The sequence below is a fragment of the Pseudophryne corroboree genome, chromosome 3 (assembly GCF_028390025.1).
Source record: "Pseudophryne corroboree isolate aPseCor3 chromosome 3, aPseCor3.hap2, whole genome shotgun sequence".
In the NCBI taxonomy this organism is placed as follows: Eukaryota; Metazoa; Chordata; class Amphibia; order Anura; family Myobatrachidae; genus Pseudophryne; species Pseudophryne corroboree.
The window spans coordinates 269823692-269967870 of record NC_086446.1 but is presented as its reverse complement, the minus strand read 5'-3'; the positions used below and the strand labels follow the sequence as shown (position 1 = coordinate 269967870).

At 47.4% G+C, this 144179-nt stretch overlaps 1 protein-coding gene and 1 long non-coding RNA gene across 4 annotated transcripts in view; both read right to left on the bottom strand.

The window, feature by feature from the left end:
• The window catches only part of LOC135057691 (uncharacterized), a 3778-nt gene extending 2076 nt beyond the window's left edge, over positions 1 to 1702 (bottom strand). The window contains exon 1 of the long non-coding RNA XR_010244305.1: positions 1424 to 1702. This is a non-coding gene — a long non-coding RNA (uncharacterized LOC135057691). The remainder of the gene's footprint in view (positions 1 to 1423) is intronic.
• Positions 1703 to 56388: 54686 nt separating this feature from the next.
• Positions 56389 to 133857, bottom strand: COMMD7 (COMM domain containing 7). 3 transcript variants are annotated; one of them, XM_063963485.1, is made up of 9 exons: positions 133566 to 133857; positions 91787 to 91840; positions 91015 to 91117; positions 81923 to 81979; positions 81805 to 81842; positions 75304 to 75394; positions 75172 to 75212; positions 65023 to 65071; positions 56389 to 56644 (listed from the first exon to the last, which is right to left on the bottom strand). In XM_063963485.1, the coding sequence occupies exons 1-9, from the start codon at positions 133644 to 133646 to the stop codon at positions 56568 to 56570; spliced, it is 591 nt and encodes a 196-aa protein (XP_063819555.1). In that variant the 5' UTR covers positions 133647 to 133857; the 3' UTR covers positions 56389 to 56567. The 3 variants fall into 3 exon arrangements, with proteins under 3 accessions (XP_063819555.1, XP_063819553.1, XP_063819556.1); XM_063963483.1 differs by having other exon boundaries at positions 75172 to 75221; positions 133566 to 133840; XM_063963486.1 differs by lacking the exon at positions 133566 to 133857 and adding an exon at positions 133478 to 133550 and having other exon boundaries at positions 75172 to 75221.
• Positions 133858 to 144179: the final 10322 nt, after the last annotated feature.

Sequence of the window (144179 nt, the reverse complement as noted above, 5' to 3'; positions counted from 1 at the left end):
CGCTGGGCATGCCCCCTCAGTGACGAAAACGGGGGGCGTGGCTCGCGATCAAGGGTCCTCCCGCGAAGCCACGCCCCATTTTCGTAGCGAGTGTCCCGCTCCACAAAGTATCAAAGTTGGGAGGTTTGAGAGAGAGAGAGAGCATGAGAGGGGAACCTGTGTGGGGAGGGGAGGGGGCATTGGGGGTGCCATGGATGGGGGAGGGGGATGTGAGTAGAGACAGAGAGCATGAGAGGAGAACCTGTGTGAGGAGGGGAGGGGGCGTTGGTGGTGCTGTGAATGGGAGGCGGGGAAGTTAGGAGAGAGTGAGCAGGAGAAGGGAACCTGTGTGGTGTGGGGTGGAGAGGGGGTTGGGGTGCCGTGGAGGGGGATGTGATGAGAAAGTGAGCAGGAGTGAGGAACTTGTGTGGGGAGAGGGGTCAGGGGGGCCGTGGATGAGATGGGGGGTTGTGTGGAGAGAGTGAGCAGCAGAGGGGAACCTGTGTGGTGAGGGGGGTTAGGGGCGCTGTGCATGGGGGTGGTGGATGTAAGGAGAGAGCGAACAGGTGGGGAATCTGTGTGGGGGAGAGGGGGTCGGAGGTGCCGCAGATAGGGAAGGGGGAAGTTTGCAGCTGTGAGAGGAGAAAGCGAAAGCCTATGGAAACAAGCCACTCTGCAAACAGAGCCTGCCCTGTTGGATAATGGGACCGCTGTGGCTCTGCTACGTGTGACTGTTGTGCTGGGCATGCTGTCACAGTGGATGCAGTTGGGGACTGGTGTCTCGAGGAGCTTCTGGTTCCAGATCAGAAGGACAGGCTCCTCCAAGCTGCGGAGTCTCTGTAGCTGCTGATGCGCTATCTGGAAAGCATGGTGAGTGATTATTACAGGAGAGGGGCCACATGCTGCGTTCCTTCCCACAGTCCTACCAGCCCTGCCCCAGTTAATTCTGTACTCGCGGATGCTCAATGCATATTCTTTGGGGGGAGGGGGGGCACACTGTGGAATCCAGGAGCTGCACTTCAGTTTGGGAGGATAGGCAAGTCTGACCCAGCAGCCTCCCTCACACACATGACCCAGCCCTGCACCCACTAACCTCCCTCACACCCATTATGCCCCAGCCCAGCAATCTCCCTTAAACCAATATGCCCCAGTACTGCACCTAGCAACCTCCCTCACACCCATATGACCCAGCCTGGCACCCAGTAACCTAAGCTCCCCTGCCCCAGTCCCCTTACCCTCTCTCTGCCTGAGTCCAGCTCTGAACGACTTGGAGCTGGAGGGGGCGGGGCTACAAGCCGGAATGTGAGGGAAGAGCAGAGACAGCACTGCAGCAATGAGGTCCTGATTCCTGGGGCTGCACGAAGGAAGCCTAGAGGCTGTCCCTGCTCTGGCAGCCGAAGGAAATGCTGTCCTGTGAGTACAGACACCCCCCTCCTCTCCTTACCCACTGGGGAATGTCAGGGCTCCGGTGCAGGGCTCCAGGAAACTTCCTTGAGGGAGGCAAGGACATCCTTCCTCTTACTGCCTTCTGCTACATGCTGAGCCAGACCCCGCCGCTGCTGTTGTCTCCTCCTCCACAGACTGCCCCGCCCCCGGCTCTCTCTGCAGAACAGCCACCGCTACTGACAACCCGCGGTGGCGGGCGTTTAGGTAACATGATGTCAAGCGTCATGACATCATGTCACCCTCTGACATTTTCGCGCTCACGCATGCGCAGTGCGGATTTTTCACGGTGAGACCGCAAAATCCGGGAGGACAAGCAGAGTTTGCGGGGCAGCGGGAGGCTTTATTAAAAAACGGGAGCCTCCCGCTAAATGCGGGAGGGTAGGCAAGCCTGCATTGAAGTGTTCAATTTGATGGCGATAGTTTTCACATTCAACTTCCGAATTAAGATGGTTGCCAAAATCGTTTGTTTCTTGCCAATGTACAGTAATTTAATACACCACAAGGAGAAACACTGGCTCAGCAATAGTGCTCATTTGCGCATGCACAAACCAGCTCTTCTGTGCATGTGCACAAATGTACCACTGATTGCTTTAGAAACGATAGTTTTTACATGCCATTGTTAGGCACGTAACAGCGGCAAAAACGTAATAATTCAATGCCGCCCTTATTATTATTATTATTATTATTAACAGTTTTAGCACAGCATATTCCATTGTGCTTTACAATTAGAACAACAGTAATAGAACAAAACTGGGTAAAAACAGACAAACACAAAGGTAAGGAAGGCCCTGCTCGCAAGCTTACAATCTATAGGATTTCTTCCTACTTTACACAGTACTCTCTAGGAACAATTCAGTTTGAGTGATGTGCAGCTACACACAGCAGCACTAAGAATTACAGTAGAGCATACTTGCCTACCTGACCCTCTCCATGAGGGAGAAAATGCTCTGTTCCTGGACTTTCCTGGTAATGTATGATTGCCATCACCTGTGGTGAGCTAGTTAATTGATAAGAAAGGTGTTTCACCACAGGTGATGGCAATCATACATTACCAGGAAAGTCCAGGAACAGAGCATTTTCTCCCTCATGGAGGGGGTCAGGTAGGCAAGTGTGCAGTAGAGCACAGGTTCTCAAACTCGGTCCTCAGGACCCCACACAGTGCATGTTTTGCAGGTAACCCAGTAGGTGCACAGGTGTATTAATTACTCACTGACACATTTTAAAAGGTCCACAGGTGGAGCTAATTATTTCACTTTTGATTCTGTGAGGAGACCTGCAAAACATGCACTGTGTGGGGTCCTGAGGACCGAATTTGAGAACCTGTGCAGTAGAGTAACAGCCCTCAATTTCCAGCTCACCCTTAAGGGTGGGAAGTAAAAGAAGTAATATTGCAGTCATAATCAGGCCCACCATCAGGGGGGTGCTCCGGGCACAGCTGTCCCGGGCCCAGCCTCTCTAACAGAAAGGGGAGGGCCCGGGCCGCTCATGCCGCTGCCCGCCCGCCACCGTCCGTCCTCCTGCCGCCGCCGTTGTTGGCCCGGCTCCCGCAAGCTATTGAAAATGTCCCTCTCAAGATGGCCACCGCCTGAGAGGAGACAGTTATTAAAGATAGTAGAGGAGGCTCTAGTATCTTTAATAACTGTCTCCTTTGAGGCGGTAGCCATTTTGGAGGGGACATTTTCAAGTTTTACCTGAAGCAGGCTGACGAACAGTCTGCTGCGGCGGCAGGGCTGCAGGGGATGAGGACGAGGACCAGCAGAACACCTGACAACAAGCAGTATCCCAATGAGCAGGTATTGGGGCATTACTGTGTGGGATGCATTATATGGTGCTGGGGACAAAACTCTGGGGACATAGAATTTTTTTTATTTAATATATATATATATATATATATATATACACACACACACACACACACACACTTTTAATTTAATTATTTGTTATTTTATTTGGGGGGCCAGAGCAGGGGTCCTGCCTATTTTGCCCGTCCCGGTCCCCATCATTTCTGATGGCAGCCCGGGTCATAATGTGCCTTCCGTTAGATGCATTCCCGTGCCACATTGTCTGCTCAGAAATGAATTCCCCCCTCTGTATACACTGCTTTATGTATACTGTATTCTGTGTGTCCAATGCACATAACATGCACTATTTATATACTGCCTTCCTGTAAACGGGATATAAAATGCACTCATTATAAACTGCCCCGCCCACGTACGTGTATACAATGAACTCTACTGTATATAAATATGCAGCTCACCCTGGTAGTGCATGCAGGGGGGTGTCTGAGCAGAGAGTGAAAGGCTGAATTTGTATCCTGGTGGAGACCATATGATTAATTTTCATGGAATCAGGTCATATATGACTCACCACCTGCCCACAGACCCAGCACACATTACACCTTAGGGGCAGTGCCTAATGACACAATGTGCCCGACCAGGGCTTAAAATGGGTCTGAAGAGGCAGTGGAACTCATCTCCTCCACCACCTGCATTTCTCATCCAAATATACAGTATGTGCTGTCAGGTGCAGGCAACCTGCAGCACTCCAGCTGCTGTCAAACTACACATCCTAGCATGCCCCCCAACTGTATAAGATTGCCCTAAAAGCAAAGAGCACTCCAGCTGCTGTCAAACTACACATCCTAGCATGCCCCCCAACTGTATAAGATTGCCCTAAAAGCAAAGAGCACTCCAGCTGCTGTCAAACTACACATCCTAGCATGCCCCCCAACTGTATCAGATTGCCCTAAAAGCAAAGAGCACTCCAGCTGCTGTCAAACTACACATCCTAGCATGCCCCCCAACTGTATCAGATTGCCCTAAAAGCAAAGAGCACTCCAGCTGCTGTCAAACTACACATCCTAGCATGCCCCCCAACTGTATTAGATTGCCCTAAAAGTAAAACTGTGACAGGGCATGCAGGGATGTATAGTTCCATAGTATCTGGAGTGCCACAGGTTGACTACCCATACAAAATATTAAATATATATATACGGGTTGAGTATCCCATATCCAAATATTCCGAAATACGGAATATTCCGAAATACAGAATTTTTGGAGTGAGATCGTGAAACCTTTGTGTATTAAACAAAGTTTGTGTACATTAAGCCATCAGAAAACAAAGTTATTAAAAATATTGTATTAAATGACCCTCAGGCTGTGTGTATAAGGTGTATATGAAACATAAATGAATTGTGTGAATGTACACACACTTTGTTTAATGCACAAAGTTATTAAAAAATATTGGCTAAGGGGGGCGTGGCCTGGCTGTGGAGAGAGGTGAACGTGCTGATCCAGGGCTCCTGACCCAGACAGCATTTATCACCTTTTAGACACCTGTTTCTGCCCAGCGACTCATATCTGTGGGCCGCCGAGGTCCAGCTGATTGAGGCACGGTGGGTTGCGGAGCCGGCGGGTGCCCCTAGGGCCCGTGCAGGTTGCGGCCTACCTGCCTACCAGAAGCCGGGGACTAGAGTGGATCGGGACTCCCTGGCTGTCTCCCCTCGGTGCGGTCTCCGCATCTACAACGAGCCAGCAGGGTTGGAGGGCTCTCCCGGCCGGATCGCGACCCCGCTGAAAAGCTGAGCGGGACGGGAGAGCAGGTCTGCGGCTGCGCCACTCGGCCCGTCCGCGGCTAACACTGCCGCAACAACAAGCCGGAGTGCGGACCCTCGACCCGGTGGGGGCGGCCGCGGCTTCATATGGCTTCCCCGCTGACACCACCAATGAATCTGGAGGCCATTTCTCCTGCTCCCCTCAGAGGTCAGTGACGGGAGTCCGACGCCGCCATCTTGCTTCCTGGCAAACAGACGGAATTGAGATAACACTATACAGCATTCCAGTCTTCTCACCCCTGCAAGACTCCATAGTTGTCTGATTTCTATGTCTGAGACACCTCATTGCCCCTGCACTTTATAGCTCATATACAGCACCTCTTGAATAAGCCCACCCGTCAACATAGCGCGGAACACCCCGGCGCTGCCCTTACTCCTCCACACCCCCCTGGCCGACTCCCCCAGCAGTATACCCGACTACGGAGTGACAAGGGGAGGTTCGCTTGTGGCCAAATCGGGCTGATGTGACCGCTGAGGTGATGTTTGGAAATCTCCCCCACTCCTGATGATGTGATCCCGCCTTCGGCGGATATATCGAGCCGACACAGGTATCTCTATCCTCCTTCTCCCGATTTTTCTTGTCAACGACTACTGCGGTGGGATATACCCCCTGGGGTCATGCCGCCTAAACGCCAAAAGGACCCGACTCCGGTCCGTCCGGTCGCTTTCTTCAAGCAGTCGCCGGTATCCCAGAGCTCGAAAGGTCCTGTTGTATCGGATCCCCTACTTAAGCAAATACAAAGAGGCGACGACGTTTCAAGGTCTCCCCGTGAGAACCCGACAAAACTCTCTCAACTGGATGATGACGCACCCCTCACACTCGGCTCGATGCGACAACTCTTGGCTTCCTTTAAGGATGATATTACGATGGAAGTTAAGACGGCGCTCCAGAGTTGCCAGCAGTCGGTTGATGCCATAGGACAACGTACGGACCATCTCGAGAAAAAGTGCGAGGAGGTGGTACAGTCTCATAATGAGGTGATTAATCAATTGGAAGAGCTACAAGCCGAGGTCGCTGACCTTAGGAGGAAGACATGTGACCTTGAGGACAGGTCACGTCGTAACAATGTAAAACTCCGTGGCATTCCAGAAACGGTCTCCAACTCAGAGTTAAAACAATTCGCAACGGATCTCTTTATGACTCTCCTCCCTACCAGCTCTATCGATGACTTCCTCATCGACCGTATCCATCGACTGCCGAAGGCTAGAAATGCCCCGAAGGACGCTCCGAGAGACACGCTGATGAGGATGCATTACTTCCATGTCAAGGAACAGATCCTACGGGCAGCTATGCACCCGAATTTGCCAGCCACGACCTTGGGGGATATACAAGTGTACGGAGACCTTTCAGCGGCTACCCTAGCTATGAGACGTTCGTTCTATCCGGTAACTACAGCACTAAGGAGAGCTGACATCCTTTACCGATGGGGATTCCCGACGAAATTGCTTGTGAGGCGCAACGGTGTCATGTATGCGATAGTCTCGCCGGAGGCTGGTTTGCAACTGTTGGATTCCTGGAAGAGGTAGGATTCCCCTGACACGGCACCTACATCCCTTAAATTGGCCCAGGAGTGGTCATTGGCCGGCAAATGACTTTAGAGACTATCTCACTCACCCAGGATGTATGTTATTGTCGGACTTGACCTTCTTGTTCTTTTACGCGTTATTGTAGGTCTTTACGATACCCTCCCGGGCAGTGCTATGGACGCCCGTTTAGCAGGACTTATGATTAAGCGTAGATGTGGTATACGTTTCGATTAAGCTGCTTATATGGTACTATCTCTGCTATAATTATGCTGTTCACTGTATACCCTGCATCCCCCCAGAGAGTGATATCTTCGCTTCTATTTACTTCTTTCTATATTTTCTCTTTGGACAATATTCTGCACGGGTCATACCACTGTCAGGGAGGAGATATTTAGCCTGTGTATCTTCGATATGGTTTTATTTGTTTTGATTGTTCTAGGAGTGGGGGGGGGGGGATATCTCCCCACACCTTGCCACGACCCCATGTGTTGCCTAGTTCGGCAACCCTGTTTGGCACCCTTGGGGTGCCCGTTCTTTTTTCTCCTCTCACGAATTCTCCCACCCTCCCTGTCTTCCCCATCTCTCCAAGTTCTGGTACACAGAGACCTGCGCAGGTCTTGCACCATGGTTTATGTGTGTAGAGTGATCTTTGCAGTGTTTACAGTTATGCCTAATGGTTAATATTCTTTCCTTAAATGTGAAGGGGCTGAATTCGCCCAATAAACGAAGATTGGCCCTGCGCCATTTTGCCAAATGTAGGGCGCACGTGGTGGCCGTACAGGAGACCCACTTCATGTCGCTGTCGCCCCCTGCCCTTAAGGATAACAAATTTCCCACTTGCTATACGTCCAATGGCCCGAAGAAAAAGGCTGGGGTGTCTATTTAATTTTCTAGTTCCTGTGATTTATTTTAGATCAGCAAATTAAAGACCAGGAGGGTAGATATCTTATCCTGACAGGCAAATTGGAAGACAGGCCGGTCACCATAGCCACGCTGTATGCCCCGAATACTAAACAAATGCCCTTTTTACGGAAATTCTTCAGAACTCTCCGGGGGTACCTATCAGGTGCTTTGTTATTGCTGGGGGATTTTAACATGGTCCCCGACCTCACGATGGATAGGTCCTTCACCCGCCCTACCTTCAGCGCGGGCTCGCTGCGCGATAGCTCTCATGCTTTTCGGAATATATTATTTGAATATGACCTCTACGATGTCTGGAGGGCTAAGAATCCGACCGGTAGGGATTATTCGTTCTTTTCCCCAGTGCATGGCTCCTTCTCCAGGATTTATTTGGCAATATCGGATAAGTGGACCCTCCAGCAAATTTCGAAGGCTTCTATCCTGCCAGTGTCGTGGTCCGATCACTCGGCTCTTTCTATTCATTGGAATCTCCGCCGCGTGCGGACACGTCCTACCCTATGGCGCCTTGGAGAATATCTCCTTTCAAATGCGGATGCTAACCGGTCTATTACTCAGGCCCTCTCCCTGTACCTTGAAACCAATGGACCAGTCGACATGTCCGTTTTCACACACTGGTGTGCCCTTAAGGCGGTGGTTAGGGGAGCGGCTATCCAGGCGGCTGCCTATATCCGTAGGACCTCTAGAGAACACCAATTAGAACTCGAATCTCGTTTTAAAGATTTAGAATCCCTACTTAAGCTGAGCCCTTCTAATAAGAAATTGTATCGGGACCTGCTTCGGGTCAGAGATGAGTTCAATAAAGTAGCTTAAACAGAGGTCCATAAGAACCTTTTCCGACTGCAACAAAAGTTTTATACACAGGGGGACAGAGCAGGAAGAATGCTTGCACGCAAGCTGAGGGGGAAAACTGCTAAAGAGAGGGTGAAATTCATTTTCAATTCCAATAATATCAAAATAACCGACCCGTCGGATATTGCCGACTCCTTCGCCACATATTACTCCTCCCTATATAATTTAAAGGACGATGTATCTATCCCGCAACCTACACCAGATACCATTGCGGCCTTTCTGAAAGATGCCTATCTCCCTTCTGTTGACTCATCTACTTTACAGGCTCTAAACCAACCCTGGTCTTCTACAGAAATTACTCAAGCTATAGACTCACTCCCGTTAGATAAAGCTCCAGGCCCCGACGGGTTTATCAATAAATTCTATAAATGCTTCAAAGATACCCTTACCCCTGTTCTGAACGGAGTCTATAATCAGGCATCCTCTGCCGGGAATTTCCCGGCTGAAATGTTGGAGGCTCGTGTAGTTGCCTTTCCCAAGCCAGGGAAAAACCCCGCTATGATGAATAACTATCGCCCCATAGCTCTATTAAATACTGATTTGAAAATCTACGCAAAATTAGTGGCTAATAGACTTAACCCCTGCTCCCATCGCTAGTCCACTGCGATCAAGTGGGGTTCGTCCCCGGAAGACAGTCCCCCGATAACACTAGACGGGTAATAAATGTGCTAGACACCTTTTCTACGTCGGACTCCCCCCTGTTGCTGTTGTCGTTAGACGCGGAGAAGGCGTTCGATCGCCTACACTGGGGGTATCTAAAGGAGGTTCTCGGTAAGTTTGGTATTACCGGCAGGATTCTCTCCTCCATCTTGGCCTTGTACTCGCGCCCCTCGGCAAGAGTGTGTGTGAATGGACTCCTCTCCTCCCCTTTTCAGATCACAAATGGCACACGCCAAGGGTGCCCCCTTTCCCCGCTAGTATTTGCTCTGGCAATTGAACCGTTAGCTGAGAAAATAAGATCTTCATCCTTGATTACAGGAGTGGAATATCAGGGACAATATCATAAAATTTGTTTATTTGCGGACGATGTCCTCCTGACGCTCACGACTCCCATTACCTCCCTGCGAGCATTACACACACTCTTGTCGGAATATTCGGCTGTATCCTATTATAAACTTAACAATACTAAGACAGAGGCACTCCCTATCAATTTTCCGCCCCCCCTCTTATCCGCGCTGAAAGCTTCCTACTCTTATTCCTGGCAGGATAGAAGCCTTAAGTATCTGGGGATTCATATCACCCAGAAGCTGGACGACCTACTATCCGCTTACTACCCCCCGCTGCTGCGCAAGCTGACATCTCTGGTCTCGGACTGGATGATGCACCATGTATCATGGTTAGGGCGCATAGCTGCACTCAAGAGGACAATCCTCCCCAGGCTCATGTATCTATTGCGGCCCATCCCTGTCCTCCTACCCACCTATCTCTTGTCTAAATTTAATGCTATTTTCAACTCTTACGTTTGGAAGGGTAAAAAACCGAGGTTAGCCAGGAAAACAATGGTCCGGCCCAAACGGGAAGGGGGTCTGGCATATCCAGATTTACATTCCTACCAATTGGCGTGCCGACTTGCACAGATAGGCGCTTGGTATTCACATCCCCCATATAAACCATGGGTCCAACTTGAACAAGGGCTCGTTGCCCCGCTCCCCCTTACTGATGTTTTACTACTCCCGAAGTCTGAGGGCAAACTATTGGCCAGCAGGTCTCTTTCGGTCCAATCTACTCGAAGGGCTTGGTTGGAAGTAGTACATAGTGTAACTGTTATAACCCTCCCTACCCCTGCTCTCTCATTGAAGGGCATAGCCTCCTTAATCCCTGATCTGAGATTTGATTCCTGGATTTCGAGGGGAATCCTGTCTTTACAGGATATAATGGTGAATAATACTCTTCTCTCTTTTGCCCAGATACAGGAAAGATTCCTGCTGCCACATAGGGAATTTTATAAATATTTACAACTCAGACATTGGCTCCATGGGGCCTCGGCACCCCCCCCATTCGCTGTCCACCGTACCCAAACTTGTCCAGATGTTTCTAGATGACGGGGAAGGCAGGGGTGGCATTACTAAATGGTACAACTACATTATCAACTCCCAATCACTACAGCCAGCCCCCTACCAAGCGAAATGGGAGGTGGACCTTAGGTGTTCGCTATCTGAGGAAGACTGGGAGACAATATTCCGATCTTGTTATACAGTTTCTAAATGTATGTCACATATAGAACTATTTTATAAACGTATCCACCGATTGTATTTCACCCCTTCCCGCTTACATGCGATGCAACCCTCTACGTCCAACCTGTGCTGGCGTAATTGTGGTGGGATAGGCACACTACTACATATTTTCTGGGATTGTCCAGTGCTAGCTCCACTCTGGAACTCTGTCTTTCGCCTTTTGGAACTAGTTCTGGGCTTTTATATACATCCCCATCCACGACTAGCTCTCCTACACCTGTACTATGGCGATTTATCGTCGAGCGATCGATACATTTTAGGCCAGATTCTTATTTCAACAAAATTATTAATTGCTCGCCAATGGCGTTCAGTCGGAGTTCCTTATATAAAAGCGATAGAGTTGGCAGTACAATCGCACTGCGAATTTGAGACAGCGGGAGTGGCCTATACCCCTACTTCTTCCTGCCCATTGCTTCGCTGGTATCCGTGGTCTACCTATTGGCATAATAGTTTACCAGATACTGCACCCCTTCAGGGACCTTAGGTTTTTTATGTTTTCATGTTATTATGTATTGATTGTAGATTGGATTCAGCCACACGTCACTTTCCAATATGATGTTCTCCACGATATCCTCTATACTTTAATGTTTATTTTCTGTGGAACAATCTGTGTACCCCCCTAAACACCCCCCCTTCCCCTTTTTTCTCTTCTGTACCCCTCCCCTATTGACTTTGTTTACCCATAAAATAATAAAAATTAATATTGAAAAAAAATATTTTTTTGGCTAAAATTACATTCAGGCTCTGTGCATAAGGTGTATTTGACACACAAATGCATTCTGTGCTTAGACTTGGGTCCCATCGCCATGATACAGGTTGAGTCTCCCTTATCCAAAATGCTTGGGACCGGAAGTATTTCGGATATCGGATTTTTCCGTATTTTGGAATAATTGCATACCATAATGAGATATGATGGTGATGGGACCTAAATCTAAGCACAGAATGCATTTATGTTACATATACACCTTCTACACACAGCCTGAAGGTCATTTTAGCCAATATTTTTTATAACTTTGGGCATTAAACAAAGTGTGTGTACATTCACACAATTCATTTATGTTTCATATACACCTTATACACACAGCCTGAAGATCATTTAATACAATATTTTTAATAACTTTGTGTATTAAACAAAGTTTGTGTACATTGAGCCATCAAAAAACAAAGGTTTCACTATTTCACTCTCACTCAAAAAAGTCCGTATTTCGGAATATTCCGTATTTCGGAATATTTGGATATGGGATACTCAACCTGTATCTCATTATGGTATGCAATTATTCCAAAATACGGAAAAATCAGATATCCAAAATACTTCTGGTCCCAAGCATTTTGGATAAGGGATACTCAACCTATATATATATATATATATATATACATATATACACACACACACACACACACACACACACACACACACATACATAGCACATATAAATGGACCCCCTCCCCCTACGATCTCACTTTAACACCAATGCTGCAGAAATCACTCCAACACCATTTTTGGAACCCATGTCTACTGCGTATACATATACATATACGTATACATGCGTGTACATGTGCCAGCACAAGAGGGGGGGGGGGGGGGGGGCTGTAAGGAGACTGCACTTGGGCTCATCCTCCCTTAAATTGCTCCTGAAAAATTGCTAGAACTCACTCCAAAACGTACAGATCTGTGCAAGTAGGCCACCACATACTTCCCTTCTTAGACTAGGAATACAAGGTGATGATCATGCAATGAAACAACTATCACATAGGTTAAGGCTGCGGCGCTAAACCTGGCTATATGACTGGTCACGAAGGTTGCTGCTACAGAAATGAGGGATACTCCACTCAAAAATGGAACAGAAATAGATGTAACGCCTAGTGCAACCAATACATGTGCAACAGTAATCATACATTTATGCAAAATGTACCAATTTACCAATAGGAAAATAACAATCTCATCACATTATAGATATATAAAATTGACAATACATTTATTGAGGTCACAAAGAATTGATGTAAAGTTGTAAAAATCAGTATATGGACGTGTTCTATCACTATCTTTGTATATAAAGTGAACAATGTGATCCTAATACTGGTATACAATAAATTATATTATATGTTTTGTCCATATAACATGCATTGCTCATTATATTGCACAATACTGAATACATCACTACATCTTCTGTACACTAGCACTGCTCAGCATACCATATAAGAATAACACATTGCTCTTATTCCCCATGAGCCTGGGGCCCTGGGCCAGTATCTACGTATTAAATGCACCCCTGGCTGTCCTTCTGTTGTGTCCCTGTATTCCAAGCAATATTTTATTTTTATTTTTTTTTACCTCTCCACGTTCACACAAGAAAATGTCTACCTATAAAACCCATCAACTATAAAACGTCTTGGTGCGGTGGAACATAGTGCATGTAAGTGTATAGTTTCACAAGATAACAGATGTGTGCAGATTAATAGCTATCTGCAGTGTGTCTGCTCCCTTCCAGAGAGGATGAGACACATTTTAAATCCTTGTAATCAGAAAGCAGCTTAAACCTGCTGCAAAGGGGACTTTTATAGAGAGCAGGAGGCTAAAGCTCTAACTTTAACCATCGCTCACAAAGGACCTTAGAAAACAAAAGGGGAGAGAACCGATCACTTATATTCTTCGATGGGTAGAACTTTCAAATTATATCATTATTGTGTTTAGTCAATCTTTAGATCCTTTCTGCTTAGAAGTGAAAATATACCCTAAGAATAAATAGTTTATTTTTCTATATTCAATGGGGAAAAAGGCATAATGATTTATGTAACGAGAACCTATTATGTCTATATGGTTATAATGTTACAGTGCTCAAGGCATGTATCAGGAATAAGAACATACAAATGCTGGGCAGATTTTTTGAACACTGCGATTTAGCAAGAACGCACCCTCCCCATCTTCTCCCACTCTCAGCTTATCCACACATTTTATATTTTCTCCTCTGAAGTGCAACATGGATTTGCCAAGTGCAAAACTGTATCTTATAGATGGTTTTACTTCCAATGCTGAATCAGACCCACTAACTGAAACGTATAGTACTACATTTTAGAACATGCTACACTCTAACAGAGCCATTTCATTATTTTTTTTCGTTGTAATTTTTTTTGTGTGTCCAAATGAGCCCTTAAAAACACAAAGAGTGTCTGGTTCTGGTTTACCAGTGGTAACTTGGAAATTATTCTGCATAATATAGAAATAAATCTGTAATAAGATCTTGAGAAATGTTAACACTGTTATTGAGCACTGTAATACTGCCACCATGTGTTCAGTTGAGACAATATCATGAAAATGCAGTGAAACTGTTAATAGGTATTGGCTCAGCCCAAAAAATGGCTAATACAGTCTACTTGAAATCAATCTCACAACAACGCTAACAATTTCTTGGTACAGGCAGTAAGGGAGCTTCGGTGTAGTAGTCCTCAATTTCTGTGTCTATTTTAATATATAACAAACAAACAGCATGGCATTCTCTAGGAACCTCATATTTTTGACTCCAATGATTAACTCACAATAGTCCAGACCTGAGGGCTCTCTCTACTGTTGCGCCAATTGGTACAGCTTTGTTTCACGTTACAAAATGTTGGGATGTACGTAATGCCATTGGATAAAATCCATAACTTAATCAGTGTAAAATCCCAACATGTTTCATCCAATTGTCACACTTCGGGAGTAATACAGAGTTGATCGTAGATGTGCTAAATTTAGCACATCTACGATCAGTTGCTCTAAGATGCGGGGGGACACCCAGCACAGGGCTAGTGCTCCCCTCATGTCAGGCCCTCCCCCGCACAGGTACAAAAGCATTGTACAACGGCGATGCTTTTGTACTTGGTGAGTAGCTCCCTGCCAGCGCAGCTTCTGGGCTCTGGCAGGGAGCTACTGGCCGCGTTCCGGTCACAGCGGCTGAGCGTGGTGCCACGCAGCTGCCGCGGCCCGCCCACCCAACGGTCCGGACATGCCTCCATTGTCCGGACTGCGCCCCGCCAACGGCGTTCTTACGCCGTTGGCACGCCCCTCCAGCACCGCCTCTGCCTGTCAATCAGGCAGAGGCGATCGCAGCCCAGAGATGCTCATAGCATCTCACTGGGCTCCCGGGGTGCGCACGCGCAGTGTGGCCGCTGCACTCCACAAAAAGATTCAGACTGCGCTCGCTGCCACTGCAGCAATCCAGTCTGAATTAGCCCCTTCACTGGGTACAAATGTAGAATATAGGATCTTAATTACCTACCGGTATATCCTTTTCTCGTAGTCCGTAGGGGATACTGGGAATCTATTTAGTACCGTGGGTATACTATGGACAGGTCCACTAGGAGCTTTGGGCACTTTAAGAATTTGATAGTGTGCGCTAGCTCCTCCCTCTATGCCCCTCCTACCAGACTCAGTCTAGGAAACTGCGCCCAAGGAGACTGACTAATGCTGCTTTCACAACGCAAAACCTGCTTTTAAAACGGTTCTTTAAACGGTTCTTAAAACGGGTCTGAGCAGTTAAACCCCCTTCACATCGCATGTTGTAACCAGTATATTACCATTTCATTACCGTTTTGGTACCTTTCACACTGAACCCGTTTCACCCATAGAAAACAGTGGTTGTCATTATAAATGGACTTTTCTGGCCCACACATTATTAATAATTATTAATTAATTAATTATTAATAATTAATTATTAATAATTAAATAATTAAATAATTATTAATAATGCTGCTTTCACATCGCAAAACCTGCTTTTGAAACGGTTCTTTCACACTGAACCCGTTTCACCCATACAAAACAGTGGTTGTCATTTTAAATGTTTACTTCCTGCTTCTGCCTGGTGAGATCACACATGGAGACAGCCTATCACCTTCTGGGGCTTGCAAATACCGTTTCAGACCCTTTCACACTGCACAATTAAACGGGTTGAAACGGGTAGGACCCTGCTTTTTTACCTTTTCAAAATACCGGTATTTTGTAAAGTGGTAAATTGAAGGTGACCCTTTCACATCGCAGCTCGAACCGTTTAGGAAGCCAGTAAAAACGGCAAATTACCGGGTACAAGCTGCGGTGTGAAAGGGGTAATACTTTGAGAGGATAGATAAGGAAAGTGGTGAGATTACGAACCAGCACACACAGAACAAGAGGAAAGCCATGCTAACCAAACTTGAAACATGAACTGCAACAGCTGAACAAACCAGAATACTTAACTAAGTAACAGTGCAGGAAGAACGAAGCATCGGGCGGGCACCCAGTATCCCCTACGAACTACGAGAAAAGGATTTACCAGTAGGTAATTAAAATCCTATTTTCTCTTGCGTCCTTGGGGATACTGGGAATCCATTTAGTATCATGGGGAAGTACCAAAGCTCCCAAACCGGGTAGGAGAGTGCTGAGGTTCCTGCAGAACTGATTGACCAAACTGAAGGTCCTGAGAGGCCAAAGTATCGAACTTGTAAAACTTTGCAAACATGTTCGAACTTAACCAAGTAGCTGCTTGGCAGAGCTGTAAAGCTGAGACACCCCGGGCAGCCGCACAAGGAGAACCCACCGACCTAGTAGAGTGGGCCTGCACAGATTTTGGAACCGGCAAGCCTGCCGTGGAATAAGCATGCTGGATAGTGAGCCTGATCCAGTGTGCAATAGACTGCTTTGAAGCAGGACACCCAATTTTATTGGGATCATAGAGAACGAACAGCGAGTCAAATCTCCTGTGACGGGCTGTCCTCTTTACGTACACCTTCAAGGGCCTCACAACATCCAAAGACATTGAAGTAGCAGAGGTGTCCGTAACAGCCGGAACCACAATAGGTTGGTTGATGTGAAACGCGCACACCACCTTAGGAAGAAATTGCTGACGAGTTCTGAGTTCAGCTCTGTCCTCATGAAAAATTAAGTAGTGGCTCTTGTGAGACAATGCCAATAGCTCCAAAACACATCTTGATGAAGCCAAGGCAAACAGTGTGACAGTCTTACACGTAAGGTACTTTACGTCAACCTCCTGTAACGGTTCAAACCAGTCCGATTGGAGGAACTGCAGCACCAAATTGAGATCCCAAGGTGCCGTGGGAGGCTGGATGTGCAGAACTCCTTTCAAGAATGTCTGGACCTCAGGAAGAGAAGCCAATTGTTTCTGAAAGAAAATGGACAAGGCCGAAATATGGACTTTTACTGAGCCCAGACGTAGGCCCACATCCACTTCCGACTGCAGAAAAAGCAGGAAACGTCCTAGATGAAATTCCACCGCAGAAAATTGTCTGCTCTCACACCAAGAGACATACTTCTTCCATATACGGTGGTAATGTTTAGACGTTACCCCCTTTCTGGCTTGGATCATAGTCGGGATGACCTTGTCAGGAATCCGCCGTTCAACTTCCATGTCGTTAAATGTAGCCACGGTAAGTCTTGATAGACGAACGGGCCCTGTTGCAGAAGATCCTCGCGAAGAGGTAGAGGTCACGGATCTTTGATCAGCATCTCGAGAAGATCCGCGTACCAGGCCCTTCGAGGCCAGTTCGGAGCAATGAGGATTGCTTGAACCTTTTCCCTTTTTATTCACTTTAGAATTCTTGGGATCAGAGGAAGTGGAGGAAACACGTACACCAGCTAGTAGACCCACAGAGTTGTCAAAGCATCTCCTGCCACTGCTTGTGGATCTCTCGACCTGGAACAATACCGCTTGAGCTTCTTTTTGAGAAGAGAGGCCATCATATCGATTTGTGGACATCCCCATCGATGTGTCAAGCACTTTAACACCTCCGGATGAAGGCCCTACTCCCCCGGGTGCAGGTCGTGTCTGCTGAGGAAGTCTGCTTCCCAGTTGTCTACTTCCGGAATGAAGACCGCCGACAATGCCACAGCGTGTTTTTCCGCCCAGAGGAGAATTCTTGACACCTCTGACATTGCTGCTCTGCATTTCGTTCCGCCCTGTCGGTTTATGTATGTTACCGCTGTTACACTGTCTGACTGGACTTGAATGACCTGATTCCGAAGTAGAGATGAGGCCTGCAGCAGGGTGTTGTAGATTGCCCTGAGTTCCAAGATGTTTATTGGAAGGATGACTTCCAGATTTGACCATCTTCCTTGAAACTGCACCCCCTGGGTGACTGCTCCCCAACCTCTGAGGCTTGCATCTGTGGTTAGCAGAATCCAATTCTGAATCCCGAACCTCCAACCCTCGACAAGGTGAAAAGTCTAAAGCCACCATGGAAGGGTGATTCTGGCTTTTGGCGACAGACAGATCCTCTGGTGCATGTGAAGATGCGATCCGGACCATTTGTCCAACAGATCCAGCGGGAAGGTCCTCGCATGAAACCTTTCATACTGAAGCACCTCGTAAGAGGCCACCATTTCCCCCAGAAGGCGAATGCACAGATGCACCGAGATCCGGATTGGCCAGTGCTGTCCAACAACCGTTCCCTGGACGGTGCCTTTATCAGAAAATCGTCCAGGTACGGAATTATGTTCACTCCCTGTTTGCAGAGAAGAAACATCATCTCTGCCATCACCTTGGTGAACACTCTCGGTGCCGTGGAGAGACCAAATGGAAGGGCCTGGAACTGGTAGTGGCAATCCTGCAGTGCAAACCGTAGATAAGCCTGATGAGGCTGCCAGACCAGAATGTGAAGGTACGCATCCTTGATATCCAGAGACACTAGGAATTCCCCCTCCTCCAGACCTGAGATCACCACCGTCAGCGACTCCATCTTGAATTTGAACACTCGTAAGTACGGGTTCAACGACTTGAAGTTCAGAATCGGTCTTACTGAACCGTCCGGTTTCGGTACTACAAACAAGTTGGAATAGTACCCCTTGCTTTGCAGATGAGGTGGTACTGGAACGATGACCTGAGTCTGTACCAGTTTTTGAATGGTATCCTGTAATATACTTGCTTCCTGTGAATCTGGTAAGCTTGATCTGAAGAATCTGTGAGGTGGGAGCTCCTGAAACTCCAGTCTGTAGCCCTGGGAAATAAGATCTATGACCCAGGGATCCTGGCATGATGTTGTCCAGATGTGACTGAAAAATTTTAGTCAGGCTCCCACCTGCTAGTCTTCCAGGCATCGCGGTCCACAGTCATGCTGAAGGCTTTGAGGAAGCAGAGCTTGAGCTCTGTTCCGGTGAACCGGCAGTTGCTGGTTTTCGTGGTTTACGTCTAGCGCCTCTGGTGGCTGTAGAAGAACCTCTGGTTTTGCACTTAAACTTGGCAGTCTAAAAGGACTGTAGATTAGGTCCTGAGTAGGCCTTCCTAGCTGGGGGAGCTACAGAAGGACGATACATGGACTTACCCGCAGTAGCTTTAGAGATCCATTTGTCTAGTTCATCTCCAAATAAGGCCTCTCCTGTGAAGGGTAGGCCTTCCACGCCTTTCCTGGAGTCTGCATCAGCAGTCCACTGGCGTAGCCATAAGCCTCAGCGTGCTAACACTGCCATAGCAGTGGCGCGTGCATTAAGCAAGCCTATTTCTTTTATGGCTTCCACCATAAAATTTGCAAAGTCCTGTATATGTTGCAGGAGTAAAATAATCCCCCCCCTGTGGCAAGGTACCTAACCCCTCAATTAGGTTACCCGACCATTTGGCAATGGTCTTAGTAATCCACCCACATGCTATAGTGGGTCTCTGGGCCACCCCAGCAGCTGTATACAAAGATTTGAGTGTATTCTCAATTCTACGATCAGCCGTGTCTTTTAGGGAGGCCGCACCCAGGACAGGCAATCCAATTTTCTGTCACTATCGGTGGATTTTCCCATTTTTTCCTATCCTCAGGAGAAAAGGGAAAAGATGATATCAACCTTTTAGGGATTTGAAATTTCTTATCAGGATTAAGCCATGGTTCTTCCAACAGGGCATTTAGTTCCTTTGACACAGGAAAAGTGGCTGAGGATTTGTTTTTTTATATTAAAATAAGATTACTCAGTCTCCTCTGTTACCTTATCAGGGATATGCAGCACTTCTCTGATAGCTTCTATGAGAGCCTCTATTCCCTGTGACAGAGTAGCCTGCCCCACCTCTGAGTCCACCTCCCCCCTCCTCCATGTCTGACCCCTCATCATCAGAGTCAGACTGCAGGATATGGGCCAAAGGACGTTTTTGCATACAAATGGTAGGGAACTGAGATGCTGGTTTGGGTACTGAGTCTCTGTTCATAAACTCAGTCATTGATTGTCTTAAGTATTGCGTCTCTTTCTCATTGCGGGTCAATTTAGTAGAAATATTGGAAATCATTCCCCTAATGGAATCCATTCAAGCTGGCTCTGCCCCGCTAGCCTGGGAGGGTGCACTGCACTGAGTACACTGTAGTGAACACACTCTTTGCCTGACATACTGTGACAGTACACACACACAGGAACAGGTTAAATGCACAATTAACCCACAAAGAGTCCTTCAAGAGAGACACAGAGATAGTCTGGAGCCAGCACACCACGCCCTTACTGCTAATGCCAAGCTTAGCCGGGTTGCAGACTAAGTACCCAGATTGGGAACTTCGTACACTAGTAAGCGCTCATCCCCTGCTATGACCCCCTGGTACTGCTGAGGTAATCTAGAGTCTCTCCCGAGGAGCTGCGCGCCCCTGTCAGTCAGCGTCTGTGTCCACTGCAGAGGGAACATGGCGCTGGTGAGCTTCTGGATCTGCTCATAGACTATACAAAGGAAATGGGTCTAGACTGCACACCCTAGTGGTTGTAATGAGAGGTGCTATCTGCTGAGGTTTTATGGTGATACGGGGGAAGAAATGGGTGCAGATGCACTATGCAATCATTACTGTAAATTACAATATATAATAAGAGGTTGTTAGCATATAATTGGCCAATGATATGGGCTTGCCCACCGCGTCAAGATCACCTCTATCGAGCAAGTCCCTAACACTTTGGGGTTCACATTGGGGTCTTCCCGCACTTTTTTAAACTGGCTGAGGTAATTTTAGTGCCTAAAATGGAGTCAGCCCCCTTTTAAGTCTGTGAAGCCAGTCTGGGAACTGTGTACACACGTAGTGCACTGAAGGGGTCATTCCGACCCATTTGCTCACTGCAGTTTGTCACAGCGCAGCGATCGGGTCGGGACTGCGCATGCACTGGTGCCACAGTGCGCCGGTGCATGGCAGCTTTCGTTACCTAGCGATCGCCACTGAGACAGAGGCGGTCGCTAGGCGGGAGGGAGCTGAACAGCGGCGTTAAGCCGTCGTTTAGGGGGAGTGGTCCGGCCAACGCAGGTGTGGCCGGACCGTTGGGGGGCAGGCCACGGCGGCTGCGTGACGTCTCATGCAGCCGCTGCGGCCAGCGGGAGCGTCAAGCAACTCCCGGCCAGCCGCAGGTGCTGCGCTGGCCGGGAGTTACTCCTCAAATACAAAGGCATCGCCTCTGTGCGATGCTTTTGTATTTTTGCGGGGGGGGGGGCACTAACATGCGCGGCAGACTAGCCCTGTGCTGGGCATCCCACCGCATGTCTGAGTTTACGATCGTAGCTGTGCTAAATTTAGCACAGCTACAATCAACTCGGAATGACCCCCTTAGACTCAGTTCGCTCCCTCAGAAGCGGTGCGTCTGCACTGTGTACTGGGTCTGGAGATTATTATTATTATTATTACCAGTTATTTATATAGCGCACACATATTCCGCAGCGCTTTACAGAGAATCCAGCGGCCCCCTGTAGAAGCCGTGCGTCTCCGTACCTTTATGCCGCCATAATGGTCGGCGACCCGCTTACCGGGACGCTGGCTTAGTACTCACCACTCTTCTATCTTTTGGCTCTGTTATGGGTGGCGGCGTGCTGTGGGAATGTACGCTCGCCGTGGTGGGACTTGCGAACAGTTCCCTCAGGAGCAAATGTCCTGTCAGCAGGGAACGGGACCATTAACCCTTCAAGAGGTTGGGCCGTCCCGTCCCCCTAAGTCCCACGAAGCAGGCAGGCTGGTACCATCCAGACCTGCCTGAAAATAACAAACATACAAAATAAGTGGAGAAAACTCTGCAGGAGCTTCCAGCGATGTGACCGGCTCCTCCGTGCACATTTTCTAAACCGAGTCTGGTAGGAAGGGCATAGAGGGAGGGGCCAGCACACACTATCAAATTCTTAAAGTGCCCAAGGCTCCTAGTGGACTCGTCTATACCCATGGTACTAAATGGATTCCCAGTATCCCCAAGGACGTAAGAGAAATAAACGTTTTAACCCCCTGCCATTTTACTCAGAATCTCGCAATACATGTTTGACACCTGTATAAATGTGCAACTTCTGAAAGTAACAGGTGAGATGTCGAAAGCGCAACAGAATATCCTAGAGCTACACAAGTAACTTTTTAATAAATAATAAATTACCTATACATGCCCTGTGAGGAACCTATCGAGAGGCGTTATATCCGATAGGAAGTAATACAAACAAATCATGTTTCCTGTGTACTGATGCAAAAAATGTGAGACCATGAATACTGAAGTAATGCCGTATCTCTGCTATGCTCCAGAAGAGACTTAGGTTGGGTACACACTATAGCGATGTCAGGACGATTCGCCGTATCGGAAACTACAAATAGTCTACATCGCAAAGTGTGTACCCATTATTGTGCACTCCCACAGGTCACAGGCAACATCTTCTGATTGACCCTGCAGCACAGCCAACCAGAAGATATCACGTGCGACTCGGTGCAGTAATATAAACGATGAAACGAGATGTCGCTCCATCCATCATTACATCATATAGTGTGTACAGGTAATCTGGCAGGCCCGGTTGCCTATTGCTCTACTGTTTACCCAGCCTACATTTTAAGAAACCTTAACTGAAACGGTTATTGGACAATAGATCAGGAATTGTAACCTTGCAAGCAGGGCCCTCCTACCTCTATGACTGTTTGTTTTTACCCAGTTTTGTCTTCTAATTGTGTCTAGTTGTTAAGTGCAATGGAATTTGCTGCGCTATATAAGAAACTGCTAATAACTAAATAAATAAATAAATAAATTGGTTTAGAACACTTTCTAGCCATCCCCCAGGTGGCTTATTTGAAAAAGTACAGTTCTTTCATTTCTGTTTTGCTATCACTATAGACATTGTGTCTTTCAGACATACTAAATTGCATTTACTTTGAAAAGTGCTGCATAGTAAGTTTAGTCTGATGTATGTTTTTTTCACCCTTGAGTAGTACTGTATATAGGATACCTTACATAGTGTTTCTATGGGGCCCACAAATGTCTAATTATACCAATGAAAGCAAACCTAATCACTGCAAACTCATTTTATGTACCTTCTTAGACAAATTCTACCCAATGTTTCCTACAATGAATTTGGGTTAAATAGAGCTCGTTGCGTCCTCAAACCTAAAGCCACACCCAGACCAAACTCAACATGTACATTACAGTGCATTTCTATGGAGAGAAAGCAGTGCCGCATTCAGTAATTCCATTTCAGTAAGTGAACTTAAAAATATGCTATGGTTTAGAACTCTTCACTCTGAAAAAGAAAATGAAGGAACATGTTACACATCACATAGGGGTCTATTTACTAAGCCTTGGATGGAGAAAAAGTGGATGGAGATAAAGTCCCAGCTCATAACTGTCATTTTTCAAACACGGCCTGTGACATGGCAGTTAGGAGCTGATTGGCTGGTACTTTATATCCATCCACTTTATCACAATCCAAGGTTTAGTAAATAGACCCCATAGTCTCTCATACATGTATAAAATAACAGCTGTTTATTGTTTTTGTTTTTAGTTCCCGATACACGTTTTTAGTGAAAAGAAGGACCCTAGGCCGATAGCTGAGGGCCCCTTTTCCCAGGGGTACCAGATTTTTGAGAATCAGCCCTGGGGAACCAGAGATATCAGACTTCAAAGCAGTGGTACCTATCCAAGCCAGTTAATTGCTCTTCCCAGCCAGATATCTCAGGTTCTGAGTGACAGAGTTTTTCTGAGGGTATACTGCAAATTCTGGGACTCTTCCCTTTCAGATGACACTAGCAGCTTGTCTCTACTATGCCCAGAACCAAAGCTATCAGCCTTCCAGCAAGCTGGTCACTGCTCCAGCTCCACATGCCTGGTATGTAGTTTTATGTTTTTGTCGGTGGATTGCTCTGGCTCTTGAACTCTGACCCCCAAGTCCCACTCTCTAGTTTCTTATCTCATTAGAAGCCTAGAAATCTATTTCCAGGAACTGGAGATATTTGCATCTCTCAAGCAAACTTCCCTCCCACCGGAAACATGATAAACATTAAGTCCACTCCACTATCCACCCCACACCTGCGTATTAAACATCCCCTATGACCATAGAAGTCATGTAATGAGGTCCCTTCATTCAGCCCAATACCCCCTTCTACAGTTTAGTGTTCTCGCTCCCTCCCCATCTCCCACCATCCATGCAGTAGAGGAGTAAATAGCAGAAATGACTGCTCCAGGTCCTACACACTGAGAGGAAGAAACCCCCTATCGCCAGCAGAACATCAATGCAGCTGCTAATAGCACCCCTACCCCTACCGCTGGAGGATGAAAATAGGAGTTTGGGGATGCCCTCTCTGTAAACCACTCACAAGTAATGACTTGCACTCAAGCATATCAGGTAGGTCTTTGTATTGATACGTGGCTTCTTTTTTCTCCCTTACCAATTCAAGGGCATTTAATTTCTTCCCCTCTTTACAGATGAGCTCAGGATGAGAAGGATATGAAAGGGAGCAGGTTTTATATAATAAAAAAAAAAACCTTTTTATTCCAAAGCAACACACAATAAATGTTCATATAAACAGGAGGGATGCATACCCAGACTGGAGTTACCATATGTTAACACAAACGGGGCCCTGTATTCCAAGGCTTCCTCCTCCTCAGGTAGCGTCTCCTCCAAGGTACAGAAGACACTCCCACCTACGCGTAACGATCTACAAGAGATCTTTGTCAGGTGACCTTGACAAAGATCTCTTGTAGATCAAAATAAAATAAGTGGATGTGGGTACTCCTTATGGTGCTCTGAATTTAATGTGCATTACCAAAACTGTATTAAACGAAGATCCTGTTTTATGTTTTGTCTTTTACATATATTTATACCCACTTGGGATTCAGCTGGAGATGACGGATTTCCCTATCACAATGGAATAATCAGGGGAGTGTGTTTCATTATTATTATTTTTTTCTTTCCTTCAGCGCCTGAGTACTATAGATAATGCGGTTTCTAAAATCCTTTAAGGGTTTAAAGGTATGACCCTATCACTAAGGCAGCTCAGGTGTGCGCACAGAGATTATACCAACATTTACCCAGTTTCAGGTATTTAGTTACACATTTGCAAGTTCCTCCTTGATACAGGTGCTCGAGACTCCGTATAAGATCTTATCTCACCAGTATAGATGCACAGTATATCTATACATCTCTACCAGATGTTCCCGAGTCTCTTGGATCCCTGCTGGAGGTGCGGTCAAGCGTCAGGCACTCCACTTCACATCTGATGGCTCTGTCTGGTGTTGGCTGCCTTCTGGTCTCCTGCTCCCCTACACACCTGAGTTCCAGCTTTTTAATTTAAATGGATACGTCCACCTCACAATTTAAGAAATCATTACTCCGTCAACTCATGAATGTGGCCACAGCAGTTATCTCCTGCATTTGGAGTTATCCCATCTGGCTCCCTGTCTCTCAGTGATTGTAGAGCATGGGTCTTCAACCTGTGGCCCTCCAGCTGCTGTGAAACTACACATCCTATCATGCCCTGCCACAGTTTTGCTATTAAGGTATGCTAAAACTGAGGCAGGGCATGCTGGGATGTGTAGTTCCGCAGCAGCTGGAGGGCCGCAGGTTGAAGACCCATGTTGTAGAGGATCAATTTCTACATGACCATGGAAGACCTTATGTCTTCTTTAAACCTGGCATCTTCCACCTTCACTGCCACGTACGATTGGCTGGAATTCATGGAATCTCCGTAATATGATAATCACTTTGCATCCCCTTCCTCTAATTTACCAGAGTAAACATGGTGACAATTCTAGCCCTTTTCCCTCCTTCCTGCTCCTTGCTCATTTTTTATCTTTCTTTATTCTATATTTCTGTATTCTTTCTTCCCTTTTTTATGTTCATTTATAAACCGGTAACTTTTATATACACTCTAAACTGATCTAAGTTATGCAGCTGTTATTATGAGCAATAAGGCAGATTTCTCCAAATCCACAAAAGGATAGAGTATGATCCACCATGGCCCTGACTACAATCACCCAGCTGCTGTAAGGGAGGGTATTAGCCCCCTGTGCAAAAAAGCAATATATAGGGAATAAGGAAAGTCCTATTGCTATTGGTACAAAGTAAATAAAAGTACGTGTGTGTGTGTGTGTGTGTGTGTGTGTGTGTGTGTGTGTGTGTGTGTGTGTGTGTGTGTATATATATATATATATATATATATATATATATATATATATATATATATATATATATATATATATAGATAGATCGATCGATCGATAGTCCATTTCTAAATAATAATAAAAAACCTGATGCGGTTTGATGTAAAATAACAATGGACCAATTTATTAATAAAAATGTATTTTAAAATAGCATATAAATTTATGAGCATATATTGAATTAAAGTACCAATGGGAGATTGTCATGTGATGTCTCTTACGGCCGCCAGTACCAGCCTGGTGCCTGGCAATACCCGCCAAGAGACACCGGGTGCTTGGCAACTGAGATGCTGGATGAAGAATGCGTTCCCGGTTGGTAGGCAATCTAGATCAGGGAACTTCCAGCTGACAGCCGGGATGTTCTGGACGTGCAACATAGCACCTACATGTCCTTAGGGAATAATTGCTCTCTCTCCACTGCTCAGTTGCTATTGGTCAGGTTACCCTTTTATATTCCTTGCTAGCAACTCCCTCTGTGCTAGTTATAGTTTATGCCATGCAGTGTAAACCGCCTGCCCCTGACACCTGATTATTTCCTGTGGATACTCTGCCGGACTCCTTGCCTGTTAGTTGTCCCGATTTCTGTTCTGCCTGCTACCACCCAAGGCTTAGTGTGGCACCCTTCGTCTGCCTTCTGCAGTGCTTCGGCTAGCAGCCTCCATACCACCTGCACAGAGTAACACCTGCAGAGCCGGCCATAGGTATAGGCAAACTAGGCAACTGCCTAGGGCATTTGATATGCCTAGGGGCATCAGCAGCTTCTGCTGATTAAAATGATATGCGGCATGCCTATATTCTGTGTAGCATTTCATATGCAGACACAGCCACAGTCTCACACAGTATATAATCATGCTGCATATCATTTTAATCAGTAGAAGTTGCTTGTGCATCCTAGCCAAAATAAGATGCATTTTGATTAAAAAAAGGTACCAGACGTTAGCATTGAATCAAGATTTAGGAGGACACACCTGTATCCAAGAGGAGGCAGAGGTCACAGTGTTAGTGGCAGTGTGATTGCTGTGTGCATGTGAGTGGGTTGGTTGTGCAGTAGTGTTCGGAATATATGTAAGGGGCACTATGCGTGTCATTATGTGTATAAGGGCATTAATAATGTGCGGCATATGTGTAAAAGGGTACTACTGTATGTGTGTCATTATGTGTATAAGGGCATTAATAATGTGCAGCATATGTGTAAAGGACATTATGTGTAAAAGGGCATTAATAAAGGTTGGCATAATGTGTAAGGCGCATTATGTTTAAGGACATTAATAATGTGTCTCATATGTGTAAGGGGCGTTACTGTGTGGGATTATGTGCATAAATGCATTACTAATGTGTGGCATTATGTGTATAAGGTGCTCTACTATGTGGCATTGCATATAGAAAGGGCACTACTGTGTCATCTAATGTGAATAAAGAGCAATAGGGTGTGGTGTAATGTGAATAAGGAGCAATTCAGTGTGATGTATTGTGAATAAAGGGCTCTACTGTGAGGAGTAATGTTTATAAGGTAAAGTGATACTACTGTGGGATGTAATATGAATTATGGACACTATTGCATGATCAAATGTGAATGAAGTTGCAGTACTGTGTGGCGTAATTGGAATTGGGGTTACTATTGTGTGACCATGCCCCTTGCCAGCAAAAACACACCCCTTTTTGGGCTGTTCCCAAAATATAGGGGGTACAAACACCAAAATAAGGACTGCTATGGGTGAGGGGTGATGGTGCTGGGAAAGAGGTGTCAGGTCAGAGGCGGAACCAGCGGTGGTGCTAGGGGGCACCAGCCAAAATCTTGCCTAGGGCATCATTTTGGTTAGGGCCGGCTCTGAACACCTGCCCTGACGGAGATTTTATCCAGCTCTTGCCTTACTCCCCGGACTATTGTGTTCCTCACTCTCAGCGCTATCCAGGGTCTTCAGTCTATTGGGTAAGCTCCTGTTGCTGGAGTTATTAAGTCCAAGTCTTTGAGGAGGTTGCCTCCTGAATGGGAACCCATACCCCTGAGATACTACCTTCTGCACCCAAGCATCTGCTGTTGACTGTTGCCATATGTGTGCAAAAAGAAGGAGTCGGCCCCCAACCCTGGAATCCTCCAGGCGGAGGCCCGTCTCTTCAGGCTGATGGTTTCTGTTCAGGTTTGGAAGCTGGCTTTTTGCTAGCCCACTGCTTCCTAAACCCTGGATTTAAACTGGGGTTGCTTAGGCTCCTCTTTAGCTTTCGCTTTGCTTTGCCAACGAAATGAGCGACATTTTAAACCCTTGGACTTAGGGTTATAAGCAGCCGGAAATCTGACCTGCGACTGATCATCATACGGAGTTGAATCTATTGTATCATCATCATCTGATGTATCATCTTGTGTAGTCTGCCACACAGACGCATCTGTCTTAGTCTTACCTGCCCCTTGGTTGCTTGTAGAGGCTACTGGAACCAAACCATAGGAAGGGAGCTGCATGTATGGGTTCATAGTTCATAGTGTAACCTAACCCTTGAGGTGGTGCTACCGGAGCTAACCTGTCCGCTATTGAAGATAGAGTCTTTGCGAACATATTCCATGGTGGCTCTGTTGGTGGTTGAACCAACTCCTGTTTTTTACTTCGCTGAAAAGCGAAACAGTTTGCACACAAACCCTCATAAGTGACCAATTGATTCATATCAATTACCCCTGACTTACAAGATAAGCATGTTAGGGCTGTAAGAGTGCTTGATAAATTCTCATCACTTTTGCCGCTCACAGACATGGTATTAACCTGTTGTCGACTACACAATTTGTGACTGAAAATCACCCTATATGTCAGTATATAGAGGTGAGATCAATCTGACCACAGTGCACCTGATTTGAGGGTCAGAACAGGACTGACATTACACAGAAAAGTCAGTACACATACTAGCAGTCAGTCACATGTTAAAGCATTAGACATTGCCATATGAGAATACAACCTCCATAACAACTTATACATAAGTAGGAAAATTGTACTTCTGTTTTAAACTGGTTCTTTTTTCAACATAACATGCAGAAAACACAGTAATATACAGGTCTCATATGCAATAGGTACTAAAAATTAACAATGCATACTAAGAAGTAGAGAGAATTTTTAGTACTGTATACCCTGCCTCCGTAGACCGGGATACAGGGAGACTCACCACACTTCCATATCCAAGCAAATATGCTCGTAAGACGCTGAGTGGATTCAGACGCTACTGGTGTACACTGCCGCTTTTGATAACGGACACGGACGCTCACCAACGGACACGGACGCTGAGCGACTTCCACGTGTACGCAGACGCTAAGGCCTGCGACTCGGTCTGGGCGGGTTTATCTCCAGTGTACACAACCGCAGCGTCTAAGCTGCGACCGAGTAACCTCGTGGTAGCGTCTGAGCCGGAAGTGAGGTCATTTAGTTCATGAAACGAGAAACCCGCGGAACTGGCCATGAACTCGGAGGAGGGACGGCCAGGAGAGCGTCTGAATCCCCCTGTTGACTTAAACTCCCAGGATTGCGGCCTCTACCTAGTCCTGGCGCCTATGATCCCCGGAGCGTAGCGCTGTCGCACTCTAGATGTTCGGCGCATCAACACACTGTTTGTAGTCTCCACCAAAGTCAGTGTAGCTGTGTCCTGACCCCTCTAGTAAGAGGAAGTCCATAGACTCACCGTCTCCCCATGCTCCGGCCACAGCCTGGTTACGTCTGCTGGACCTGCTAGAACATCCGACACAGACGCCCGTCGAGACAGCACTAATACCCGAAGGTAAGCGTTGTTGCGACCCGGTGGGGAGTTGTTGGAGCGACCCTTTCTAGAATGCGTTTAAGACGCTGTTAAGATAAGTCGCTCAAAAAACAATATAGTAAGTCTATAAAAATAAAATAATAAAAGCTTGAGGCTGCTCTCACAGCAGCCCTGTGACCATGCGGCTTCCTGCCGCACCAAGCAAAAAACTGATCTGACTGAGTCAGTGGGCGGGACTATATAGTGGAGGCCCCAATGCATCCTGGGAGGCCAGAAAGCTCGTGACCGTGTTGGGGCCATTTTCGCTGTCGCTCGACAATATCCCAATGTTATCCTGTGGATAATCCTGCGGACCCAGCCAGAGAAATGTGCATATTTCCCCAATTTAGCAGCAGCACAATTGGATTTACTCATGTTGTCCAAAAGAGAGAGTGAGAGTTCAACGATAAGTTGATACAATAATAACCAGCAGGTAGATAGGCAGAAAATATTTTGGGCAGAAATGTAAGTAACACTGCAGGAACATCAATGTAAAAATGGATCACTGGATAAGAACTTCAGCCCAGGGCACACAGGAACCAGGATAGGGCACCAGCCTGGGGGCAGGAAAGCATTCAGCAGCATCAACCAAATGAGGCGAGGGGTTGGCAAAATGTCAAGCACACAATGGATAGCCCAAAGTCAACACTTACTATTATCATTATTATTATTTTATTAACAGTTTCTTATATAGCGCAGCATATTCCATTGCGCTTTACACTTATGAGCAAACCCAGAGGGATTCCAGGTTCAGCTGGGCCTGCAGCAAGCAAGTACACCAAGACAATATGTCAGCCTGTAGTCTCAGCCATGGGACCCCTGGGGGAAGGAGATACTTGAGGTGGAGAAGGATCCAGACACACGGAGCAGCACTCACCACCAAGAGTAAGGCTCCACTGCAGGGGCACCCGGAGACTCTCAGCCACCAGCATTGCTGGAAACTTGGCTCAAGATGGCAGCGGCAACAAGGCAGAACGCTGGAGACAGAAGCACGCGGAACCAAACAGGGAGAGGGAGCCAACCGACTGTAGACCACTGCCAGCAGCCACAGCACACAGGAGAAACATGGCAACCAGCCACTGGAGCACCAGACCACAGGAGCTGCAATGCCCAGACATGGTATTTGAGTGGAGGTGAGAGGCAGAACCTTAGCCAGAGTAAGCCGGGAGGAACCAGACACCTTCAAGACGGAGCATGAAAGGGACCCTGGAAGTCTCCAAATGGATGGCCTAACATGAAGATTGGTGGGAGAACTTGCAAGACACACCTCACTCCATGCTATACAAGCCACGGGCCACAAATCATAAGCTTTGTTTTCTTACTGATATATGAAGGCACTGATTTGGACAATAGTCATTAGAGAGTGAGTGTTTCTCTGATTTTGCATTTCATAATTGATCTAGAAGGCTCAAAAAGGTTTTCTACAGATAGAAGGAATACTCTGAACTGCTGACATGAGAAGGGATTGAAAAATATCTATTCTCCATTCCTGGAGGCAAATTATTATGTCTTTTTCCATCATTGCATTTAGGGCCTAATTCATATTTGTATGCACATAGATGTTCACCGAGGCAAAGTTCTCAGCAATTGCGTAAACATATGCAGCATCAAAGCATAAACGTTGAACATCGACTCCCCGAGTGAGTCCATGGTCAAGCAGACTGGCCGCGGCAGTAGCAATTTTGGCACCATGTACATGATTGCAACTGAAGGCAGATACATGCCCTGAAAACGTCCATGCCACGCCTGCGTTTTTACTGCCACTCCTTGTTACCTCCCCCAAATGGCACCATCCTGTCACTCTGTTTTTAAGCTCTCACCGCCAGCAGCAACAAAGCTACCCGGCGCGTGCAGAGTGTGATCACAGTGCATGCGCAGTCTGCTGATAATCGCTCAGTTGTGTTAACATCGGTATTGCTTACAAACATGAATTAGGCCCCTAGTCTTCACATGGAAGATTACTGTACTTACTGTCCAGAGATGCAACGGGACCTTTTTATACTTTATATTAGATGATATAATCTCCGCTGTGGAACCTCGGCTATCAAAAGGAAGCTTCACAAAGGAATTCAGTTCCTCTCTGCGTAACGTCTGGAAACAGAAGCTATGACAATAATGGGCTTCAGTCGCAGTCAGTGCTTAAAGTGGACCTAGAGAGGTGGTGGAACTACTCCCCCACACATCCCCCTTAGTAATAAAGGGATTGCGCACGCCGCAAAAAAAGGGGTGTGGGCTAAAACAGAAAGGGGCGTGGTCACACAATATCCCCAATTCAAATTATGCCACACAGTAGCACAATCTTATTCACATTACACCACATAATAATGTCCCTTCTTCATTTTATGACACACATTAGTGCCCCTTATATACAAAGCCCACAGTAGTAGCACCCCTAATACACATAATGCCCACAGCAGTTGTGCCCCTTATACAATGCCCACAGTAGTAGTGCCCCTTATGCAATGTTCACTGTAGTGGTAGTGCCCCTTATGTAGTGTCCCTTATGTAGAGCCCATAGTAATGGTGCCCCTTATGTACAGTAGAGCCCATAGTAATGGTGCCCCTTATGTCCCCAGGAGTGATGCCCCTTATGAAGTGCCCCCTATACAATGATCTCACTAGTAGTGCCCCCAGTAGTAATGCCCGTGTAGTATTGCCCCCAGTAGTAGTTCCCTCTGAAGTATTCCCCTGTGTAGTAGTGCCCCCAGTAGCAATTCCCTGTAGTTATGCCCCCATGTAGTATAGACCCCAGTAGTTATGCCCCATGTAGTTTGCCCCCTTGTAGTAACCCCCATGAAGTAAGCCACCAGTAGTTAGCTCCCATGTAGTTTGCCCCATGTAGTGTAGTTAGCCCCCAGTAGTTTCCCACCAGTAGTTAGCTTCCATGTAGTTTGCCACCAGTACTTAGCTCCCATGTAGTTTGCCCCCATGTAGTGTAATTAGCCCCATGTTGTTTGCCACCAGTAGTTAGCTCCCATGTAGTTTGCCCCAAGTACTTAGCCCCCATGTAGTTTGCCACCAGTAGTTAGCCCCCACGTAGTGTAGTTAGCCCCCAGTAGTTTGCTCCCATGTAGTAAGCCCCCATGTAGTGTAGTTTGCCCCATGTAGTTAGCCCCCATATAGTGCAGTTAGCAACCAGTAGTTTGCCCCCATGTAGTTTGCCACCAGTAGTTAGTCCCATGTAGTTTGCCACCAGTAGTTAGCTACCATGTAGTTTGCCCCTAGTAGTTAGCTCCCATGTAGTTAGCCCCCATGTAGTGTAGTGTGCCCCCATATAGTTTACCCCCCATGTAGTTAGCTCCCATGTAGTTTGCCCCCAGTAGTGATGCCCCCTGAAGTATTCCCCTGTGTAGTGGTGCCCCCAGTAGTAATGCCCTGTAGTTATGCCCCCATGTAGTATTGCCCCCAGTAGTTATGCCCCATGTAGTTTGCCCACAGTAGTTAGCCCCCAGTAGTTTCCCACCAGTAGTTAGCCCCCATGTAGTGTAATTAGCCCCATGTAGTTTGCCACCAGTAGTTAGCTCCCATGCAGTATGTCCCGAGTACTTAGCCCCCATGTAGTTTGCCACCAGTAGCTAGCTCCAATGTAGTTTGCCCCCATGTAGTGTAGTTAGCCCCCAGTAGTTTGCTCCCATGTAGTTTGCTCCCCATGTAGTTAGCCCCCATATAGTGCAGTTAGCAACCAGTAGTTAGCTACCATGTAGTTTGCCCCTAGTAGTTAGCTCCCATGTAGTTTACCCACAGTAGTTAGCCCCCCATGTAGTGTAGTTATCCCCCATTTAGTTTGCCTCCATGTAGTTTAGTTTGCCCCCAGTAGTTAGCCCCCATGTAGTGTAGTTTGCCACCAGTAGTTAGCTCCCATGTAGCTTCCCCCTAGTAGTTAGCCCCATGTAGTAAGCCCCCAGTAGTTAGCCCCCCATGTAGTTTGCCCCCATGTAGTGCAGTTAGCCAACAGTAGTTATCCCCCATGTAGTAAGCCCCCGATGTAGTGTAGTTCGCCCCCAGAAGTTAGCCCCCATGTAGTGCAGTTTGCCACCAGTAGTTAGCCCCCATGTAGTGTAGTTAGCTCCCTTGTAGTTTGCCCCCATGGTGGAAGCTTGCTTACACTCACACAAAAAAAAAAAAACCCAAAAAACTCACCAAGCCCTGCTCCTGCGTCCGACCGCTGTGGTCCTTCTGGCGTCCGCTCCTCGGAACTATGTGAGAGACGTCATGACGTCTCTCTCACAGCACACTGTCAGAGCTGGAAAGCCAGAGCTCAGTAGTCAGCTCCTGCCTCCAGCTGCCCCTGTGGAGAGGGAGTCGGACGCCTGCTGATAACACAATCTCCCTGCGGCACCGGGCTCAAATTCTGGATCAATCTCCAAATGGAACTGACAGAACGCAGTTCCGCCCCGTTCCGGCTCACTTTAATACCTGGTCGCACTCCCTCCTAATATGCATATAGCTTCATTAAATGTTCCATTTTTCATCTATGTGGTCTTTGAAAAATGCTGTCATCAGGAACGGCATTCCAGAACCTCCCGCCAAGCCATTTTTTATATTTTATTGTTGGCCGGGCACCGGGTGAGGGACACAGTGGAGGAAGCATCAGCTACGCCCGCCGAGTGTGTAAAAGGCCCTTCCAAAATGGCCACCATGATGCAGGAGACAGATGCTAGAGGTCATACTTGACCTTAAGCGTCTGTCAGTGACACTGAAGTACAGGGGAAGGATGCAGAAATTCATCTTCTCCCGCGAAACCCCTTGGCGACGAGCAGCAGCCCCTATCAACTAGCAGGAATCCCCTTGGCAGCAAGCAGTAAACCCCGGCAACCAGCTGGAACCCCCTTGGCAACCAGCTGGAGCCCCCCTTGGCAACAAGCATTACATGAGACCCCTGGCAATGAGCATGGAACCCAGAGAATGAAACCCCTATAAACTAGCATAAAACCCTTGGCAACAAGCATTAAGCCCCTAATAATAAGCAGGTAATTTAAAACTAATTAGAATCCTTATTGTGGGGTGTAATTTCAAAGGGGCAGTATTCTGTGTGGGGCATAAAATGGTGTCAAGGGCATAACTGTGACACATGTGAAATAGGCATTACGGTGCATGGCATATTGTGTAATGGGCATTACAGTGTGGGGCATAATGTAAAATGGGCATTACGGTGTGGGGCATAATGTAAAATGGGCATTACGGTGTGGGGCATAATGTGTAATGTGCATTACAGTGTGTAGCATAATGTGTAATGGCCATTACAGTGTGTAGCATAATGTGTAATGGGCATTATGGTGTGTGTCATTGTGTAATGGGTATTACTAGGAGGAAAAATGGCAAATAATGAAAGTGCTTAAATCAGTTTTTTTTCCCTGTGGTGGCCAATGTCTGGTGGTGTAGGTTGCAAAACTGGGGCATAAGGTAGTATTTTCCTGCAATGCTACGCCTCTTGCAGCAAGGCTACGCCCCCTTTTTGGCGCACACAAATTCTTTATTTTTTTCTAGGGAAATTCTTTATTCTTACAAAGGTGCCTTTTCCAATGTAGCTCCGCCCCCACATTGCCCACAGCTCTGCCCACCTCCGGGATTTCCTAAACCTATTTTTCTACAACTTCTTTAGTTGTAGAAAACCAACACCATTTTACATGTCCTTAAGCTAAATTTATACATATGTTCCAATCTCTTATACTGTAGATACTGAGGTTTTTCTAGCTCTGACCACTCACATCAAGGATCTTTGTTCAGATATGGGTGTTGCTGTAACACTTATATAACTAAAGATTTATACGTGTTTTAATAAATGTCCCATAATCCAAATCAAACATTTTAGGAGCTTTATTTATGAAGCAGTAGCTTGGAGGTGTACATTTGTTTTACACTGACTGCGTGCCATTTTACATTTTCACCTCCAACGCACCAGGAAGCAGTGTCTTACAAAAGCCGCTACTTCATTAAAAAAAAGCCCTAGGCGTTTTCAATTTCCTCAGATTCCAAACTGGAGGTGTTAATCTGAAGAATTGCCTCATGAATAAGTATCTCTATCTTAAACCTAAAGGCCTGGGTCTTTTAACCCCTTTTGAGGTCTTTGTTTCTCTCTTGTAACAAAGGTTAGCGTCATCCTAGAAATTACCTCTTCAAATTGTTGTGAAAGCAGAATTGTTTAGTTAGACCGAAAGGCACATTTGGGGCATACAGTCTTGTCTCCCTGCACAGGAAACTGGTTGTCATATACACCACATACGCTTACTGGGGGGCTCTGCAATAAAATGGCCTCTAACTTATCCAGACATCCCATAAAATGTCCCTCCTAATTTAGGGGCTTACCTGGGAATCTCTCACAGCTGTTTGGGCTCAGATTCCAGCTCTGAAGAGTCCACTTGCATATACTATCCACAGGAAGCAGAACTGCACAGCAGTTTTGATTCATCCGTAAGCTCCAGCCACCCAGTCCTCAGAATTTAAATGATGCCCTGCATGTGGATGAGATGAAGATGCCACGATTCCAAGGCAAGAATTTTTAAAAGTTTTACTACCAGAACTGCTCTAACAAACAGACTGGAGCACAGAATATAGGCCCTTCTTTCAGCAGAAAATAAAAAACACTGTGTGTTTGATCTAGAGGTAGGATAAGACGTTAAGCTAGGTACACACTCAATTATTGGCCCGATTTGCAAATAATCAGGAGAATGACCATAGTTATTGTATAGTGTGTACAAATGATCGTTTTGCTGATAATTCTGAAAAATCTTGCCCACACACACGATCGATTTTCCGAGCAGTCGTCCCAAACCAAAAATCTCGGCACACAATCTCCGAAATTGACCAGTGTGTGTGCATTCTCAATAACCTGCACATATTTCCTGTTTCCCTGTCACTAGGTTATCCTCCTTGTGGGTGGACATATGCAAATGCAGGGTGATGTGGCAGAAAATCAGTAACTTTACTAAATATATATATATATATATATATATATATATGTGTGTGTAGGTCAGCTACTGGTGCCTACAATTTCACACAAAAAACTGTCAATGTGTACCTAGCTTAAGGAGGAAAACTTTTATATACCATCACAGGTATTTTATCTACCTATCTAGAAGGGAACCTATTTTAAAGGGCTGCCAAGGAGAATTAAAGACCTATTACACTCCAATCATCACCACACTGCTCCTTTGTCTGCTCTTGATATGCAATTGTCTGATGAGCAAGGCTGTCATTTCATCACACACAGGGAAATGAACCACACCAGCCATGCCACAACACTGATATAAAACACTGGCTGCACATATATAGATGCACCAGAGAAAATCTTCACTTGAACCAACGTGGACTGGACTGTACAAGGACTGTTAAACATACACAGCTGTCCATAGCACTATATTTTTCTTCCTTATTCATGACCTTCTCAAACCGCTACACCAACACTAATACCTTTGTCCCTAATACCCTAACCTACCCCTAATACCCAAATCGCTATACCAACCCTAGTACCCTAACCGTAATACAGTGCCGTAACTAGGCATTTTAGCGCTGTGTGCAAGAAATGGCAATGGCATTGGCGCCCCCCCCATATTATGCATTATGAATTACAATGTCTCAATTCACTGAGTACCAGTGGCATCACTAAGGCATGAGGCACCGCGTACCTCATTCCTCAGTGGGGTTCCTAGAAAACTGAACAGCTTTTTTTTTTTTATAAATACGGACTGTCTGCAGAAAGGTTGCTTCCAAGCCGTGTATGCGATGGGTATAATTTATACAATATTTTAGCCAAGACAGAAGAGGGATGAAAGGACAGGTTTTCTGGGAACAGATCCCAGCCCGGTGCTGCAGTAGGGTCTAATTGTGAGCACGGGGGAACATGCAGTCCATAAAACACGCTGCACCTGTCCCTCCCATGTGGTACGGGCTTAGTGGAACTTTCTCCTATCCTAAGCAATTGTGCAGCTAGTATAATCAGATCTGCGGAGATTGCACAGGCCGGGTGGTAAGAAGTAACCCTTCACGATACAGTATTTCGGATCCTCCTGCTGCTGCCGGCTCATATGGATGAGCTGTCACCCGATAGCTGAGAGCTCCGATTGCAGAAGGCAGCTAGAACGGCGGTAGGCAGCTAGAGCCGCCGGCGCAAGCCGCCTCTGTTCACTGCTGCGATACGCTTCTCCTGCAAGTCGGCGGTGGCGCCTCTCATACTTGTGGTGGGGAGGTGAGCTGCTCCTCCCGTTCCGACGCTTCTGTTCTGTACAAAGTAGTCCGGCGCTGCTGTAAGCTGCTGCGGGTGGGTGGCACAGTGTTAACATGAGCCGAGGCGGGGATTCCGCGCTGCTGCACAGTAAGCTCCGGCTTGGGAGGGGAGCGGGGAGGAGGCGGAGACGATCGCACAACTGAATGTCACCATGAGAGGGGGGGGGGGGGGTTTATTACTTGCAGCTTTCATAGTTACGGCACTGCCGTAATATTAAGTTATGGTTAGGGTATTAGGATTAATGTTTAGGGTGCATTCCCGTTGCCAGGACTTTTCTCCATTTTTACGGCCCAGCAAACTGAGCTAGAACACAGGACACCAGTTATACTGCAAACTGGAGGGAAACTGGCTAAACACCACCCAAGTGGGCCTGAGCAGGCAGTAGAGCTCACAATCACATTATTTTACATTTGTCACATCTCACGACCAGTTTTCTTTTCATTTCGCAGGAGGGGTGAGAGGATTTGACTTACTCGACAACAAGACAAATTACCACCGCAAAGCTATATAAGCAACACTGACCACTATTAAATCTTCATAAACAGAGTCCGATAATAACATGCATTGTGCCTATGAATCCTGCCCATATGCTGGAGCACAAGTAACCAGGCCACACTATAGTTTATACCGTAGTAGAGTATATTTCATAAATAATATACAGTGTGCTTTAGGCATCCTTGTCACGCAATATTAACACATGATAGTACATTATATAAGTCCCAGTGAACTTCCATGCCCTTAAGCCCCAGTAATACCACCAATATTAACATAGCTTAATAAGTATAACAATAATAATAAAAATTATTATTATTATTATTAGACAGTGGTTTCACCACCAGCTCTCAAGTACGCCCAAACTGGCCATGTTTTCTGGAATTCTTTAAACATTTCAAGTCAGTAATTATCCCTCCTAATTCTACAGAAAGAAATGATAAAAAATAAAATATGACCTGCTGGGAGGGGTACTTGAAAGTTGGAGGGAACTACTGGTATAGAATAATGCCCAGTGCTCCTATGACCTCCCAGTCCTGAAGCCCCTGTAAAGACACTGCTACTACTAACATAGAATAATACAGAGTATTATGATAGTAACATACAATATGGAGCAGGTTAATCCCTGTCCCTGCCATAAGCATGCAGCAAGGATATCCAGAGCTGTAACTAGGGTGGTGTGGACGGTGCTCAGCACACAGCGCATTTGCCACCCACAGGGCCAGGACCAAGCGCTAAAATGTCTACTCACGACTCTGAGGAAATCAGATGTAAACATTAACATTATTTGTAATAAAATAATAATATATAATAATGTCCAGGGCTCCTCACACCTAAAGCTGCTAGAGCCGAAAGTAATGATAGTACTAATACAAACATACAATAATGCAGTGTATAAGAATATTGATATAATAACAACAACAATCGCATTCCTGTCCTTGAGCTCCAGCAACAGCACCTCCTCTATGAGGGCGATCCTGGCCTCCTTGTCCCCATCTTCCTGCTCTTCAACCAGTCTCTTGGCTGCCCTCTGCCAGTCGCTGCAGGTGGCCTTGATGCGGCGCTGCACTAAGCTAAAGTTGTGCTGGATGACTAAGCTCATTCTCTGCTGGGCTTGGGGTGGGAACAACACGGTGGGCATGTGGGTTATCTGCCAGTTGGGCTAGGTTATCAAGCCCACTCTCCCTCCGGTACAGTCCCTGGTCCTTCAATACAGAGGAGGAGGCATCTGCAGGTTGCTCGGCCAAGATGGCAGCTCTAGACTAGAAACCAGCCTATGTGATGGTCGGGCTGGAATTCGCGGGGCCCAGCTACGACACCAGGTGTCTAGGTTGCCTTGTGGTAAATCCGGCCCTGATCCCAGACACTACACTACAGATACTATACAAGGTAACCCCAGACACTACACTACAGATACACCACCATCTCTACAGTCACATTACAGCTGCAGTAAAAACAAACAATATAAGCATCACTAATACAAATCCATCCACCCTGACAAACGCAGCAGGGTACGGTAGGGAATGCCTAACTTCCCCCCCCCCCCCCCCCGCAACCTAACCCTCCGTGGTGGCATCTGAACCTAACCCACCCCTTCCAGCAGCATGACCCTAACCCTCTCTCCCAGCAGCATAACCTCACCCCCACCCAGCTTCTTCAGAGTCCCAGCCAGCGGTCGGGATTCCGGTGCCAGGCAGGTGATCTGATTCGGGATGCCGGTGTCTGGATCCGGCCTCGGTATTTTCGACTGCTGAGATCTGCACCGGATCCCATGCAGCAAGCTATCGTTAGGTCAGATAAAAAAAAATTTTATTTTATTTTGTATTCTATTTGTCCATGAAACTGCCTGCAGAGAGGTACTCTGTACATAGTGAATCCTAGGACTGTACATGAAGGCCACAGTAATCATAATGTAGAAGTAGCAATGCAGCACCTACCTTCCCTTCCACACTGCACATGCACGGTCTGGTGATGCCTGTCGGGGAGCTCGCATTCTCCCTATCCATCGATGTAAGCATGCTCTCTCCCTGCCCCCAGCTGTGGGATGGCCTCTGTCTGGAACGAGCAGCCTGGGTCGGCACATCATCATACGCGGACAGTGGGAAGATGAAGCTGGGAGCCGCAGAGCGGCCGGCGGGATGCCGCGGATCTCATGTCTGCAGCGGGTAAACTCCCCCTGCTGGCGCCTGGAGGAAAATGCTTCTCACTGAGGGCGGGTTGTACTAAAGGGAAAATGCAATAATTTATTGCATTTTCGTATATATGTACAAACACCCAACCGCTGCGTTTTCGCCGCAAAAGGGTATCGCCATCTTTGGATGGCGATACCCCATAGAAGCCTATGGGCTTCTTATCGCCGACCGCCGCAACCCGCTGCTTCCACCGTCCCCCGGCATACCTTCCTCCAGGAAGCCTGGTCCTGGAAGGTAATCTTCTCCCCCCCCCCTAGCAACGCAGCTGGAGGTCCTTCCGGCTGCAGGGGGAGGAGGCGGCGCCGGGGATAGCCTGCTGCCTGCTTCCCGGCAGGGGAGAAGGTGGAGAGCCCAGGGAGGTGACGGAGACCCCCCCGCACACCACCTCACAGGTATCGCGGGGGGCCTCCGTCACCGCATTGCGAAATTAATCGCATATGTTAGTACATATGCGATCAACATCGCTGCGTTAGGCGGCGATGTATGTTGATACATCCCGCCTTAAGAAACAGAGGATGACGCGAACGGTGTCTCCGTTCATTCCCCTATGTCCGGACCTAGGCTGGTTGTGACTGCAACTGCATTTCTGGGACGGATTTCTGGGCCCTAGGCTACCATCTAGGTTGACTAGCTGTAAATCCGCCTCTGACTGTGCAAGTGCCAGATCTTGCAAACATCGCAAGATCTTAGCTGGATTCCCATGGAAGCCGCTACAGGTTTGTACACATACCGTCAGGTAATCCTGCTGATGTAAAGAAACCATAAAAGTGTGTTTATCTTTTATGAATATTATCTTAATGATTTTCCATTGCCATACAATAGTAAAGAAAAGGATTTTTTTTTTAAATGTTTGCAAATAACAGAGAAAAGTGATTTTCTCTAAAGTTATCTGACGTCATACACACAGTTCATTGTGTCAAACACTGGTTATAGCACATTTAACACTTACCACCTCTTATTATACCTCCCCATAAAAGAAAAGGGACTTTCTTGGAGAATCATTAGAGATTGTTTTTTTCCATTGTGGAAAAAAAAAGGACATGCTGCAGATTTTAGAACAGCTAATGAGACCACCTGAGCTCTATATAAGCTGGCTAAAGAAGTGAGGACAGAAAGAGCTGCTGATCTGTGCCCTAACAGATCAAGAATGTTTTGCTTTTATACAGGGAAGCACAGTGAGCCACCGTGCCCGTAGCGTGGCAGGAACAGCGAGCCCGCAAGGGGCTTTCTAGTGATCACTCCGCTGCCGGCATTCCGGTGGCCAGGATGCAGCTGCCGGTATACTGACGGCCGGCATCCGAAATGTAAATATTAGCATTAAAAAGAAAATGTAAAAAAAAATTGAGACTTTTGGGTTTAATCTTATTTTTTATTTTTACATACAATCTAATGTATTGCTCCTATGGTTACAAGCTTTTATTTGTTTGTAATACAAAAGCTGCTTTACTAAAACATCTAAGCAATTGTTCGATGTTCATATATTTGGTGAAAAAGAATGTGGGTCACCAAAGCACGTAGTGCAGTGGTTTCCAAACTTTTTTGAATCACGGCGCCCTAGAATATCAGAATTTTTTTCACGGCACCCCTAGGCCAAAAATGTTTTATTGAGAAATTTAGAAAGAAATATTACATTAAGTAGATTGCGTTTATATGTCATTCTTAGGGTCAGTTGTGTGGTGAGGGACAAGATTTGCTTCTGTTTGGCCACATATTTTATGACTGGCAGCCACCAGCACTGGTTTTGCCTATTATATTGACCATGAATAATTTGAATTGGTCCTGGACCACCAACCCAGGGCACCCCTGCAAATGTCCCGAGGCACCCCAGGGAGCCACGGCACACAGTTTGGGAACCACTGACGTAGGGGTTAATGTAGCTGGAAAGGTTTTTATGTATGTAGAACACAGGGAGTGGTTGAAAAAAAAATTGGTACCTATAATTTCAGCCTGTTTCAGGTCAAGTTCTTTATATAATTAAAAAAAAAAACGCCTTGAAAAGACAGCTGGCTTTACATGTAATGTCTTTGGAGAGCCGGAGTTGTAACTATCCAAGTTACAACTCCTATTTCCCTAATCCAGCGAAAACTGCAATCTGAAAATGACTGGGCTAAGAGCATTTTGTCCTTGTAATAAATTTCTAGGTCAAATGTGCTCCCTGAAATTAACTTAGTCATGTAGTAAATTCCCTAACAGTACACAAACTGTGGGTATTCAAGCTTTAGCGTTCTATAAATGAATCAATCAGCAAAACATAAAATTATCGGTCCCTCAGTGTCTGAACACATATTTCAATATTTAATTAAAAATGGATTATTGGGGATTTTTACCTATGCACAATATGCTTCCTGTCATTATTACTCATTTCAGACATACTCTAAAATCCGTTTTTTTTACGCGTGAACGTGCATCAACCTGGGATTTTTGTATGACTGAAAGGTACCAACCTGGGAACACGTTCCCGGGTTGGCACCCCTACTATTTGACCAGGGTTTTTCCCGGGACTTTCTTCCCAGGTAAACAACCCGTGTTATGTGTGTATGGTGCAACCTGGGGTTTTACTACTGGTCCGCACTTAGAAGCCTCTGATAGGCTGTTCAGGGCTGCCAGGAGTGGCTGTGCTCCGTGCTACCAGGAGAAGTAGATGGTTTTAGAAGAGGTGCGTGATTGCTTGAGTGTGACATGTATGCGTGTGTATGAGTGTGACATGCATGTGTGTGTATGACAGTAGCCTGGCAGCACTGGCTTATAGAATGCCAGGGCAGACCAGGCTTATGTCTGAAAGGGGACGACCCGATAATTTCCCAGGTCTCAGGTGCAGAGTGAAAGGGGATTTCGAGCAAAATCCCAGGATTTTTTAATGGTGAAAAACCCAGGTCTGAGCAAGTAAATTCCTGGGTCGTATGTCTAAAAGTGGTATTAGTCTGATATTAAATGCCAGCATTCAATAGTAAATAACTTGCATTCAATCAGTTTGCAGGTTACACACAAAGTGTATTTTTTACCTATAGTGACTGATCCACTACTGGAGGAAGGTATTCTGTGGGCTGACCCATATTCAGGGAAAAAAACAACTTATTCCCAACTGCAGATTTACAGTATCACAGAGATCACTAGCTGTAGGAGATGGATGCCCTTCTTACATAAAAACTGTTCTTTCACTCAGCAGAAAAGTAGCAAGGTAAAGAATCTCTTAATTAGTTTAAATATATTTGAAAGGTTCTACATAGTACTAGTGTCTGGTGAAAAGAACAATACAGGGCCACCCAAATACAGATGCACTCAAATTGGACCTACCGTAGGCACCACCAGGAAGCTTGATATTATGCAGACTTGTAAGATTTGTCTCTTTCCCCACATGTACATGACTAAGCAGGATGGGAATGCAATGGACATACTAATACCCAGTGCCGTAACTAGACATTTTAGCACTGTGTGCAAGAAACCGCATCGGCGCCCCCTCTCAACGTAAACCGGCAGCAGTGCGTGCAAAAAATATAGGGGCGTGGCTTCACGGGAAAGGGGTGTGGCCACAAAATAATACCAATTCATATAAAGGTGCACAGTAGTCTCCATTATTCAATTACGCCACTACACCAGGTAGAGCCCCTTTCTCACATTACGGCAGACAGATTCCCCTTTTTACACATTACGGCAGACAGCGTCCCCTTTTTACACATTAAGGCAGACAGCGTCCCCCTTTTTACACATTACAGCAGACAGCGTCCCCCTTTTTACACATTACGGCAGGCAGCGTCCCTGGATTCACCTGTGCTCAAGCATGGAAATCCTGAAAACCTGACCTGTCAGAGCCCTCTTAGTATACACACTTGTAGCTCTGCTGTAACCTCACAAACAGTATACATGCATCGTGCCCCTATCTCCGCACAGAGACACTGACTTGCCTGGTCTTGCATATCTGGGAGAGGCCTTCAAGCCCGCCATCCTCTCCAGCTGGACCATGTCAGCCGGCACGGCAGCGCTGCGATGAGGGCAGACATTAGGGTGGCACAGGAAGCCGTGTGGCAGAGACACGCTGACACTTCCACACCGCGACCAGAGCAGGATTAAGGCTATGGGGTGCCCGGGGGACATCAAACAGCGGGGCCACTAAGAGTGAGGCAGGCAAATTATATTATATATATATATATATATATATATAAATAAATAGTATTTGCATTTGGCACTCATGAAATAAACATCACAGTCCGCTTGCCCGGGGCCCTCTAAATCAACTTTGCAGGTTGAAGATATAAGCACAATGAAGCGGCACTCCAGGACTTAATTCAAATAAACGGGTCCAGTCTCCCGAGTTTGATGTGCAACGTTTCGGTTTTAATCACAAACCTTCGTCAGGCATATACATACAACAGAACAAGTCTTACCTATATAACAAATAAAATCACCAGGTGCAGTGCAGTCCAGGAAGCCCCAGAGTTAGACTTCCGCTGATGTCATGCAGCATGGACTAATTACGTAACACCACATCACAATTGACTTAAATGGTTAACCAGGGGGAATCAATTAGATCAATTAATGAAAACAACATGTAGAGATAAAGAAAAACATCACAGAAAACTGCTGTAAGAAAGTGTTTCATTTAACCCCTTAGGTGTTACAGTGTTGAGCCTGTCAATCCACTGTGCTTCCCTTTGTAGCAGGAGCCTAGATCTGCCACCACGTCTCCTGCTTTCCGGGACCATGTCTATCATTTTGTATTTTAATGAAGACAAAGTGTTCTCGTAACTTAAAATGTTTAGAAACAGGTTGTTCGGCTGGTTTGCCTTCAAGCGCGGATTTAATAGTGCTCCTGTGTTGGGCCATGCGTACTTTAAACATGCATGTGGTTTTCTCTATATAGTATAATCCACAGGGGCAAATGATACAATAAACCACATAGCGTAAGGTACATGTGAAACAATGTTGCAGTTTGATTCGTTTGCCAGAGTGCGAATGTACTATAGTGTCTCCTGTTTCTAGGTATGTGCAAGTGGTACACCCTAAACATTTATAATTACCCGTTTTTTTGGTAAGAAAATGTTGGGGTGCCTGGGAGTCAAAATCAGAAATGTCACTGTGCACAATCATGTCATGAATACTATGTCCTCGTTTATAACAAGGCATTATCCGTTTCTTGGACAAAGATGGTAGGTCAGGGTCAGTTTGAACAATAGGCCAAATACCCTTCGCCTTTCACATTAATCTAGTACTGGCAGTTGTATACTGATTCACATAAATCATAGTATTTGTTATGCGGCTCTGACTAGAAATGTCTGGTTCTTTAACCTTCGGCGCTGCGAGCGCCTTTTTCCTAGCACTGGTCAGTGCATTGTTGGACTATCCCCTTTCTAGGAACTTAGTGGTCATAATATCAAGCTGTTTACATTCATCATCAAAATTACTACAAATGCGATGTACTCTCAAGAACTGAGAATATGGTAGACCCTTTTTAAGTGGAGCAGGATGATGGCTTGAAGCTAATAATAAATTGTTACAGTCAGTAGGCTTAGTGTAAAGAGAGGTACTTAACACCTCACCATCTCGACTCACAAGTACATCAAGAAAATGTATATCTTTCTCCTGAATATCAAAAGTGATATTTGATATTGTTAACTTGAGTATTAATGTCAGCCATCATGCTCAAAAACTCACACCTCGTGCCTCGCCAAAGGAGGAACACGTCATCTATGTACCTGGTGTAGAAAATGATTTTGCTTGCATATTCAGGTTTACCAAAGAACAGATCATGTTCAACTTTGAACATAAAGGCATTGGCATAGGCCGGTGCGACCGGAGACCCCATGGCACAGCCAAGAGTTTGTAAGTAATATTCCTTGTTAAATAGGAAGTAGTTACGTGTGAGAACCAATTGTAGTAATTTCACAAACAGAGATTTATCTGGACCATTGTACAGTGTATTGTTGCTAATCAAGCTCTCAACAGCTGTAATACCTCGGCTGTGTGGAATGTTAGTGTATAAACTTACAACGTCAGCTGCACACAACCATGTCTCTGAAGTAATAAGGTCAAGATTACGCAGTTTACACAAAAAAGTTGACATGTCCTTCAAATATGTCTGCTCATTCTGAATCACTGGTTGCAGGTAATGGTCTAAGTATCTTGCTACCTGGTAAAATATGGAATTACGTGCAGAAACAATTGGACGTCCCGGAGGCTTTATCCGGTTTGTGCAGTTTGGGCAGGGTATATAGCACAGGGATTGTTGGTTCAGGGATCCTTAATGCCTCCATAGTTGAGGCATCAATGATTCCCTCATCAACTGCATACCTCAAACAGTCATTCAGTTCATGTTTATATAAATCAGTAGGATCTCTGTCCAATTTCTGATAAACGGCTGTATCTGATAGCTGTGCATAAGTTCAGCAAGATAGTCTTGTAAGTCCAGTACAACTATCCCTCCACCTTTATCAGCCGGACGGATAGTGATATCAGTTCTTGTAGAGAGTGACTTCAATGCAGAACGTTCAGCTGCAGAAAGGTTGTTAATCTTACCTCCGACATCAATAGTTGTGGACTCGATTTCTTTCGTCATGGTGCGTCAAAAGGAACGAATTGTGGAATTCAGGGATAAAGGGTCAAAGTTAGATTTAGTCCGAATTGGACATGTAGATGTGGTGTCCTCAGTTGCTTTTGGTAAAGTATCCTTTTTGTCAAAGTATTCACTAAGGCGTAACGGTCTGCTGAAGCGGGCTAGGTCAATCTTGCTGTCAAATTGCCGGAGAGTGTTCGTAGGGACGAAGCTGAGACCTCGTCATAACACTGCAGTCTCCGAAGGTGTAAGAGGACTAGAGGATAAATGAAAGATTATTTTTGTCTTTGAATTCTTTGCGCCTCGGCCTTTCACACTGGTGGCCTCGTCTGGTTCTTCTTCTATTGGTGCTCCTCTCTGAGCCCTGATCTTGACGCCTAAAGGGATGTGCTTTGATCTCACTGCTGCACGTGCTCCTTCAGACTCACTTTGGGAACTAGCACTAGAATTTTCTGAATCTTGGGAGGATTTTTTCTGATTCCTAGCGTATCGTGGGCGGAATTGTTTCTGACCCCGTTGTCGGCTAGATGTCCAGTCGTACACCCGGTTCTCCTCGTAATCTCGTGATACCGCGGTGTATTTCTTTGACTTGAAATTGATCAGTTCACTTCTGTATTTGTCAATCTGTGCTTGTAATTGATCTATCCAATTAGTGCTAGTGTCAGCCTTTAGTTCATCCAAGCAGGTAGATTCAAATGTCTTCATCTTCTCCCGTACCTCAGTCAGTTCTAGTGATGATTCTTCAATGACGAGGAGAATAAGGTCGAAGGATGCTTTATTAAGGACAGCTACCCACTTCCGCCAGAATGACGGATTGTAGCGTCCAATTGTAGGATTATTGCGGATCCTGAATCCTCTAGGAATTTTGCGATCACGGTAGTAGTCCGACAAAGTTACTCCGTGTAGGTAAAAATAAGAATTTACTTACCGATAATTCTATTTCTCATAGTCCGTAGTGGATGCTGGGAACTCCGTAAGGACCATGGGGAATAGCGGCTCCGCAGGAGACTGGGCACAAAAGTAAAGCTTTAGGACTACCTGGTGTGCACTGGCTCCTCCCCCTATGACCCTCCTCCAAGCCTCAGTTAGGATACTGTGCCCGGACGAGCGTACACAATAAGGAAGGATTTTGAATCCCGGGTAAGACTCATACCAGCCACACCAATCACACCGTACAACCTGTGATCTGAACCCAGTTAACAGCATGATAACAGCGGAGCCTCTGAAAAGATGGCTCACAACAACAAAAACACGATTTTTGTAACAGCAACTATGTACAAGTATTGCAGACAATCCGCACTTGGGATGGGCGCCCAGCATCCACTACGGACTACGAGAAATAGAATTATCGGTAAGTAAATTCTTATTTTCTCTGACGTCCTAGTGGATGCTGGGAACTCCGTAAGGACCATGGGGATTATACCAAAGCTCCCAAACGGGCGGGAGAGTGCGGATGACTCTGCAGCACCGAATGAGAGAACTCCAGGTCCTCCTCAGCCAGGGTATCAAATTTGTAGAATTTAGCAAACGTGTTTGCCCCTGACCAAGTAGCTGCTCGGCAAAGTTGTAAAGCCGAGACCCCTCGGGCAGCCGCCCCAGATGATCCCACCTTCCTTGTGGAATGGGCTTTTACAGATTTAGGCTGTGGCAGGCCTGCCACAGAATGTGCAAGCTGAATTGTACTACAAATCCAACGAGCAATAGTCTGCTTAGAAGCAGGAGCACTCAGCTTGTTGGGTGCATACAGGATAAACAGCGAGTCAGATTTTCTGACTCCAGCCGTCCTGGAAACATATATTTTCAGGGCCCTGACTACATCCAGCAACTTGGAGTCCTCCAAGTCCCTAGTAGCCGCAGGTACCACAATAGGCTGGTTCAGGTGAAACGCTGAAACAACCTTAGGAAGAAATTGAGGACGAGTCCTCAATTCTGCCCTGTCCGTATGAAAAATTAGGTAAGGGCTTTTATCTCTTGAAGTTCCGGGTACCAAGTCCTTCTTGGCCAATCCGGAGCCACGAGTTTAGTTCTTACTCCTCTCCGTCTTATAATTCTCAGTACCTTGGGTATGAGAGGCAGAGGAGGGAACACATACACTGACTGGTACACCCATGGTGTTACCAGAGCGTCCACAGCTATTGCCTGAGGGTCCCTTGACCTGGCGCAATACCTGTCTAGTTTTTTGTTGAGGCGGGACGCCATCATGTCCACCTTTGGTTTTTCCCAACGGTTCACAATCATGTGGAAGACTTCTGGATGAAGTCCCCACTCTCCCGGGTGGAGGTCGTGCCTGCTGAGGAAGTCTGCTTCCCAGTTGTCCACTCCCGGAATGAACACTGCTGACAGTGCTATCACATGATTTTCCGCCCAGCGAAGAATCCTTGCAGCTTCTGCCATTGCCCTCCTGCTTCCTGTGCCGCCCTGTCTGTTTACGTGGGCGACTGCCGTGATGTTGTCTGACTGGATCAGCACCGGCTGACCTTGAAGCAGAGGTCTTGCTAGGCTTAGAGCATTGTAGATGGCCCTTAGCTCCAGGATATTTATGTGAAGTGATGTCTCCAGGCTTGACCACAAGCCCTGGAAATTTCTTCCCTGTGTGACTGCTCCCCAGCCTCTCAGGCTGGCATCCGTGGTCACCAGGACCCAGTCCTGAATGCCGAATCTGCGGCCCTCTAGAAGATGAGCACTCTGCAACCACCACAGGAGAGACACCCTTGTCTTTGGTGACAAGATTATCCGCTGATGCATCTGAAGATGCGACCCGGACCATTTGTCTAGCAGATCCCACTGGAAGGTTCTTGCGTGGAATCTGCCGAATGGGATTGCTTCGTAGGAAGCCACCATTTTTCCCAGGACCCTTGTGCATTGATGCACTGAGACTTGGCCTGGTTTTAGGAGATTTCTGACTAGCTCGGATAACTCCCTGGCTTTCTCCTCCGGGAGAAAAAACTTTTTCTGGACTGTGTCCAGGATCATCCCTAGGAATAGAAGGCGTGTCGTCGGGATCAGCTGCGATTTTGGAATATTGAGAATCCAACCGTGCTGCCGCAACACTATCTGAGATAGTGCTACCCCGACTTCCAACTGTTCCCTGGATCTTGCCCTTATCAGGAGATCGTCCAAGTAAGGGATAACTAAAACTCCCTTCCTTCGAAGGAGTATCATCATTTCGGCCATTACCTTGGTAAAGACCCGGGGTGCCGTGGACAAGCCAAACGGCAGCGTCTGAAACTGATAGTGAAAATTCTGTACCACAAACCTGAGGTACCCTTGGTGAGAAGGGTAAATTGGGACATGTAGGTAAGCATCATTGATGTCCAGAGACACCATATAATCCCCTTCTTCCAGGTTTGCAATCACTGCTCTGAGTGACTCCATCTTGAATTTGAACCTCTGTATGTAAGTGTTCAAGGATTTTAGATTTAAAATTGGTCTCACCGAGCCGTCCGGCTTCGGTACCACAAACAGTGTGGAATAATACCCCTTTCCCTGTTGCAGGAGGGGTACCTTGATTATCACCTGCTGGGAATACAGCTTGTGAATGGCTTGCAATACTGCCTCCCTGTCTGAGGGAGACGTCGGTAAAGCAGACTTTAGGAAACGGCGAGGGGGAGACGTCTCGAATTCCAATTTGTACCCCTGAGATACCACCTGAAGGATCCAGGGGTCCACTTGCGAGTGGGCCCACTGCGCGCTGAACTTCTTGAGACGGGCCCCCACCGTGCCTGAGTCCGCTTGTAAAGCCCCAGCGTCATGCTGAGGACTTTGCGGAGGCGGGAGAGGGCTTCTGTTCCTGGGAACTGGCTGTGTGCTGCAGCCTTTTTCCTCTCCCTCTGCCACGGGGCAGAAATGAGGAGCCTTTTGCCCGCTTGCCCTTATGGGGCTGAAAGGACTGCGCCTGATAATACGGCGTCTTCTTATGTTGAGAGGCTACCTGGGGTAAAAATGTGGATTTTCCAGCAGTTGCCGTGGCTACCAGGTCTGATAGACCTACCCCAAATAACTCCTCCCCCTTATAAGGCAATACTTCCATGTGCCTTTTGGAATCCGCATCACCTGACCACTGCTGCGTCCATAACCCTCTTCTTGCAGAAATGGACAGCGCGCTAACTCTTGATGCCAGTCGGCAAATATCCCTCTGCGCATCACGCATATATAAAAATGCATCTTTTAAATGCTCTATAGTCAGTAATACACTGTCCCTATCTAGGGTATCAATATTTTCAGTCAGGGAATCCGACCACGCCACCCCAGCACTGCACATCCAGGCTGAGGCGATTGCCGGTCGCAGTATAACACCCGTGTGAGTGTATATACATTTTAGGATATTCTCCTGCTTTCTGTCGGCAGGTTCCTTTAGGGCGGCCGTATCAGGAGAGGGTGGTGCCACCTGTTTAGACAAGCGTGTGAGCGCTTTATCCACCCTAGGGGGTGTTTCCCAACGTGCCCTATCCTCTGGCGGGAAAGGGTATGATGCCAATAACCTTTTAGGAATTATCAGTTTTTTATCAGGGGAAACCCACGCCTCATCACACACTTCATTTAATTCCTCGGATACAGGAAAAACTACAGGCAGTTTTTTCTCACCAAACATAATACCCTTTTTAGTGGTACTTGTATTATCAGAAATATGCAAAACATTTTTCATTGCCTCAATCATGTAACGTGTGGCCCTACTGGAAGTCACATTTGTCTCATCATCGTCGACACTGGAGTCAGTATCCGTGTCTGCCATCTGAGGTAACGGGCGTTTTAGAGCCCCTGATGGCGTTTGAGACCCCTGGACAGGCACAAGCTGAGTAGCCGGCTGTCTCATATCGTCAACTGTCTTTCGTAAAGAGCTGACATTGTCACGCAATTCCTTCCATAAGCTCATCCACTCAGGTGTCGACTCCCTAGGGGGTGACAACTCTATAATAGGCAATTGCTCCGCCTCCATCTCATTTTCCTCCTCAAACATGTCGACACAATCGTACCGACACACACACAGGGAATGCTCTGATAGAGGACAGGACCCCACTAGCCCTTTGGGGAGACAGAGGGAGAGTATGCCAGCACACACCAGAGCGCTATATATAGACAGGAATACCACTATATAACGTGCTTTTCCCTTTATAGCTGCTGTTATTATCAAAACTGCGCCAAATTAGTGCCCCCCCCCCTCTCTTTTTTACCCTTTTCTGTAGTGCAGGACTGCAGGGGAGAGTCAGGGAGACGTCCTTCCAGCGGAGCTGTGATGGAAAATGGCGCCAGTGTGCTGAGGAGATAGGCTCCGCCCCCTTCTCGGCGGCCTTTTCTCCCGCTTTTTGGTGAATTCTGGCAGGGGTTAAAATACATCCATATAGCCCTGGGGGTTATATGTGGTGTATTTTCGCCAGCCAAGGTGTTTTACATTGCTGCTCAGGGCGCCCCCCCCCCCCTAGCGCCCTGCACCCTCAGTGACCGGAGTGTGAAGTGTGCCTGAGGAGCAATGGCGCACAGCTGCAGTGCTGTGCGCTACCTTGTTGAAGACTGATGTCTTCTGCCGCCGATTTTTCCGGACCTCTTCTTGCTTCTGGCTCTGTAAGGGGGCCGGCGGCGCGGCTCTGGGACCGGACTCCGAGGCTGGGCCTGTGTTCGGTCCCTCTGGAGCTAATGGTGTCCAGTAGCCTAAGAAGCCCAAGCTGGCTGCAAGCAGGCAGGTTTGCTTCTTCTCCCCTTAGTCCCTCGATGCAGTGAGCCTGTTGCCAGCAGGTCTCACTGAAAATAAAAAACCTAAAACTAAACTTTCACTAAGAAGCTCAGGAGAGCCCCTAGTGTGCACCCTTCTCGGCCGGGCACAAAAATCTAACGGAGGCTTGGAGGAGGGTCATAGGGGGAGGAGCCAGTGCACACCAGGTAGTCCTAAAGCTTTACTTTTGTGCCCAGTCTCCTGTGGAGCCGCTATTCCCCATGGTCCTTACGGAGTTCCCAGCATCCACTAGGACGTCAGAGAAAGTCAATTTCACGTTTTTTTTATTTCAGCAAATGATTGAAACAGGGTTCATTAGTGTCCACTCCAGAAACTGTTATTAACTTGTCTTTAACCAGTATTCTATCCGCATCTACATCAGACAAAGTTAACAGGTCACCCGGCGGGTAAACTGTACTGCGGAATCCCGTCCCTCCATCAGTTGCCGTATCCATAGAAAAAAGTGCTGTGCAGAATCACACGTGAATGTTTAAAAGCAAATGTCCCGACTTAGAACACGCGTTGTTGCTCGCAGAATCACGGTGTCTGGTGCCTTAATGATAGGATTGTATGCACACACCTAGGTATATAAATAGTATTTGTATTCGGCACTCATGAAATAAACATCACAGTCAGCTTGCCCGGTGCCCTCTAAATCAACTTTGCAGGTTGAAGATATAAGCACAATGAAGCTGCACTCCAGGACTTAATTCAAATAAACGGGTCCAGTCTCCCGATTTTGATGTGCAACGTTATATATATATATATATATATATATATATATATATATATATATATATATATATATATATATATATATATATATATATATATATATATATATATATATATATATATATATATATATATATATATATAGTCAGGAGGGATGGATGGCACTCCAGCATACGAATAAATAGGAAACCAAGTGAATAGCCAACGTTTCGGAGCGGTGCTCCTTTATCAAGACTTTAAAACATACTAACATACATAACATATATATACCTAACTGTATACTCACCACGTGTGCACAGGGGAACCGCCGTCGCCGTCCGCTCCGGAATCCATGTGACGTCATAGGCAGCCGCCGGCGCCCAGGATCCGTCACAGAGGCTGCAGGCGGGGGGAGTGACCATCACCATGGTAACTAGTGATAAACTAAGGAAAGAAACAGCAATGATGCAGCCGCGTATACAGCCCTGAATCCTAGGATAAAACACTACAGTCTAATCGTGTAACACACTGTGCTATCTATGCAACTGCAAGAAATATAGAATATATAAAAAACTGCTATATTAATTATATGCAATATTACTATAGTGATAAGATCCATACAGGGCTGTAACAAAAATGCATTACCAAGAATGCAAGAATCCAAGGTAATGCATTTTTGTTACAGCCCTGTATGGATCTTATCACTATAGTAATATTGCATATAATTAATATAGCAGTTTTTTATATATTCTATATTTCTTGCAATTGCATAGATAGCACAGTGTGTTACACGATTAGACTGTAGTGTTTTATCCTAGGATTCAGGGCTGTATACGCGGCTGCATCATTGCTGTTTCTTTCCGTAGTTTGTTATCACTAGTTACCATGGTGATGGTCACTCCCCCCGCCTGCAGCCTCTGTGACGGATCCTGGGCGCCGGCGGCTGCCTATGACGTCACATGGATTCCGGAGCGGACGGCGACGGCGGTTCCCCTGTGCACACGTGGTGAGTATACAGTTAGGTATATATATGTTATGTATGTTAGTATGTTTTAAAGTCTTGATAAAGGAGCACCGCTCCGAAACGTTGGCTATTCACTTGGTTGCCTATTTATTCGTATGCTGGAGTGCCATCCAACCCTCCTGACTCCATATTATTTTAGGAAGGGCACCCAGACGAGTTGATCTCACAAATATTGGAGTGCCGGACACTACCCTTGTTTATTTATATATATATATATATATATATATATATATATATATATATATATATATATATATATATATATATATATATATATATATATAACCAAAAATTAAAAAACACAGCTAGCTTACTTTATTCCTCTGCAGCTGGCAAGCTGCTTGAGGCACTCTGCTGGCTGGCTCCACAAACTCTTCTTTCCTGCAGCCTGCGTGCCCAGCTGCGTGCCCAGCCAATGACTGAGCCGCAGGCTGCACCTTAACACCATAGGACAGCTGAGCCGTCGCTCAGCTGTCCTGAACTTCTATGCGGCGCTGGAAGCTCTGCTGTTCGGTTGCCAGGGCAACCTACAGGGAGCCATCGGTGGAGCGCAGCACCGCAGATCGGAGGCTCTGACCGCGACCGCCGCCTGCCCAATCACCCGCCGATCAGTGAGCAGCCTCCTCCGGGACGGGCAGTGGGAGCGCAGCCAGGGGGAATATGCGCTCTAACTAGGTGTGCGCTGTGGGCAATGCCCCTTCAGCACACACCTAGTTACGGCGCTGCTAATACCCCTTTCACTCCGCATATGCCGGATCCCACCCAGGAATCGGAAACGGGTCCTTCCCGGATGGGATCCGGCATTGGACGCAACAGCAGGCTTCCCTGACTCGGAAATATGCCGGGCGGGTTGCCATAGCGGCGGGGGCGGCGCTGGGAGATTAGCTCATCTCCGCGCCGCCTCTTCCCATCTAGTGAACGGGTCCCATCGACCCGGGAACCCGTTTGCACTGCCACTGACCAGCTATCTAACCGGGAACTGTTTTATTCCCGTATTGAATTACCGGGTCAGGCGACCAGAGAATTCCACCATGGCGCTCTCACACCGCACGCCGACCCATGTCGACCCAGCAATATGCTGGGTCGATACCGGGTTATTTGTGCGGTGTGAAAAGGGTATAAAATAGGCTGGGTATAGTAAGGGTGTGTTCAAGCAATTACAAACACCAGCAACCAAATGCACATTTGTGGTTCTTAGTGGCAGGTGTAAATGCTGCATATGCGCAGCATATAAGCAGAAAAATATACTAACTACAACTGCAAAAATAGTGTAACGTCATTTTGCAATTAATGCTACATCAGCCCCGACATTTAATAACAAAGAGAAAAAAACTGAATGGGATAGAATGGCTGGAAAACATGTAAAGGTTCACAGAAAGATATGTAGCATAGTGAATAAAGGTTAAAGCATGTGCACACCAATAAAGTAACGTTGCCGGTAGGTGGAAACACAACATATGTATACCGGATGAGCAAACAGATTATTAAAAAAAAAAAAAAAAGGAAAAAAAAAAAGGGAAAGACTGCTGTAGCATACAATGCTGCTAACAGAAACCTTGTTGATTCTAGCCAATGACTACTTCAGCTGTCACATGCAAAAAATATGGCAATGAGCAGTGAGCAACTATTGAAGGAATAGAGTAAAAAAAAAAAACGTAATACAGTACAGTTCACTCTCATATACTGCAAACCGAAACATTTTTGTCAAGTTTGATTCCAGCTTCAGGCATGACCCTATGAAGTGAATATTGTGAAATATATAATGGTTGCTATATAATGAAATTAATACATTTCAAACAGCATAGTGTTGTAAAAAAAAACAAGATATACAAAATGCTTTATTTGTGGTACAATGTAATGACATGAATTATCTATAAAACAACAATTTACCAGACGAGTGTCGGTGTACATTATGTACTAATGTGATTATAAAGGTAGGCACAGCTTACAGAGACACAGTCCATCACACGCCCGTGGCAGCTCATCACGTAAAGCATTCCAGGCTGCTCTTAGCACGTTCCATCTCATGCAGAAAACTGTAGAACTGAGGCAGGGTCAGTTCTATGAAGAAAAACTCAATAAATCAACTGTTCACACTAATACAGCAGCTTTTTACATCAGTCAGTAGTGATACTCTGGTGTGCTAGAGGGTGTAGTATGTTAGGCTGGCTGACAGTTTCCCGGCGCCGGGATCCCGATCGCCGGCAGCGAGGTGAGCATAAAAATAGGATTCTAATTATCTACCTGTAAAACCTTTTCTCGTAGTCCGTAGAGGATGCTGGGGTCCACATTAGTGCCATGGAGTATAGACAGGTCCCTTGGGAGCCATGGGCACTTTAAAAGTTTAATAGTGTGGGCTGGCTCCTCCCTCTATGACGCTCCTACCAGACTCACTCTAGAAACTGTGCACGAGGAGACGGACATACTTCGAGAGAAGGAAATACACAGATAGTGGTGAGATTCACACTAGCTCACACTTAACAACAGAAAACCAAACTAACCAGCTTGAAACAAGTCGGCAACGGCTGAACAACAGTACTTAAGTAACAATGCAGTACTTAACTAAGTAAGGAAAACGAAGAGCTGGGCGGGCGCCCAGCATCCTCTACGGACTATGAGAAAACGATTTACCGGTTGGTAATTAAATTCCTATTTTCTCTTACATCCTAGAGGATGCTGGGGCCCACATTAGTACCATGGGGATGTACCAAAGCTCCCAGTACGGGAGAGAGAGCGAGGAGGCTCCTGCAGAACAGATTGACCAAACTTTAGGTCATCAGAGGCCAAAGTATCGAACTTGTAGAGCTTAGCAAAAAAAAGCTTGATCCCGACCAAGTAGCCGCTCGGCAAAGTTGTAAAGCCGAGATACCCCCGGGCAGCCGCCCAAGAAGAACCCACTGTACGAGTAGAGTGGGCCTTAACCAATTTTCGACACGGCAAGCCTGCCGTAGAATAAGCATGCTGGATAGTAAACCTGATACAGCGAGAAATCGTCTGCTTAGAAGCAGGACACCCAACCTTGTTGGGATCATAAAGGACAAACAGAGCGTCCGACATTCTGAGATGAGAAGTCCTCTTCACATAGATCTTCAAAGCCCTTACAACATCCAAGGATTTTGAAGTAATTGAGGAGTCTGTAGCCACTGGCACCACAATAGGTTGGTTGATTTGAAAAGCCAACACAACCTTCGGAAGAAATTGCTGATGCGTCCTGAACTCAGCTCTATCTTCATGGAAAATCAAGTAGGGGCTCTTTCAGGACAATGCCCCCAATTCCAACACACGTCTAGCAGATGCCAATACCAATAGTGTGACCACCTCCCAAGTAAGAAATTTGACATCAACCTCCTGTAAAGGTTCGAACCAATCCGACTGCAGGAACTGCAGCACCACATTAAGATCCCAGGTGCCGTAGGAGGCACAAAGGGAGGCTGTATGTGCAGAACCCCTTTCAAGAAAGTCTGAACCTCAGGGAGGACAGCCAATTGTTTCTAGAAGAAAACAGACAATGCCGAAATCTGGACTTTTATGGAGCCCAAACGCAGGCCCATATCCACACCCGCTTGCAGAAAGAGAAGAAACCGCCCTAGCTGAAACTCCACCGTAGGAAACTTCTTAGATTCACACCAAGACACGTCCTCCTTTCCTAGCCTGTATCAGGGTAGGAATAACCTTGTTAGGAATGCCCTTCCGAGCTAAGATCTGGCATTCAACCTCCATGCCGTTAAAAGTAGCTGCGGTAAGTCTTGATAAGCGAATGGCTCCTGTTGCAGAAGGTCCTCGCGAAGAGGAAGAGGCCTCGGATCTTTCAGCAGTAACTCCAAAAGATCCGCGTACCAAGCCCTTCTTAGCCTGAACTCTTGTTCTTTTTATTAGTTTGAGAATCCTTGGGATGAGTGGAAGTGGAGGGAACACATACACTGACTTGAACACCCACGGAGTTACCAGGGCGTCCACCGCCACTGCCTGTGGGTCTCTCGACCTGGAACAGTACCTCCGAAACTTCTTGTTGAGGCGGGAGGCCATCATGTCTATTTGAGGTACGCCCCAAAGACTAGTCACCTCCGCGAACACCTCCGGGTGGAGGACCCACTCTCCTGGATGGAGATCGTGTCTGCTTAGGAAGTCCGCTTGCCAGATGTCCACTCCCGGAATGAAGATTGCGGACAGCGCCACCGCGTGCTTTTCCGCCCAGAGGATGATTCTTGTTACCTCTGACATTGCAGCTCTGCTCTTCGTTCCGCCTTGTCGGTTTATGTAGGCCACTGTCGTTACATTGTCCGACTGAACCTGAATGGCTTGATCTTTCAGAAGATGCGCCGCCTGTAGAAGACAGTTGTACACGGCCCTTAGTTCCAGAATGTTTATCGTAAGGATGGATTCCAGACTTGACCACCTTCCTTGGAAGTTTTCCCCTTGGGTGACTGCACCCCAACCTCTGAGACTTGCATCCGTGGTTAGGAGGATCCAATTCTGAATCCCGAACCTGTGGCCCTCTAGTAGGTGAGAAGTTTACAGCCACCAGAGAAGCGAGATTCTGGCTTTCGGTGACAGACGTATCCTCTGGTGCATGTGAAGATGAGATCCCAACCATTTGTCCAAGAGATCCAGTTGGAAAGACCGTGCATGAAATCTTCCGTACTGTAGAGCCTCGTAGGAGGCAACCATCTTCCCCAGAAGGAGAATGCACTGATGAACAAATACCCAGGCTGGCTTCAGGACATCCCGGACCACTGTTTGTATCACCAACGCTTTCTCCGCCGGCAGAAACACCCTCTGTACTTCCGTGTCGAGGATCATTCCCAGGAAGGACAGTCTCCTTGTCGGCTCCAAATGCGACTTTGGAAGATTCAGGATCCATCCATGATCCTGGAGTAGTTGAGTTGAGAGAGCAATGCTCTGTAACAGCTTCTCCCTGGAAGACGCTTTTATCAGCTGATCGTCCAGATAAGGAATTATGGTCATACCCTGCTTGCGGAGGAGTAGCATCATCTCCGCCATGACCCTGGTGAACACCCTCGGTGCCGTGGAGAGGCCAAACGGCAGTGCCTGGAACGGACAGTGACAGTCCAGCAGCGCAAATCTTAGATAAGCCTGGTGAGGCGGCCAGATCGGAATGTGAAGGTACGCATCCTTGATATCTAGGGATACCAGAAATTCCCCCTCCTCCAGACCTGAGATCACCACTCTCAGAGACTCCATCTTTAATTTGAATTCCCTCAAATAAGGGTTCAATGACTTTAGGTTCAATATTGGCCTGACCGAACCATCCGGTTTCGGTAAAACAAACAGGTTTGAGTAAAAACCCTTGTGTGTGAGGTGAGGTGGAACTGGAACAATGACATTTGCCTTTAGCAACTTTTGAATGGCTTCCTGTACAATAGCACTTTCTGTCAGCAAAGTTGGTAAGCCTGATTTGAAGAATCTGTGAGGTGGGAGTTCTTGAAACTCCAGTCGGTACCCCTGGGTAACAATATCTTGTACCCAGGGGTCTAGGCATGACGCCGCCCAGACATGACTTAAATTTCTGAGTCTTGCTCCCACCTGCCCGACCTCCAGGCTGGGAGGTCCACCGTCATGCCAAGGATTTTGAGGAAACAGAACCAGGTTTCTGTTCCTGGGAACCTTGTTGGAGCAGGTTTCCTGGATTTCCCCCAACCTCCTCTAAAGAAAGTGGAAGGGGGTTTGGACTTTTTAACTTTTGCGGTCCTAAAGGACTGCATAGTAGACGTAGGATAAGATTTCCTAGTCGGCAGTGTTGCTGAGGGAAGGAAGGTTGACTTACCGGCAGGTTGCCGTGGAGATCCACGCATCTAATACTTCCCCAAACAGAGCCTGACCGGTGAAGGGCAGGTTCTCCACACTTTTCTTGGATTCTGCATCCGCAGACCATTAGCGCAGCCAGAGTCCCCTGCGTGCCGAAACAGTCATGGAAGAAGCCCTTGCATTAAGATGGCCAAGGTCCTTCATGGCCTCCACCATAAAACCTGCAGAATCCTGTATGTGACGTAAAAACAATTCAATGTCACTTCTATCCATAGAATTCAATTCCTCTAGTAATGTGCCTGACCACTTTACTATGGCTTTAGAAATACACGCACAGCAATAGTGGGTCTTAAAGCTACGCCAGTAGCTTTGTATAGTGATTTGAGCGTAGTCTCAATCTTGTGGTCAGCCAGCTCTTTTAAAGCGGTGGACCCAGGGACAGGTAAAACCACCTTTTTAGACAACCTAGATATGGAAGAGTCTACTATAGGCGGGATTTCCCACTTTTTCCTGTCCTCCTCAGGGAAAGGAAAAGCAATGAGAACCCTTTTTGGGATCTGAAATTTTTTCTCTGGGTTTTCCCAGGATTTTTCAAACAATGCGTTTAGTTCCTTAGAAGCAGAGAATGTAAGGGAGGATTTCTTATTGTCCGTAAAGTAAGCCTCCTCTTCTTGCTCAGTAATGTGTAAAATGTCCCTAATAGCCTCAATCATTAGTTGCACCCCCTTAGCAAGGGATGCATCTCCCCCCTGCATAACCCCATCACCGTCCCCTGTATCAGAGTCGGTATCCGTGTCAGCTTACATTATCTGGACAAGAGCACGCTTTTTAGGGTATACCAGTGGGGTCTTAGATGAGGTAGTGGGAGCTGAATACGACAAAACCTCAACAGACTTTTTCAAAACCTGTGTTTCAGTCTCATTTTGAGCTATCCGAGAGGAAATCTGGGATATCATTCCCCTAATAGAGTCCACCCATTGGGGTTCGAATTCAGAAGGCTGAGACAGTATATTTCAGTCCTGAGTACATGGAAGAGACTCTTCAGGAGTAGATACACACTCTGCAGCACAAGATACAGAGGGGGTCATTCCGAGTTGATCGTAGCTGTGCTAAATTTAGCACAGCTACAATCAAGTCCCAGACATGCTAGGGGAAGCCCAGCACAGGGCTACTCCACCCCGCATGTCAGTCCGCCCCCCCGCACAAGTACATAAGCATTGCACACCGGCGCTGCTTTTGTACTTGTGGAGTAACTCATTGCTGCCCCTGGTCGCAGTGGCTGCGTGTGACGTCACGCAGCCACTCCGCCCCCCCATGGTCCGGCCACGCCTGCGTTGGCCGGACCGTGCCCCCATGACGGCGGCCAAACGCTGCGCCACCCCCTCCCGGCCAGCGACCGCCTCTGCCGGTCAATCAGGCGCATGTTCAGTTCCGACCCGATCGCTGCGATAAACACACACACACAGGAAAATGCTGACATAGTTTCCCCCAGAGTACCTTCAGAGAGACACAGAGTATATGGAGTCAGCCACACAGCGCCCCAGTAGGCAGTTAACAAACTAAACTGCCGGCGCTGTCTGGATAACCTTAATAGATTAAACAGTGATAATTACCTCCCCCCGTCTATAACACCCTGGTACCGCAGAGGTATGCTGGAGTTATGTGGAGGGCAGCGCTCTCTGTCAGGATCTCTGCTGTGTGATCTGCAGGGAGAAAATGGAGCTGGTGAGTGCTGGATCCGCTCTGAGGAGAAGCCCCGCCCCCTGTAATGGTGCGTCTTCCCGCTTTCATTGATTATACTGGCCTGAGGTGATTTAGCTGCTAACAGTGGGATTAACCCATTAGCATATGTGACCAGTGTAGGGTATTTGCGCTGGCCCAAGGCACCCTTCACAGCGCCGCACATCAAGTTCGGAGCGCAGCCTGTCAGAGCTGCGCTCCCACCCTTGTGTCGCCATTCTCACCAGCGACCCGCTTACCAGGTCGCCGGCATCATACGCACCACTCTTCTATCTTCTGGCTCTGTTAGGGGGTGGCGGCCGTGCTGTGGGAGTGAGCGGTTGCCTCGTGGGCTTGCGATCAGCACCCTCAGGAGCTCAGTGTCCTGTCAGCGGAGATAGAGAACCATTAACTTCTAGAGTTCGTTCCTACCCCCCCACCCCCCATCCCCTAAGTCCCACAAAGCAGGGAGGCTGTACCTAACACTCAAAAAAACAATAAAACCATAAAAAACTCCCCTAGCTGTGACCGGCTCCACCGGGCACATTTTCTAAACTGAGTCTGGTAGGAGGGGCATAGAGGAAGGAGCCAGCCCACACTATTAAACTATTAAAGTGCCCATGGCTCCCAAGGGACCCATCTATACCCCATGGTATTAATGTGGACCCCAGCATCCTCTAGGATGTAAAAGAAAGAGCCCCTTGTGGGCTCGCTGCGTTCGCCATGCTGCGGGAACGGTAGCGCGCCACTTTATTCTCCCTCCAGGGGGATCGTGGACCCCCCAAAAGGGAGAATAATTGCTGGTATGCCGGCTGTCGGGATTCCGGCGCCGGTTTACGGAGCGCCAGGATCCCGACAGCCGGCACATCAAATGCCTCCCGTGCTGGGCGACACCTCACTTTCTACAGTCCTACCCTGGCAAGGCAGGTGTGGTCTCACTTCCTACAGTCCTACCCTGGGCAAGGCAGGTGTGGTCTCACTTTCTACAGTCCTACCCTGGCAAGGCAGGTGTGGTCTCACTTTTTACAGTCCTACCCTGGCAAGGCAGGTGTTGTCTCACTTTCTACAGTCCTACCCTGGCATGGCAGGTGTGGTCTCACTTTCTACAGTCCTACCATGGCATGGCAGGTATGGTCTAATTTTCTACAGTCCTACCCTGGCAAGGCAGGTGTGGTTTCACTTTTTACAGTCCTACCCTGGCAAGGCAGGTGTGGTCTCACTATTTACAGTCCTACCCTGGCAAGGCAGGTGTGGTCTCACTATTTACAGTCCTACCCTGGCAAGGCAGGTGTGGTCTCACTATTTACAGTCCTACCCTGGCAAGGCAGGTGTGGTCTCACTTTCTACAGTCCTACCCTGGCAAGGCAGGTGTGGTCTCACTTTTTACAGTCCTACCCTGGCAGGCAGGTGTGGTCTCACTTTTTACAGTCCTACCCTGGCAAGGCAGGTGTGGTCTCACTTTTTACAGTCCTACCCTGGCAAGGCAGGTGTGGTCTCACTTTTTACAGTCCTACCCTGGAAAGGCAGGTGTGGTCTCATTTGCTACAATCCTACCCTGGCAGGGCAGGTGTGGTCTCACTTTTGACAGTCCTACCCTGGCAAGGCAGGTGTGGTCTCACTTTCTACAGTCCTACCCTGGCAAGGCAGGTGTGGTCTCACTTTCTACAGTCCTACCCCGGCAAGGCAGGTGGGGTCTCACTTTGTACAGTCCTACCCTGGCAAGGCAGGTGTGGTCTCACTATTTACAGTCCTACCCTGGCAAGGCAGGTGTGGTCTCACTTTTTACAGTCCTACCCTGGCAAGGCAGGTGTGGTCTCACTTTTTACAGTCCTACCCTGGCAAGGCAGGTGTGGTCTAACTTTCTACAGTCCTATTTTGGAATGGTGAGTGTGAGCTCACTTTATACAGTTCTACTGTAGCAAGGCAGGCAAGACCTCATTTTCTAGAGTCCTACTATAGCTATGCAGACGTGATATCACATTCTATAGCCTATTCACGCCATGTCCTACATAGTAACATCTGACTTTGTACTGCAGGTAGCTAATTAACATATACTGTGAAATTGCAAACACTTTATTCTTGCACACATTTTACAACTATCAGGGAAAGACGCACTGCTAATTTTCAAGGGCTTATACTGAGAAGGTGAAGAGCAGTGACCATTGCTGTCTGGGTGTGGCCAAAGCCATGTGGGTGTGTACACCCCCCTACTTTATCAGTCAAACTGTGGGGTAGATGTATGAAGGTTCATTATGGGGGGAGAAGCAGGATTAGCGCTGTTATGTGTGCTAATACTGCTTCTCACTCATGTATGAATAGGGGCATGTGTGCAAGGTGACAGGGGCATTACCTCTGTCTATATCGGCACTGCTATCTTCAAGCTAGCTCGCAGATATGCAGGGCAATGTATGATTGGTCAGTAGCACTGACCGTTCAGACATCTGAAGCTATCGACTTCAACAGCTGTAGGTGTCGCTGCCCATTAACCACAGCAGGGACAATTCTGTCCCTGGCTATGGTGGCTGCTTAGGAGATCTCGCAATAGTAGCGAGATCTCGTGCATACCCAGTGAGTCAGCAGGGAGGAGAGACACAGCCATCAGCACTAGGCTGATGCGTTGTTGATGCTGACAGGAATCGCTGGAAGGGGGAGTTTTCGCTTCCCCACTCCGGCAAACAAGATTGTCGTACATCTTGTCGCTATTGCTTCCTGCTTTCCCTCTATCCCAAGGCAAAGCAAGAAGAGAAATACCGGCACGATCAGTGCCTGGTAATACATCTGCCCATCTCCCTAAGTATAGAACAATGGCACAATTTTAATATTTATTATTTATAGCAGACCGTGTTGCCTTATTGTCATGATGGGCCTATTTTTATGTGGAGTCCTGGAGCTGTAGTCCCATATGCCCCATTGATAATCTGGCCCCATATACAAATTGGCAGTCTCAAACTCACCTACATAGACCGGCTCCAGCTGGTGACCTCTTTTAATAACCATCTTCAGCTAAGAGGGAATACACAAAAACTACAATAAATATATAATTAAATAAATATATTTCTACCACATTAAAAAAAAAAAAAAACACTGGTCAAATATAAAGACTACTTTAAATAACAGATATTGCCCACATATAAAGGGGAACATTGTGTCGGCTGAATCAATATTGATGAGAATACAGCTTAGCAAGTGCCAAGGAATCAGGAAAAACTCAATTTTCCATATGGATTGGGTGGAGAACTCTTTACAGAAGGGAAGTCAAACACAACAATTTTTTGACATATGCAAAGGTTTCATTATATATCCTATAAGACCCAACTAGGGAACATGTCTGGAAGGGTTTCCATAATACCACCAGCTATGAGAAACATCTCTGTAGTCTGTACTGACAATATGCATATAGCAGAGGTTCTCAAACTGGTCCCATTTTCCAGGTCACCTACCAGGTGCACATGTGTACTCAATATTCAGTGACACAGTTTAAAACAGAGGTTCTCAAACTCTGTCCTCGGGGACACACAGTGCATGTTTTGCAGGTAACCCAGCAGGTGCACAGGTGTATTAATTACTCACTGACACATTTTAAAAGGTCCACAGGTGGAGCTAATTATTTCACTTGCGATTCTGTGAGGAGACCTGCAAAACATGCACTGTGTGTGCCCCCGAGGACCGAGTTTGAGAACCTCTGGTTTAAAAGATCCACTGGTGGAGCTAATTTTTTCACTTGTGATCTCGGAAAACATGAACTGTTTGGAGTCCTGAGGACAGAGCTTGAGATCCCACGGCATACTTCCGTTTCCCGCCATTACAGTCCAGGTTTTAATGATATCCATGCTTCAGCAAAGGTGACTTAATTAGAATCTCTGTCAATTTGATTAAACCATCTTGACTCAAGTATGGATATCCCTAAAAACTGGGCTGAAATGGTGGCGTTCGGGAAACTCTGGAAGATGGATGGATAATGTTCTTAACTGAGTTTACCCAACAGACTATAAATAATCTGTGGCACGCACAACAATCTTGCCTCGCACATATATGTCATGTATTATTTTAACTGTATTTAAGATGCGGGAATAAAAAAAGAGGTTATTAAAAATTAGTGATGAGCGGGTTCGGTTTTACTCGGTTCTCAAAACGGCATCTTATTGGCTATCCAAAACACGTGACATCCGTGAGCCAATAAGATGCCGTTTTGAGAACCGAGTAAAACCGACCCCGCTCATCACTATTAAAAATTAAACAAAAAATAAATAAAAAGAAATTCCTGGTATAATGAATAATATCGGCCACAATGCTCATCCAAGATATTGCTGGTGATAGATGGAAAGTCAGGATTACACTTTGAACTCACAAAATTGTCACATTCCCCTTGTGTAAGGAACAGATACTCAAAAATAGGATTTTGGTACTTACCAGGTAAATCCTTTTCTTTGAATCCATAGGGGGCACTGGAGTACTCTTGGGATATGGACGGGCTTCCGTAGGAACAGCACTGAATATTTAAATTTAGTAACACTCCACCCCTCCATATCCCCGAGCACATCTCAGTGTTTTTTACTGAGCCGAACAGGAATTAAGAGAGGTTGATAATGGAGTATTACATATAACATAACTGACACTAACGTTGTTAACACATAACGTTACTGACAACTAAACAGTTGACACCCTAACCAGCACTTGTAACTTGAACCAGTCGGTGAAAGTGTGTTACCATAAGATCCTCAGAACTAACCACAAGTAGGTAAAACTGCTCTGGGTGGGCGTCCAGTGCCCCCTATGGATTCAAAGAAAAGGATTTACCTGGTAAGTACCAAAATCCTATTTTCTTTTTCATCCACTAGGGGTCACTGGAGTACTCTTGGGACGTACCAAAGCTTCCCCCGTGGGCGGGAGAGCTGTTTGGCACTTGTAACACTAGGCGGCCAAAGCTAGATGCTGATGCCGCAAAAGTATCAAACTTGTAAAAGCGCACAAACGTGTGCACTGAAGACCATGTAGCCGCCCGGCAAAGCTGCGTCGCAGAAGCCCCACGACCAGCTGCCCATGAAGTTCCCACAGAACGTGTGGAATGAGCGGTTACTGACGTAGGCGGTTGTAACCTAGCATGAAGGTAAGCCTGACGTATGGTCAGTTTTATCCATCTGGATAAAGTTTGTTTAGATGCTGGCCAACCAATCTTGGCAGCATCATAAAGAACAAATAACGTATCCGTCTTACGAACTGAAGACGTTCGGGATACATAAACGCGTAATGCGCGAACCACATCCAGAGTTCCAGAATGTGCTGTCAACACAGGAACTACTATTGGTTGATTGATGTGAAAAGATGACACTACCTTTGGTAAGAAGGCGGGATTCGTCCGAAGTTCCGCTCTGTCATCATGAAACACCAAATACGGTGGCTTGCATGACAAGGCACCCAAATCCGAAACACGCCTTGCCGAAGCTAAGGCTAAGAGAAAAATTGTTTTCCAAGTGAGAAACTTTATATCCACTTGTTGTAAGGGTTCAAAATATGAAGACTGTAAGAACTCCAAAACCAGATTCAAGTCCCATGGCGCTGTAGGTGGAATGAATGGAGGCTGTACCCTGGGTACACCTTGGAGAAAAGTGCGTATAGACGGCAATAGAGCCAATCGTCTTTGAAAGTAAATTGACAAAGCAGATACCTGCACCTTTAGTGTAGATAAACGCAATCCTCCATCTAACCCTGTTTGTAGAAACAACAACAGGCGGCATACTTTGAAAGTTGATGTCGGAAATTGCCGAGCTTCACACCAACCTATATATGCACGCCATATTCTGTAATAATGAGCTGCCGTAACCAGCTTCCTAGCTCGTAACATGGTTGGTATAACTGAATCTGGAATGCCCTCTCTTCTTAAGAGGGCGGTCTCAACAGCCACCCCGTCAAACGCAGCCGCGCTAAATCGGGGTAAAGAAACGGACCCTGTTGTAACAGGTCTGGACGTATTGGGAGCGGCCACGGATCGTCTGCGAGTAATCCTCGAAGATCCGAGAACCAAGCTCTCCGAGGCCAATGAGGCGCCACTAGTATGACTGTGAGCGACTCTCTTTTGATCCGTTTTAGCACCAGAGGGAGCAGCGGAAACGGTGGAAACAGATACACAAGACTGTACGGCCACGCGACAGTGAGAGCATCCACCGCGACTGCCTTTGGATCTCTTGTTCTGGACACATACTGGGGCGTTTGATGATTGTGTCGAGATGCCATCAGGTCCACCTGAGGATAACCCCATCGCTGAACCAACATGTGAAACACTTCTGGATTTAATGACCATTCGCCTGGGTGAAAATCCCGACGACTGAGATAATCCGCTTCCCAGTTGTCCACTCCCGGAATGAACACGGCCGACAATATCACCTGGTGGCATTCCGCCCAATTGAGGATTCGAGCTACTTCCCGCATTGCCATGCGGCTTCTCGTTCCTCCTTGTTTGTTGATGTATGCGACCGCTGTCGCATTGTCCGACTGCACTTGGACAGGCTGAGAGCGAATCATGTGCACTGCTTGTCGTAGCGCATTGAAAATTGCGCGGAGTTCTAGAACATTTATAGACAGCAATTTCTCGTGATCCGCCCAGAGACCCTGGAGCTGACAATTTTGAATTACCGCTCCCCAACCTCTGAGACTGGCGTCCGTAGTTATAATTATCCAATTGCAAACTCCGAACCGTCTTCCTGCGGTTAAATTGTGTTCCTTGAGCCACCATAGCAGAGATACTCTTGCTATTGGTGACAACCTCACCCTGTGGTGAATCTGCAGATGCGAGCCCGACCACTGGGCAAGCACGTTCAGCTGAAATGGACGAGAGTGAAATCTTCCGAACTGAAGCGCCTCGAACGCTGCCACCATTGTGCCTAACAGGCGAATGCACAAGTGTACCGACACTGTGCGTGGCTTGAGCACTAATTGTACTAGATGGCGTAGCATTTGTACTTTCTGTTGTGGTAGGTAAATCCTTTGATTGACCGTATCGAGAATCATACCTAGGAACTGAAGGCGTTGAGACGGAATTAGATGTGATTTCTTGAAATTTACAATCCAACCGTGGTGAACCAGTACATTGTATGTTAGCAGCGCATGTTGGGTAAGTATCTGTTGAGACGGAGCTTTGATGAGCAGATCGTCTAAATACGGAACTATTGTCACTCCCAGGGATCTGAGGTGAGCTATCATCACAGACATTACTTTGGTGAATACCCGAGGCGCTGATGACAGGCCAAACGGCAGAGCCTGAAACTGGTAATGGTTCTGGCGTATTGCAAACCGTAAGAATTTCTGATGAGGCTGCCAAATTGGAATGTGTAAGTACGCATCCTTGAGGTCTAAGGCAATCATAAACTCCTTGGTCTCTAACCCCGCAATCACCGAACGTAGAGACTCCATTTTGAATCTGTAGTAAGTTACGTACTGATTGAGGCCCTTTAAGTTCAATATTGGTCTGACTGAGCCATCCGGCTTCGGGACCACAAACAGGCTTGAATAATAACCCTGACCCTGTTGGTGTACAGGGACCGGAATCAACACTGCCGAATCCAGTAAGGACTGAATGGCAATTTGCAAAACTCTCCTCTTGTCGTCCGACAGAGGCAATCCTGTCTTGAAAAACCGCAGAGGCGGCAGACAGTCGAACTCTATTTTGTAACCTTTTAACACTAAATTGCGAATCCAGCCCTCCGCGGATGTGTGGAACCACGCCCCATGGAACGTCTGAAGGCGTGCTCCCACAATTGGAGAACCGAGATGGGCTGGTAACCCGTCATGCCACTGGCTTGTCGGTAACCTTAGCGTCTTGGCGAGTTGTGTTGGTTTGATGGAAACCACGTCCTCGACCACGTCTAGCAGGCGTGGCTGATCCTCTGCCACGTCCTCGAAAGGGCTGAGGTCTAAAGGATTTGAACGAAGGTCCAGCGTACCTTCTTCTTGGCGCAGGTGGAGGCAATGGTAAGAAAACAGACTTACCTCCCGTAGCCTCCTTAATCCATGCGTCCAATTCTGGACCAAACAACTTCTTGCCATCGTAAGGCAACGCCTCTATACTTCGTTTGACCTCTGCCTCCGCTTGATAAGTACGCAGGTAGAGTGCTCTTCGTGCCGTAACTAGCGAAGATGAAATACGAGAAGTGAGCTGACAGACGTCAGTAGACGCTGTACAGAGATACTCTACAGCCTCAATCATTTGATTTACCAGAACTATCAGGTTTTCGTCCTGTAAAGCAGATTTGAGTTCTGTAAGCCATATTATGAGCGCCTTAGTTACCCAAATGCCAACCAATCCAGGTCTTAGCATCACACCTGCTGCTACATACATGGTTTTTAGCATAGTTTCTATCTTGCGATCTGAAGGATCTTTAAGCGTAGTAGCTGCTGGCACTGGTATGGTTAATTTCTTGGTAAGCTTTGACACTGAAGAATCAACTATTGGTGGATTCTCCCATGTACACGTTACCGAGTCTGGAAACGGATAACTAGACTTAAATCTGCGAGGTACAGAAAACCGTTTATCTGGATTCTGTCGTGTTTCTACTAACATCTGATTTAGAGAATCCGACACAGGAAAACTTACTGGCGTCTTCCGTCGTTTAGTAAATACGACCTGATCATTGGTGAGAGGCTGCTCAGCTTCAGGAAACCTTAGAGACTGCCGTACCGCTCTGATGAGATCATCAATGCCGGAACTGTTAACATCCTCGTTATCTGACTCCACTTCGCCTTCCTCACCCTCATCGTGTTCCGTGAGGTCTGGCATGGAATCGTCAGAATGCAACATAGCAGACACTGGAAAATCATAAGACATATGAAAATTATCCCGTTTGCCCAAAATGGATTTGGACCTTACGCAAGGCTGAGACGCCTCCGGTAGATCTGGCGGTCTCACCCTAGACTCAGATCTTAACGTTTCTCGCTCCAGACGAGCCGCGGTCATTTCTGTCTGAAATCTCTCCAGTACATTTACTAACATACCCCACGGAGGGTCCGGTGAGGAAATTGGTTGTAAAACCGGAGCAGAAATGGTATTCTGAACGGAATCCACAAAACATACTTTACATGTGGTAGATGCATCCGGTAACACACTGCCACATACTTTGCAAATATGCTTTTTAGTTTTTGCTGGTGCCTTACTCATTATGGCGACAGACAATACAATACACAAAAAACAGACACCTGCACGACTCAGTAAAATAGCAATAAGGTGTCTCTGTATATATATCTGGCCCAGTGCAGTACACGTGGCCAGTACTATGAAATGTGATCCCAAATTCCCTCTAACACCCCTGCGCCTCCGGTGGAGTAGAGATGTAGTACTGGAACGTTCTGGAATCACAGCAGGAAGACACAGGAAGCATGGTTAAAAATGGCTGCCCTGCTAAGTTATACATATAATCCTAGTGCTGGTTACATTCACTGATTATACTGTAACAATCCCTGCAGCCTCTTATCTGCTGCTGCAGTATTTCTCTGCTTCATTATTATTTGTCCCCCCTGTAATGGCTGCCTGCTCTTTTAACTTAGTACAGCGGCAGCGCAGCGTGTGGGCCCCCAGCGGGTATCGTAGAGCGCTATGTGCCTCGTGTTTCCCAGCGGTGGGCTCCTGTATAATAGCGTCAGCTAATCAAGCTAGCGCTGCGGCGGCCGGCGGCCTGTGAGAGTCGATCAGAGGTGCCTGCACGGCGGTCTGTGGCCGAACGTGCGGGCGCCTGAGCGGGGAGAGCCGCGGTGCCTGCACGGAGGTCTGTGGCCGAACGTGCGGGCGCCTGAGCGGGGAGAGCCGCGGTGCCTGCACGGAGGTCTGTGGCCGAACGTGCGGGCGCCTGAGCGGGGAGAGCCGCGGTGCCTGCACGGAGGTCTGTGGCCGAACGTGCGGGCGCCTGAGCGGGGAGAGCCGCGGTGCCTGCACGGAGGTCTGTGGCCGAACGTGCGGCGCCTGAGAGGGGAGATCAGCGGCGTCACCAAGCACTATGTACCCCCACGTCGGGGCGGCAGCGGGAGCTGACCGCCCCGTTTCACATACCTTACTCCTGCAGACGTGCGGAGGCTCCGACGGGGCTTCTTAAACAAGCGCCGGCCAGCCTGTGCAGGAGTATGTGTGGGCTGTGAGGGAGCTCTTTCAGAGAGGCCCGACACGCCCGTGCTGCTATCAGCAGCTGCACTATCCCTGACCCTGCCTTTTGGAAGGGGGAAAGGGATGTGTCCAAATAGTAGAAAAAAGAAAAAGAAAAAGAAAAAATAAAAGTTTCTTCAAAAAACCGTGACTTCAGTTATTCAGGTGTTGCCACGTTCAGCACAGAAAAAACACTGAGATGTGCTCGGGGATATGGAGGGGTGGAGTGTTACTAAATTTAAATATTCAGTGCTGTTCCTACGGAAGCCCGTCCATATCCCAAGAGTACTCCAGTGACCCCTAGTGGATGAAAAAGAAAGGGCTAGCATACTTATTTTGTCCTAGAACAGTGGCAAAGGCAAAAAAGGAGATTGACTCACTGACTGACTCATCACGAAATATCTTAAACTACAAGGCCTACAATCATGAAACTTGGCCGGTAGCTTCTCCTTAGGTCCCAGGTGCTTGCCAAGAACTGGTTTTACAAATGTCACTGTCCATCCACGGAAATCGCCAAAAATGAATGTATGTATGTATGTATGTATGTATGTATGTATGTATGTATGTATGTATGTATGTATGTATGTGTATATGTTTGTTCCAGCATAACTCCGGAATGCCTGGACCAGTTTACACCAAACTTGGTAAACATATGACTTAACAATCTGGAAACAAACACTGCGGGAGTAAGACACCCCTAGGGGTGGGCCAGCAGCACAGAAGACTATATCAGGACATGCATGATATGTCAGTGACGACAGGGCTGCATGTGACAGTGGAAGTGACATGATGTGAGGAAGGGAATGGAGGTAGCAGGAAGCCACACGCTGAGTTATATAGTGGGAGAAGCAGGGTCCCTAGCTGCACAGAGTACATTAGGAGATGCATGATATGTTAGGCAGGACAGGGCTGCATGTGACAGGGGCAGTGACATGATGTGAGGAGGGGAATGGAGGTAGCAGAAAGCCACACGCTGGGAGTTATATAGTGGGAGGAGCAGGGTCCCCAGCTGCACAGAGTATATTAGGACATGCATGATATGTCAGTGATGACAGGGCTGCATGTGACAGGGGCAGTGACATGATGTGAGGAGGGGAATGGAGGCAGCACGATCCCACACACAGAGTTATATAGTGGAAGTAGCAGGGTCCACCAGCAGCACAGAGTATATCAGGAGATGCATAATGTGCTGCGCTATATAAAAAACTGTAAATAAATTGGTAATTTCACAGGGGCACTGCCATGATGTGAGGAGGGCTCCGGAGGGGAATGGAGGCAGCAAGAAGCCACAGACAGAGTTGTATAGTGGGAAGAGCAATGTAAATTAACGAACAACTATCCCGTAGCGGATTACGGGTATTTAGATATATATATATATATATATATATATATATATATATATATATATATATATATATATATATATAGATATATATATATAGATATATATATATAGATATATATATATAGATATATAGATATATATAAGCAGACAGTGGAAGCATGCAGCGGCACTCAGAGACTGATTCCAAAAAGTTTTAAGGTGCAACAATAGATCGTTTAATCCATGAAAACAGCAACACAAAGGTGAACCAACGTTTCGGGGCGCTGACGCCCCTTTGTCAAGGTATCACCTTGACAAAGGGGCGTCAGCGCCCCGAAACGTTGGTTCACCTTTGTGTTGCTGTTTTCATGGATTAAACTATCTATTGTTGCACCTTAAAACTTTTTGGAATCAGTCTCTGAGTGCCGCTGCATGCTTCCACTGTCTGCTTATACTTATTATACCAGAGGGCACCGGAGCAATAACTTTGGGGTGAGTGCCAGTTCTTCTTGAAATTTATTTATATATATATTTTTATTATATATATATATATATATATATATATATATCTATCTATCCATGAAGAACGGCACTGGCAGCATATATGAGATGCAAAAGAAGCTGTATTGATGGGTAGACGTTTCGGGGCTCACGCCCCGTCCTCAGTACCAAATACAATACTGAGGACGGGGTGTGAGCCCCGAAACGTCTACCCATCAATACAGCTTCTTTTGCAACTCATATATGCTGCCAGTGCCGTTCTTCATGGATATTTGTTTGTTTACATCATCAGGCACGGAGCGAAGCTAAACTATTGTATTTGAGTGCCAGCTGATATGGATTCTATCTATCTATCTATCTATCTATATATATATATATATATATATATATATATATATATATATATATATATATATATATCTATATATATATCTATATATCTATCTATCTATATCCGGAATGGACTTTACTATTACTATATCTATTTATGTAATCACATATAAATATGTATAATTCGCAGCTCTCCCACCCCAAAGCTCTGTATCCCTTCACTAGGCAACTCTGACCCCGGGGAGAGACTCACCTGCACTGCACTCCCCAGTATCCAGAACCGAACACCGCACAGCGGGTACCATGTGGCCCTCACACCCCAACAGGAGAGGCTTGCACAGGGCATGGGAATCCTGGCCAGCAGAGCTGCTGCCATGTCCCATAACTGCCTGCAATAGAGCAGGATCCGGAAGAGTGGGTGAACACTCGCATCGCACAGTCACTGTGTGCGAGAGGCTCCTGTCACTTTCCTGATTCCGGCTGTCGGGATTCCAGTGCTGGTCTTCCCATCCCATAAAATAGATATGACAGATTTAAGCTCACAATTTTAAATCAGCAATGGCTTACCTGAAATAATATACACTTACAAGCCATACATCTGTATTATCACATTTTAGTTGCTAGTTAAATCCACAAGATATGTGACGAGTCTTGCTTTGCAAGGTATTTTATGGTTTCTATGTATTGATATTATTTTGGTAATTTTATTTTAAGTTCGTAATCTTCAGACTTTAAAATCACACTTCAAAAACAAAAATGAACAAATACTGTAAGTAACACAGCTCTGGTGCAGTGACCTATTTGTTGCACAAATATAAGATGTACCTGTAGAAAAATACTTCCAGCTTTCTCCAGTTCACTGCTTGCTGATGTCACTAAAATAGAACAGTACAGAAATGATGATCCACACACTGGCACAAAGAGAAGAGCCGCAGCAGGTAAGCCACTGACACTCACCACCAAACTTCCACTCCATGTCCACCAGCTGGTTAATATTGAGTGTCCTTCCAACAGCTAGATGTGTGAGTACAGCCGCGTCACTGCTCCACTGCAAAGAAAGTATAACAAAGTTCAAATCCAACTTAGTTTACAAAAAGCAATTTTAAGTTACAAATTGATATTTGAATGTTTCAGGAAATTGGAATATAGTAGCTGAAGATATCCAATATGGCTGGTGTCTCATCACTCCAGGATCAGCACATTATGTAATGCTGAAAGGTAATTGCAAGGCACAGCAATAAAGCACATATGGAGAATCCCAATTGAAACGGATTGCACTTGATTAGTTATACCCCTTTCAGACTGCTGCAATAACCGGGTCACCTCTCAGTCTGATAGAGGCCAGGAATAATAACCCGGATCGAGTGACCTGGCAATTTAACCTGGGGTCATGATCACCCAGGACGTGCAGTAGCCTGCATTACAACTTGGAAATGAGACTTGGGGGGGGTGGCAGGGGCTCGTGTCACCCCCATTCCTGGGGCAAAAAGCCACAACTCAAACTATAGTATAGTGGATTGACAGGAGAACTCAGAGGAAATAATAGGATTTTAATTTCCTACCGGTAAATCCTTTTCCCATAGTCCGTAGAGGATACTGGGGTCCATTTAGTACCATGGGTATAGACAGGTCCACTAGGAGCCATGGGCTCTTTAAGAATTTGATAGTGCGGGCTGGCTTCTCCCTCTATGCCCCTCCTACCAGACTCCGTCTAGGAAACTGTGCCAGAGGAGACGGACATACTTCGAGAGAAGGATAGATAAGTATAGTGGTGAGATTCCGAACCAGCACACACAACAAGAGGAAAGCCTTACTAACCAAACTTGAAACAGGAACAGCAACGGCTGAACCAACATTACTTAACCAAGTAACAGTGCAGGAAGAACAAAGCACTAGGCGGGTGCCCAGTATCCTCTACGGACTACGAGAAAAGGATTTACCGGTAGGTAATTAAAATCCTATTTTCTCTTACATCCTAGAGGATACTGGGGTCCATTTAGTACCATGGGGATGTACCAAAATTCCCAAACTGGGTGGGAGAGTGCTGAGGTTCCTGTAGAACTGATTGGCCTCTGAGTACCTTCAGTTTGGTCAATGTATCGAACTTGCAGAACTTAGCAAACGTGATCGAACCTGACCAAGTAGCTGCAGAGCTGTAAAGCTGAGATACCCCGGACATCCGCCCAGGAAGAACCCACGACCTAGTAGAGTGGGCCTGTACAGATTTTGGACATGGCAAACTTGCCGTGGAATAAGCATGCTGGATAGTAAGTATGATCCAGCGTGCAATTGTCTGCTTTGAAGCGAGTCAGTCTTTCTGTGATGAGCTGTTTTTTTCACATACACCTTCAAAGCCCTCACAACATCCAAAACACTTTGAAGTAGCAGAGGTGTCTGTGACAACTGGAACCACAATAAGTTGGTTGATATGAAATGCGGACACCACTTTAGGAAGAAATTGCTGACGAGTTGTGAGTTCAGCTCTGTCATAATGGAAAATTAAATAGGGACTTTTGTGAGACAAAGCCCCTAGCTCCGACACACGTCTTGCTGAAACCAAGGCCAACAGTGTGACGGTCTTCCACGTAAGATATTTTACGTCCACATTCTGTAACGGTCCAAACCTGTCCGATTGGAGGAACTGCAGCACCACATTGAGATCCTAAGGTGCCGTGGGAGGCACAAAGGGAGGTTGGATGTGTAGAACACCTTTCAAGAACGTCTGGACCTCAGGGAGAGAAGCCAATTGTTTCTGAAAGAAAATGGACAAGGCCGAAATCTGGACTTTTATGGAGCCCAGACCCAGGCCCACATCCACGCCTACCTGCAGAAAAAGCAGGAAACGTCCCAGATGAAATTCCACCGCAGAATAATTTCTGCTCACACCAAGAGACGTATTTTTAACAAATACGATGGTAATGCTCTAGATGTTACCACCCCCCCCCCCCTTCCTGGCTTGGGTCATAGTCGGGATAACCTTGTTAGGGATCCCTCTCCTGGCTAGAATCAGCCGTTCAACTTCCATGCCATCAAACATAGCCTCGGTAAGTCCTGATAGACGAACGGGCCCTGTTGCAGAAGATCCTCACGAAGAAGTAGAGGCCACGGATCTTCGAGGAGCATCTCCAGAAGGTCTGCGTACCAGGCCCTTCTTGGCCAGTCCGGAGCAATGAGTATTGACTAAACCTTTTCCCTTTTTATTCGTTTTAGAATTCTTGGGATCAGAGGAAGTGGAGGAAACACGTACACCATCTGATAGACCCATGGAGTCGTCAGGGTGTCTATCGCCACCGCGTGTGGGACTCTCGACCTGGAACAATACCGCCTGAGCTTCTTGTTGAGACGAGAGGCCATCATGTCGACCTGTGGATATCCCCATCGACTTGTCAAGCACCTGAACAATTCCGGGTGAAGGTCCCACTCCCCCGGGTGCAGTTCGTGTCTGCTGAGGAAGTCTGCTTCCCAGTTGTCTACCCCCGGAATGAAGACCGCTGACAACGCCACAACGTTTCTTTCTGCCCAGAGGAGAATTCTTGACATCTCTGACATTGCTGCTCTGCTTTTCGTTCCGCCCTGTCGATTTATGTACGTTACTGCCGTCACATTGTCCGACTGGACCTGAATTGCCCGATCTTGAAGATGTGAGGCCTGCAGAAGGGCGTTGTATATGGCCCCGAGTTCCAGAATGTTGATTGGAAGGATGACTTCCTGACTTGACCATCTTCCCTGAAACTGTGCCCCCTGAATCACTGCTCCCCAACCTCTGAGGCTTGCGTCCGTAGTTAACAGAATCCAGTTCTGAATTCCAAGCCTCCATCCTGCGACAAGGTGAGAAGACTGTAGACACCACAGAAGGGAGATCCTTGCCTTTGGCGACAGACAGATTCTCTGGTGCATGTGAAGATGCGATTCGGACCATTTGTCCAAAAGATCGAGCTAGAAGGGTCTTGCGTGAAACCTTCCTATTGAAGCGCCTCGTAAGAGGCCACCGTTTTCCCCAGAAGGCGAATGCACAGACACCCGGGTTAGCTTCCCGAACCATCGACTGGATTACCAATGCCTTTTCCAACGGAAGGAACACCTTTTGTGACTCGGTGTCCAGTATCATTCCGGGAATGGGAGCCTCCGTGTTGGCTCTAGGTGAGATTTCGGAAGATTCAGAATCCAGCCATGATCCAGGAGTAGTTGGGTTGTGAGGACAATGCTGTTCAACAACCTCTCCCTGGACGGAGCCTTTATCAGAAGATCGTCCAGGTACGGAATTATGTTCACTCCCTGCTTGCGAAGGAGAAACACAATCTCTGCCATCACCTTGGTGAACACCCTCGATGCCATGGAGAGACCAAAAGGTAGGGCCTGGACCTGGTAGCGACAGGCCTGCAGTGCAAACCGTAGACAAGCCTGGTGAGGCGGACAGATCGGAATGTGAAGATATGCATCTTTGATATCCAGAGACACTAGGAATTCCCCCTCCTCCAGACCTGAGATCACCGCTCTCAGAGACTTCATCTTGAACTTGAACACTCGTAAGTACGGGTTCAATGATTTTAGATTCAGAATCGTCCTTACCGAACTGTCCGGTTTCGGCACTACAAACAAGTTGGAATAATACCCCTTGTTTTAGAGACGAGGTGGAACTGGAACAATGACCTGCATTTGTACCAGTTTTTGAATGGCATCCTGTAAGGTTATACTTGTCTCCTGTGAAACTGGTAAGCCTGATTTGAAGAATCTGTGAGGTGGGAGTTCCTGAAACTCCAGTCTGTACTCCTAGGAAATAAGATCTATGACCCAGGGATGATGTTGTCCAGATGTGACTGAATTTTTTTTTAGTCGGGCTCCCACCTGCCAGTCTTCCAGGCATCGCGGTCCACCGTCATGCTGAAGGCTTTGCGGAAGCAGAGCTGGAGCTCTGTTCCTGAGAACCGGCAGTTGCTGGTTTGCGTTGTTTACCTCTAGCGCCTCTGGTGGCTGTAGAGGATCCTCTGGCTTTGCCCTTAAACTTGGCAGTCCGAAAGGACTGTAGAGTAGGTCTTCCTAGTTGGGGAGCTGCAGAAGGAAGATATGTAGACTTACCCGCAGTAGCTTTGGAAATCCATTTGTCTAGTTCGTCTCCAAATAAGTCCTCTCCTGTGAAGGGTAGGTCTTCCACGCCTTTTTTGGAGTCCGCTTTCGCAGTCCACTAGCGTAACCATAAGCCCCTGCATGCTGAAACTGCCATAGCCGTGGTGCGTGTATTAAACAAACCCACTGCTTTTATGGCTTCCACCATAAACTTTGCAGAGTCCTATATATGTTGCAGGGATAAAACCGTTTCCCCCTAGATAAGGAATCCAACCCCTCAATTAGGTTACCTGACCATCTAGCAATGGCTTTAGTAATCCACGCACATGCTATAGTGGGTCTCTGGGCCACCCCAGCAGCTGTGTACAAGGATTTGAGTGTAGTCTCAATCTTGCGATCAACCGTGTCTTTCAGGGAGGCTGCACCAGGGACAGGCAACACAATTTTCCGTGACAGCCTGGATACTGATGCATCCACTATCAGTGGATTTTCCCATTTTTTTCTATCCTCAGGAGAAAAGGAAAAGATGAGATTAACCTTTTAGGGATCTGAAATCTCTTATCAGGATTAACCCACGGTTCTTCAAACAGGGTATTAAATTCCTTTGACACAGGAAAAGTGACTGAGGATTTCTTTTTTACATTAAAATAAGATTCCTTGCACTCCTCTGCAACTTTATCAGGAATTTGCAGAACGTCTCTGATAGCTTCTATAAGGGCCTCTATTCCCTGTGACAGAGCAGCGTCCTCCCCCTTCTGAATCCACATCCCCCTCCTCCAAGTCTGACCCCTCAGCGTCAGTCGGACTGCAGGATATGGGCCAGAGTTCACTTTTGTGGACAAATGGCAAGGGACTGAAGCTTGTTTGGGGACTGAGTCTCTGTTCATAATCTCACCCACAGACTGTCTTAAGTATTGCGTCTTTTTCTCATTGTGGCACAATTTATTAGAAATATTGGAAATCATTCCTTTTAGGGAATCCAGCCACGCTGGGTCAGCCCCGCTAGCCTGAGAAGGTGCACTAGACTGAGTACATAGTAGTGAGCTCCCTGGGGAAGAGGAACACTCTGCCATACATGAAACACACTCTTTGTCTGACATATTGTAAATGTGACAGCACACACACACACACACACACAGGAAAGGTTAAAAGCACAATTAACCCACAAAGAGCCCTTCCAGGGAGACACAGAGGTATTTGGAGCCAGCACACCACGCCCTTATTGCTAATGCCAAGCTTAGCCGGGTCGCAGACTAAGTACCCAGATTGGGGACTTAGTACACTAATAATCGCTCCCCCCGACCCCCCCCCCCCCCAGGTATGACCCCCTGGTACCGCTAAGGTAATCCGGAGTCACACCGGAGGAGCTGCACGTCCCTGTCAGTCAATGTCTGTGTCCACTGCAGAGAAAAAATGGCGCTGGTGAGCTGCTGGATCCTCTCATAGTGAAGCCCCGCCCCTTCAATGGCGCGCCACCTTCCCACTTTTTTATAGTAAAAAAGGTAATTTGTGCTTAAAATGGAGACAGAACCGTTTTAAGGCTTTGTTTGCCAGTGTGGATACTGTGTACAGTGTACTGTGACGCAGTTGTGTACAGAGTCTGGAGACGCAATCCGCCCCGGTGAGAAGCCGTGCGTCTCAGTACCCTCATGCCGCCATAATGGCCGGCGACCCGCTAACCGGGATGCCGGCTTAGTACTCACCACTCTTCTTTCTTCTGGCTCTGTTAGGGGGTGGCGGCGTGCTGCAGGAATGTACGTGTGGGGCTTGCGAATAGTTCCCTCAGAAGCTAGTGTCCTGTCAGCGGGGAACGGGACCATTAACCCTTCAAGAGGTTGGCCCGTTCCCCCTCCACCCCCTAAGTCCGACGAAGCAGGCAGGCTGGAGCCATCCAGACCTGACTGAAAATAACAAACAGAAAACTCTTCAGAAGCTTCCATAAGCGTGACCAGCTCTTGCGGGCACATTTTTGAAAACAGAGTCTGGTAGGAGGGGCATAGAAGGAGGAGCCAGCCCACACTATCAAATTGTTAATGTGCCCATGGCTCCTAGTGGAACCATGGTACTAAATGGAACCCCAGTATTTTCTAGGACGTAAGAGAAAAGGGATAACAGGAAAGTAATTGCTTATTAGCAATTAGCCTCCTATAATACATTACATGGTCAAAAGTATCTGGGCCCCACTTCTAATTAGTGAGTTTATACCTTTTATTCGCATTCATTGCTAATCGTTGCATAACATCAAGCATACAGACATGCAAAACACTGCTTAAAAGTATTGGTAAAGAACAGGAACAGTATGATCAGCCTGTGCTTATCCTTCGTTTGGATGTAGTTCATCCATAGGTGACAAGTTCTAGCCTAGCTACATAATAAAGAAACATTTGTTCCCACCTCGTCTGCAAAACATCCAGCTTTTTCCTCGTCCAGCCCTGCAGGTTACACAACAAACAGATCAGGAAACTTGTCAGTGCAATGAAGATGAAGAGACGTCATGTAATAATATTCTCACCCAAGACAATCAAGTCAGCTTGCAGTTCCTTAGACTTCAAGTTCCTTTTCAATGCACCTTTAAGAACAGAGAAAATAAAATGGCATCACTTACTGTGTTCTTAATACAGACACCCAATTAAAAGAACAAAACAGGTTTAACCATACCTCTATTGCCATGTGTACGTTACTGTATGGTTATAAGTATCAGACCACTACAAGCTATAAATAGCTATTTACTTGAGCATTAATTAATAACTTTGGTCGAGCTGAGGGCCTATTTATCATGAAATGGTAAAGAAATGTAAAACGGAATGTATTAAAAGTGGAAAAATTCTTAAGCACCACCTATTGTTTGTCTCATTCAGAATTATTGACCCTTCAGCCAGAGACTATACATTACATTCTTCTGTACATAAGTCCCATTCCAGGATAGACATGATTCTTCTTAGCCGTGATTTTTCCTTTAAACATAAATCCGCCTTTATCCACCCTATGGTTTGGTCAGATCACTGCCCCATAACTGCTGACCTCATATCTCTCGCTTCCTGCCCTCCTCCCTTCTGCTTGGAGGATTAATGATTCTCTCCTTCATAATTCAGAGTTCTCTGATCAAATTAAAAATTGTCTAACTGAATATTTTCATTTTAATAATTCACCAGACATTTTTCCAATAACATTATGGGAAGCTCATAAGGCGGTCTTGCGAGGCCACCTTATCAGTATTGCCTCTAGGTTTAAGAAGTATAGGGAATCCCAATTTATCACCCTCACTTCTAAACTCCAGACGCTAGAAACGACAGCATAAGCTCTCCCCATATATTGAAAATCTTGAATTACTGAATAAGGCCAAATCAGAAGTCTCACTATTTCTGTCAGAACGCATTGCTAAAACACACCAGAGGTTGAAACAGACATTCTATGAAAATGGCTATAAAGCTGACAGATTGTTGGCATCTAGACTGAGGGCCTAATTCAGAGTTGATCGCAGCAGCAAATTTGTTAGCAGTTGGGCAAAACCATGTGCACTGCAGGGGGGGGGGGGGGGGGGAGGGGGGGGGAGATATAACATGTGCAGAGAGAGTTAGATTTGGGTGGGGTGTGTTCAAACTGAAATCTAAATTGCAGTGTAAAAATAAAGCAGACAGTATTTACCCTGCACAGAAACAAAATAGTCCACCCAAATCTAACTCTTTCTGCAAATGTTATATCTGTCCCCCCCTGCAGTGCACATGGTTTTGCCCAACTGCTAACAAATTTGTTGCTGCGATCAACTCTGAATTCCCCCCCCCCCGCCCTTAGAGCCCAACGATTATGGAACAATATATTAGCAGTAAAAACCACCTCAGGTGCTTTTAAAAAGTGATAATGGGGGTGCTGGGCCTGCTGACGCCATAATCTCAGTTTCTTAATCGGGCTCACCTTCCTAGTCTATCTGTACAAGTGTCTTCACAACTAAACCATGATATTCCTGAAGAGGAATATCCAAAGTCCTGAAAAACCAGAAACCATCTAAAGCCCCAGGACCGAATGGCTTTTCTGCCTCTTATTATAAAAAATGTGCTCCTATTTTGGTCTCACACCTTAGAACTACGTTCAATGCAGTACTACATGGCTGCCCATTCCCTAAAACTATGCTGGAAGCTAAAATTCTAGTAATCTACAAAGAGGGGAAAACCCCCATGATTGTGCCAGTTATAGGCCGATATCGCTATTAAACCTGGATGTTAAATTATATTCCAAGATTCTAGCCACACAGTTGAATATTGTTCTCCCTGGCCTGATCCATTATGACCAGGTGGGATTTATCCCTGGTCATCAGGCCAGGGACAAGACTAGAAGAGCGATAGATCTTATCCAAATACTTAACAGGAGGCAGTCTCCCTCTCTAATCCTATCCTTAGATGCTGAAAAAGCGTTTGACCGCATTTCATGGCAGGTTTTATTTAAAACTTTACGGGCGTTTGGCATAACTGCTGAATTCTTAACTGGTGTATCGGCTCTATATTCTTCTCCAATTGCAAGAGTCCTTACCAATGACATGCTCTCTGCCTCCTTTCTAAGAGCACAAGAGAAGGGGGCCCACTGTCACCCCTGGTGTTTGATATAGTCATTGAACCACTTGCTGCTATGATCAAACTTCTGATGAGTCCGGGAGGTGGAGGTGGGCGCCCAAGAGTTTAAAATCTCATTGTTTGCTGATGGCGTACTATTATCCCTCACCAATCCACACGGGATACGGTCATTAGGTCGACCACTATTGGTCAACATGCATTAGGTCGACATGGTCACTAGGTCATCCAGCATGTCCCTCCAATTCGATATTTTGAAAGTGTCATGTCAGCCGCATCGGGCACTGTATGGTTGTGTCAATCTCCCCTTCAGTGAATGCTGCCTGAGACGTGAGGAGACCACGTAAACCGTGGGACAAACCAAGTGAATTGCAACGGCAAGGGGAGGTGAAAGGTTCAGAACAGGTGTGGATTATTAAGGTCTACACTAAAAAGATCTACAGTCATTAGGTCGACCACTATTGATCGACATGCATTAAGTCGACGTGGTCACTAGGTCGACATGGAAAAAGGTCGATATGCATTTCTCACATTTTTTTTTTAAGAACTTATTCATACTTTACGATTTACGTGGACTACAATTGGGAATAGTAACCTGCCCGATGCGAGGGGACACTGTGCACTAATTGGGGTTCCCCGTCACTTTACGAAGAAAACGACACCCAAAAAAGTTAAAAAAAACTAATGTCAACCTTTTCCCATGTCGATCTCTACAAAAATACATACACCTGGCGCCACTCTCCTCAAAGAAATTAGCAGCTAGTCTCAGGGATTAAGTTCCAAATACCCCAAATTTAAAAGCAAAAAAAGAAGGAATGAGACAGCGCTTCTTACTTTGAAAAAGATTTTTTATATATATGAAACAATAAATTTCAATATCACATATAAATACCGGCCAGTATTATTTAAAAAACAGTTATGTATTTATATTATACAATCTAAAACAGCAAAAACCACTTGATACTTTATCGAGCTGCCAATTTCAATACTCTATTAGCTACAGTACAGCTATAGTTTTAACTTGCATAAATATTCATCTATCCTCTATGGTAGGCTTTTTCAACCAGTGTGCCGCGACCAGTTGCACGGTGTGCCGCGGAGCCAGAGCCGTTTCCTGCACCTTCAGAGTGAACTGTTGGCCCGGGCTTTTCTTAGAGGATCAGTTGTGCTCCGGCCATGACCTATGCCTTGAAGATGCGGCGGTGTGATATCATAGGTCACGGCAACAGTGTCTCACCAGCCAGCCCACCCGCCTGCATACACATCTTCCAGTTCCCGCCTGCATCCACAGATTTTCTTGCCCACCCACATACACACCTGCCTGACTGCCCCCTGCTCAGTATTCGCAGCACTCCACTATGAACAACCCCCGCCACTGAGGGAAAGGGAGAAGGACAGCTGACCGGTAGGGGCTAATATTTGTTATTTTATTTCTTCTGTGAGGAGCAATAGGATTTATGTGGGGAGAAATGTGATTGATTTATGTGTGAGCAACATGATTTATGTGGGGAGCAATGGGATTGATTTATGTGGGGATCAATAGGATTTATGTAGGGAGCAACATGATTTATGTGGGGAGCAATGTGATTGGCCTACACAGAAAAAAAACAATGTATGTGTGGATTTTTTTTTTTTACTGTGAGGGCCAATGTGTGTTTTCTGTTTTTTTCTGTGGGGAACTGATGGTGTGCCTTGGCAATTTTAAAATATTGTTCCGTGTGCCGCGAGTAAAAAAAGGTTGAAAATCACTGCTCTATGGAAACAGATTAACGGGTATAGTATCCAGTTTTAACTTGCATAAATAATCATCTATCCTCTATGGAGACAAATTAACAGGTATAATATCCAGATTGGAGTCCCACTGTGATTATTTCCAGCATAGTTCTTTTGGGTACAACATGCAAGTGTACCATTCAAATTCAACGGTATTAGGCAGTCCTGTAAGCATGCCAAAGGAATAGCAAGATATTATAGCGTGTTAGTAGAAAGCAGATCTTCCAAAGCAATAGCAAGATATTATAGCATGTTAGTAGAAGGCAGATCTTTTCAGCACTTTTTAGCCATGCACCAATTTAACTGGTAGTTAATGTGTAGCAGTTCTTTTAGGTGCACCATGCAAAGCAACAATTACCTCTGCCAGCAACTTCTCTCCCTTGGAGCCTTGCCTGTGCTCCAAGGCTGCTGTATGGAGTCCGTTCTGTTCCCCCTTTAGCACTGGGGTAATTGAATGAATGTGAGCCGGCCGGCTTTCAGACAATGCTGCAGGAGTGCTTTTCTCTCCCAAGGTGTTCTGCTCGTGACAAACGCGTTTCTCCGCCTCCTCATTAGCATCGGCGGAGGAAGCCGCTGATGCTAATGAGGAGGCGGAGAAACGTGTTTATAATAATACTGGCCGGTATTTATATCTGATATTGAAATTTATTGTGTTTCATATATATAAAAAATCTTTTTCAAAGTAAGAAGCGCTGTCTCATTCCTTCTTTTTTCCCATGTCGACCTTATGACCATGTCGACCAATAGCTGTCGACCTAATGACCCCTACCTCACACTGGATACTGTCATTAGTTCAAGCACACTTAGGTCCACACCTCCCTCGCTGCCCTTTCTGACATTATAAATTAATATAAATGAATATGGAGATCTCTCTGGCTATAAAATCAGAAGCTATGCTTTTACATGCCTCTCATTAGCTGAAGTCCTCGCTACACTCTTCTTATCACTTTAATTGGCATGATCGTAGGATTAAATACTTAGGGGTCTATATAAGTTCCCACTATGATTACTTATATATGGAAAACTTTCCTCGCCTCTTAAATAAAATTAAACGTGATCTTAAATTGTGGAAGTCTTATATTATTTCTTGGTTAGGAGGGATCACGGCTATTAAAATTAACTTGATGCCCCAACTTCTATAACTTTTTCAAACTATACCAGTCCCAGATAAAGTTCTTAACCACTTGCCTGGCATGGTCGCATCAGATGCGACCATACCTGCAAGTGCTCTATCTGACCTGGTCACACAGGATGCGACCAGTCAGATAAACTGTGTTAGCAGTGGCAGGGAGGGGAAATTTCCCTCCGCTGCTGCTCTGCCTCCCTGCTCACTACTGATTGCCCTTGCTGCCGATCACTGATCGGTCAGCACGGCAGGATCCCCCCCCCTCCAGCAGCTGCAGACAATGGCAGCCGTTGGGGAGTGTAAACTAACCCTCCAAAGCCACCCCCAGACCTCCCCCCTTTATACCTGGAGGCTGTCCCGGCTTTCAAAATGAAAGATACGATGTTCCCCGATCGATGTTTCGATGTTTGGGGGGAAAATATGTAAAAAAAATAATATATATATATATATATATATATTTATTTATTTTTTTACTAAAATCATTTTGGATAGGGTTAAATTCATGTTCTTTACCTAATTCACTCATAAAAAAAACCCGACAATATCGGAGCGGATTTTGGAAAAATAAATAGTCAGTGGTTAAAGATATTCAAGCCTCTTTTGCGAGATTTGTATGGAACGACAAACCTCCAAGACTAGCGTTTAGTATACTTAAACTTCCTAGATCGGGGGGTGGGAGAGGTCTACCTGATATTATTTAGCTAGCCATTTAAGTCAGACAGCTGCCTCATTCACACCACTTGGATCTATTGCTTGGATAGATCTGGAGACATATTCATTGGGTGTCCATACTTTGGCCTCTCTGTGGGAACTTGATAAGGCTTATAAAAACTCTTTGACTAACCTCCTTCCCTCTCTTAAATTTAATCTTTCACTCTGGGACAACTCGTGCACCAGATATAAATTGTCATCTTCTCCCTCCTGCTTACCCCACTTTGGGACAACCCAGCTTTTCCCTCTAGAGTCTCTCCCTTACAATTCAACCTATGGTACAAAGCAGGTATCCGTTTGGTGTCTGACCTTTGCTCTCAGGGGTCGTGTGCAACCCTAGACGTGATTAAAAGCAAATTCCCATCGTGAGCGCCTCTTTTATTGAATACTTCCAGATCCGCCATTTCCTCCTGTCTCTTCCTCAAGCGGAGACCCGAAGGGCTCTTACTCCCTTTAAGCATATATGTATAAGGAATCCTCTCAGTAGAGGTATGATTTCCCACATATATTCATTGCTGATTGAGGTAACCACTGCCTTGCAGGTCCGCCATGAGATGGAGTGGGAGAAAAACCTAGGCCCCCTCAAGATGACTCTTGTTGGGAGGTGGTGAGGGAGGGGATTGCTAAAAGTTCAATCTCCACTGAAATCAAGGAAACGTCCCATAAGCTTTTTTTTTTTTTTTATAGGTGGTACTATACCCCTGATAAAATATTTCACTCCTCTACTCCGGTCTGTTGGCGGAACTGTGGTCAGAGGGGAACCCTCTTTCATATCTGATGGACATGACCCCATATTGTTCCTTTTTGTTTCGACATGTTGAAATCCCTCTCAGGTCTTTAGCTATCTTTGAAACCATTGGGGATTCTTGCTAGCTCGTCCTTTCCAAGATATAGAGCCGCCCCTAAATAAACTTTTCTCCCATATCTTAGCCGCTGCAAAATCCCTAATTTCTAGAAGCTAGAAATCCCCTACAGCTCCTACTATTTCTGCCCTGAACAACTATATTGGGTTTAATTGCAAATATGGAAAAGATCACCTATTACCTACATGACTGTCCCCATAAATTTGATTTTGTGTGTGGTCCCTGGCTGCTACCTACAGCTCAACACCCTAAGCAATAAACAAATTGAGGTGATGCAAATCTTCTTCTGCCTTTGACAGGCCACTCCTCGCAGGAGTCTATTCACTAGCTGCTTAAAGTTTCTACTCAGTAATCTCCATTAAGACACTATTTTGTCTTCTCCCATTTATTCTACTCCAGGTTGACCCCCCCTCCTTCTCATCTCTTTTTTTTCCCCTTCCCTCTTTAGCCTCTTTTCCCTTCCTCAGTCAGTCTTTCCTATACTTTTTTCCTCCCCCTTCTTTTCTTTTTTACTCTATCTTTTCAAAACGTCTTTCTACCTAGTTTTATGTAAAAAGGAGAGCCTTGTATTTAACTATTATTTTATGTATTGTACCAAATGTCTTTCTTTGAATAAATAGTTAAAAAAAAAAAAAAAAAAAATGGAAAAATTACTTACAAATCAAGTGAAATAAATATCTGACCACTGAAAAAATTTTTTTATTTTTTTCAACATTGTGAAATTCACATTTTAGTGGTGTTCAACTCATTTTCCCCCCCAACTTATCAATAAATGTTCAACACATTTTTTATTATCATTATTATTATTATTATCATCATCATCATCATCACCACCATTTATTTATATAGGGGGTGATTCAGACCTGATCGCTGCTGTGCGTTTTCGCACAGAGGGTGATCAGGTCCTAACTGCGCATGTGTATGCACCACAATGTGCACACGCGTCGGACAACGGCATTGCCGGTCAGCGACGGGATGGTGTGAAAAATCCGATCACGTGCGTTCGCAAGGTAATTGACAGGAAGAGGCCATTTGTGGGTGGCAACTCAGCGTTTTCAGGGCGTGTCCAGAAAAATGCAGGCGTGTCCCCTCTGGTGGCGACGACTATTCGAACGCAGGACACCAAAGTGTGCAGCCCAGCGATCAGGTTTGAATCACCCCATAGCGCACATATATTCCGCAGTGCTTTACAGAGAACACTATGGGCATTCACATCAGTCTCTGCTCCAGTGGAGCTTACAATCTATATTCCCTTCCACATGCAGACACATACGCACTAGGGTTAATTTTGTTTGGAGCCAATTAACCTACCAGTATATTTTTGGATTGTGAAAGGAATCTGGAGCACCCGGAGGAAACCCACGCAAGTACGGGGAGAATATACAAACGCCATACAGTTAGGGCCATGGTGTGAATCGAACCCATGACCGTACTGCCCACAAAAACCTGTACGCTTCTGTGCACCCGGCCCCACAGTGTCCACTAAGTGTAGTAAATGTCTTTCAATGTAGTAAAACTGTATCATGGAGCCTGGTTCAGAGATGGACACTAGTTGCATTGCTGCTCCATCTTTTGTTCTGTGTTCATCTATTATGGATTAATATATTCTGGGAAACCCATCATTGATCTCTGAGGTAACTTCTAATATCCATATTCATTTAAAATAAGAAGTTCATTATCCAATACATTTACACTTTTTCACTGTAGATAATGATACTAGATATCACTGTTTATACAGTTTTATACCATATAGTACCATCACTTTATATAAAAAGCGTACTTGTTGAAATATACTCTCTAATATTTTATTGCTAATACATTGCACACTATGGGCCTAATTCAGTAAGGATAGCAAATACTGCTATTAAGCAAGGCCGCCCAGCATGCTGACCACCGCCTCCTTCCCCCACCTTCAACAAGCAGAAATTGCGATCATATCACAATGTCTGCTTCTTAGCAGAAACAGAGGAAGGCTCCTGCCGGCGCACCTTAGCTGCTCCTGCAGTAGTCCCGCTGCCACGTTCTTGAGTGCGGCGGCTGCGTGTGACGTCACGCAGCCGCTGTGATCACGCCCCCATTTGGCCGCCTCCGCCCCGTTTGCGCCGCACCGCTCTGTCTCCTCCCTGGAAAACGGAGCGATGCCCACCCAGCAAACACCTCTGCCTGATTGACAGGCAGAGGCGATCGCATTTTCAGCGGCATCCCCGCAGAAAGTGCGGGCGCATGCACAGGACTGGCGCTGTGCATGCACCCCCGGGCCGATTGTAAAAGTTTCGGTTGGATTGCGATTTGCGATCCAACCTGAATTAGGCCCTATATTACTACTATGTATAACTGTTTTACTATTTTTAAAGTATGGTGCTTGGGTTTATTGCTACTACATGTTTTCACAGGTATTTATAAGTACAATGCTGACAATCCACTATATTCTGTGTGATGTTAAAAAACAATGACTGTTTCAAGTCAACCTCCTGTCAGCCATACTGAGGGATAGGTTGCATTACACCAACTTAACCCCTGGTCAGTGCAGAACTTATTGCCAAGATGTCATGTTTGGTTGTATTCTCACCATTCAGAACAAGCAGGACACTCCTCACTATGTTTTTCAAAGGACCCAAGCTGATCCCATTATCTTTGACAAAGTCTTCCAGCTGAATAGTGAACTGATCTACCTGCAGGAAAATGGAAATAGATGAGCATTTCAATATGGCTGGACAAACCTAGCGTTCTCTCCAATAATGCTGGCCATACCCGTAATAACATTAGGACTACCATTTTGTAGTATAAGACATATCAGATAATTACAATGGACATGAGGGCATAGTGAGGAAATAACAGGAGCATAGGAACATGCAAAATTGGTCTAGAACACAGGTTCTCAAACTCGGTCCTCAGGACCCCACACAGTGCATGTTTTGCAGGTCTCACAGAATCGCAAGTGAAATAATTAGCTCCACCTGTGGACCTTTTAAAATGTGTCAGTGAGTAATTAATACACCTGTGCACCTGCTGGGTTACCTGCAAAACATGCACTGTGTGGGGTCCTGAGGACCGAGTTTGAGAACCACTGGTCTAGAATAATGAAGGTGTTGCTAGCAGGCTTAGTAACATGCTTATAAAAGCTATATAGAATTCTGCAACATTAATATATTAATTAATCCTTTGCTTAGTGTTAATATTGGATACGTATAAAGAAGACTTTTTAAATAAGAGACTACACTAACATAAAAGTTCAAGCATAACCCACCAAAGGCATCATATAAGCTACTACCCCTAACCCATTATTTGGGAAACCTGAGCGGTGGCTTTCAGGTGTACATTGGGACTCATCCCTGAATTACCTCTTTTTGTTCTTTTAGAAAGGAAAAAATCACTTTACATAGCCGGGAAACTTGCTGTGGAAGAGAATACAACAGTTAGATAATGGAGTAGAGTACATTACAAGCAGAATAAAAGGACTGATATTTTAGATATTTTGTTATATCCCTTTATCTTTGAACTACATCAATCAGCTATTGTCTCATTAGTTGCTGTGTTTTCGTACAAACTGTCCATCTAACGCCAGTATTCGTAAATGAGCTGTCATTTAAATATGCCATTCTATGGAAACATTAGTGTGGTAAAGTCATCTTGAAAGATATTTAAGATACGGCACCCTTATAGGAAATAATGGACAAAGATACTTAAGTACAGTTAAGTGGATTTACACTTTTTCAATGTATTACTGTAATATAACCTTCTCTCGTGAGATCACATCCAATGTGGTTCCTTTATATTGTTTCTTAGGAGGGACATGTACTAAGCAGGGATAAAAGGGGAGAAGTGAGTCAGTGGAGAAGCTGCCCATGGCAACCAATCAGCTGCTCTGTATTCTTTTATAGTATGCAAGTTGTAAATGTTACGCCAATGCTGATTGGTTGCTATGGGCAACTTCTCCACTGGCTCACTTCTCTACTTTTATCACTACTTAGTAAATAGACCCCTTAGCCTTTTATTCAACTGACAAACGTCTTGTGATTCTGTAGGCATCAATTAATTACCTGCCATTGTCTTCATCATCAACAGTCTCTGACTGTCATATGGCTCCATCACATCTGCTATTGTTACTAGTTCTCTGTTCATTTCACTTGTCCTATTGTATCTTATGTCAGTGGTTCCCAAACGGTTTTCCGTGGCACCCTGAGGTTCCTCAGGACACTTGCAGAGGTGTCTCGGGTTGTTGGTCCAGGACCAATTCAAATTATTTATGGTCAATGTAAAAAAACAGTGCTGTGGCTTCCAATCATAAAATATGTGGACAAGCAGAAGTGAATTTTGTCCCTCACCACATAACTAAACCTAAGGATGACATTTAAACACAACTCACTTAATATAATATTTTTTCTAAACATCTCAATTACTAACTTTTGGCCTGTGGGTGTATGAAAAAAATTCTGATACTCCAGTGCACCGGGATTCAAAGAAGTTTGGGAACCACCGTCTTATGTCATTTTCCTGTTCCATAACTCAACCACCTGCTATCGGCTTCTGTCTCTACTGCTTCTCCTATATCAACTCTGTGTGAAAGTCACTTGTCTCCATTAAATTTCTGCTACTGTCAGTTACTTGTATCTATAGATGCCCAAATAATTCAAACCAGTTAGAAATGATAATTGGTCTACAAATTATAGAAGGGGAAAAGCGATAGTAATATCAATTGTGAGTCAGTGAATAGGTGGCCATTTAATATATGACAATGGGGGTAATTCCAAGTTGATCGCAGCAGGAATTTGGTTAGCAGTTGGGCAAACCAATGTGCACAGCAGGGGAGGCAGATATAACATGTGCAGAGAGAGTTAGATTTGGGTGTGGTGTGTTCAATCTGCAATCTAAATTGCAGTGTAAAAATAAAGCAGCCAGTATTTACCCTGCACAGAAAATAAGATTTTACTCACCGGTAAATCTATTTCTCGTAGTCCGTAGTGGATGCTGGGGACTCCGTAAGGACCATGGGGGGAATAGACGGGCTCCGCAGGAGACTGGGCACTCTAAGAAAGATTGAGTACTACTGGTGTGCACTGGCTCCTCCCTCTATGCCCCTCCTCCAGACCTCAGTTAAGGAAACTGTGCCCGGAAGAGCTGACATTACAAGAAAGGATTTTGGAAGCCAGGGTAAGACTCATACCAGCCACACCAATCACACCGTATAACTTGTGATAAACTTACCCAGTCAACAGTATGAACAACAACAGAGCATCAAACAATGGATGCCAACATAACATAACCCTTTATTAAGCAATAACTATATACACGTATTGCAGAAAGTCCGCACTTGGGACGGGCGCCCAGCATCCACTACGGACTACGAGAAATAGATTTACCGGTGAGTAAAATCTTATTTTCTCTGACGTCCTAGTGGATGCTGGGGACTCCGTAAGGACCATGGGGATTATACCAAAGCTCCCAAACGGGCGGGAGAGTGCGGATGACTCTGCAGCACCGAATGGGCAAACACAAGGTCCTCCTCAGCCAGGGTATCAAACTTGTAGAACTTAGCAAATGTGTTTGAACCCGACCAAGTAGCTGCTCGGCAAAGCTGTAATGCCGAGACCCCTCGGGCAGCCGCCCAAGAAGAGCCCACTTTCCTTGTGGAATGGGCTTTTACTGATTTAGGATGCGGCAGTCCAGCCGCAGAATGAGCCTGCTGAATCGTGTTACAGATCCAGCGAGCAATGGTTTGCTTTGAAGCAGGAACACCCAGCTTGTTGGATGCATACAGGATAAACAGCGAGTCAGTTTTCCTGACTCCAGCCGTCCTGGCTACATAGATCTTCAAAGCCCTGACTACATTCAAGCAACTTGGAATCCTCCAAGTCAAGAGTAGCAGCAGGCACCACAATAGGTTGGTTCAAATGAAAAGAGCATACCACCTTCGGTAGAAATTGCGGACGAGTCCGTAATTCTGCCCTGTCCATATGGAAAACCAGATGGGGGCTTTTACATGACAAAGCCGCCAATTCTGACACATGCCTAGCCGAAGCTAAGGCCAATAGCATGACCACCTTCCACGTGAGATACTTTAGCTCCACGGTCTTAAGTGGCTCAAACCAGTGGGATTTCAGGAAACCCAACACCACGTTGAGATCCCAAGGTGCCACTGGTGGCACAAAAGGGGGCTGAATATGCAGCACTCCCTTAACAAATGTCTGAACTTCAGTAAGAGAAGCCAGTTCCTTTTGAAAGAAAATGGATAGGGCCGAAATCTGGACCTTTATGGACCCCAACTTCAAGCCCATAGTCACTCCAGACTGTAGGAAGTGCAGGAACCGGCCCAGCTGGAATTCCTCTGTAGGGGCCTTCCTGGCCTCACACCAAGCAACATATTTTCGCCATATACGGTGATAGTGTTTTGCTGTCACGTCCTTCCTAGCCTTTATCAGCGTAGGAATAACTTCATCCGGAATGCCTTTTTCCGCTAGGATCCTGCGTTCAACTGCCATGCCGTCAAGCGCAGCCGCGGTAAGTCTTGGAACAGACAGGGCCCCTGTTGCAACAAGTCCTGTCTGAGAGGCAGAGGCCATGGGTCCTCTGTGAGCATTTCTTGCAGTTCCGGGTACCAAGTCCTTCTTGGCCAATCCGGAACAATGAGTATTGTTCTCACTCCTCTTTTTCTTACGATTCTCAGCACCTTGGGTATGAGAGGAAGAGGAGGAAACACATAGACCAACTGGAACACCCACGGTGTTACTAGTGCGTCCACAGCTATCGCCTGAGGGTCTCTTGACCTGGCGCAATACCTTTGTAGCTTTTTGTTGAGACGGGATGCCATCATGTCCACCTGGGGCAGTTCCCATCGATTTGTAATCTGAGTGAAGACTTCGTGATGAAGTCCCCACTCTCCCGGGTGGAGGTCGTGCCTGCTGAGGAAGTCTGCTTCCCAGTTGTCCACTCCCGGAATGAACACTGCTGACAGTGCTTGCACGTGATTCTCCGCCCAACGAAGGATCCTGGTGGCTTCCGCCATTGCCACTCTGCTTCTTGTGCCGCCCTGGCGTTTCACATGAGCCACTGCGGTGATGTTGTCTGACTGAATCAGCACCGGTTGGTTGCGAAGCAGAGGCTCCGCTTGACTCAGGGCGTTGTATATGGCCCTTAGTTCCAGGATATTGATGTGCAGACAAGCCTCCTGACTTGACCACAACCCTTGGAAGTTTCTTCCCTGAGTGACTGCCCCACATACTCGGAGGCTCGCATCCGTGGTCACCAGGATCCAGTCCTGTATGCCGAACCTGCGGCCCTCGAGAAGGTGAGCACTCTGCAGCCACCACAGAAGAGACACCCTGGCCCTCGGGCTCAGGGTGATCAGCCGATGCATCTGAAGATGCGATCCGGACCACTTGTCCAACAGATCCCACTGAAAGATCCTCGCATGGAACCTGCCGAAGGGAATGGCTTCGTACGATGCCACCATCTTTCCCAGGACTTGCGTGCAGTGATGCACCAACACCTGTTTCGGTTTTAAGAGGTCTCTGACTAGAGTCACGAGCTCCTGAGCCTTCTCCGCCGGGAGAAACACCTTCTTCTGGTCTGTGTCCAGAATCATGCCCAGAAAGGGCAGACGCGTCGTAGGAATCAGCTGCGACTTTGGGATATTCAGAATCCAGCCATGCTGCTGCAACACTTCCTGAGAGTGTGCTACGCTGATCAGCAACTGCTCTCTGGACCTCGCCTTTATGAGGAGATCTTCCAAGTATGGGATAACTGTGACTCCTTGCTTTCTCAGGATCACTATCATTTCTGCCATTACCTTGGTAAATATTCTCGGTGCCGTGGAGAGCCCAAACGGCAACGTCTGGAATTGGTAATGACAGTCCTGTACCACAAATCTGAGGTACTCCTGATGAGGTGGATAAATGGGGACATGCAAGTAAGCATCCTTGATGTCCAGAGACACCATAAAATCCCCCTCTTCCAGGCTTGCAATGACCGCTCTGAGCGATTCCATTTTGAACTTGAATCTTTTCAGATAAATGTTCAGGGACTTTAAATTCAATATGGGTCTGACCGAACCGTCCGGTTTCGGTACCACAAACATTGTGGAATAGTATCCCCTTCCCTGTTGAAGGAGGGGAACCTTTACCCCCACCTGCTGGAGATATAACTTGTGAATTGCCTCTAACACTACTTCCCTTTCCATGGGGGAAGCTGGCAGGGCCGATTTGAGGTAACGGTGAGGGGGCATCACTTCGAATTCCAGCTTGTATCCATAGGCGTGCGCAGCTAATTTTATTAGGGGGTGCACCGCAGGAGGGGCGTGTCTAGCACCACCTTTTGGGCGTGTCTAGCACCGCCTTTTGGGCGTGTCTAGCACCGCCCAGGGACATGTCTAGCACTATTTTACATTCTCTCAGTAAAATCACATGGCTTAATTTAATTTCTCCCTAGTTCCTAATAATAAAGTAGATATAATACACTCCAGAGAAATAAAAATAAGAATTTACTTACCGATAATTCTATTTCTCGTAGTCCGTAGTGGATGCTGGGGACTCCGTCAGGACCATGGGGAATAGCGGCTCCGCAGGAGACAGGGCACAAAAGCAAGCTTTTAGGATCACATGGTGTGTACTGGCTCCTCCCCCTATGACCCTCCTCCAAGCCTCAGTTAGGTACTGTGCCCGGACGAGCGTACACAATAAGGAAGGATCTTGAATCCCGGGTAAGACTCATACCAGCCACACCGTACAACTTGTGATCTGAACCCAGTTAACAGTATGATAACAAAGAAGTAGCCTCTTAAAAAAAAGATGGCTCACAACAATAATAACCCGATTTTTGTAACAATAACTATGTACAAGTAATGCAGACAATCCGCACTTGGGATGGGCGCCCAGCATCCACTACGGACTACGAGAAATAGAATTATCGGTAAGTAAATTCTTATTTTCTCGAACGTCCTAGTGGATGCTGGGGACTCCGTCAGGACCATGGGGATTATACCAAAGCTCCCAAACGGGCGGGAGAGTGCGGATGACTCTGCAGCACCGAATGAGAGAACTCCAAGTCCTCTTTAGCCAGAGTATCAAATTTGTAAAATTTTACAAACGTGTTCTCCCCTGACCACGTAGCTGCTCGGCAAAGTTGTAATGCCGAGACCCCTCGGGCAGCCGCCCAAGATGAGCCCACCTTCCTTGTGGAGTGGGCTTTTACAGTTTTAGGCTGTGGCAGGCCTGCCACAGAATGTGCAAGTTGAATTGTGCTACAGATCCAACGAGCAATCGTCTGCTTAGACGCAGGAGCACCCATCTTGTTGGGTGCATACAAGATAAACAACGAGTCAGATTTTCTGACTCCAGCTGTCCTTGAAATATATATTTTCAATGCTCTGACAACGTCCAGTAACTTGGAGTCCTCCAAGTCGCTAGTAGCCGCAGGCACCACAATAGGCTGGTTCAAGTGAAAAGCCGAAACCACCTTAGGGAGAAAATGAGGACGTGTCCGCAGTTCTGCCCTGTCCGAATGGAAAATCAGATATGGGCTTTTGTACGATAAAGCCGCCAACTCTGAAACTCTCCTGGCTGAAGCCAGGGCCAATAGCATGGTTACTTTCCATGTAAGATACTTCAAATCTACCGATTTGAGAGGCTCAAACCAATGAGATTTGAGAAATTCCAAAACTACGTTTAGATCCCACGTGCCACTGGAGGCACAATTGGGGGTTGTATATGTAGTACACCCTTGACAAAAGTTTGTACTTCAGGCACTGAAGCCAATTCTTTCTGGAAGAAGATTGATAAGGCCGAAATTTGAACTTTAATAGACCCCAATTTGAGGCCCATAGACAATCCTGCCTGCAGGAAATGTAGGAATCGACCCAATTGAAATTCTTCCATTGGGGCCTTCTTGGCCTCACACCACGCAACATATTTTCTCCAAATGCGGTGATAATGTTGTGCGGTCACTTCCTTCCTAGCTTTAATCAAGGTAGGAATAACTTCCTCTGGAATGCCCTTTTCTTTTAGAATCCGGCGTTCAACCGCCATGCCGTCAAACGCAGTCGCGGTAAGTCTTGGAACATACAAGGTCCCTGCTGAAGCAGATCCCTTCTTAGAGGTAGAGGCCACGGATCTTCCGTGAGCATCTCTTGAAGTTCCGGATACCAAGTTCTTCTTGGCCAATCCGGAGCCACTAGTATTGTTCTTACTCCCCTTTTCCGTATAATTCTCAGTACCTTTGGTATGAGAGGCAGAGGAGGAAACACATACACTGACTGGTACACCCACGGTGTTACCAGAGCGTCCACAGCTATTGCCTGAGGGTCTCTTGACCTGGCGCAATATCTGTCCAGTTTTTTGTTGAGGCGAGACGCCATCATGTCCACCTTTGGTTTTTCCCAATGGTTCACAATCATGTGGAAAACTTCCGGATGAAGTCCCCACTCTCCCGGGTGAAGGTCGTGTCTGCTGAGGAAGTCTGCTTCCCAGTTGTCCACTCCCGGGATGAACACTGCTGACAGTGCTATGACATGATTTTCCGCCCAGCGAAGAATCCTTGCAGCTTCTGTCATTGCTCTTCTGCTTCTCGTGCCGCCTTGTCTGTTTACGTGGGCGACTGCCGTGATGTTGTTCCGACTGGATCAACACCGGCTGACCCTGAAGCAGCGGTTTCGCCAAGCTTAGAGCATTGTAGATCGCTTTTAGCTCTAGTATATTTATGTGAAGAGACGTCTCCAGGTTTGACCATACACCCTGGAAGTTTCTTCCCTGTGTGACTGCTCCCCAGCCCTGTAGGCTGGCATCCGTAGTCACCAGGACCCAGTCCTGTATGCCGAACCTGCGGCCCTCTAACAGATGGGCACTCTGCAACCACCACAGGAGAGACAACCTTGTCCTTGGTGACAGTGTTATCCGCTGATGCATGTGCAGATGCGATCCGGACCATTTGTCCAGCAGATCCCACTGAAATATTCGTGCATGGAATCTGCCGAATGGAATTGCTTCGTAAGAAGCCACCATCTTTCCCAGGACTCTTGTGCATTGATGTACTGACACATTTCCTGGTTTTAGGAGGTTCCTGACAAGTTCGGATAACTCCCTTGCTTTCTCCTCCGGGAGAAACACCTTTTTCTGAACCGTGTCCAGAATCATTCCCAGGAACAGCTGACGTGTTGTCGGGGACAATTGAGATTTTGGAAGATTCAGAATCCACCCGTGTTGTTGAAGCACTACTTGGGTTAGTGCTACACCGACTTCCAGCTGTTCTCTGGACTTTGCCCTTATCAGGAGATCGTCCAAGTAAGGGATAATTAATACGCCTTTTCTTCGTAGAAGAACCATCATTTCGGTCATTACCTTGGTAAAGACCCGAGGTGCCGTGGACAAACCAAACGGCAGCGTTTGAAACTGATAATGACAGTCTTGTATCACGAACCTGAGATACCCTTGGTGTGAGGGGTAAATTGGGACATGCAGATAAGCATCTTTTATGTCCAGGGACACCATGAAGTCCCCTTCTTCCAGATTCGCTATCACTGCTCTTAGTGACTCCATCTTGAACTTGAATTTCTGTATGCACAGGTTCAAGGATTTCAGATTTAGAATAGGTCTTACCGAACCGTCCGGCTTCGGTACCACAAATAGTGTGGAATAATACCCCTTTCCCTGTTGTAGGAGGGGTACCTTGACTATCACCTGCTGAGAATACAGCTTGTGAATGGCTTCCAATACCGTCGCCCTTTCTGAGGGAGACGTTGGTAAAGCAGACTTTAGGAAACGGCGAGGGGGAGATCTTTCGAATTCCAACATGTAACCCTGAGATACTATCTGCAGGATCCACGGGTCCACCTGTGAGCGAGCCCACTGATTGCTGAAAATCTTTAGTCGACCCCCCACCGCTCCTGAGTCCGCTTGTAAAGCCCCAGCGTCATGCTGATGGCTTTGTAGAACCCGGGGCGGGCTTCTGGTCCTGGGCAGGGGCTGCTTGCTGCCCTCTCTTACCCTTTCCTCTGCCTCGTGGCAGATAAGACTGTCCTTTTGCCCGCTTGTTTTTATAGGAGCGAAAGGACTGCGGCTGAAAAGACGGTGTCTTTTTCTGTTGGGAGGGGGTCTGAGGTAAAAAAGTGGATTTGCCGGCAGTTGCCGTGGCCACCAGATCCGATAGACCAACCCCAAATAATTCCTCTCCTTTATATGGCAATACTTCCATATGCCTTTTGGAATCCGCATCACCTGACCACTGTCGCGTCCATAAACTTCTTCTGGCAGATATGGACATCGCACTTACTCTCGATGCCAGAGTGCAAACATCCCTCTGAGCATCTCGCATATAAAGAAACGCATCCTTTAATTGCTCTAGAGTCAATAAAATACTGTCCCTATCCAGGGTATCAATATTTTCAGTCAGGGAATCCAACCACACTACCCCAGCACTGCACATCCAGGCTGAGGCTATTGCTGGTCGGAGTATAACACCAGTATGCGTGTATATACTCTTCAGGGTAGTTTCCAGCCTCCTATCTGCTGGATCCTTGAGGGCGGCCGTATCTGGAGACGGCAACGCCACTTGTTTTGATAAACGTGTGAGCGCTTTATCCACCCTAGGGGGTGTTTCCCAGCGCGCCCTAACCTCTGGTGGGAAAGGGTATAATGCCAATAACTTCTTAGAAATTAGCAGTTTTCTATCTGGGTTAACCCACGCTTCATCACACACGTCATTCAATTCCTCTGATTCTGGAAAAGCTACAGGTAGTTTTTTCACCCCCCACATAATACCCCTTTTTGAGGTACCTGCAGTATCAGAGATCTGCAAAGCCTCCTTCATTGCCGTGATCATATAACGTGTGGCCCTATTGGAAAATACGTTTGTTTCTTCACCGTCGACACTAGATTCATCTGTGTCGGTACCTGTGTCGACTGACTGAGGTAAGGGACGTTTTACAGCCCCTGACGGTGTCCGAGACGCCTGAGCAGGTACTAACTGGTTTTCCGGCCGTCTCATTTCGTCAACTGACTTTTGTAATGTACTAACATTATCACGTAATTCCATAATTAAAGCCATCCATTCCGGTGTCGACTCCCTAGGGGGTGACATCACCATTACCGGCAATTGCTCCGCCTCCACACCAACATCGTCCTCATACATGTCGACACACACGTACCGACACACAGCAGACACACAGGGAATGCTCTTATCGAAGACAGGACCCCACTAGCCCTTTGGGGAGACAGAGGGAGAGTTTGCCAGCACACACCAAAAGCGCTATAAAATGTATATAAACAACCCTAAAAGGTGTTGTTTTTGTTATATGCGCTTTAAATATATAAATATCGCCAAAATATGCCCCCCTTCTCTTTGTTACCCTGTTTCTGTAGTGCAGTGCAGGGGAGAGTCCTGGGAGCCTTCCTCACAGCGGAGCTGAGCAGGAAAATGGCGCTGTGTGCTGAGGAGAATAAGCCCCGCCCCCTATCCGGCGGGCTTTTCTCCCGGGTTTTGAGATATCTGGCCTGGGTTAAATACATACATATAGCCTCAATGGCTATATGTGATGTATTCTTTGCCATCAAAGGTATTAAATATTGCTGCCCAGGGCGCCCCCAGCAGCGCCCTGCACCCTCCGTGACCGTTCAGTGTGAAGTGTGTAGCAACAATGGCGCACAGCTGCAGTGCTGTGCGCTACCTTCATGAAGGCTGAAGAGCCTTCTGCCGCCTGTTTCCGGACCCTCGATCTTCAGCATCTGTAAGGGGGATCGGCGGCGCGGCTCCGGGACGAACCCCAGGGTGACCTGTGTTCCGACTCCCTCTGAAGCTATGTCCAGTAGCCTAAGACTCCAATCCATCCTGCACGCAGGTGAGTTGAAAATCTCTCCCCTAAGTCCCTCGATGCAGTGAGCCTGTTGCCAGCAGGACTCACTGAAAATAATAAACCTAAAAACTTTTTCTAAGCAGCTCTTTAGGAGAGCCACCTAGATTGCACCCTGCTCGGACGGGCACAAAAACCTAACTGAGGCTTGGAGGAGGGTCATAGGGGGAGGAGCCAGTACACACCATGTGATCCTAAAAGCTTGCTTTTGTGCCGTCTCCTGCGGAGCCGCTATTCCCCATGGTCCTGACGGAGTCCCCAGCATCCACTAGGACGTTAGAGAAATGATACATAATAGTGCGACCACCGGCCGGAACTGACTGTCCGGTAAGGCATAACCTTGAGTCCTAGCTGCCGCTGCACCCTATCGCTGCTTACACTTCCCTAACCTATCCCTGACCCAGAGGCAGAACTAGAGGGTTGTGCGCCTAGGTGCATATGCACCCCTCACCTCTTGCACCCTGTAAGCACCTACACCCTAAGTTTGAGTGGGACATTCTGAAAAGTACAGTAGATTTAGGGGGCCGAACATTTGAGTTTTAATATAACACAAGTATAGTTTAAAATATACACATGTGCTATCACAGCCACATCTGCCTCTTTCTATGCCATCAGACTCCTCCTCTGTAAGACACCAGCATTTGTCACACATGTCCCCATGCTCACCAGCTACTGACAGTAGTGCCCATTATTCACATTGTGCCACACAGTATGATCCAAAATTCACATTACGCCACACGGTATGAGACGAAATCCACATTACGCAACACAGTATGATCCAAATTCACCTTACGCCATACGGTATGAGACGAAATTCATTTTATGCCACATGGTATGAGCCAAAATTCACATTATACCACACGGTATGAGCCGAAATGCACATTATGTCACACGGTGTGAGCCAAAATTCACATTATGCTACACGGTATGAGCCGAAATTGATATTATGCCACATGGTATGAGACAAAATTCACATTTTGCCACACAGTATGAGCTGAAATTCATATTATGCCACACAGTATGAGCCAAATTCACATTATGCCACACAGTATGAGCCAAAATTCATATTATGCGACACAGTATGAGCCAAAATCACATTATGCCAAAGGTATGAGCCACATTCATATTATGCCACACGGTATGAGCCACATTCTCATTATGCCACACGGAATGAGCTGAAATTCATATTATGCAACACAGTATGAGCCAAATTCACATTATGCCCCACATTATGAGCCAAATTCACATTATGCCACACTGTATTAGCCGAAATTCATATTATGCCACACAGTATGAGCCAAATTCACATTATGCCACACACTATGAGCCAAAATTCATATTATGCCACACACTATGAGCCAAAATCACATTATTCCACACGGTATGAGCCACATTCTCATTATGCCACACAGTATGAACCGAAATTCACATTATGTCACATGGTATGAGCCGAACTTCATATTATGCCACACAGTAGGCATAATGGTAGACCGTGGTAGAAGTAAATGCCTGCAGGTCAGGTGGCACCTCGACCCCCGAGAGAGAAAGGGGGAGAGAGAGAGAGAGAGAGAGAGAGAGAGAGAGAGAGAGAGTGAGAGAGAGACAGACACCCCCCCAGAAGAAAGGGGTGAGGGAAAAGGAGAGAGGGAGAGAAAAGGAGGGAGAAAGAGGGGGGATAGGATACGGAGAAGGAGAGAGACAGAGGGGCCCATTTATCAATACATATTTCCGGCTATGTCCCCGGGGGGGGGGTCCGAACCTCGGGGGCCCTCATAACACGGGTGTACTCTTTGCACCCCTATTTTTCGGGTCTGCTGACACCAGTGCCGTAACTAGGCATTTTAGCGCTGTGTGCAAGAAACGACAGTGGCGCCCCCCCCACCCCCCCATATAAGACAGGGGCAGTGCGCGCCGTTGCCGCGTGAAAAATTTAGAGGGGCGTGGCTTCATGGGGAAGGGGCGTGACCACAAAATAATAGCAATTCATACTACGGTGCACAGTAGTCTACATTATTCAAATTACGCTGCACAGTAGCGCCACTACACCAGGTAGAGCCCCTTTTATACATTACAGCAGACAGCGTCCCCCTTTTGACACATTACAGCAGACAGTCCCCGTTTATACACATTACGGCAGACGGTGTCCCCCTTTATACACATTGCGGCAGCCAGGCCCCCTTTTTACACATTACGGGAGCCAGTCCCCCTTTTTACACATTGCGGCAGCCAGGCCCCCTTTTTACACATTACGGCAGACAGTCCCCCTTTTTACACATTGCGGCAGCCAGTCCCCCTTTTTACACATTGCGGCAGCCAGTCCCCCTTTTTACACATTGCGGCAGCCAGTCCCCCTTTTTACACATTGCGGCAGCCAGTCCCCCTTTTTACACATTGCGGCAGCCAGTCCCCCTTTTTACACAATGCGGCAGCCAATCCCCCTTTTTACACAATGCGGCAGCCAGGACCCCTTTTTACACAATGCGGCAGCCAGGACCCCTTTTTACACATTGCGGCAGCCAGTCCCCCTTTTTACACAATGCGGCAGCCAGGACCCCTTTTTTACACATTATGGCAGACGGTGTCCCCCTAAAAGAGAGAGAGAGAGAGAGAGAGAGAGAGAGAGAGAGAGAGAGAGAGAGAGAGAGAGAGAGAGAGAGAGAGAGAGAGAGAGAGAGACTCTTACCTGACAGGCTCCTCGTGCTGGCAGCTCCCTCGGTGCAGGCAGTGAGATGAGAAGGTAGAGGAGGGAAGGGGAGCAGGGAGCCGCAGCAGCGCTATTTGATTGGTAGTAAGCGCCGCTGCAGCATCCCCCTCTTCTTCTGTATTGGCTGACTGGCGCTGCTGTGGATGCTGGGATGAAGGAACCGCATCCCAGCATCCATAGCAGCGCCGGGCAGCCAATACAGAAGGAGAGGGGGATGCTGCAGCGGCGCTTACTACCAATCAAATAGCGCTGCTGCGGCTCCCTGCTCCCCCTCCCTCCTCCTCTCCACTGCTCGGCGCTTCTGTCTTCCCCTCCACAGCGCGGCGGCGGCGCACACAGCAGAGGCGGCATGTAATGAGTCCATTTGACTCATTACATGCCGCTGGCCGTTGCACCCTCAGGGCAACTGCGCTGTGTGCCAAGCCCCCTTGGCACACACGTAGTTACGGCCCTGGCTGACACACACAAACACATAGACACACTCTAATACACACTGTCAAATACACGGACACAGAAACCTTACCTTCTCATTCCTGGCTGGGCTTCATGGGATGGCTGCTGTTAGATATCCACCTGCACCAGCAGGAGAAGGCAGGGCTGCACACAGATCGTCGAGCCCAGGGAAAGTTGGGTGTGTGGCCTAATCACGGACCCCCGTGGCCACGCCCACTTTTAGAGAAAACCCTTCCAGATCAACATGAACTGCCTATCCGGGCCAGAGGGAGAGGAGGTGCACGGGCACGGCACCTCAGTCAGTGCAGGCAGAGCAGCAAGCTGGGCTCGGCGGCGGACCACAGCGATCACTACTCCGCTGTGCTGGAGACAGTGTGGCGTGTGGGGGGTGCCGCACATAAGGGGGTGCCTGTGTGCACCAGGCACCCCCCGTGCGCACGCCTATGTTTGTATCCCTGAGACACAATCTGTATAGCCCAGGGATCCACCTGTGATCACTGGTGGCTGATATTTCGGAGACGCGCCCCCACCGCTCCTGGCTCCACCTGTGGAGCCCCAGCGTCATGCGGTGGATTTAGTGGAAGCCGGGGAGGACTTCTGTTCCTGGGAACTAGCTGTATGGTGCAGCTTCTTTCCTCTACCCCTGCCTCTGGCAAGAAAGGATGCACCTCTGACTTTCTTGCTTCTTTGTGATCGAAAGGACTGCATTTGGTAATACGGTGCTTTCTTAGGCTGTGAGGGAATATATGGCAAAAAATTTGACTTCCCAGCCGTAGCTGTGGAAACTAGGTCCGAGAGACCGTCCCCAAACAATTCCTCACCCTTGTAAGGTAAAACCTCCATGTGCTTTTTGGAGTCGGCATCACCTGTCCATTGCCGAGTCCACAGGACCCTTCTGGCAGAAATTGACATTGCATTTATTCTAGAGCCCAGTAGGCAAATGTCCCTCTGGGCATCCCTCATATATAGGACAGCGTCTTTTATATGCCCCAGGGTCAGTAAAATGGTATCCTTGTCTAAGGTATCCAGTTCCTCAGACAGATTATCTGTCCATGCTGCTACAGCACTACACATCCAGGCCGACGCAATCGCCGGCCTCAGTAGAGTACCTGAATGTGTATAAACAGACTTCAGGATACTTTCCTGCTTCCTATCGGCAGGATCCTTTAGGGAGGCCGTATCCTGTGACGGCAGGGCATCCTGTCCGTTGGCGGGAAAGGGTACGCCATAAGTAACCTTTTGGAAATCAGCACTTTCCTATCGGGGGAATCCCACGCTTTTTCACATAACTCATTTAACTCATGTGAAGGGGGAAAAGTCACCTCTTGCTTTTTCTCCCCATACATATAAACCCTCTTGTCAGGGACAGGGTTTACCTCAGATATGTGCAATACATCCTTCATTGCTATAATCATGTAGCGGATGGCTTTAGCCATTTTAGGCTGCAATTTTGCGTCATCGACACTGGAGTCAGAATCCGTGTCGATATCTGTGTCAACAATTTTGGATAGTGGGCCCTTCTGAGACCCTGACGGCCTCTGCGCTGTAGGATCAGGCATGGGCTGAGACCCCGACTGTCCCAAGGCATCAGCTTTATCCAACCTTTTATGCAAGGAGTTTACATTATCATTTAACACCTTCCACATATCCATCCAATCAGGTGTCGGCGCCGTCGGCGGAGACACGTCATTCATCTGCACCTGATCTGCCTCCACATAGCCCTCTTCGTCAAACATGTCAACACACGCACACCGACACACCACACACACAGGGGATGCTCTATATGAGGACAGGACCCCCACAAGGCCTTTTGGAGAGAGAGAGAGAGTATGCCAGCACACACCCCAGCGCTATATGACCCAGGAATCACACAGTAACTTAGTGTTTACCCAGTAGCTGCTGTATATATGATTAATGCGCTAAATTTATGTCCCCCCCCCTCTCTTTTTACCCTCTTTCTACCGTGAGTCTGCAGGGGAAAGCCTGTGGAGCTTCCTCTCAGCGGAGCTGTGGAGAGAAAATGGCGCTGGTGAGTGCTGAGGAAGAAGGCCCCGCCCCCTCAGCGGCGGGCTTCTGTCCCGCGATTTTGTGTAAAATTAATGGCGGAGGCTCATGCATAATACAGTGCCCAGCTGTATATATGCTGCTTTTTTGCCAGGAGGTAATCAATTGCTGCCCAGGGCGCCCCCCCCTGCGCCCTGCACCCTACAGTGACCGGAGTGTGTGGGTTAGTGTGGGCACAATGGCGCACAGCTGCAGTGCTGTGCGCTACCTCATATGAAGACAGGAGTCTTCTGTCGCCGATTTTGACGTCTTCTTGCTTCAACCCGCCGGCTTCTGTCTTCTGGCTCTGCGAGGGGGACGGCGGCGCGGCTCCGGGAACGGACGACCAAGGTTAGGTTCCTGTGTTCGATCCCTCTGGAGCTAATGGTGTCCAGTAGCCTAAGAAGCGCAACCTAGCCGCAGTTAGTAGGTTTGCTTCTCTCCCCTCAGTCCCACGTAGCAGAGTCTGTTGCCAGCAGAAGCTCTCTGAAAATAAAAAACCTAACTAAAATACTTTCTTATTAGCAAGCTCAGGAGAGCTCACTAAAATGCACCCAGCTCTGTCCGGGCACAGATTCTAACTGAGGTCTGGAGGAGGGGCATAGAGGGAGGAGCCAGTGCACACCAGTAGTAGTAAATCTTTCTTAGAGTGCCCAGTCTCCTGCGGAGCCCGTCTATTCCCCCCATGGTCCTTACGGAGTCCCCAGCATCCACTAGGACGTTAGAGAAATAAAATAAATTTATAAGAAATAAAATAACCCACCCAAATCTAACTCTCTCTGCACATGTTATATCTGTCTCCCCTGCAGTGCACATGCTTTTGCCCAACTGCTAAAAAATTTCCTGCTGCTATCAAATTGGAATTACCCCCAATGATCAAAACAATTCACGTGGTCATGGGCTGGATGTAATAGTTGAAAAAATAAGAATTTACTCACCGGTAATTCTATTTCTCGTAGTCCGTAGTGGATGCTGGGAACTCCGTAAGGACCATGGGGATAGCGGGCTCCGAAGGAGGCTGGGCACTCTAGAAAGATCTTAGACCACCTGGTGTGCACTGGCTCCTCCCACTATGACCCTCCTCCAAGCCTCAGTTAGGTACTGTGCCCGGACGAGCGTACACAATAAGGAAGGATTTTGAATCCCGGGTAAGACTCATACCAGCCACACCAATCACACCGTACAACTCGTGATATGAAACACAGTTAACAGTATGAAACAATAGAGCCTCTCAACAGATGGCTCAACAATAACCCGATTTAGTTAACAATAAACTATGTACAAGTATTGCAGATAAACCGCACTTGGGATGGGCGCCCAGCATCCACTACGGACTACGAGAAATAGAATTACCGGTGAGTAAATTCTTATTTTCTCTAACGTCCTAGTGGATGCTGGGAACTCCGTAAGGACCATGGGGATTATACCAAAGCTCCCAAACGGGCGGGAGAGTGCGGATGACTCTGCAGCACTGAATGAGAGAACTCCAGGTCCTCCTCAGCCAGGGTATCAAATTTGTAGAATTTTGCAAACGTGTTTGCCCCTGACCAAGTAGCTGCTCGGCAAAGTTGTAAAGCCGAGACCCCTCGGGCAGCCGCCCAAGATGAGCCCACCTTCCTTGTGGAATGGGCATTGACAGATTTTGGCTGTGGCAGGCCTGCCACAGTATGTGCAAGCTGAATTGTACTACAAATCCAACGAGCAATAGTCTGCTTAGAAGCAGGAGCACCCAGCTTGTTAGGTGCATATAGGATAAACAGCGAGTCAGATTTTCTGACTCTAGCCGTTCTGGAAACATATATTTTCAGTGCCCTGACAACGTCTAGCAACTTGGAGTCCTCCAAGTCCCTAGTAGCCTAGGCACCACAATAGGCTGGTTCAGGTGAAACGCTGACACCACCTTTGGGAGAAACTGGGGACGAGTCCTCAATTCTGCCCTATCCATATGGAAAATCAAATAAGGGCTTTTACAAGACAAAGCCGCCAACTTTGATACTCGCCTGGCAGAAGCCAAGGCCAATAACATAACCACCTTCCACGTGAGATATTTCAGATCCACGGTTTTTAGTGGTTCAAACCAATGTGATTTTAAGAAACTCAACACCACATTGAGATCCCAAGGTGCCACAGGAGGCACAAACGGGGGCTGACTCTGCAGCACTCCTTTTATAAATGTCTGAACTTCAGGTACTGAAGCTAGTTCTTTTTGAAAGAAAATCGACAGAGCCGAGATCTGTACCTTAATGGAACCCAATTTAAGGCCCATAGTCACTCCTGCTTGCAGGAAATGCAGAAATCGACCTAGTTGAAATTCCTCTGTTGGGGCCCTTTCGGCCTCACACCATGCAACATATTTTCGCCATATGCGGTGATAATGAGTTGCTGTAACCTCTTTCCTGGCTTTAGTAAGCGTAGGAATGACTTCCTCCGGAATGCCCTTTTCCTTCAGGATCCGGCGTTCAACCGCCATGCCGACAAACGCAGCCGCGGTAAGTCTTGGAACAGACAGGGCCCCTGCTGCCGCAGGTCCTGTCTGAGTGGCAGAGGCCATGGGTCCTCTGATATAAATTCTTGAAGTTCTGGGTACCAAGCTCTTCTTGGCCATCCACGAGTATCGTTCTTACTCCTCGCCTTCTTATTATTCTCAGTACCTTTGGTATGAGAGGCAGAGGGGAGAACACATAAACTGACTGGTACACCCACGGTGTTACCAGAGCGTCCATAGCTATCGCCTGAGGGTCCCTTGACCCGGTGCAATATCTTTTATAGCTTTTTGTTGAGGCGGGACGCCATCATGTCCACCTGTGGCCTTTCCCAATGGTGTACAATCCTATTGGAAGACTTCTGGAGGAAGTCCCCATTCTCCCGGGTGGAGGTCGTGTCTGTTGAGAAGATCTGCTTCCCAGTTGTCCACTCCGGGAATGAACACTGCTGACAGTGCTAACACATGATTTTCCGCCTATCGGAGAATCCTTGTGGCTTCTGCCATCGCCATCCTGCTTCTTGTGCCGCCCTGTTGGTTTACATGGGCGACTGCCGTGATGTTGTCTGATTGCTTCAAAACCAGCCGGTACTGATCCAGAGGCCTTGCCGGCCTCAGGGCATTGTAAATGGCCCTCAGGTCCAGAATATTTATGTGTAGGGAAATAACCTGACTTGACCAAAGTCCCTGGAAATTTCTTCCCTGTGTGACTGCCTCCCGGCCTCAAAGGTTGGAATCCATGGTCACTAGGACCTAGTCCTGTATGCCGAACCTGCGGCCCTCTTGAAGATGGGCACTCTGCAGCCACCACAGTAGAGATACCCTGGTCCTTGGAGACAGGGTTATCAGCCTATGCATCGGAAGATGCGATCCGGACCACTTGTCCAACAGGTCCCTCTGAAAAGTTCTTGTATGGAACCTGCCTAATGGGATTGCTTCGTAGGAAGCTACCATTTTTCCCAGGACTCGCGTGCAATGATGCACCGCTACCTATTTTGGCTTCAGGAGGTCTCTGACTAGAGATGACAACTCCTTGGCTTTCTCCTCCGGGAGAAACACTATTTCTGGTTTATGTCCAGAACCATCCCCAGGAACAGTAGACGTGTCATAGGAACCAGCTGTGACTTTGGACTGTTTAGAATCCAACCATGCTGTTGTAGCACTTTCCAAAATAGTGCTACCCCGACTACCAACTGCTCCTTGGACCTCGCCCTTATAACGAGATTGTCCAAGTACGGGATAATTACAACTCCCTTTTTTTGAAGGAGTATCAACATTTCGGCCATTACCTTGATAAAACACCCTCGGTGCCATGTACAGTCCAAACGGCAGTGTCTGGACTTGGTAATGGTAATCCTGTACCACAAATCTGAGGTACTCCTGGCGAGGATGTCCCAGGATACCATGTAATCCCCCTCGTCCAGGCTTGGAATAACCGCCCTGAGCGATTCCATCTTGAACTTGAATTTTTGTGTTCAAGGATTTTAAATATAAAATGGGTCACACCGAACCATGCGGTTTCAGTACCCCAACCCGTGTGGAATAGTAACCCCGTCCTTGTTGAAGTAGGGGCACCTTGAGTATTACCTGCTGGGAATACCGCTTATTAATTGCCTCTAGCACAGCCTCCCTGCCTGAGGGAGTTGTCAGCAAGGCATATTTTAGGAAACGGCTGGGGGGAGACATCTCGAATTCCAGCTTGTACCCCTGAAATACTACTTGAAAAACAGGGATCCACCTGTGAGCGAGCCCACTAATTGCTGAAATTTTTGAGACGGCCCCCCACCGTACCTGGCTACACCTGTGGAGCACCCGCGTCATGGTGTGGCCTCACAGGAGGCGGGGGAAGAATCTGGATTCTGGGAACAGGCTGACTGGTGCAGCTTTTTTCCCTCTACCCTTGTCTCTGTACAGAAAGGAAGCGCCATTTGTTTCTGAAGCCGAAAGGACTGTACCTTTGTCTGTGAGGAAACCTGAGGTAAAATTATTTCTTCCCAGCAGTTGCTGTGGATACGAGGTCCCAGAGACCATCCCCAAATAATTCCTCACCCTTATAAGGCTCTCTATGCGCTTTTTAAGTCAGCATCACCTGTCCAGTGACAGGTCTCTAATACCCTCCTGACAGAATGGACATTACATTTATTTTGGATGCCAGCCGGCAAAATATCCCTCTGTGCATCCCCCATATATAAGACGATGTCTTTAATATGTTTTTATGTTTGCCAACTAGTAACCCTGTTTGACAGGGTCACCGACCACGCTGCAGCAGCACTATCTGCAGGTCTCAGTCTAGTACCTGAGTGTGTAAATACAGACTTCAGGATAGCCTCCTGTTTTTTATCAACAGGTACCTATTAAAGTGGCCGTATCCTAAGACGGCAGTGCCACCTTTTTTGACAAACGTGTGAGCGCCTTATCCACCCTAGGGGATATCTCCCAGCGTAACTTATCCACCTGGCGGGAAAGGGTACGCCATCAGCAACTTTTTATAAATTACCAGTTTCTTAACGGGGGAACCCACGCTTTCACACACTTCATTTATTCATCTGATGGGGGAACAAAACACTGCCTGTTTTTTCTCCCCAAACCTAAAACCCATTTTTAGAGGTGCTTGGGTTAAAGTCAGAAATGTATAACACATTTTTTATTGCCGGGATCACGTCACGGATGTTCCTAGTGGATTGTGTATATGTCTCCACCTTGTCGACACTGGAGTCAGACTCCGTGTCGACATCTGTGTCTGCCATCTGAGAGAGCGGGCGTTTTTGAGCCCCTGATGGCCTTTGAGACGCCTGGGCAGGCGCGGGCTGCGAAGCCGGCTGTCCCACAGCTGTTACGTCATCCACCCTTTTATGTAAGGAGTTGACACTGTCGGTTAATACCTTTCACCTATCCATCCACTCTGGTGTCGGCCCCACAGGGGGCGACATCACATATATCGGCCTCTGTTCTGTCACCATATAAGCCTCCTCATTCAACATGTCGACACAGCCGTACCGACACACCGCAGACACACAGGGAATGCTCTAAACAAGGACAGGACCCACAAAAGCCCTTTGGGGGGACAGAGTAAGAGTATGCCAGCACACACCAGAGCGCTATATATATACAGGGACTAACTGAGTTATGTCCCCAATAGCTGCTTTTTATATAATATACTGTATACAGTGCCAATTTTAATGCCCCCCCTCTCTTTTCCCTCTTACTGTACTGTAGAATTGCAGGGAAGAGCCAGGGAGCTTCCTTCCAGCCGAGCTGTGAGGGAAAAATGGCGCCAGTGTGCTGAGGAGATAGGCTCCGCCCCTTTTTCGCGGCCTACTCTCCAGTTTTTTATGGAATTCTGGCAGGGGTATTTACCTCATATATAGCCCCTGGGGCCATATATTGAGGTATTTTAGCCAGCCAAGGTGTTTTTATTGCTGCCTCAGGGCGCCCCCCCCAGCGCCCTGCACCCTCAGTGACCGGAGTGTGAAGTGTGTGAGAGGAGCAATGGCGCACAGCTGCAGTGCTGTGCGCTACCTTGGTGAAGACAGAGTCTTCATGCCGCCGATTTTCCGGACCATCTTCTTGCTTCTGGCTCTGTAAGGGGGACGGCGGCGCGGCTCCGGGACCGAACATCAAGGCTGGGCCTGCGGTCGATCCCTCTGGAGCTAATGGTGTCCAGTAGCCTAAGAAGCCCAATCCGGCTGCAAGCAGGCGAGTTCGCTTCTTCTCCCCTTAGTCCCTCGCTGCAGTGAGCCTGTTGCCAGCAGGTCTCACTGAAAATAACAAATTCTAAGACTATAACTTTCTAAGAGCTCAGGAGAGCCCCTAGTGTGCATCCAACCTCGGCCGGGCACGAAATCTAACTAAGGCTTGGAGGAGGGTCATAGTGGGAGGAGCCAGTGCACACCAGGTGGTCTAAGATCTTTCTAGAGTGCCCAGCCTCCTTTGGAGCCCGCTATCCCCATGGTCCTTACGGAGTTCCCAGCATCCACTAGGACGTTAGAGAAAAGGAGATTTATGATAGACTTACCATACTTAAATCTCTTTCTGCGAGGTACACTGGGTTCCACAGAGAATACATCAGGGTGTAGAGTTGGATCTTGATCCGAGGCACCAAAAGGCTAAAGCTTTGACTGTTTCCAGGATGCCTTGCACCGCCTCCTCTATAACCCTGCCTCCGGACACTGGAGCTCAGTTTCGTTAAGCAGTCCAATGCAGTAGCAGGTAAAATAGGTGGTAGATGTTAGTCACATAGAACCACATTCTCACGACAGGAGAAGGGACTAGCAGCTAATGCCATACAAACCCAAAAAACTAAGTGCATCAGGGTGGGCACCCTGTGGAACCCAGTGTACCTCGCAAAAAGAGATTTAACTAAGGTAAGTCTACCATAAATCTCCTTTTCTGCAGCAGGGTACACTGTGTTCCACAGGGAATATATTGGAGATGTCCTAAAGCAGTTACTCATGGGAGGGGACGTACCGTAGCGGGCACAAGAACCCGACATCCAAAAGGAAGCATCAAAGGCATAGAACCTAATGAACGTGTTCACCGAGGACCACGTAGCTGCTCTGCACAATTGTTCAGCGGACGCGCCTCAGTGGGCCACCCAAGAAGGTCCAACAGACCTAGTAGAATGGGCTTTGAAAGCAGCAAGAGCTGAGAGTCCAGCCTGCGCATAGGCTTGTGCAATCAACATTCTAATCCATCTGGCCATGGTTTGCTTATTCGCAGGCCAGCCACGTTTGTGAAAACCAAAAAGTACAAAAAGGGTATCTGACCTCTTGACAGAGGCAGTCCTCTTCACGTAAATATGGAGAGCTCGTACCACATCCAAACACCGCTCTTTGGAGGACAAACCAGAAGAGATAAAAGCCGAAACCACAATCTCTTAGTTAAGATGGAAAGATGACACCACCTTAGGTAGATAACCTGGGCGAGTTCTAAGAACTGCCCGGTCACGGTGAAAAATCAGAAAGGGTGGACGACAGGACAAAGCGCCCAAGTCCGACACCCTCCTAGCAGAGGCAATAGCCAGCAGAAACACGACCTTAAGCGTAAGGCATTTAAGGTCCACAGACTCAAGAGGTTCAAATGGAGACTCTTCTAGTGCATTCAAGACAACAGACAGATCCCATGGAGCCACAGGAGGGACATAGGGAGGCTGAATCCGTAAAACACCCTGAGTGAAAGTATGAACGTCAGGAATAGACACAATCTTCCTCTGAAACCAGAATAAAAGTGTGAGGTGGTGTAACCGGGGCGCCCTCTTTCCGTGGTCGTGTGGAAAGACCAAAGCAATGGTCAAAATACTGAATGCAATATGTATATGCTGATAACAATTCCAATGAGTTTCGGTAAAAATCATACAAATTTAATACAATAAAAATTCACATACAATAACTAAAAGCATACCATAGAGGTAAGCTAGGAGCCACAGGTGTTAAATGAGGCAGGGTGGTCAAAGATACACCCTGCTCTGGCTCCTAGGCTTACTGATGGGTCGCTAACCCCTGGATAGGTGATGGTAAATATTCAAAACAGCTCAAATCGCAATTCAAAAAATGTTGGAAAGCATACCGGAGAGGTAGCTAAGGAGCCGCAGGTGTTATAGCAAGCAGGGTGGTCCAGACTTCACCCTGCTCTGGCTCCCAAGCTAACCACCAGGTCGATGTCCAATGAATGAAAGGTTCAAGTTCTTGATGGATCCAATAGCCAACGCGTTTCGAGATCTGTAATCTCTTCCTCAGCGCGTTGGCTATTGGATCCATCAAGAACTTGAACCTTTTTTTGGGGGAAGAGGAAAACCCCTGCACAGGAGCTCAGTTTTTAGTTAACCAGCCCAATGTAGTAGCAGGAAAAGAGACGACAATGGTTAGTAGCCACATACACCACACTCTCACGACAGGAGAAGTGTCAGCGGCTAATGCCATTCCAACCCAAAGAAGCTAAGTGCGTCAGGGTGGGCGCCTTGTGGAGCCCAGTGTACCTCGCAGAAACAGTTTTAACAAAGGTAAGTTCTTACCATAAAACTCGTTTTCTGCTGCGGGGTACACTGGGCTCCACAAGGATAGACATAGGGGATGTCCTAAAGCAGTTCCGCATGGGAGGGGACGCACTGTAGCGGGCACAAGAACCCGGCGTCCAAAGGAAGCATCCTGGAAAGCGGCAGTATCGAAGGAATAGAACCTAATGAACGTGTTCACTGAGGACCACGTAGCCGCCTTGCACAACTGTTCAAGGGTCGCACCACGGCGGGCCGCCCAAGAAGGTCCAACAGACCGAGTAGAATGGGCCGTAATGTGAGCAGGAGCTAACAGACCAGCCCTCACATAAGCATGTGCAATCACCATTCTAATCCATCTGGCCAAAGTCTGCTTGTGAGCAGGCCAGCCCCGTTTGTGAAACCCAAACAGAATAGAGAGAGAGAATCAGATTTCCTAACAGAAGCAGTTCTCTTCACATAGATACGGAGAGCCCGTACCACATCCAAAGACCGCTCTTTGGGAGACAGGTCAGGAGAGACAAAGGCCGGTACCACAATCTCCTGATTAAGGTGGAACAAAGAAACCACCTTAGGTAAATAACCGGGACGAGTCCTAGGAACCGCCCGGTCACGGTGAAATATCAGATATGGGGAACTACAAGACAAGGCACCCAAATCCGACACTCTTCTAGCTGAAGCAATAGCCAGCAGAAACACCACCTTAACGGAAAGCCACTTAAGATCAGCTGAACCAAGAGGTTCAAACGGAGACTCTTGTAACGCCTCCAAAACCACCGACAAGTCCCAAGGAGCCACAGGCGGGACATAGGGAGGTTGGATACGCAACACACCCTGAGTAAAGGTATGCACATCAGGTAAGGTTGCAATCTTTCTCTGAAACCACACCGACAAGGCAGATATTTGAACCTTGAGGGAGGCCAGACGCAGGCCTAAGTCCAGGCCCTGCTGAAGAAAGGCCAACAACTTGGCTATACTAAACTTGGAAGCGTCATAATTGTTAGATGCGCACCAAACAAAGTAAGAATGCCAGACCCTATAGTAAATCCGAGTAGAAGCCGGTTTCCGGGCCCGCAACATAGTTTGAATGACCGCCTAAGAAAACCCTTTAGCCCTGAAGACGGAAGCTTCAAGAGCCACGCCGTCAAAGACAGCCGGCTAGGTCCTGATAGACACAGGGGCCCTGAACGAGGAGGTCTGGGCGTTGTGGAAGTATAATTGGACGCTCTGACGATAGGCCCTGCAGATCTCAGAACCAGTGCCGTCTGGGCCACGCTGGAGCTATGAGAAGCAGAATTCCTCTTTCTTGCTTGAACTTCCGAATTCTGGGCAGGAGTGACGCCGGAGGGAACACGTACGGCAGCCGAAACCTCCACGGCACCGCCAGCGCATCCACGAATGCTGCTTGAGGATCCCTTGTCCTTGCTCCGAAGACCGTAACCTTGTGATTGTGTCGAGACGCCATCAGATCTATGTCTGGAAGGAACCACTTTTCCACTAGGAGTTGAAACACTTCTGGATGGAGGCCCCACTCTCCGGCATGTACGTCCTGACGACTGAGAAAGTCCGCTTCCCAATTCAGGATCCTCGGAATGAATATTGCCGATATGGGCGGTAGATGGCGATCCGCCCATTGTAGAATCCGTGAGACTTCCTTCATTGCCAAACGGCTTCGAGTGCCGCCTTGATGATTTATGTAAGCCACTGTGGTGGCGTTGTCCGACTGTACTTGAACAGGACGGTTCTGAATTAAATGCTGGGCCAGGTTCAACGCATTGAAGACCGCCCGCAATTCCAGAATGTTGATCGAGTGGATAGACTCCTCCTTGGTCCACCGACCCTGAAGGGAGTGTTGCTCCAGCACCGTGCCCCAACCTCTTAGACTGGCATCTGTCGTCAACAGGACCCAGTCGGATATCCAGAAGGGACGGCCCCTGCACAATCGTTGGTCCTGGAGCCACCAGCGCAGCGACAGACGGACCTCCGGAGTCAATGAGATCATGTGAGACCTGATCCGGTGAGGCAGGCCGTCCCACTTGGCTAGAATCAGCCTCTGGAGGGGGCGAGAATGGAATTGAGCATACTCCACCATGTCGAATGCTGATGCCATGAGGCCCAGCACCTGCATCGCCGAATGTATCGACACTTGCGGACGAGAAAGGAAGCAACGAATCCTGTCCTGAACCTTCAGGACTTTCTCCTGAGACAAGAACAACCGCTGGTTGTGAGTGTCCAATAGCGCTCCCAGGTGCACCATGCTCTGAGCAAGGACCAGGGAGGATTTCTTCCAGTTGATGAGCCACCCGTGGGCTTGTAGAAACTGGACAGTCATATCCAGATGACGTAGGAGAAGTTCTTGGGAATTTGCCAGGATTAACAAGTCGTCCAGATACGGCAGGATCCTGACCCCTTGACGGCGGAGTACCACCGTCATCACCGCCATAACTTTGGTGAAGACTCGCGGAGCCGTAGTTAAACCAAAAGGTGATGCCCGAAACTGGTAATGGAGGTTTCCAATCGCAAACCTCAGGTATTGCTGATGTGACACTGCTATAGGAATATGCAGGTAAGCATCCTGTATGTCCAGGGAGACCATGTAATCCCCAGGTTCCAAGGCCAGAACTATAGAGCGAAGGGTTTCCATACGGAACTTGGAAACTTTCACAAACCTTTTCAATGCCTTGAGATTGAGAATGGGCTGAGAGGACCCATTCGGTTTCGGGACTAGAAACAGCGGAGAATAGTACCCCTGGCCCCTCTGAGCAAGAGGCACCTGTACTACGACTCCTGTATCCAGGAGGGTCTGTACCACCGAATGTAGAGTGTTTGCCTTTGTCTGGTCCAATGGGACATCTGTCAGGCAAAATCGATGAGAGGGACGGTTTTTGAAGGCTATGGCGTAACCTCGGGTGACGACTTCCCGTACCCAGGAATCTGAAGTGGTCTTCAACCATTCCTGGGTATACCCTAGAAGCCGGCCACCCACCCTGGGATCCCCCAGAGGGAGGCCCGCCCCGTCATACGGCAGGCTTATCCGTCTTGGAAGCTGGCTGACGGGCAGCCCAGGCTCTTTTGGGCTTCGGCTTACCAGGTTTTGAAGTGCGGGCCTGCTTGTTGTACGCCTGAACTTTTGCTTTACCTGAAGGACGAAAGGGGCGAAAGGAAGTACCTTTAGCCTTCGACACAGAAGGAGCGGTACTTGGCAGACAGGCAGTTTTGGCAGTAGCCAAGTCAGCCACTATCTTATTCAAGTCCTCCCCAAACAGAATATCTCCCTTGAAAGGGAGTACCTCCAGGGTTTTTATAGAGTCCAGATCCACAGACCAGGATCTCAGCCACAATATCCGGCGAGCCAGGACTGATGTAGTAGAGGCCTTGGCTGCTAGAATACCGGCATCAGAAGCCGCCTCTTTAATATAGCGAGAAGCTGTGACAAAATATGACAAGCATTGTCTAGCATGGTCAGAAGATATTTCAGCTTCCAACTCTAGGGCCCATGCTTCAATAGCCTCTGCAGCCCATGTTGCTGCAATAGTGGGCCTTTGTGCAGCACCCGTGAGGGTGTAAATCGCATTCAGACAACCCTCCACACGTATATCCGTAGGCTCTTTTAGAGAGACGTGACGGTAGTGACAGGTAGAGTTGAGGAAACCACCATCCTAGCCACATGCAAGTCTACCGGAGGAGGCGTTTCCCAATTTTTAGACAGCTCTGGCGCGAGGGGATAGCGAGCCAGCATCTTCTTTTGAGGCACAAACTTCTTTCCCGGGTTTCCCCAGGGTTCCTGACGTATATCCACTAGGTGGTCAGAGTGAGGTAAAACTTGTTTAACCACCTTCTGACGCTTGAACCTATCTGGTTTCTTAGGAGGGACGGATGGCTCGGGATCATCCGTAATCTGTAAAATCAATTTAATAGCCTCCAAAAGATAAGGAACATCCACATGTGAACTACCCTCCCCATCAGCAGTATCTGTGTCAGAATCTGTGGGGTCAGTGTAAGCGCTATCTTCATCAGACAAGGTGTCAGTGACAGCAGTGGATTGTGAGGAGATAAGAGCTCGCTTAGAGGACCCCTTGGTCTTAGGTGAGCGAGGGTCAGACTTTTTAGTAGTCAAGGACTGGTTCAACTTCTTCAATTGAGCAGATAAATTATCCGCCCACGGCGGGTTAGTTGCGGGGACCACATACGGTTGCACCGGCATAGGAGGTCCCATAGGGGGGTGTTAGTTTAGTAACTAGCGTATGTAGAAGCGTGGAAAAAGTAGCCCACGGTGGGTCATTATGTACCCCCGTTGCCACAGTCCCACTGGGGGGCAAGGAGCCCCCAGAACCAGAGCCCACAGCTGCTATAGTCTCCTCATAGGGATCTGTGGCTTCAGCAACACCGGCAGTGTGTTCAGCCCCAGAACCGTTACCTTCAGAAGCAGACATGATATAACTTGCAGTATCAGGTAACACAACAGCACAATACCTCTTGCCCAAACCCCTGCGCAGTGTAGTCAGCACAAGTAGAGATACAGGAGAGATATGGGGACTAAAATCACAGAGAAAAAATAAGAATTTACTTACCGATAATTCTATTTCTCGGAGTCCGTAGTGGATGCTGGGGTTCCTGAAAGGACCATGGGGAATAGCGGCTCCGCAGGAGACAGGGCACAAAAGTAAAGCTTTTACAGGTCAGGTGGTGTGTACTGGCTCCTCCCCCTATGACCCTCCTCCAGACTCCAGTTAGGTACTGTGCCCGGACGAGCGTACACAATAAGGGAGGATTTTGAATCCCGGGTAAGACTCATACCAGCCACACCAATCACACCGTACAACTTGTGATCTAAACCCAGTTAACAGTATGATAACAGAGGAGCCTCTGAAAGATGGCTTCCTAAACAATAACCCGAATTAGTTAACAATAACTATGTACAAGTATTGCAGATAATCCGCACTTGGGATGGGCGCCCAGCATCCACTACGGACTCCGAGAAATAGAATTATCGGTAAGTAAATTCTTATTTTCTCTATCGTCCTAAGTGGATGCTGGGGTTCCTGAAAGGACCATGGGGATTATACCAAAGCTCCCAAACGGGCGGGAGAGTGCGGATGACTCTGCAGCACCGAATGAGAGAACTCCAGGTCCTCCTTTGCCAGGGTATCAAATTTGTAAAAATTTACAAACGTGTTCTCCCCTGACCACGTAGCTGCTCGGCAGAGTTGTAATGCCGAGACCCCTCGGGCAGCCGCCCAAGATGAGCCCACCTTCCTTGCGGAATGGGCCTTAACAGATTTAGGCTGTGGCAGGCCTGCCACAGAATGTACAAGTTGAATTTTGTTACAAATCCAACGAGCAATCGACTGCTTAGAAGCAGGTGCACCCAACTTGTTGGGTGCATACAGTATAAACAGCGAGTCAGATTTTCTGACTCCAGCCGTCCTTTAAATGTATATTTTTAAGGCTCTGACAACGTCCAACAACTTGGAGTCCTTCAAGTCGTCTGTAGCCGCAGGCACTACAATAGGCTGGTTCAGGTGAAACGCTGATACCACCTTAGGGAGAAAATACGGACGCGTCCGCAGCTCTGCCCTATGTCGAATGGAAAATTAAATAAGGGCTTTTATAAAACAAAGCCGCCAGTTCAGATACTCTCCCGGCCGAAGCCAGGGCCAGTAACATAGTCACTTTCCATGTGAGATATTTCAAATCCACATTCTTTAGTGGTTCAAACCAATTGGATTTGAGGAAATCTAAAACTACATTTAGATCCCACGGTGCCACCTTAGGCACCACAGGAGGCTGTATATGCAGTACTCCTTTGATAAAAATCTGGACCTCAGGGACTGAGGCCAATTCTTTTTGGAAGAATATTGATAGGGCCGAAATTTGAACCTTAATAGATCCCAATTTGAGACCCATAGACAATCCTGATTGCAGGAAATGTAGGAAAACGACCCAGTTGAAATTCCTCCATCGGAGCACTCCGCTGCTCGCACCACGCAACATATTTTCGCCAAATACGGCGATAATGCTTCGCGGTGACTTCCTTCCTTGCCTTTATCAAGGTAGGAATGACTTCTTCTGGAATGCCTTTTCCTTTTAGGATCTGGCATTCAAACGCCATGCCGTCAAACGCAGCCGCGGTAAGTCTTGAAAAAGACAAGGACCCTGCTGAAGCAGGTCCCTTCTCAGAAGTAGAGGCCACGGATCGTCCGTGACCATCTCTTGAAGTTCCGGGTACCAAGTCCTTCTTGGCCAATCCGGAGCCACTAGTCTTACTCCTCTTTGCCGTATAATCCTCAATACCTTTGGTATGAGAGGCAGAGGAGGAAACACATATACCGACTGGTACACCCAAGGTGTTACCAGCGCGTCCACAGCTATTGCCTGCGGATCTCTTGACCTGGCGCAATACCTGTCCAGTGTTTTGTTGAGGCGAGACGCCATCATGTCCACCATTGGTTTTACCCAACGGTTTAATAGCATGTGGAAAACTTCTGGATGAAGTCCCCACTCTCCCGGGTGAAGGTCGTGTCTGCTGAGGAAGTCTGTTTCCCAGTTGTCCACGCCCGGGATGAATACTGCTGACAGTGCTATCACGTGATTCTCCGCCCAGCGAAGGATCCTGGCAGCTTCTGCCATTGCCCTCCTGCTTCTTGTGCCGCCCTGTCTGTTTACATGGGCGACTGCCGTGATGTTGTCCGACTGGATCAACACCGGTCTTCCTTGAAGCAGAGGTTCCGCCTGGCTTAGAGCATTGTAGATTGCTCTTAGTTCCAGAATGCTTATGTGAAGAGACTTTTTCAGGCTCGACCACACTCCCTGGAAATTTCTTCCCTGTGTGACTGCTCCCCAGCCTCTCAGGCTGGCATCCGTGGTCACCAGGATCCAATCCTGCATGCCGAATCTGCGGCCCTCCAATAGATGAGCCTCCTGCAACCACCACAGAAGGGATACCCTTGTCCTCGGCGACAGGGTTATCCGCAGGTGCATCTGAAGATGCGACCCTGACCATTTGTCCAACAGATCCCTTTGCATGGAATCTGCCGAAAGGGATTGCTTCGTAAGAAGCTACCATTTTTTTTTCCCAGGACTCTTGTGCATTGATGTACAGACACCTTTCCTGGTTTTAGGAGGTTCCTGACCAGGTCAGATAACTCCTTGGCTTTTTCTTCGGGAAGAAAAACCTTTTTCTGAACTGTGTCCAGAATCATCCCCAGGAACAGCAGACGAGTTGTCGGCATTAATTGGGATTTTGGAATATTCAGAATCCATCCGTGCTGCTTTAGCACCTCTTGAGATAGTGCTAAACCCATCTCTAGCTGTTCTCTGGACCTTGCCCTTATTAGGAGATCGTCCAAGTATGGGATAATTAATACGCCTTTTCTTCGAAGAAGAAATATTATCTCGGCCATTACCTTTGTAAAGACCCGAGGTGCCGTGGACAAACCAAACGGCAGCGTCTGAAACTGATAGTGACAGTTTTGTACAACGAACCTGAGGTACCCCTGGTGTGAGGGGTAATTGGAACGTGGAGATACGCATCCTTGATGTCCAAGGATACCATAAAGTCCCCTTCTTCCAGGTTCGCTATCACTGCTCTGAGTGACTCCATCTTGAACTTGAACTTCTTTATGTACAGGTTCAAGGACTTCAGATTTAGAATAGGCCTTACCGAGCCATCCGGCTTCGGTACCACAAAAAGAGTGGAATAATACCCCTTCCCTTGTTGTAGAAGAGGTACCTTGACTATCACCTGCTGAGAATACAGCTTGTGAATGGCTTCCAAAACCGTCTCCCTTTCTGAGGGGGACGTTGGTAAAGCAGACTTCAGGAAACGGCGAGGTGGCTCTGTCTCTAATTTCAACCTGTACCCCTGAGATATTATCTGCAGGATCCAGGGATTTACCTGCGAGTGAGCCCACTGCGCGCTGTAATTCTTGAGACGACCGCCTACCGCCCCCGAGTCCGCTTGCGAAGCCCCAGCGTCATGCTGAGGCTTTTGTAGAAGCCGGGGAGGGCTTCTGTTCCTGGGAAGGAGCTGCCTGTTGCTGTCTCTTCCCTCGTCCTCTGCCTCGTGGCAGGTATGAATAGCCCTTTGCTCTCTTATTTTTAAAGGAACGAAAGGGCTGCGGTTGAAAGGTCGGTGCCTTTTTCTGTTGGGGAGTGACTTGAGGTAGAAAGGTGGATTTCCCGGCCGTAGCCGTGGCCACCAAATCCGATAGACCGACCCCAAATAACTCCTCTACGCATCGCCTGTCCACTGTCGTGTCCATAAAGCTCTTCTGGCCGAAATGGACATAGCACTTACCCGTGATGCCAGTGTGCAGATATCTCTCTGTGCATCACGCATATAAAGAAATGCATCCTTTATTTGTTCTAACGACAGTAAAATATTGTCCCTGTCCAGGGTATCAATATTTTCGATCAGGGACTCTGACCAAACTACCCCAGCACTGCACATCCAGGCAGTCGCAATAGCTGGTCGTAGTATAACACCTGCATGTGTGTATATACCTTTTTGGATATTTTCCATCCTCCTATCTGATGGATCTTTAAGTGCGGCCGTCTCAGGAGAGGGTAACGCCACTTGTTTTGATAAGCGTGTTAGCGCTTTGTCCACCCTAGGAGGTGTTTCCCAGCGCTCCCTAACCTCTGGCGGGAAAGGGTATAAAGCCAATAACTTCTTTGAAATTAGCAGTTTTTTATCGGGGCACCCCACGCTTCATCACACACGTCATTTAATTCTTCTGATTCGGTAAAAACTACTGGTAGTTTTTTCACACCCCACATAATACCCTGTTTAGTGGTACCTGTAGTATCAGCTAAATGTAACATCTCCTTTATTGCCAAAATCATATAACGTGTGGCCCTACTGGAAAATACGGTTGATTCGTCACCTTCACCACCGGAATCAGTGCCTGTGTCTGGGTCTGTGTCGACCGACTGAGGCAAGGGGCGTTTTACAGCCCCTGACGGTGTTTGAGGCGCCTGGACAGGCACTAATTGAGTGTCCGGCCGCCTCATGTCGGCAAACGACTGCTTAAGCGAGTTGACGCTATCCCGTAATTCCACAAATAAAGGCATCCATTCTGGTGTCGACCCCCTAGGAGGTGACATCCTCATATTTGGCAATTGCTCCGCCTCCACACCAATAACGTCCTCATACATGTCGACACACACGTACCGACACACAGCAGACACACAGGGAATGCTCTATACGAAGACAGGACCCACTAGCCCTTTGGGGAGACAGAGGGAGAGTCTGCCAGCACACACCAAAAAGCGCTATATATGACAGGGATAGCCTTATGATTAAGTGCTCCCTTATAGCTGCTTTTATATTAATATATTGCCATTTATTTTGCCCCCCCTCTCTGTTATACCCTGTTTCTGTAGTGCAGTGCAGGGGAGAGACCTGGGAGCCTTCCTGACCAGCGGAGCTGTGACAGAAAATGGCGCCGTGTGCTGAGGAGATAGGCCCCGCCCCTTTTTCGGCGGGCTCGTCTCCCGCTATTTAGTACATTTAGGCAGGGGTAAATATCTCCATATAGCCTCTGGGGCTATATGTGAGGTATTTTTAGCCTTTTTAAAGGTTTTCATTTGCCTCCCAGGGCGCCCCCCCCCCAGCGCCCTGCACCCTCAGTGACTGCCGTGTGAAGTGTGCTGAGAGGAAAATGGCGCACAGCTGCAGTGCTGTGCGCTACCTTAAGAAGACTGCAGGAGTCTTCAGCCGCCGATTCTGGACCTCTTCTTGCTTCAGCATCTGTGAGGGGGCCGGCGGCGTGGCTCCGGTGACCATCCAGGCTGTACCTGTGATCGTCCCTCTGGAGCTTCATGTCCAGTAGCCAAGAAGCCAATCCATCCTGCACGCAGGTGAGTTCACTTCTTCTCCCCTCTGTCCCTCGTTGCAGTGATCCTGTTGCCAGCAGGAATCACTGTAAAATAAAAAACCTAAGCTAAACTCTCTAAGCAGCTCTTTATGAGAGCCACCTAGAATTGCACCCTTCTCGGCCGGGCACAAAAATCTAACAGGAGTCTGGAGGAGGGTCATAGGGGGAGGAGCCAGTACACACCACCTGACCTGTAAAAGCTTTACTTTTGTGCCCTGTCTCCTGCGGAGCCGCTATTCCCCATGGTCCTTTCAGGAACCCCAGCATCCACTTAGGACGATAGAGAAATACGTATTAAAGTATATCTTGTGAAAATCCTATATAATTATAAAACCTGACGCACCAAGCCCCCTCAGGTTATAGAATATAGGGATAGCAAGTTGAGTGAGAGACACGAAATGGAAACCACTCAGCAAGCTAATGCACACACATATAGTCACAGTTATACAATGCAGAGGTTATTACTAACAATAACTAACTGCACTGGACCAGCTTATATATATATAGCTATGTAGTCAATAGATATAACACTGCACAGTAAGAACTAGATGTATATCACAGGGTACTTGTACCAGAGAACCCTGACTAAATGCACTCTTTCTTAACTAACACTGTCTAATTGACATGTAGAATACTTAAGTGTCATGTAACGTCACAGCGCTGACAACCAGGCGGCTTTACAAAGGAGGATTTGCCCAAGCAGTCCCAGGAACAGTGTAGCTGAGAGAAATGGCGCCCAAACGCTGACCGGGAGTGAGGGAGAGGCAGATATGCAGCTCCAGGGCGGGAACATTTACTGGAAATGGCGCCCTGGGGCTGGGGGAGGGGCTCCAGGTCTAAGCCTTATCCCCTCTGCTGGCAAAACCACCTGGTACTGCGGGCTACATACAAAAAGGTTTCAAGAGAAACCTGACCTGCACCCATGCCTTGGTGATCTAGTGGGATCGCCTGTACTGCCACAGTGTCCACCGCCAGCGCGCGTGGCCCGCCTCCCACCGGTCGTGCCGGATCGCGATAAAGTACGGGTCCCGCGAGCGGGACACAATCACCACCTCCCGAAGCGCGGCCACGCTATCCCGGAGAGCCCCCGTCGTGTGTGCCTGACCAGAAGAAAACCGGAGCCTCCTGCTATAGGTACCCGGCAACCAGGGCGAGGGAGTGTACAGCGCCGCTGGGGAGAGATGGAGCTGCAGCAGTGAATGTCACTAGACATGTATACACTGCTGCAGCCCTTGAAGTATTCACTTTTCTTCTCAAAAAAGCTCTTCTTAGGGCTGCCCAGAGCAACCCCTCTGTTATGTGCCTGCTATCTGCGTCACCAACTACAAAACTGAGCTCCTGTGCAGGGAGGTGGGGTTATAGAGGAGGCGGCGCTATGCACCTTGGGAACAGTCAAAGCTTTTGAGCCTGTTGGTGCCTCGGATCAAGATCCTACTCTACACCCCTATATCTATCCTTGTGGAGCCCAGTGTACCCCACAGCAGAAAATAAGATTTTAAACCTATCAGTAAATCTATTTCTCCTAGTCCGTAGAGGATGCTGGGGACTCCGTAAGGACCATGGGGTATAGACGGGCACCGCGGGAGACATGGGTACTCTAAGACTTTAGATGGGTGTGAACTGGCTCCTCCCTCTATGCCCCTCCTCCAGACCTCAGTTAAAGAACTGTGCCCAGAGGAGACGGACAGTACGAGAAAAGGATTTTTGTTAATCTAAGGGCGAGATACATACCAGCCCACACCATACAACATGGAATATACCAAACCAGTTAACAGTATGAATAAAACAGCATCAGCCAGAGACTGATCACAACTGTAACATAACCCTTATGTAAGCAACAACTATATACAAGCCTTGCAGAAATTGTCCGCACTGGGACGGGCGCCCAGCATCCTCTACGGACTAGGAGAAAAAGATTTACCGGTAGGTTTAAAATCTTATTTTCTCTTACGTCCTAGAGGATGCTGGGGACTCCGTAAGGACCATGGGGATTATACCAAAGCTCCAGACCGGGCGGGAGAGTGCGGATGACTCTGCAGCACCGATTGAGCAAACATGAGGTCCTCATCAGCCAGGGTATCAAACTTGTAGAATTTTGCAAAAGTGTTTGAACCCGACCAAGTAGCTGCTCGGCACAGCTGTAATGCCGAGACGCCTCGGGCAGCTGCCCAAGAAGAGCCCACCTTCCTAGTGGAATGGGCCTTTACCGAATTTGGTAACGGCAATCCCGCTGTAGAATGATCCTGCTGAATCGTGTTACAGATCCAGCAAGCAATAGCCTGCTTAGAAGCAGGAGCGCCAACCTTGTTGGCCGCATACAGGACAAACAGTGCCTCTGTTTTCCTAACTCGAGCCGTCCTGGCTACATAAATTTTTAAGGCCCTGACTACATCCAGGGACTTGGAATCCTCCAAGTCACCCATAGCCACAGGCACCACAATAGGTTGGTTCATATGGAACGATGAAACCACCTTAGGTAGAAATTGAGGACGAGTTCTCAACTCCGCTCGATCCACATGGAAAATCAGATAGGGGCTCTTGTGAGACAAGGCCGCCAATTCGGACACCCGCCTCGCAGATGCCAAGGCCAACAACATGACCACTTTCCAAGTGAGAAATTTTAACTCCACCGTTTGAAGAGGTTCAAACCAGTGTGATTTAAGGAACCATAACACCACATTAAGGTCCCACGGTACCACTGGGGGCACAAAAGGAGGTTGGATGTGCAGCATTCCCTTTACAAAAGTCTGGACTTCTGGGAGAGAAGCCAATTCCTTCTGAAAGAATATAGATAAGGCCGAAATCTGCACCTTAATGGAGCCTAACTTAAGGCCCATATCCACTCCTGTCTGTAAAAAGTGGAGAAAACGCCCCAGCTGAAAATCCTCCGTAGGAGCATGCTTGGCCTCACACCAAGAAATATATTTCCTCCAGATACAGTGATAATGCTTCGCCGTCACCTCCTTCCTAGCTTTGATTAGAGTAGGGATGACTTCCCCCGGAATACCTTTCCTAGCTAGGAGTTGGTGTTCAACCGCCATGCCGTCAAACGTAACCACGGTAAGTCTTGGAACACAGGGTCCCTGTTGCAACAGGTCCTCCCTGGGAGGAAGAGGTCACGGATCTTCCGCGATCATTTCCTGAAGATCTGAATACCAGGACATTCAAGGCCAATCTGGAACAATGAGTATTGTCTGCACTCTTGTTCTTCTTATGATTCTCAATATTTTTGAGATGAGTGGAAGTGGAGGGAACACATAGACAGACTGAAACACCCACGGAGTCACTAGTGCGTCCACCGCCACTGCCTGAGGGTCCCTTGACCTGGAACAATACGTCCGAAGCTTTTTGTTGAGGCGTGACACCATCATATCTATTTGAGGAAGTCCCCAACGACTTGTTATCTCTGCAAAGACCTCTTGATGAAGTCCCCACTCTCCTGGATGGAGATCGTGTCTGCTGAGGAAGTCTGCTTCCTAGTTGTCCACTCCCGGAATGAAGACAGATGACAGAGCGCTTACATGATTTTCCGCCCAGCGAAGAATCCTGGTGGCTTCTGCCATTGCTGGTCTGCTCCTTGTCCCGCCCTGGCGTTTAACATGCGCCACGGCTGTGACGTTGTCTGATTGGATCAGAACGGGTAGGTTGAGAAGAAAAAACTCTCCGCCTGTTGCAGGCTGTTGTATATGGCCCCTAATTCCAGCACATTGATGTGTAGACAAGCCTCCTGGCTTGACCATATTCCCTGAAAATTTCTTCCTTGTGTGACAGCTCCCCATCCTCGGAGGCTCGCGTCCGTGGTCACAAGAACCCAATCTTGAATGCCGAATCTGCGACTCTTTAGAAGGTGAGCACTCTGGAGCCACCACAGGAGAGAGACCCTGGCCTTGGGGGACAGGCTTATCCTCTGATGTATCTGTAGATGGGACCTTGACCACTTGTCCAGAAGGTCCCACTGAAATGTTCTTGCATGGAACCTGCCGAACGGAATGGCCTCGTAGGCCGCCACCATTTTTCCCAATACTCGAGTGCATTGATGAACTGACACTCTTTTTGGTTTCAGCAGGTCCTTGACCATGTTCTGGAGTTCCTGGGCTTTTTCCATTGGGAGAAAAAGCCTCTTTTTTTCCCGTGTCCAGGACCATGCCCAAAAATGACAGCCGAGTTGTCGGAACCAACTGCGACTTCGGTAGATTTAGAATCCAGCCGTGTTGTTGTAGTACTCTCAGGGAGAGACACACGCTCTTTAGTAACTGATCTCTCGACCTTGCCTTTATCAGGAGATCATCCAAGTATGGGATAATTGTGACCCCCTGCTTGCGCAGGAGCACCATCATTTCCGCCATCACCTTGGTGAAAATTCTTGGGGCCGTGTAAAGCCCAAACGGCAACGTCTGAAACTGGTAATGACAATCCTGTACAGCGAATCTCAGGTACGCCTGATGAGGAGGATATATGGGGACATGAAGGTATGCATCCTTTATGTCTAGTCACTGCCCGGAGAGATTCCCTCTTGAATTTGAACCTCTTCAAATATAGGTTTAGGGATTTTAGATTCAGAATTGGTCTGACCGAGCCATCCGGCTTCGGGACCACAAACAGGGTTGAATAAAACCCTTTTCCCTGTTGCCCTAGGGGAACCTTGATAATCACCTGCTGTTGACAGTTTTTTGTATGGCAGCTGAAACTATTTCCCCTCTCTGGGGGAGAAGCTGCCAAGGCCGATTTGAAAAATCGGTGTGGAGGCACATCTTCGAACTCCAGTTTGTAGTCTTGGGATACAATTTCGATCACCCAAGGATCCAAATCCGACTGAACCGAGACCTGGCTGAAGAGACGAAGACGTGCCCCCACCGGTGCGGACTCCCGCAGCTGAGCCCCAGCGTCATGCGGTGGATTTTGTAGAGGCCGGGGAGGATTTTTGTTCCTGGGAACTAGCTGTAGCTGGTGATCTTTTCCCTCTACCTCTGGCGAGGAAGGAAGAGCCCTGACCCTTTCTGAACTTATGCGACCAAAAGGACTGCATCTGGTATTGAGGTGTTTTCTTTTGCTGTGGGGGAACATAAGGCAAAAAAAGAAGACTTACCCGCGGTAGCTGTGGAAACCAGGTCCGCGAGGCCCTCCCCAAATAAAACTTCACCCTTGTAAGGCAAAGCCTCCATATGTCTCTTTGAATCAGCATCACCTGTCCATTGACGGGTCCACAGGGACCTTCGAGCAGAAACTGCCATGGCATTGGCTCTTGAACCCAACAGCCCAATATTTCTCGCAGCCTCTCTCATATATAACGCTGCGTCCTTAATGTGACCCAAGGTCAACAAAATACTATCCTTATCTAAGGTGTCAATGTCCGATGACAAGTTATCTACCCACGCTGCAGTTGCGCTATCAACCCATGCCGACGCTACTGCAGGCCTGAGTAGGGCTCCCGTATGCGCGTAAATTGATTTTAAGGTAGTTTCCTGCCTGCGATCCGCAGGATCCTTTAGGGCTGCCGTGCCCGGGGACGGTAGCGCCACCTTTTTGGATAAGCGCGTCAAGGCTTTGTCCACCGTGGGCGAAGATTCCCACCATAACCTGTCCTTTGAGGGGAAAGGACACGCCATAATAATTCTCTTGGGAACCTGCAGTCTCTTGTCTGGAGTTTCCCAAGCCTTTTCAAATAAAGCGTTCAGCTCATGAGATGGGGGAAACCCTTCAGGTTTCTTTCCCTTAAACATGCAGACCCTCGTGTCAGGGACAGAAGGGTCCTCTGTGATATGTAAAACCTCTTTTATTGCAATAATCATATATTGAATACTCTTGGCCACTCTTGAGTGTAACCTCGCATCATCATAGTCGACACTGGAGTCAGAATCCGTGTCGGAATCAGTGTCTGCTACCTGGGAAGAGGGACGTTTATAGGACCCTGAAGGGTCATGTGACACAGTCAAAGCCATGGATTGACTCCCTGCTTTGTCCTTGGACTCTGCTATGTCCAAACTCTTATGTAATAAAGTCACATTAGCATTTAACACATTCCATATGTCCAACCAATCAGGTGTCGGCTGTGCCGACGGAGACACCACCACCATCTGCTCTGCATCCTCCCTAGACGAGCCTTCTGCTTCAGACATGTCGACACACACGTACTGACACCCCCACACACACTGGGATATATGAATATGGGGACAGCCCCCCAATAAGGCCCTTTGGAGAGACAGAGAGAGAGTATGCCAGCACACACCCAGCGCCACTAGACACAGAAAACACAGTCCCAGCCTATACAGCGCTTTTTTATATATATGATTTGCGCCGTTTTTTGTCCCCTGTTACTTGGTTCAGCAGGGGAGAGTCCGGGAGCAGCTTCTCTGCAGCATGCTGTGGAGAAAATGGCGCTGGTTAGTGCTGGAGGATCAAGCCCCGCCGCCTCGACGGTGGGCTTCTGTCCTGCTCATTTTTTTATACTGGCGGGGGTTTTATAATATACTGCCTCCGCAGTATTTAACAATGGTGCCAGTGTTATTTTAGGTAATTATTGCTGCCCAGGGCGCCCCCCCCTGCGCCCTGCACCCTTGCTGTGCCTGTGTGTGTGAGGGAGCAATGGCTGCGCGGTACCTCTCTGAAGAACTGAAGTCTTCTGCCACCTTTGTTGTCTTCTTACTTCATATACTTACCCGGGTTCTATCTTCCGGCTCTGTGAGGAGGACGGCGGCGCGGCTCCGGGACGAACAGCGAGGACGACACCTGTGTTCCGACCCTCTGGAGCTAATGGTGTCCAGTAGCCTAAGAAGCAGAGCCTATCAGTAAAGTAGGTCTGCTTCTCTCCCCTCAGTCCCACGAAGCAGGGAGCCTGTTGCCAGCAGTGCTCCCTGAAAATAAAAAACCTAACAAAAGTCTTTTCAGAGAAACTCAGTAGAGCTCCCCTGCAATGCATCCAGTCTCCTCTGGGCACAGGATCTAACTGAGGTCTGGAGGAGGGGCATAGAGGGAGGAGCCAGTTCACACCCATCTAAAGTCTTATAGGCCCTACACACTGGCCGATCCGCCGCCGAGCTGCCCGACGGCGGATACGGCCGACGGGTGACCCGGCGGCGGGGGGAGTGAAGTTACTTCACTCCCCCCGTCATCCGGCTGCATTGAAGTGCAGGCAAATATGGACGAGATCGTCCATATTGGCCTGCATGTACAGCCGACGGGGCACCAGCGATGAAAGAGCGCGGGGACGCGCACCGTTCATGGCTGGAGCCTCCACACTGCACGATATGAACGTTATCTCGTTCATTAATGAACGAGATCGTTCATATCGTGCAGTCATGTCGGCACTTTAGAGTGCCCATGTCTCCTGCGGAGCCCATCTATACCCCATGGTCCTTACGGAGTCCCCAGCATCTTCTAGGACGTAAGAGAAATAAAATGTAAAGGGCTGACTGATATCGGGGTCAGAATCTTGTTATCCCTCCCTGTTACAGGTAGCTCTCTGTGTTACTGTGTATCTCCCTCTCTCATCTGTCTTTATCAACCGTCTTTCCCTAGATATCTCTCTGTAATCCCCTCTTGCTGACACCTCTTTGTTATTGTTACATGTCTTAGTGACACTAGGCTGCCGTTCCTCTTACTGACACCTTTCTGCTATCCTCACTGTCACACAGCTACATCTCACCTACCGCTGCCACTCGCTGAATCTGCCGCCTGTCAGTTGCTTCTGTAACCATTTGTTCCCCGCATCTCCCGCTTGTATCCCGCCATACTCACCTCCTGTGAAAGCTGCCTCATATTTTGTATGTCAGCGGCCACTGAGTCTGGTAGGGCAGTCGGGGAACAGCGCAGCGCCATGATTGCTAGAACAGCTGGGCGTACCGCCACCACAGCATATGATGAGCGGTCATGTGATCGACAGGCTTGTTACTAACAGGATGCACGGTTATTTTTCTTGTGTCTCCCCGGGTGGATACATTTTTCTGAAGCCAATTCCATGCACTAAAGTCCCTGAGAAAATGGTTGTCACAGTGCACATTTTACAAAATAATGGAGACACGTAGTCACTCTGGACATGTACAGACCCATGGCATACTTGCATACCTGACCCTCTCCATGAGGGAGAAAATGCTCTGTTCCTGGACTTTCCTGGTAGTGTATGATTGCTTTCACCTGTGGTGAAACACCTTTCTTATCAATTAACTAGCTCACCACAGGTGATGGCAATCATACATTACCAGGAAAGTCCAGGAGCAGAGCCTTTTCTCCCTCATGGAGAGGGTCAGGTAGGCAAGTATGACCCATGGTTTCTGCCTTAAAGCAGCAACCCCACAATGTGGGGCCCATTTATCAGTGCCCCAGCCAATCAGCTCCCAACTGTCAGTTTACAAACGGTACACAACCGTTTGCAAACAGTTGTGGCTTAAACCGCTTGGCTGGGAGGTTTTTTTTGTGTGCACAGGGTTCCTGTTCTCTGCATTGCTGCAAAACAGGATCCGGACAGTGACATAGGGGATTTCAATAGAGCACAGTGCAGCACAGCCGCACTGTGTCAACACACACATTAAAATGTATGTGCTCTCATTGACATCCCGCTGTCCTGTAATCCGGCCGACTGCAGCGGGCTTGCTGCACATGTGTGGGCACCTGCATAGGCACCCATGTGCTGTCTTCTTCTGGACAAGCAGCGGGACCTGCTTGGCCCCTATGTGTGGCCCTACCCTATAAGGAGTAGTTGTTGGCGTGGATAGTGAAAGTACTATCCCGCCGGCCTTGCTACTCCCCCTGGCATCAGAGGTCCTTTAGCCCACTTGGTTCTAGCATCTACAGTTTGCAAACACATGACAGTTGAGAACTAATTGGCTGAAGCACCATTTGTCATATGCAACAAGATTTAAATAGCTAAAACTCATTGATAAATGGGCCCCAATACTGGGCATACAGGCTACAATTATCCGGTTGATCCGCCCAATATCAATGGATTGGCAAGATAACTGCAGCGTGTATGCAGGCGACCGATCTGGTACTATCGGTTGTCCATGTCAGATCGTCCAGCATGTCCCTCCAATTCAATATTTTGAAAGTGTCATGTCAGCCGCATCGGGCAGTGTATGGTTGTGTCCATCTCCTCTTCAGTGAATGTTGCCTGAGACGGAATGAGACCATGTAAACCGCGGGACAAACCAAGTGAATTGCAACGGCAAGGGGAGGTGAAAGGTTCAGAACTGGTGTGGATTATTAGGTCTACACTCAAAAGATCTACAGTCAATAGGTAGACCACTAATGGTCAACCTGAAATCTAAATTGCAGTGAAAAAATAAAGCAGCCAGTATTTAGCCTGCACAGAAACAAAGTAACCCACCCAAATCTAACTCTCTCTGCAAATGTTATATCCCCCCCCCCCCTGCAGTGCACTGCACTGCACATGGTTTTGCCCAATTGCTAACAAACTTGCTGCTGCGATCAACTCAGAATTACCCTCCATGTGTTTCCAGTGAGCTGCTGCACATAAGATTAAGTGACCAGCCTAATCAGAAAGTCTAAATACAGTACTGAAGTATGTATTGTGCTCAGCTTACTGATGTTTTATAGCGTGGAATGTGTACTGTGGGCAACTAGTGCATACCTGTGTTTATTGTATGGAATGGAATGTGTATTTCAATAGCTGTGATCTGATGAAGTGCTCTAAAATGATACAAGGAGAATGTTATTTTGTTACAATCACTTTTATTGATTCTTAAAAAATGTTGATACAATTATACAAAAATAAATAACAATGTCAATCAAAAAAAAAAATAGAAGAATAAAATGTAGCTATTTGCAATATCGTGCAGCACAGTTTGTTGGTTGTCCATACAAAATTGTCTCAGTTATTTTTTCTTAATGAATAAAAAGAAAAAATGAAAAAATACATATATAATAATTTCACTGATGGATAATGAGAAAATGCCCAAGTATGGAGCCCACACACGGTGTGAGTCTCGCATGCTATTTGATCTTTTTAGTTCAAATAGCAATGCGTCTAGTTCAATGGTTCTCAAACTCGGTCCTCAGGACCCCACACAGTGCATGTTTTGCAGGTAACTCAGCAGGTGCACACTGCACAGGTGTATTAATTACTCACTGACACATTTTAAAAGGTCCATAGGTGGAGTTCATTATTTAACTTGCGATTCTCTGAGGAGACCTGCAAAACATGCACCATGTGGTGTCCTGAGGACTGAGTTTGAGAACCTGTGCATACCCTCCAACATGACCCGCCCCACTAGGTACAAAATGCTCTGTTTCTGGACTTCCCTCTTAATTTATTATTGCAATCACCTGTGAAGAAACAGCTTTCTTATCATTTAACTAGTTCAACACAGGTGATGGAAATCATAAATTAAGAGGGAAGTCCAGGAACAGAGCAATTTGTACCTAGTGGGGCGGGTCATGTTGGAGGGACTGCCTGTGGTCTAGTTCAAATCGCACTGTGTGTATTGGGGGTAATTCCAAGTTGATCGCAGCAGGACATTTTTTAGCAGTTGGGCAAAACCATGTGCACTGCAGGGGAGGCAGATATAACATGTGCAGAGAGAGTTAGATTTGGGTGGGTTATATTGTTTCTGTGCAGGGTAAATACTGGCTGCTTTATTTTTACACTGCAATTTAGATTGCAGATTGAACACACCACACCCAAATCTAACTCTCTCTGCACATGTTATATCTGCCTCCCCTGCAGTGCACATGGTTTTGCCCAACTGCTAAAAAATTTCCTGCTGCGATCAACTTGGAATTACCTCCATTGTCCCTTGCAATGCTCCCGTCTAGTCCATATCTCAAGGCAAAATAGTATTTGCAGGCAGGTATTTTTTTACTACATCGCATATAGTACATTTTAGTGTATTCAAAATCGGATGTAGTTCAAATGGGCGTGGTATGAGTTGCCAGCGGCTAGCATACCGGCGCTGGGATCCTGACCACCAGCTTGCCAACAGCAGGGTGAGCGCAAATGAGCCCCTTGCGGGCTCGCTACGCTCGCTACGCTGCAAGCACGGTGGCGCGCCACCACGCTATCTATTCTCACTCCAGGGGGTCGTGGACCCCCAAGAGGGAGAAAAGGATCAGTATGCTGGTTGTCGGGATTCCGGCGCCGGTATACTGTGCGCCGGGATCCCAACAACCGGTTTACTGAATACCACCTGTTCAAATAGCATGTAGTTCAAATGGCATACGTCACTTTAGTCCAAATCGCATAGCACACATTGTATAGGCTCAAATCGCACCTAGCACAAAAAGCACCGTGTGTGGACACCATAAGAGATGAATAAAGAACAAATACAAAAAAACAAACAAACAATAATTAATTCAGCACAAAAAAATTGCAAAAAAAAAGGTAAAGTATGGGGGGGGGGGGGGGGGGAATGGGGGATGGGATAAGACATGTCTCAAGAACACCGCCCACATTTTCCGCAGTCATGCTCTTACGCCCATTTTTATGGGGTGCACGCACACAGTACCACTAAGGGTATTTTTCTATTTGCACCACTACATGTGGTAACATACAGTATCCTGATAACGGATCTCCTACTGGTCCTCTATGTATACCAACCAGTGGAGAGTGCAGCCGAACTAAACCAAGAGCAGCAGGCTTTTTACATTGGGGGTTATTCCGACCTGATCGCTCACTGCAGTTTATTGAAGCGCAGCAATTGGGTCGGAACTGCACATACGCCGGCGCCGCAGTGCGCCGACACATGGCAGTCGTCGGTACCCAGCGATCGCCTCTGAGACAGAGGCGGTCGCTGGGTGGGAGGGGGCTGAATGGCGGCGTTAAGCCGCCAATTATTAGGCGTGGTCCGGCCAACGCAGGCGTGGCCGGACCGTTGGGGGGTGGCACGGCGGCTGCGTGACATCTCATGCAGCCACTGCGGCCAGCGGCAGCGACACACAACTTCCGGCCAGCCGCAGGAGCTGCGCTGGCCGGGAGTTACTCCACAGATACAAAGGCATCGCCTCTGTGCGATGCTTTTGTATTTGTGCAGGGGGGTCCGGCACTGACATGCTGGGCGGATTAGCCCTGTGCTGGGCGTTCCCCCGCATGTCTGAGTTTACGATCATAGCTGTGCTAAATTTAGCACAGCTACGATCAACTCAGAATGACACCCATAGTCTCATCCATTTTGTTTGTACTTTTACATGGCTACAGACTATACACCTAGGAAAATACCATAAATAAAGACCAAACATTGATTGTACTAGCTTCTCAAAGCTGCTTTTAAGGGTTAAGGTAAATTGCACAATATAGCATACATAAAAGAGAGAAGCATACGAAAATGTATAATACAAAATCTAGATCATCCTGGACCTCCAAAACTCCCAGAGAGGAGACTAGAAAATTTGGCAAGTATGATACTGGGTATTAGGGGATGTCTGACAGCCGGATTGGTGGAGCTTATCTCTTGAGGTCATTTGTTGTAGTGATGGATTAGAGCTTCCTCACCAAATAAGCTTTTTTTGTTGTTGCTGTTTTGTGTATTTGGGGCTCTGGCCCGGCCATAATATACAAAGTTCTACACTACATGAAAGTCTGTAGGTGCTAGGCAGGAAAAAAAAAAGTCTTTAAGGCTAAATACAAAGGGAGAAAATACAAATCCTATATAATAAAAGGCTAATGCTTCTCCTCACCTCTGTGGGGGGAATTTAAGTGTTTCCCGCACCGGCGGCCACTAGATGGCGCACAATGGAGCAATTGAAGTGTTGGTCAATTAGAGGGCACACAGCTGCCAGGGGATCCGGTCTCTAGGTCGACAGTAACTAGGTCGACCACTATTGGTCATCAGGGTCTCTAGGTCGACATGTTCTAGGTCGACAGGTCAAAAGGTCGACATGAGTTTTTCACGATTTTTTTCTTTTTTTTTTTTAACCTTTTCATACTTAACGATCCACGTGGACTAGGATTGGAACGGTAATCTGTCCCGAGTGAAGCGGTAGCGGAGCGAGGCACCTTGCCCAAAGCATGGCGAACGAAACAAGCCATGCGAGGGGACACGGTGCACTAATTGGGGTTCCCGGTCACTTTACGAAGAAAACGACACCAAAAAAACATAAAAAATTAATGTCGACCTTTTGACCTAGACCATGTCGACCTAAAGACCCTGTAGACCTAGAGACCCTGTTGACCTAGTTACTGTCGACCAATAGTGGTTGAACTAGACACTGTCGACCTAGTTACTATCTACCTTCCATAACACACCTGCTGCCAGCACATTATGTTGTTCCATAATTTTGACGGGCTGGTAACTAGTATCAAAACCTTTATTTTCTGCAGCGGGGTACACTGGGGTTCCACAGGGATAACATCAGGGTGTAGAGTTGGATCTAGATCCGAGGCACCAACAGGCTAAAAGCTTTGACTGTTCCCAGGATGCATAGCGCCGCCTCCTCTGTTTGCCGGGTACTTACAGCGGAGGGCTCCGTGTTTTCTCCTCAGGCACACACTCACTGCAGCTCTCTGGGATCGCATGGCCGCATCAAAGGAGGAGGTAAGAGGGTCCCCCAGGCGGAACCCGCTGCAAATCGTGATCCGGCGCGGCTATTAGGAGATGGGCCGCGCGCGCTGGCGTGGACACTGTGTTGATACAGGGACCCCACTAGACTACCAGGGCAGGGGCACAGGTCGGATTCTCCTATAATCCGTTTTATTGAGGCCCGAAGTACCGGGTGGTGAAGTTGAGCAAGGAGATAAGGCTCTGACCTGTAGCCCCTCCCCCAGCCCCTGGGCGCCATTTATAGTAAATGCTCCGCCCTGGAGCTGCATCTCTCTGTCTCCCTGTCAGCTTTTGGTGCCATCACAACATGCTGAGCTGATTCTGGGACTGCTGGGCAATGTCTCCTCTGTAAAGCCGCCTGCATCATCAGCGCTGTGCATTTACAGGACACTTCAGTATTCTACATGTCATTTAGACAGTGTTAGTTAAGAACAAGTGCATTACTACAGGGATATTTAGTACAAGTACCATGTCATATACATCCAGTCTTTACTGTGCATTGTTATATCTATATACCTATATGGCTTTACTTAGTGGTACAGTTGTACTTAGTATTGCTAGTCCAGTGCAGTTTTATTGTTGGCAATAATTTCTGCGTTGTATATGTGACTGAGCGTGTGCCAATAACTGCCGTGTGATCTCTATTTCGTGTATCCCACACATATTGATACATATCCCTATATTCTGTACCCTGAGGGGGCTAAGTGCGTCAGGATCCTCATAAATATAGCGTTTCACAGGATATACTACTTTGGTATTTTTCTCTGTGTGTTTCAGTCACCATATACCTCTTAAATCCTCTGTTTGTGCTCAGCTTGTAGTCACACTATACAGGGGTTTTTTGTCAGGTAATTTGTCTGCTTATATTGTACTGTTACACCCTAAGGTTACGCCTACATATAATGTCTGCTAAACAGGGTGGTCGATCTATGGCTGATCCTGCACCATGCAGTGCTGATGCCACGGATTACTTAGAGGAAATAATAGCAGCTGAGGGTTCAGGTACTGGGGGTTCTATACCCCCTGGTCAGTGTACAGCAATGGGGGCAAATCAAGACCCACCTTGGGCTGCTTTCTCTAATTTACTGACTACGCTAGTAACTAGACTTGCGCACCCCCCTATGGGACCTCCTGTGCCATTCAGCCACATATGGTCCCTGCAGTTAATCCGCCATGGGCAGATACTCTGTCTCCTCAGTTACAGCAATTAAATCAGTCTCTGGCTAAGCAAAACCCTGACTCTCGCCCGTCTAAGACCAAGGGGTCATCTAAACGAGCCATTACTTCCTCACAATCCACACATGTTTCGGATACCTCATCTGATGAAGATGGCGCTAACACTGACCCTTCAGACACTGATGCAGATGCTTCTGATGGGAAATCTCTGACACAAGTGGATGTTCCTGACCTCTTGGAGGCTACCAGGCTGATTCTTCAAAGACAAAAGCCTCCAGCTACCTCTAAGAAACTAGATAAGTTTAAACGTCAGAAGGTTACTAAATTAGTTTTACCTCATTCTGACCGCTTGGTTGCCATTCGTCAGGAATCCAGGAAATAAATTTGCTCTGTCTAAAAAGATGCTAGCCCGTTATTCCCTCGCTGCAGAGTTAAGTACAAATTGGGAAACACAGCTGCCGGTGAATTCACAAGTCGCACGTCTGGTGGTGTCCACTGCTCTGCCTGTCACTACCGTCACCTCGCTGAAGGAACCGACAGATAAGCATGTGGAGGGTTGCTTGAAGTCCATTTACACTCTTGCTGGAGCTGTACATAGGCCCACTACTGCAGCTTTTTGGGCTGCTAAGTCTATAGAGGCCTGGGTTCAAGAAGTGGAGGCGGAACTACCGTCTGATTTTCCTGATAATGCTAGACAGTGTCTTTCATACATTATTACAGCCTCTCATTATATTCAGGAGGTGGCATCTGATGCAGTTTCCTGGCGGCCAAAGCATCTACTACGTGTGTTCTGGCTTTCCGGATCCTCTGGTTGCGGTCCTGGTCCATAGATCTGGACTCTAAAAAGACCTTGGAGGTGATCCCTTTTAAGGGAAACATTCTTTTTGGGGAAGATCTCAACAAGATTGTTACTGACTTAGCTTCAGCTAAGACTGCATGTCTGCCTAGTACTCCTTCAGCTTTGAAGGCTAAGAGTACTTCCTTTCGTTCCTTTCGACCTCCAGTTAAAGCAAAGGGTCAGGCGTACCCGAAACAGGGTCACACTTCCAAAAACCTCTAAGCCCAAACCTAAAAGTGCCTAGGCTGCCCATCAGCCTGCTTCCAAGCCTGCTGCATGACGGGGCAGGCCTCCCCCTGGGGGATCCCAGGGTGGGAGGCCGACTTCTACGGTTTGCTCAGGCATGGTGACAGACCACTTCGGATGCCTGGGTAAGGGAAGTCGTCACTCACGGATACGTCATCTCTTTCAAGAAACGTCTCTCTCACCAGTTTTGCTCAACAAACATCCCTTTGGATTAGGTAAAAGGAAAAACTCTTCATTTGGTGGTGCAATCTCTCCTGGACACGGGAGTGGTAGTGCCGCTGCCTCTGGCTCAGAGAGGCAGGGGGCACTATTCCACGCTGTTCCTAGTCCCGAAACCGAATGGGTCCTCTTGGCCTATTCTCAATCTCAAGTCTTTAAACAAATATGTGAAAGTTTCCAAATTCCGTATGGAAACGCTTCGCTCTATTGTTCTGCCTTTGGAGCCCAAGGATTATATGGCATCCCTGGACATACAGGATGCTTACCTGCATATTCCTATTGCAGTGTCGCATCAATACCTGTGGTTTGCTAATGGCATCCTACATTTTCAATTCCAGGCATTACCTTTCGGTCTGACAACAGCTCCAAGAATTTTCACCAAGGTCATGGTGGTCATGATGGCTCTACTCCGCCATCAGGGTATCACGATCTTGTATCTTGACGACTTGTTGATCCTGGTGAACTCTCCAGAGGTTCTCCTCTGTCATCTGGAACTGACGGTCCAATTCCTGCAAACCCACGGGTGGCTCATCAACTGGAAGAAATCTTCCCTGGTCCCTGCTCAGAGCATGGTGCACCTGGGAGCACTATTGGACACCCACAACCAGCGGTTGTTTTTGTCCCCGGAAAAGATACTGAAACTTCAGGACAAGATATGATGCTTCCTCTCTACCCCATTTTTGTTGATACATTCGGCAATGCAAGTACTAGGCCTCATTGTGTCGGCTTTCCACAGGGTGAAGTATGCTCAATTTCATTCCCGCCCCCTGCAGAGGTTGATACTCACCAAGTGGGAGGGCCTTCCTCACTGGATCAGGACCCACATGATCTCCTTGACTCCGGAGGTCCGCTTATCCCTGAGTTGGTAGCTCTAGGGTCCTTCTGGATCTCCAACTGGGTACTTCTGATGAAAGATGCCAGTCTGGAGGCTGGGGCTTGGTGTTGGAGCAACACTCTCTTCAGGGTCGGTGGGCCAGGGAGGAATCTCTCCACCCGATAAACATTCTGGAATTGTGGGCAGTGTTCAATGCGTTGACACTAACCCTTCCTCTAGTACAGAACTGGTCTGTTCAAGTACATTCAGACAACGCCACCAAGGCGGCATACATAAATCATCAAGGCGGACTTGAAGCTGCATGGCAATGAAAGAAGTATCAAAAATCCTTCATTGGGCGGAACGCCATCTGCCAGCCATATCGGCAGTGTTCATTCCGGGAGTCCTCAACTGGAAAGCAGACTTCCTCAGTCGCCAGGACATACACGCTGGAGAGTGGAGTCTTCATCCGGAAGTGTTTCAACTCCTAGTGGACAAGTGGGGCCTACCAGATGAAGACCTGATGGCGTCTCGACACAATCACAAGGTTCCGGTCTTCGGCGCAAGGACAAGGGATCCTCAAGCAGCGTTTGTGGATGCACTGGCAATTCCATGGAACTTTCGGCTGCCATACATGTTCCCTCCAGTGTCACTCCTGCCCAGGATATTATGGAAGTTCAAGCAAGAAAGAGGAAACTTCTGGTCGCTCCAGCGTGGCCAAGACGGCATTGGTTCTCAGACCTGCAGGGTCTCTCGATAGAGTGTCCTCTTCTACTTACTCAACGCCCAGACCTCCTCGTTCAGGGCCCTTGTGTCTATCCAGACCTGAACAGAATGGCTTTGACGGCGTGACTCTTGAAGCTTCACTCCTGAGGGCCAAAGGATTCTCTGGTGTCACTTCTACCCAGGGTGATAAGGAAGTTCAAGCAAGAAGGAGGAATACTACTTTTAATCGCTCCAGCGTGGCCCAGACGGCATTGGTTCTCAGACCTGCAGGGTCTCTCGATAGAGCATCCTCTTCTACTTCCGCAACGCCCAGACCTCCTCATTCAGGGCCCTTGAGTCTACAAGGATTTGGCCCGGCTGGCTTTGACTGTGTGGCTCTTGAAGCTTCAGTTCTGAGGACCAAAGGATTATCTTAGGCGGTCATTCAAACTATATTGAAGACCGGTAAAACCGACTTCAACTCTGATTTATTATAGGGTCTGGGATTCTGACTTTGCCTGGTGTGCGACTAACCATTATAACGCATATAAGTTCAGTACTGCCAAGCTTTTGGCTTTCCTGCAACAGGGCCTGGACTTAGGCCTTTGTCTGGCCTCCCTCAAGGTTCATATTTCTGCCTTGTCAATTTGGTTGCAGAGAAAAATTGTGACTCTGCCTGATGTTCATACATTCACTCAGGGTGTTTTACGGATTCAACCTCCCTATGTCCCACCTGTGGCTACTTGGGATTTGTCGGTTGTTCTGGACGTCTTACAAGAGTCTCCGTTTGAACCTCTAGAGTCTATGGACCTTAAGTGGCTTACTCTTAAGGTCCTGTTCTTGCTGGCTATTGCCTCTGCTAG

Excerpts from the sequence above, each read along its gene's own strand:
- COMMD7 (XM_063963483.1), bottom strand. The coding sequence starts at position 133,646 with ATGGCGCTGCGCTGTTCCCCGACTGCCCTACCAGACTCAGTGGCCGCT. Across the intron at positions 91,841-133,565 it reads TGAGGCAGCTTTCACAGGAG|CAAGTTTCCCGGCTATGTAA; the intron begins GTGAGTATGGCG and ends TCTCTTCCACAG. Across the intron at positions 75,395-81,804 it reads CTGGATGTTTTGCAGACGAG|TGGAGCAGTGACGCGGCTGT; the intron begins GTGGGAACAAAT and ends CTTTCTTTGCAG.